The sequence below is a fragment of the Ctenocephalides felis genome, unplaced genomic scaffold (assembly GCF_003426905.1).
Source record: "Ctenocephalides felis isolate EL2017-DRISC unplaced genomic scaffold, ASM342690v1 CF-g0.4_SCAFFOLD_03573, whole genome shotgun sequence".
Lineage (NCBI taxonomy): Eukaryota > Metazoa > Arthropoda > Insecta > Siphonaptera > Pulicidae > Ctenocephalides > Ctenocephalides felis.
Window position 1 is genome coordinate 22665596 of NW_020539727.1, and position 135390 is coordinate 22800985.

Genomic DNA, 135390 nt, shown 5'->3' on the forward strand with positions numbered 1-135390 from the left:
CCTTATTCGTTTTAATGCTTTGCGAGTAATTATATACAGACTACAGTATTTCTTTAAAATAATTTTACTTATATATCTCTTAAACAAGTTCTTGTTAATTAATATTCATATTAGCATTACAAATTCAAAAGTTAGAGCTTGTGTCACAAAAATAAAATATGTGAAAATCAGCTAATATTAAATGAGAATCAATAATCAAATATATTACAAACGCGTGAGTCTGTTAGCAAAAAACGAAGTTGTAAATGAACTTGGAAGCATCTATTTAATAACTAAAGAGCATTAGTGAGAGTAAGAATTAAAATTAAAATAATGAAGCCGATAATGAGACTTGATGTTTATGCATATGCCAGTATTTCAAAATGATATTAAATATTTATGATATAAAATTTTTACCAGTTAGAATTCACAACATGCCTTTCCGATTTTTTTGGATGCCCTTGAAATTTTGCCTTTTTTCTTTTTATAATTTTGTTCCCATCTATAATTTTGTATCCAGACTTATCTATTACATATCGAGTAATATCTCTCCGCTCAATTTTATTTTTCCATGATTGAAAATCTACATAAGAATACCAAATAAAAGAAAAGTGCATTGACATAGTTTATAATCGAAAATGAACAAACGATTAAAAGAAGAAAATGTCATGCTCGATATGGATGGTGTGATCAACCTCAATATGTTGTTGTAAGCCATTGTATCTGCAAAACACCCTTTGACAATTGTCAAGGGGGCACAAGATTCTAGATTTCCTTGAACTGTTTGTTTTTCATACAAACAGGTTTTACTATTCGTAATATCCGTAGATTATGTAAACATAATGAAACCTTAAAATAGTGAATAAGCAAAGCTATATACCGTAAACAATGAATGAAATTAAAAGAATAACCTAACCTAAGTGCAAATCAGCAAAAAGTGAATAAAAGTAAGCTTATAACTAAAGTGATATACCCTAAAATGAGGAAGTTAAGTCATACCCTAAGATTCGAAAACATGTAATGAAATAAAACACGAATAAAGAATAAAAAATGCGAGATGAACGAGCTACACAATAAGCACATTCGTAACAGCGAATCCAACATAAAAAAGTTGAAACCACAGTGCAAAAGATTTGACAATTCTGTAATGCGTTATAGCAAACTTCAGACAGCTTTCTCAGCACAATATTATCCGGTGTTTAGAAACTCTTTCTACAGTTTGTCTCTATGGTGGCAACTATCTTGCAACACTGTGTTGAACTAACAAAGTGTCAAACAAAATATTTTAGAAATTGTTTTTGGGGCATTTTATTTCGTATTTATTTGCTCATTACAAATAGCTGTGGACTAAAGGCAATAATGAATACAATATATATAAATAAAAGTGTACACGTGTTGAAGTACTTGTGATTGCTGGGATTTATTCAGGTAAAATATTTGAGGTTATGTCACATTGAAGTTCCACGATTTGTTCAATATAAAGAATAAAGGATATAAAATAAAAGCTATATATATATATATATATATATATATATATATATATATGTATATGTATTTGACTTTTATTTTATATATATATATATATATATACAGGGTGCTTCAAATAAATGTATACACACTTTGAACTTCCATAGACAATTCATTTACCCTTCTATAAAGTTAAATTTCGACAAAATAGAAAGCTGAAAGTCCAATGTAAATGAAACATAAATAACAAATATTAATACTGTTCAAATTGGTGACCTGCAGCATCAATACAATTCTGAGTACGAGTCACCACTGATTCTGTACATAACACGGTTGCAATTTTGTGAATAGATTCAGAAGATGGTGAAACGTGAACAGGGATTTATCGGTAGCATTATTTAGCCCCGCACTATCACAGGGTTACTTGTACAATTATTACGAGCTTACCTGGATCAAAATTTGTCGGGCTAGTGGATAGGACGCAGGGGGCCAATCGAGTTTCCATTGGACGTTTTGATACGATATACAGAATCAGTGGTGACTCGTACTCAGAATTGTATTGATGCTGCAGGTCACCAATTTGAGATGTATTAACATTTGTTATTTGTTTCATTTACATAGGACTTTCAGCTTTCTATTTTTCTGAAATTGAACTTTGTAGAACGGTAAATGAATTTTTTATGGAAGTACAGAGTGTGGATACATTTTTTTGAAGCATCCTGTATATATATATATATATATATATATATATATATATATATATGATAAAATTGTTTCTTGGGCATCCATCCAGTAATTAAAAAACAGTTTTATTGAAAAATGTTTTTATTTAGAGAACTTACGTTTCGGGTCTTGATTTGACCCATCTTCAGTGCTACAATTAAATAATTCAGGGTTACAAATTAAAACAATATAAAAGATACATAATTACAGACAAAAATAAGTAAAACCAATGTATATGAAAAGTATATATGAAAAACAACCATAAAATAAACAAATGTAAAGAAACTCACCATGCACAAAAATTTTGAAAATTATTATATAATTATAAATAAATTATTTGTATAGTGAGTTTCTTTACATTTGTTTATTTTATGGTTGTTTTTCATATATACTTTTCATATACATTGGTTTTACTTATTTTTGTCTGTAATTATGTATTTTTTATATTGTTTTCGATTGTAACCCTGAAATATTTAATTATAGCACTGAAGATGGTTCAAATCAAGACCCGAAACGTATGTTCTCTGAATAAAAACATTTTCCCTTCAATAAAACTGTTTTTAATTACTGGATGGATGTCTAAGAAACAATGTTACCATATATTTCACCATCTGAAAAAAAACCTCTCACTTTATATATATATATATATATATATATATATATATATATATATAATGTTAAATATGAACAATACAACACTCAGATTTTCAACACACACTTTATTTAATAATTACAGACGTTTCGAGACCATGGTATGCCTAATCTTCAGTGTAATTTTAAAAACAGTTGCTTATATACTACACATTCTTTAATATTTTATTTAAATTATGTACATTTAATTTTTGAAAATACAAAAAACACCAACTATCACTTGCAAAGCTTGACAAAGTACTAAAACATGTGAAACATACAGAAATATTTTAAACAAATCTTAAGTATTGAGATGAAAAGACAGAATGGGTATTATCTTCATCTCGATACTTAAGATTTGTTTAAAATACTTCTATATCTATTCACATATTTTAGTACTGTGTCAAGCTCTGCAAAAGATGGTTAATGTTTTTTGCATTTTCAAAAATTAAATGTAATTTAAATAAAATATTAAAGAATGTGTAGTATATATGTAACTGTCTTTGAAATTACACTGAAGATTAGGCATACCATGGTCTCAAAACCTCTGTAATTACCAAATAAAGTGTGTGTTAAAAATCTGAGTGTTGTATTGTTCATATTTAACATTATATATATATATATATATATATATATATATATATATATATTATGATTCTGAATTTGATGTTGACATATGTATTAACAAAGTCTAGTAATCGGGCATAACATCAATAAAAAACATGAATTTCTTTCAAAAATTTATTTTAAATCCATACGTTTTGGCTATAATCCTAACCTTCATTCAGTGGAAACTAAAAATAAAATTAAAAACTAAAACATTTGAATTGCAGTGAAAAGAAAAATAAAATAGTAATTAGTACTTACGATTAGTAGATCTTAGTGTTAAATTGGAAAATTTTAATAATCCATGGTATCAGGATATGGTAATGCACTACACTATGTATTACAAACATTAAACTTGTAATTACAAAATATTTTCACAAAATACTAATTTAAAAGATCACAATTGGATAGTGTGTTGTTCGTAGACTGGTTGAAGATATAATGGAGAGAGGACTTTTTTAAAAAATATTTTTTACCAAGATTCTACACATGTATGGAACGAATTGCGAATACTTTGCGCGTCGTTTTTATTGTTTTGTGAGAAATTTGGAAATACTATCTAAATAAAAGATTTGTGTCGCACAGCGTGTTAAGTTCATTCCGTTTATTTTTCTTACTATAAATAGTTAAAAAAAAGATCCTTCTATAATTCTTAGTTTGAATAAATTTTGTTCGAATTGTAGTACAGTCGGGTTAGAAAAGTTCATATTGTGTTTTAAAGTATTAATATGCTCCGCAATCATAGTTTTAAATTGCCACGGATTTTTTGAATTGTTTTTATGTTGTTGTAAACGTTTCATTAAGTTCTGGTTTGTTTCTCCTATGTAAATTAAATTACAATCTAGACAATTAATTTGATAGACGAGATTTCTAAGTCGTTCGATATTAAAAGGGGTTTTTATTTTGGTAAAAATAGTACTAGTCGTTGTACAAAAATTGTTTACAAGTCGGAGTCCACACATGTGTAGAACTTTGGTAAAAAATATTTTTTAAAAAGTCCTTTCTCCATTATATCTTCAACTAGTGTACGAACAACACACTATCCAATTGTGATTTTTTAAATTAGTATTTTGTGAAAATATTGCGTAATTACAAGTTTAATGTTTATAATACATAGTGTAGTGCATTACCATATCCTGATACCATGGATTATTAAAATCTTCCAATTTAACACTAAGATTAACAAATTGTAAGTACTATTTACTCCTTTTATTTTTTTCTTTTCACTTCAATTCAATTGTTTTAGTTTTTAATTTTATTTTTAGTTTCCACTGAATGAAGGCTAGGATTACAGCCGAAACGTATGGATTTAAAATAAATTTTTGAAAGAAATTCATGTTTTTTATTGATGTTATGCCCGATTACTAGACATTTTTAATATATATATATATATATATATATATATATATATATATATATATATATGATAGTTTTGTCGACGTTGATGCATATTTGTAACATTTTTGCAGCCCAACCGTCGAATTAAAAAAAGATTAAATAACAAAATTATTTATTCCATTAAACGTTTCGACACTTGATGTGTGTCATCATTGAGTAATCTAAAAAAAACATAACATAAATACACAGTTGATGATGAATATAAATATATAAAAGGAGGGAATTATACATACCAAACCAGGAAAAACAACAGGGAGTTTTTGATTTAAAAGAACAAAAAAGGCACTACACGTGCGTGTCCACACTGCGTTGTACTTTTAACCTTGAACAGTGCCCACAATGCATTGCTACCAATAACATTAAATATAGGAGGGCAATATGTGCTCCTTCTATTTCTTGTTTGTTAATATAATAGTATTTTATTATTTTACACAAATTTAGTGTTCAATCAATTTTACATCATAATTGTTTTCTGTTGTTTTTCCTGGTTTGGTATGTATAATTTCCTCCTTTTATATATTTATATTTATCATCAACTGTGTATTTACGTTATGTTTTTTTAGATTACTGAATGATGACAGACATTAAGTGTCGAAACGTTTAATGGAATAAATGATTTTGTTATTTATTGTTTTCTTATGTCGACGGTTGGGCTGCAAAAATATTACAAATATGTAATAATTTTGTTATTTAATCATTTTTTAATTCGACAGTTGGGCTGCAAAAATATTACAAATATATATATATATATATATATATATATATTATTAGCATTAGCAATTCTTTATTCGTTCTATGCCAATTTAAGTCCATTATTTATAGGTGCAAATATCTCAAAATGTCGGTCCCAAAAGTTAAAATCGAACCGCAAGAATTTTTAATTAAAGACATTAAATTTGAAATAAAAGAAGAAGATCCTGAAGATGACGACACATTTCTGGAGACATGCATGAATGTTGATGGAACGATAGAAAATGAAGTCAAACAGGAGCTAATAGAATGTGATATATGTAATGAATCATTTACAGGGCAGCACGATTTAGAACAGCATATGCTGGAACATTGTTATAGTTGTACCTTTTGTTCAGATACTTTTCCAGATTCAAGCACCTTAGAAATTCACCAGAAAATACATGCAGATGAAAAGCTTTTTGAGTGCACAATTTGCAATGAAGCATTTGCTGTAAAATTGGATTTTGATCAACACGTTTGTAATGGAGAAAAAACTTTAACGTTGAGTGAATCTGAAAGTCTGCTATGCAAAATATGTGGTCGGACATACAAATTTATGAGTGAAATGAAAAAACACATGCTAACACACTCTGAGGAACGTCCCCACAAATGCGAATTATGCAACAAGGCATTCAAAGAAGTGAGAATTTTGAAAACACACAAACTCATTCACAGTGGCGTGCGTCCTCATAAATGCGAATTATGCGATGAGACATTCACATTACCGCATAACCTGAACCGACATATGCTTGTTCACACCGGTGAACGACCTCATGCTTGTGCAATATGCGATAAGAAATTCACACAAGCGGGTAGTTTGAAAACGCATATGCTCATTCATAGTGGCAAACGGCCCCATAAGTGTACAGTATGCGAAAAGACATTTAACCATGTGGGTACTTTGAATAAACACAAGCTTCTTCACAGTCGTGAACGACTACATAAATGTGAAGTATGCAGTAAGAAATTCACACTAACAGGCGACTTGAATAGACATATGCTCATTCACGACAAGGTACATGAGTGTGAAACATGCAAAAAGACATTCACACGAAAGCGTCAATTGAATCAACATAAGCTCGTTCATGCTGAGGAACTAATGCATAAATGCATAATGTGCGATAAGGCATTCACACTAAAGAGTCAATTGAAACAACATATGCTCATTCACAGTGGGGTTAAATCCCATAAGTGTACATAGGACATTCACACACTCAAGTGCCCTCAAAAGGCACATCATTTTGCACAACAAAAAGTCGTTAGAGTAGAAGTCTTGTATCGAAAATTCCGGACCATCGGGCGGTAATTATAAATTGTCAATTGAAACAACATATGCTCATTCACAGTGGGGCCGGATCCCATAAGTGTACATAGGACATTCACACACTCAAGTGTCCTCAAAAGGCACATCATTTTGCACAACAAAAAGTAATTACAGTAGAAGTCTTGTATCGAAAATTTCGGACCATCGGGCGGTAATTATAAATTGTCAATTGAAACAACATATGCTCATTCACAGCGGGGCCGGATCCCATAAGTGTACATAGGACATTCACACACTCAAGTGTCCTTAAAAGGCACATCATTTTGCACAACAAAAAGTAATTACAGTAGAAGTCTTGTATCGAAAATTCCGGACCATCGGGCGGTAATTATAAATTGTCAATTGAAACAACATATGCTCATTCACAGTGGCGTTAAATCCCATAAGTGTACATAGGACATTCACACACTCAAGTGTCCTCAAAAGGCACATCATTTTGCACAACAAAAAGTAATTACAGTAGAAGTCTTGTATCGAAAATTCCGGACCATCGGGCGGTAATTATAAATTGTCAATTGAAACAACATATGCTCATTCACAGTGGGGTTAATAATTAAACTGCTTATATTCACGATCATATTTTGATGCACTTTTTAGCCGTTCCTCTGGCAAGTTTTTCTTTCCAGTAATGATACATTCCCTAATTTCCTAATTCCTTTTCCCTAATTTCAATGGCAGGGACTGATTTAGATGATTTAGATGATAGATCCCATAAGTGTACAGTTTGTGATATTATTCACACACTTAAGCGCCCTCAAAAGGCACATCATTTTGCATAACAAAAAGTAATTACAGTAGAAGTCTTGTATCGAAAATTCCGGACTATCGGGCGGTATTATATAAAAGTTATTAAAAAATAACTTATTAAATTTACAAGTTTGTAGTACAAACGGTGCGTCCTGAAGAGCTCCTCGAAAATCATTATTCTAACAAAGAGTATAATACAAGTTTTATACTTCTAGTGTGAAAAGAGTTTTATTCCTTCGACTATTAAGCTTATCACCTTGATTTTCAACAGTTGTACCTTTAATTTTTTTCTTCAAATAATTTCTGAAGACAAAAAAACTAAAATAAATCGAATGCAAATTTAGTATGTTACTTCTTAATATGTATACTTTAGCAAAATAAAGTAAATTTAGTAAGTTCTCTCACAAAATTTTAAAATATTTTTAACTAACCATAAAAAGTGCCTTGTTATACTTTGATCACATAAGTTTTTTGAGAAATAATTTATTTCGCGAGCTCTTCAGGACGTACACAGATGAAATTTTAGTATGTTCCTTCTTAATATGTATACTTTAGTAACAAATAGTAAAATTTAGAAGTTTTCTTACAAAATTTTAAAATATTTTTAACTAACCATAAAAAGTGCCTTGTTATACTTTTATCACATAAGTCTTTTAAGAAATAATTTATTTCGCGAGCTCTTCAGGACGCACACATATGCAATTTTAGTATGTTCCTTCTTAATATGTATATTTTAGTACAAAATAGTAAAGTTTAAAAGTTTTCTTACAAAATTTTAAAATATTTTTAACGAACCATAAAAAGTGCATTGTTATGCATTTTACTTTGATCACATAAGTTTTTTAAGAAATAATTTATTTCGCGAGCTCTTCAGGACGCACACATATGCAATTTTAGTATGTTCCTTCTTAATTTGTATATTTTAGTACAAAATAGTAAAATTTGTGAGTTTTCTCACAAAATTTTAAAATATTTTTAACGAACCATAAAAAGTGCATTGTTATGCATTTCACTTTGAACACATAAGTCTTTTAAGAAATAATTTATTTAGCGAGCTCTTCAGGACGCACACATATGCAATTTTAGTATGTTCCTTCTTAATACGTATATTTTAGTACAAAATAGTAAAATTTGTAAGGTTTCTCACAAAATTTTATAATATTTTTAACTAACCATAAAAAGTGCCTTGTTATACTTTGATCACATTAGTTTTTTAAGAAATAATTTATTTAGCGAGCTCTTCAGGACGTACACAGATGAAATTTTAGTATGTTCCTTCTTAATTTGTATATTTTAGTACAAAATAGTAAAATTTGTGAGTTTTCTCACAAAATTTTAAAATATTTTTAACGAACCATAAAAAGTGCATTGTTATGCATTTCACTTTGAACACATAAGTCTTTTAAGAAATAATTTATTTAGCGAGCTCTTCAGGACGCACACATATGCAATTTTAGTATGTTCCTTCTTAATACGTATATTTTAGTACAAAATAGTAAAATTTGTAAGGTTTCTCACAAAATTTTATAATATTTTTAACTAACCATAAAAAGTGCCTTGTTATACTTTGATCACATTAGTTTTTTAAGAAATAATTTATTTAGCGAGCTCTTCAGGACGTACACAGATGAAATTTTAGTATGTTCCTTCTTAATTTGTATATTTTAGTACAAAATAGTAAAATTTGTGAGTTTTCTCACAAAATTTTAAAATATTTTTAACGAACCATAAAAAGTGCATTGTTATGCATTTCACTTTGAACACATAAGTCTTTTAAGAAATAATTTATTTAGCGAGCTCTTCAGGACGCACACATATGCAATTTTAGTATGTTCCTTCTTAATACGTATATTTTAGTACAAAATAGTAAAATTTGTAAGGTTTCTCACAAAATTTTATAATATTTTTAACTAACCATAAAAAGTGCCTTGTTATACTTTGATCACATTAGTTTTTTAAGAAATAATTTATTTCGCGAGCTCTTCAGGACGCACACAGATGAAATTTTAGTATGTTCCTTCTTAATATGTATACTTTAGTAAAAAATAGTAAAATTTAAAAGTTTTCTCACAAAATTTTAAAATCTTACTAAGTTTTTATAAAAAGTACATTTTACTTTGAATACATGAATCTTCAAACAAATGTGTTCTTTGATCATTAAATTATTATTATCTCATATTAGACATAAAGTTTTGGCAATTTTGTATTTTTTACATTTATAGCAGTTATTAAAAAATAACATTAAATTTACAAGCTTGTAGTACAAACGGTGCGTCCTGAAGAGCTCCTCGAAAATCATTATTCTAATAATAGAAGTTTTATACTTCTAGTGTGAAAAGAGCTTTATTCCTTCGACTATTAAGCTTATCACCTTGATTTTCAACAGTTGTACCTTTAATTTTTTTTTTCAAATAATTTCTGAAGACAAAAAAACTAAAATAAATCGGTCCTTAACGAAGTGCGATGCCCAAAATTGATAATTCGACCCTGTCGTCTAGTCTTAGAGGCGTAAAAAAAGTTACAGAAGCAAATTAAGTGACTTGCATTCTGATAGAAAATTATTTTTGATTATTAGAAATAGACATTAGAAAAAGTTTGGATAAGATTTTAGAATAGTATTTTGGACTTTAATGTCATTTTTTATACAAAAAATTCGATACAAGTTTCCTGGATAATGTATTAGGTTGTCAAATATCTCCCTTCCGCCTTTTTGTATTATAAACCAAGAGCAAAAAAGCGGAAGGGAGATATTTGACAACCTAATATTTTGTGGAAAAAATATTTTACTCTTTGTATATTGTTTTTTGGGTATACCGAGTTGCTGTATGGCTTTATGATATTAGACAATATTTTAGATAATTTAATTTTGTATTTGTATTAACCGAATTATAAATTGTTTTTATAACCGGTTAATAATTAAACTACAGCAAATACAAACAAAACAGCTTATATTCACGATCACATTTTCATGCACTTTTTGGCCGTTCCTCTGGCAAGTTTTCCTTTCCAATAATGGTACATTATTTCAATGGCAGAGACTGATTTAGATGATTTAGATGATTTAAACTTTAGGTGTTTCTGCAACTTCGGAAGACCATTTAGCCCTTGAAAACAATCCTACCAAGTTTCTTTCATCATATTTGTCTAAATCATTCTGATCCAGAGTACTAAGCTCTCAGAATTTTTACTTTCTACAGATTTTTACAGAATTTTTTTAAACTCGCACTTCCTCTGAGCTGTACTTACAAATTTCTTGTGATATTTTATTTAAACAGTCACACAATTTCAGAACAGTTTCAGACTATTATTTCGTTCTAAAACTTGCTCCAAACGTATATTATTACCTATTATTTTATCTAAGCATAAAGCGATTAAGTCAAATTCTGTTTTTAATACATAATAGACGATGGTGTTTTATCAGTATTTTTCATATTGACTTCTAAGTGTCTTACGAAGATATAATAGCAATAAAGCTCAAATTGATTCTGTGTTAGTTCGAAAACGTTTGTGTGTGAAAAAGAAAAGGGCTGTTTTTAGGGTTTTCCCGACAATTTTTAGATTTTTCCTCGCCGTATTAACCATCCTTGGACTTCAACGAACATTTTAAGAAAAGAATTGGCCAACTTTTACCAATTTTATTCATTTTTATGTATAAGATGTATATAAGTAAAATATTTTTAAAGTTTTAACAAAAACATTTTTAATTTTCACAAAAAAGGCCGAATCCTTCTTGCCTACGTATTTCGTAGAACATACTTTGTTCATGAACTTAGACACAGTGATTACCGATTAATAGTGAGTCCTTCCGAATGATTTTACCGAAAACGTTTAATAGCTTTCGAGCGTTTTTATTTGCTATAAAGGCACATTTTTGAAAAAAAAAACAAAATTTTGAAAAAATGTCGGACTATCGTGCATTCCGAACCAAAAGACTTCTACTGTATAAATATAAGAATTTACACAACATTAAATTTATGACACTCAGAGTATTTATTAAGAAGTGAAAATTTGTGAAAAATTATTTATTAATGTTATGTTATACAATATTTTATTATTATTATTATTAATGTTAGTAGTTGTACAATATAAATTATTTTTTATATTTTTAAAATATAAACAAACAATATTATCAATGATTGTTTTATTGCAAATATGTTTTATATCCACACAGGTTTAATCACTATTTTAAAAAACAATTGGGATATACATTTATATTTCATTTGTGCTATTTTTCTTTTACAAGTTATAGTAATCGCAAAAAATCGAAAATGAAAATTTTTATATATCTTTACGTTCCAAAATCTTCTAAACATTTTGGTATACCTTAGAAAAAATGGATGTATGTGTGTTTGTGTGTATGTGTATGTGTATGTATATGTATATGTATGTGTGTGTACGTATATGTATGTGTGTGCGTGTATGTGTGTGTGTTCGGATACAAATTTTCGTCGACGATTTTGGGAACACGAATGAAACGATTTGAATAATTAAAAAAAATATTCCATTCGTATTGATAAGCAGACGTGCTGATTAGTTTTTGGCGAAGGCAGGTCCAGCCGTTTCGAAGGTACGTGGCAAAAAGTGCCAAAAAAGGTAACTCAGTTTATAAGAGAACAGAGCGTCGGATTTGAATAATTCAAAAAACATTTTACTTGTATTAACAATTTTTAGATTGTTAAGTAAGTTAAGGCAGGTCTAGCGGTTTCGGAGATCTAGTGAAAAAAGTAAAAAAAAAAGCCATTTGGCGGTCAAAAATGATCATTAGACATATGCACATCAAATTATCAGATATTTTAACAATAAATATAAATTTTGTTTACATTCCTATGGGTTCCGTACTAGTGTTTAACCGTTAGACGGCGACGCAGCGCATACGCGCTTCGACAATGTGTCTCTATGCAGTTAATGCAGTACGATTGCTTTGAAAAAAAAGTTCAGAATTTCCAAAATATTTCAAAATAAATTTTTCTTCAAAAAGTCTTTTTTTTTCAAAACAAGTAAGTTCTTGTCAAAAATTCATAGTTTCTCAAAAATCTATTTTTTTCAGAGTAATTTTTTTTTCAAAAATGTTAATCTTTTTAAAAAAAATAATTTTTGGTACGGGAAGTTCCAGCAATTTGCCTTAAGGCACGATGCCATGCGTCCCACTAGTTAAATTAAATGTTGAAAAAGTTACTCTAATTGTTCAAAAATCGATAATGAAAATTTTTGCATGTCTTCACGTTTCAGAGGATTCTGAACATTTTGGCATACCTTAGAAAAAATGTATGTATGTGTGTGTGTATTTGTATGTAGTATGTACGTAAGTATGGACACAGATTTTCGTCGACGAATTAAAGAAGCATTCGATTCCTATTGATAGAGAGATGTGCTGATTAGTTTTCGGGAAAGGCAAGTCTAATCGTTTTGGAAGTAAAGAGCAAAAAAATTCTAAAAGCGGTATTTCAGTTTTTAAGGGAACGGAGCGTCCGATTTAAATGATTCAAAAATCATTTTACTTCTATTGACAAATGAGGACTGATAAAATTTTTGCAAAGGCAGATTCAGCGATTTCGGAGATTTAATAAAAAAAAGTAAAAAATGCCAAAATGATCGTTAGACTTATGCACATCAAATTATCAGAAATTTCATAGAGATTTTAATAATAAGTAAGAATTTTGTTTAAAACATTACGAATGCATTTTTATAAAAATACGAAATAAAACAAAATAGTGGAGTGTCAAATGTCAAGTTAAATAAATGTTTATAACTGTAATATTCTCAGGTATGTAAATAAAATATAAATATAAATATAAATATATATATATATATATATATATAATTACCTTTTTTCAGATTTATCCAATCCAGAAATAGAAAAATCAATCCTGGTCAATCCAGAATGTCCACTCGGTGTCTTCTTGGAGTACATTCGAACAAATGTAGGCCTACAAAAATACGGTAAATATTAAAAAAGAGTGCGCGTAAGGATCACACGCGATTGAAGTAAAACTTATTTGCTACTGTATAAAGTAGCAAATTTAAGTTGAGTAAAAATAAATACATCATATTGTGACGATAATCATAATTATCGTCGTATTGATAATTATTGTCGCCTGATGGTCGTCAACCCCCAGGGTACACCATCCCTACCACTACCCCTAACTATCCATTGGTTCTTGGGGTCCATCAGAGAGACGCTCCGGAGATCCTGGCAATTAAGAAGTTAGAGCCAACGAAGACGTATCCCATAGGCGAACGCCTTGGGATACGTTAGTGTTAGTTGTGTGTGTGTGTTGTGCAACAAGACAGGTCCAGCTTAAAGGTCAGATAATGTAGATTATAAGCTGTAGCTATTCTCCCCTCATATCTCCACATAAGCATATATACCATGATATAAGAATAAGTGGTATTAGTTAGGGAATGTGACCTTATGCAAGTACGGTCATGTTCCACAAATACATGGGGAATGTATTATTAATTATTTTAATAGATTTAGTTATAAAAGTAATCTTGGTTTCATTCGTATAGTAGCTACTAACCCCCACAGGTAATTACAGGTACTTTAGCGGGCGATTGGAGTGTTGAAGTAACCCCTTCGTAACGGGGTTGCAAGGCTAAAATATAATATTTGGCAGCCATTGCATACCCCAAGAAGGGGGCTTCAACCCTTCTCGTCACAATATAAAAATTTTGAACTGAATGTTTATTAGTAATATGGTAACACTCGTGATGCACACATTTATTAGTGTCGTCAATTATTATACACATTTATATAATGATAAGTTATAAATTATATATTTATGATTGCATTAAAAATATCTATAATATTTAAAAACAATAATGTAATCAAAGTCGTACTTGACATATGACATGATCGTTTTAAAGTAATTGCTGATTAATAAATTCTATAATATTCATTCACACAGTGGATTATGTTAAACAACGCCTAAACAAATATTGTTTTTGCAAATTAACTCATCCTGTAACAATTGTGTTTGAAGAACTTCATGTAATTAAAATTAACATACATTCATTTAATGTTTGTATTTTTTTACTTTTTCGCTGACGATATAACCTCATTCCTTGAACAGCTGTGATATCCGTCTTGCCTAACAAATTGAAGCCATACTTTTATATTTGTTTTATTTATCAAGCCCTGCACATAGCTTGATCTATGAATCATTTGCTTTTTTATGTGAACGTTAATGCAATGATCATCATCAATATTACGAGGTAATGAATTAACCATATTATTAATGCCAACAGGCACATTTATAATTTGGCCAAATAGTCCATTTCCATGTCGCAATCGTCTAATTTGCATGAAACACGACCTAGATGAAATTAATCTCTCCTATACAGTATCTAGTTTAGGTAGATAATTTGGTATAGGTGGAAATACAAACTCGTTAAATTTACACAAAGTGGGAATTTTACCCCAATTTTACCCGAATTTAATATCTTTCGACAAGTTTGACATTCAACCTGATTATTTGAATCAATATTAAAAAAACATTATTAAGAATTTGTTTTTGAGCATCATTTGATATTTCTAAGCCACTTTGAAGCCAAAGTCGATCACACACAAAATATACATAGCCAAAGCTATCATTTCTTACGCAGCGCAGATTTTTCCTTAGTTTCATTATTTATTTGCGATCATTTGCGAGCACTACAATTATTTATGGGGGACGGGATAAAATATTCTTCCGATCCTGACATTTTTATTAACTCATGAATTATACTGCTAACCCATGTCGCGCCTAAAGAAGTTTTACTTCAATAAGTTTTATTTATTTTAGATGAATTCGATTTGTGTCCCGAGACCGGAGTTTTAAAAAATCTCAACGAAACTTCAATGTTCACGAACGCCTCGACTTTGATGGAGGATCGAGAGACTTTCTTTGTTGTTCACATACAAAGTAAGCACCTTAAAATATTATCTATTACTATATTTCTAATATTTATATATATTACCTTTACCCAGGAGATGCAGACTGTGTATCCTACCACCTCTTGCTTCCTCGAAACCACGAAATATACAACGAACTTTCATTGAAAATCAAAGAAAATGCCTGCGTCTGTGATTCTGGTCTAAATTTATCAGGTGTCACCAACCTTTCTGGTAGTAAAGGGAGCAGATCGAGTACCAGCAAAAGGGGTAGCAAATCTTTGTCATCAACGGGAACCAAAAAATCCTCCTCGGGAAGTGTCAAATCTGGTTCATCCAATAATAGGAGGTTGTCGAGTGCTGGAAGCAAGGAGAAGAGATCTGGTAGTAATGTTAAAATGTAAAGATCTTGTATGAATGTAATATATATATATATATATATATATATATATATATATTAAAATATATAGAAATTTTATAATACATTCATACTTATTTAATTACATTTATATCTAAACATTTTCTATATTGAAAAAATGTTTACTCTTCCAAGTATTTTTACAAAATTCAAATTACCATTTATTTTCTTACCTGATTTTTCGTTATCCATTTTTCAAAGTCGTAACTACGTAGCACAGCCGAAACGTCGTTACGAAGTAGTTACCTTAATAAAACGTACATATTACATATATTAAAATATATATAAATTTTATTATACATTTATACACGTATTTATTTGCATTTATATCTAAACATTTTTTATATTGAAAAAATGTTTACTCATTCAAGTACTTTTACAAACAAATTCTCATTTATTTTTTACCTGATTTTTCGTTTTCCATTTTCCAAAGTTTATACTACGTAGCACAGACGAAGTTTAATGGTTATGATTAATCGTTACGAAGTTTAATGGTTACGTTAATAAAACGTACATGCTACGTATAGTTGTAATCTTCTTTTCAACGTAGATATTTCGGTTTTCTTCGTTACGTGGCAGTTATGTAACAAGGTTTCATACATTTACCATACAAAATGGACGGTTTTGTGCAGCTGTTTAAAAGAAATGTAAAAAAGATAGGTTACGTGTAGCTTTTTTCGCTATTTTCGCGTTATGTTATATTATATCAGTTTATTCTTTAATTCTATTTTTTCTTGTGTTCACTGTTTTATTATTTATTGTGTTCTCGCTGTTTATTATCTGGAATTCTGTATGAAAATAGGTAATCCTATTTGATAAATTTATGGAATGAAAATTCTAGATAGTCTACAAATGTTCCAGACAAATTATAAATATTCCCAGACATTCTACAAATATTCCAAACAGTCTACAAATATTCCAGACAAATAAAATATTTTATCACTGAAAATATATTTTGTAGATAGTCTTGACATGTTCTTTATAGTTCTGAAAATAGCCTGAAAATATTTCAATTAATCCTAAAATATTCTTAAAGTTTGTCTGAATTCTGAAAAGTCTGATGGTCTGCAAATGCAATTGTTGAAAGAGATACTAAACTCATTTGTAACATTATATCTTATTTTATTCTACTCGAAAATTGAAAATTAAGACATAAATTAAATATAAATAATAAATTAATTATAACAAATTTTTGTCATACTTTATATTTGTAATTACAATTCTAATGTGAATCGCGTAATTCACACTTTTGAGGTTCCTCATTGTGAATGAGCATATGAACGAATGAGGTGTATATGGCATCTATCCTTAATAATTTCTTGTTTACAATTTTTAATAATTTTTGTGCTTTACAGACATAAGGAAGATACGTTCTTTCATTTACATTTTCACTCACAATATATATTTGTTTACAGTATTTTTTTTTTATTAAAGTGTTTTGTTCTAGTAAATTCATTGGGGTTTTATCATTTATCTGCTAACTATTAATAAATTAATTTTAACAAATTTTTGTCATACTTTATATTTGTAATTACAATTCTAATGCGAATCGCGTAATTCACACTTTTGAGGTTCCTCATTGTGAATGAGCATATGTTCATCCAGGTTACTTCTTTGTGTAAATGTTTTTTACATACTTCACATGTATGGAACTGTTCACTACTGTGAACAAGCATATGCCTTTTCAAGTAGCGCTTTGTTGAGAATGACTTTTCGCATATTTTACACTTTGGGCGCGGTTCATTACTGTGAATTTGCATGTGGGTTTTCAAAACTCCCACTTGTGTAAATCTCTTATCACATACTGTACACCTATAAGGTCTTTCACCGGTGTGTATGAGCATATGCATTTTTAATCCACCCCGATGTACGAATGACTTTTCGCATACTTTACACCTATGAAGCCTTTCACCGCTGTGTACGAGCATATGCGTTTTTAAGCTACTCCTTTGTGAGAATGCCTTATCACATACTTTACACCTATAAAGCTTTTCACCGGTGTGTATGACCATATGCCTTTTTAAGCCATCCCCTTTTATGAATGACTTACTACATACTTTACATTTGTGAGGCCGAGTCCCTATGTGAATGAGCATATGCGTTTTTAAGCCATTCTTTCGTGCGAATGACTTGCTGCATACATCACAAATATGTGGCTTTTCATCGCTGTGTATGACCATATGTGATTTTAAATCAGCCGATTGTATGAATGACTTACCGCATACTTTACATTTGTGAGGACGAGTCCCGATGTGAATGAGCATATGCGTTTTTAAGCCACTCTTTCGTGCGAATGACTTGCTGCATAATTCACAAATGTGTGGTTTTTCATCGCTGTGTGTGAGCATATGTGATTTTAAATCACTCGGTTGTACGAATGACTTTTCGCATACTTTACACCTATACAGCTTTTCACCTGTGTGTACGAGCATATGCCTTTTTAAGCCACCCCGTTGTACGAATGACTTATCGCATACTTTACATCTATAAAGCTTTTCACCGCTGTGTATGACCATATGCCTTTTTAAGCCACCACTTTCTGTAAATGACTTATTGCATACTTTACATTTGTGAGGCCGAGTCCCGATGTGAATGAGCATATGCATTTTTAAGCTACTCTTTCGTGCGAATGACTTACTGCATACTTCACAAATATGTGGTTTTTCATCGCTGTGTGTGACCATATGTGATTTTAAATCACTCGGTTGTTTGAATGACTTACCGCATACTTTACATTTATGAGGCCGGTGCCCAGAGTGAATATAAAGCTTATGAGTTTTCAAGTTACGCCAATGTATAAATGTCTTATCGCATAATTCACACCTGTGGGGTCTTTCGCCGCTGTGAACAGGCATATGTCTTTTCAAATTACGCGAATGTGCGAATTGTTTATCGCATACTTTACACTTATAAGGCAGATCACCGTTGTGCATGCTCATATGAGATTTCAAGCTACCAAAATATGTGAAAGTCTTATTACATACTTTACAACTGTAGGACCGCACGCCACTGTGAACAAGCATATGCATGTTCAAGTTGCTTTTTGTTGAGAATGACTTATTGCACATTTTACACGCATGCGGCCGTACGCCACTGTGTACAAGCATATGTTTTTTCAAGGTCCAAATTGTTGATAATGACCTATCGCATACTTTACATTTATGCGAACCCTTTGCACTCTGAGTATCCAAGTTTTGCTTTTGATTATCAGATTCACTCAACGTTAAAGTTTTTTCCCAATCACAAACGTGTTGATCAAAATCCAATTGTCTAGTGAATACTTTATTGCAAATTGTGCACACAAAAGGCTTGACATCTGCATGAATTTTCAGATGTATTTCTAAGGCGCCTGAATCTGGAAAAGTATCTGAACAAAATGTACAACTATGACAATGTTCCAGCATGTGCTGTTCTGTAAATGATTCATTACATGTGCTTTCATTACATTTATAATGAGGTGCTTCAATAAACTCTTGTCTGACTTCATCAGATTCACTCAACGTTAAAGTTTTTTCCCAATCACAAACGTGTTGATCAAAATCCAATTGCCTAGGAAATGCTTTATTGCAAATTGTGCACTCAAAAGGCTTTTCATCCGTATGCATTTTCTGGTGAATTTCTAAGGTGTTTGAATCTGGAAAAGTATCTGAACAAAAGGTACAACTATGACAATGTACCAGCATATGCTGTTCTAAATCATGTGGCCCTGTAAATGATTTTTTACATGTGCCTTCATTACATTTATAATGAGGTGCTTCAAACAACTCCTGTCTGATTTCATCGGATTCACCCAACGGTAAAGTTTTCTCTCCATTACAAACGTGTTGATCAAAATCGAATTGCCCAGTGAATGCTTTATTGCAAATTGTGCACACAAAAGGCTTGACATCTGTATGAATTTTCAGATGTATTTCTAAGGCGCCTGAATCTGGAAAAGTATCTGAACAAAATGTACAACTATGACAATGTTCCAGCATGTGCTGTTCTGTAAATAATTCATTACATGTGCCTTCATTACATTTATAATGAGGTGCTTCAATAAACTCCTGTCTAATTTCATCAGATTCACTCAAGATTAAAGTTTTTCCCCAATCACAAGCGTGTTGATCAAAATCAAATTTTACAGCAAATGCTTTATTGCAAATCGTGCACACAAAAGACTTGACACCTGCATGTATTTTTAGATGTATTTCTAAGGTGCTTGGATCTGAAAAAGTATCTGAACAAAATGTACAATTATGACAATGTACCAGCATATGCTGTTCTAAATCATGTGGCCCTGTAAATGATTTTTTACATGTGCCTTCATTACATTTAAAATGAGGTGCTTCAAACAACTCCTGTCTGATTTCATCACATTCACTCAACGTTAAAGTTTTTTCTCCAACACAAACGTGTTGATCAAAATCCAATTTTACAGCAAATGCTTTATTGCAAATTGTGCATTCAAAAGGCTTTTCATCCGTATGCATTTTCTGGTGAATTTCTAAGGCGCTTGAATCTGCAAAAGTATCTGAACAAAATGTACAACTATGACTATGCACCGGCATATGCTGTTCTAAATCATGCGCCCTTGTAAATGATTCATTACATGTGCCTTCATTACATTTATAATGAGGTGCTTCAAACAACTCCTGTCTAATTTCATCAGATTCATTTAACGTTAAAGTTTTTTCCCAATCACAAACGTGTTGATCAAAATCGATTTGCCCTGTAAATGCTTTATTGCAAATTATGCACTCAAAAGGTTTTTCATCCGTATGCGTTTTCTGGTGAATTTCTAAGGCGCTTGAATCTGTAAAAGTATCTGAACAAAAAGTACAACTATGACTCTGTACCGGCATATGCTGTTCTAAATCATTACATGTGCCACTATATTCATTGACTTCATTTTCTATCATTAGATCGGATTTCATAAATCTCTCCTGATAAGTTTCTTTATGTTCAGGCTCTTCTTCTTTTATTTCAAAATCCTGGTCTTCAATTGAAAATTCTTGCGGTTCGATGTTAACTTTTGGGTTTGGCATCTTGAGATATTCGCTCCTGTAAATATTGTAATTGTAATTGTATTGTGTTTTTGTATGTCATGTCATAATAAATTTATTTTTGTAAACAAATATTTTATAATATATTTATTAATTATCACATTTCCACATTGAGCGTGAATCAATAATTCAAAAAAAATGTCAAGTTTACTTTGACGTCAAACCTATTTCTAGGTGATCGGAAACACGTTGTATTTAATTTAGTGCAACTGAATGTAGAGGATCTGTAGATACGGTGTTAATATTTACAAAAATAAATATCATGACATGTCCTTTTTCTTTTGCTCGGATTCGATGTCAAGCCTACTTTGATCCCACAATACTTTAAAATTGCCATTGAAATGCAGTAAAAAATTGAATGATTTAAATGAACAACTCGCTGTATAGTAAACGGAGAGGAAAAAAAGGGTATAACCTCTGATTTTTTTTACTGTGCTCCGATTTGCATGAAATTTTCGCATTAGGTTCATCTCACCATCAAGTTCAAAAGCGACCCCTTAATGAATAAGTGTACATTGAGCCATTTTATCGCTAGAAAACTAGAAAAAAATCGGAAAAAAAAGTTTTTATAAAATCGTAAGTTTTCTGAAAATAGTTTGTACTAAAGTAGTGAATCTGCTATAATATATCAAGATGTCTATAATGAAGTGAATTCTAGATGAAATGTGATTAACTTTAATTTTGGTGGAAATGGCGCTCATTAAACCATATGATTTTTTTAAAAGTAACATCGTATATGCTTCTTATTTGCATGATAGCTCACTTATTTTACACGCAAAAAACTTGTTAAGGCACTCATTTTAAAGCTTATGTTGAGCACTATAAAACCCAATTTCACTGAAATGAATAAAATGTAAAACCTCGCCGCTAGATGGCTTTAAATACAACAATTAAATCTTGAACGAAATAAAAAACGAGTTTGCTCTTTCAAATCTAGCTTAATATTATTTTTTCCGATTTTTTAATAGTTTTATTGACATTATTTTGTTCATTATATGATTTCCATTAAAATGTATATTTTAGGAGATATTTCCAAAAACTTGAAGACAAACGCCGAAAATATATGAATTTTCAGTGGCCAGTAACTTGAAAGGTATTAGTTTTTTTGAAAAACTTCAAGACATTTTTTTTTCTTATAGTTAGTTCTTCTATAGATTTCTGACGTTTTTTGTTTGTTGAAGTGAATTGTTTTCACTTCAAAATTCATACAAATTGGAGCACAGTAAAAAAATTCCGGCCCAAAATGCTCCATTGACTGGAGTAATACTCTAAGATTGCATAGTAACTCATAACTCTTTTGTGCATTTATTTTTTATATCTCACATACCTTCTGAATTGATTATTCAATATACAATATATATATAACAATGCTTGTTACAATAAGTATTTAATTTTTGAGTACTATATGTTTATTATCAACTAACCTTGCATTTAAAACAGTATTGTAAATGTTGTCTATGATTTCCTGCTTCAGTTTTTCATCTTGAAAAGATTCTAGTAGTTCTTTTAAAGTTGATAATAATTCATTGACGGTCTCATCTTCTGAATAATTTTGCGAAACTTGAGTGTCGTTCTTCATGGATAAAGAAAATTGAATTTTAGCTACTGATTATTAGCAATATTACTTTTATTATTTTTAACTTCCCGTAGCGTAGTTTTAGTAATGGACCGAAAATCGAAAATGAAATTTTTTATATTTCTCGACGTTTTAAAGGTTTTTGAACATTTTGGCATACCTAAAAAAAAATGGATGTGTGTGTGTGTTTTGTATGTCCGCATTTTTTCGTCCACGTTTTCGGGCGCATGGATTAACCGATTTGAATTAAAAACATTCTGATAGGGAGATGTGCCGATTAGTTTTTGGCAAAGGCAAGTCCAGCCGTTTCGGAGATACTGAGTAAAGAGTGCAGAAAATACAAAATAGTTTTTGAGAGAATGGAGTATCGGATTTGAATGATCTAAAAAACATTAAATTTTTTATGATTGGGAGAAGAGGTGATTAGATTTTGGCAAAGACAGGTCCCGACATTTCGAAGATACAGAGCTAAATGTGCTAAAAATGTCAGTTTTTGAGAGAACTATGCGTCCAATTCACATGATTGAAAGAACTTTCAGCTTGTTTTGACAAAATAATTGATTTTGGAAAAAAAAAATTGTATCATTTTTTTTTTAGTTTGTTTTGTATATCGAAAATAATTCAGATTGTATTTTTAATTCTGACTATAGTTCTAATATACTTTAAACAAATAATTTCTTTACGTCTCAAAACCTTCTGAACATTTTGGCATACCTTAGAAAAAATTGATGTATGTGTGTGTGCATGTATGTGTGCGTGTTCGGATACAAATTTTCGTCGACGATTTTGGGAACACGAATGAAGCGATTTGAATAATTCAAAAAACATTCGATTTGTATTGATAAGGAGACGTGCTGATTAGTTTTTGGCAAAGGCAGGTATAGCCGTTCCGAAGATATGGGGCAAAAAGTGCCAAAAATGGTAACCCGGTTTTACTTATATTAACAAGATGAAGATAACACGATGATCAAATTTTTAAAAGTAAAAAAAAAAATCCATTTCGCGGTCAAAAATGATCATTAGACATATGCACATCAAATTGTCAGATATTTTATAGAGATATTAATAAGTATAAATTTTGTTTACATTCCTATGGGTTCCGTACCAATGTTCATCCGTCAGACGGCGGCGCGGCGCTTACGCGCTTCGATAATTCGTCTCTATTCAGTTAAAGCAATAGGATTGCTTGGAAAAAAAGTTCAGAACTTCCAAAATATTTCAAAATACACTTTTCTTCAAAAAGTCTTTTTTTCAAAAAAAGTAAATTTTTGTCAAAAATTTATAGTTTCTCAAAAATCTAATTTTTTCAGAGTAAATTTTTTCAAAAATGTTAATCTTTAAAAAAATAATTTTTGGTACGGGAAGTTCCAGCAATTTGCCTTAAGGCACGATGCCATGCACCACTAGTTAAATGTTTTTAAATAAATTTAATACCAGTAGCAAAAATTTTTATAGGCACCGCATCCATAATCTGTTCACTTTTTGATTCTGATTATGGTTTACGTCCACACATTAAATTAAAATAAAATAAAATACATTTGTAGAAAACGAAATGGATGAAATAAAATGTGTTAAACACATTAAAATAATTTATAAGATATATTAATATATCTTATTTTTTATCTGAATACCTGTATATCGCAATCTTTATTGATTAAGTTGATTATATGTATAATAGGTATTGGGAAGTTTGTGCAACTTGCCTTAAGGCAAAATGCTACTTACAACTAGTTATTGCTATTAATAACTATTTGATTACTTTAATTATATATATATATATATATATATATATATATATATATATATATTCAATAGATAAGTCCTGGATTTTTTCAATATATTGATTGTTTCTTTTCCGAACAGTAAATCCAATAATAAAAAACAATTTGTTTTTTGAAGATGTTTAATACGACGTTTCGGAACTAGGTACGTTCCATCATCAGGTTTATTCTGTCAAATACAATGTTTTTTAAAATACTGATTAACATTAATTAACAATGGTCAATACAGATTAATTAGAAAAAAATTTTGTTATAAAGGAATGGATTATGTACCGGATAGATAGTAATAAGACTTAACTAAAAAAGGTTTTATATAAAATTGAGAAGCGAAAATTATTTACCTGTAATAATTTATATATCCATATCACTAATATTTTTTTGTTAAAAACACTCGATTTTTTTGGAAGATATTTGTAGATGTTACGACTACACAAGACTTAAACACACTGATATGGATTTCTGTCTGCCAGATGTAAAGGACAAAGCACGGAACTCTTGGCAAAAATGATTTTTTATGGCTCTTGTTTGGTAATTTACGAAAAAAGGAAAAATATTGCTTTAGTAAATGTTGAGAAATATTATGTATATATATATATATATATATATATATATACATACATACATGAACATGTATATGCACACCTACATACTCATACATACATATGCACACATCTATATATTAATGTATCCACAATTATACACATGAACACATATGCAAGTGTATGTGTATAGTGTATACCCAAAAACATACATATAAGCATATATATGGATGTACATATATTATAACATATATACATGTATATATATACACATATTCAAAAACTATTAGGATTAATTATTTTTAATCAGGTTTAAAAAATTTAAATATGAGTCATGAATGATATTGTGATCTGATCTTTTATTAACACTTTTTGACGAATTCAAAAAGATTAAACTGCTTTCAGAAAAAAGTCTTTTAAAAGTACAATCCTCTCTATATAAAATATTGGGTTCAAAGGTGAAATTATGTGAGTTTTCGATGGAATGCTGAACAAGAGTACTTTGGAAATTTCGGCTTTTATGATGAGTGACGCTTAATTCATGTTGTCTCATTCTCTTATATATATATATATATATATAATTATATTTAAATAACTATTCTATTACTCACCTGATTTGTTTCATTTCTATAAAAGCACCCATCATCTCTAAGATCTTCAACTGCACTTTTGCAAACGTCTTCAGGCGATTTTTCGTAATAGGAATTCATTTTTATAATTATAATATTAAATTTATTTTTATATTATAATATTAAACAATTAGTACGATTTTACTAAATATAAGAATATAAATAGTTATAAAAACACTCAAAACGTCCGCACTTAATGAATACAAAATTCACAATGAACACAATTTTATATTCATACCACAGCAGCCAAAAAGAAACGTATCACGTGACGTAATACTATTTTCTCATTGGTTCGCATTAGGGTAGAGATGTCACATGGCAGAATACTGCTTTCTGATTGGCTGGAACTAGAGAGAACTGTGCAAATAATCAAGTGTTGTTTAGGCGGAATTTTTAAATTTGAATAGGAAAAATTTTTTTTTTGCTTTTATAACACTAAGAGTACAGACTTACTTTGAATTAAATTTTGCTTTTCTTACTTTCCATTTGTCTCTTAATTTTCATAGAAAAAGTTTATATTTTTGCCACAACTTACACATAAATTATAACTGATCTGAAAATTTTGCAAATTGTATATAAATGTTGTAGATAATCTGAAAATTTTGTAAACTGTTTGAAAATGTCAAATCTGAGTTACCGTTTTTGGCACTTTTTGCTCCATATCTTCGGAACGGCTAGACCTGCCTTCGCCAAAAACTAATCAGCACGTCTCCTTATCAATACGAATACGAATCGAGTGTTTTTTAAATTATTCAAATCGCTTTATCCGTGTTCCCGAAATCGTCGACGAAAATTTGTATCCGCACACACACACACATACACATACACACATCCATTTTTTCTGAGGTATGCCAGTAAAATGTTCAGAAACCTTCAAAACATCGAGAAATGAAAAAAATTTCATTTTCGATTTTCGGCCCATTACTATAACTTACCCTACGGGAAGTTAATAAAATTTTGTTTTTCTTACTTTCCATTTGTCTCTGAATTTTCACAAGAAAAAGTTTATTTTTTTGCCATTTTTTTTTCACACACAAATTGTAATTGGTTTGAAAATATTGCAAATTGTATATAAATTTTGTAGATTCTCTGAAAATTTTGTAAATTGTTTGAAAATTTTGTCAAGACACTTTTAGACAATCATCAAGACAATGTTAGATAACATTTTTAGACAATCTTTAAAACATATTATGAAAATTGTAAATAATTTGCAACATTTTTAGATTACTTACAATATTTTCAGACAGTTTATGACATTCTTATACAGCTCTTACAACATTTTGAGAAAGTTCTCAACATTTTCAGATAGTTTACAACATTTTTATACAGCTTACAACATTCTCATACAGTTCACAACATTCTCACACAAATCTACAACTATCTCACACAGTCGACAACATTCTCATACAGCTTACAACATTTTAAAATAGTTTACAACATTCTCATACAGTTTACAACATTTTCAGACAGTTTATGACGCTATCGAGAAAGTTCTTAACATTTTCATACAGTTTACAACATTTGCGAAAAAGTTAAATAATCTACAATATTGTCTAATATCATAATGCCCTAAAGCAACTCGATATACTTCAAAATTACCTCTGAACATATAGTATCAATCCACTTGCACTTCATATATTGTGCAACCCTTTCATGCATTTATTTATTATATCTGTTGTAAATTTTAAACCGTACGTTTAAATTTAATGAAATATTTTGCAAATTTGTTTAAAATTAAATAATCTACAATATTTTCTAACATCATATAGTTCTACAGCAACTCGGTATACTTTAAAATTGCAATTGAATCTATTGACAACATGCTCATACAGTTTACAACGTTTTCGAGAAAGTTTTTTTAGTTTAACATTTTCATATAGTTTACACCATTTTCAGAAAAATTACAAGAAGCATGTAATTTGTTAATACATATACATTTTATTTTTAGTTAACAAAAAGCATACATACATACATAACATTATTAAATATTAATAATACAAATTAATAAGCAGTCTCTTTAACATTTTCTTAGCCAATTAATATAAACAGATCACATAATTTTTATTTCTTCTGCTCCTTTTGCAATTCTTTTCCCAGCTCCTTTTCTATTTTAATTTCTTCTTGTTCCCAATCTGGAATAAGCTTTTCTGTTATATCATAAAATTTACCATGACGACCATGACCTAGAGGTAAAAAAATATAATTGATAAAAATATTCATACTATTTTGTAATCTATACTACCTATATATATATATATATATATATATATATATATATATATATTTTACTACCTGCAAGGAATTTCTGGGCCCCCTCTTCAGCCTGTCGTAGAATATCAGAGTTTGCATTTTCAACTTCAGCATCCAAAGCTTTTCTTAAAGATGTTGCATTGTAGGTTGCATTGTAAACACTCTCTCTATCGGCCAACATGCAATCTTGAGGGAATTTTGTGAGACAACCTGCTAGCTGTAGGGCTTGTCCGAAAGCTAAACAAATAATGAATAGTAAAAGACTCATGTAATTATTTTGGATATATATATATATATATATATATATATATATATATATATATCTTCTTCCTTACCGGTTCCTGTAGCAACAATCCTATTAGCAATGCCCCATTCAAAGGCTTCTTTTGCATTTAATGATCTACCTGTTAAGACAAGATCTAGGGCTCTTGAGATTCCAACCATTGCTGCCAGACGTACAGTACCACCATCGATTAATGGTACACCTGTAATAAACAGAGCAAATTGTATTTTTTCTTTATTTATTGAGAAAATTATTTTTGTTTATATACCGTATCGCCTGCAGTAGACCCCCATAACAGCAGTGTCTTCAACAACTCTTAAATCACACATTAGAGCTAATTCAAAGCCACCGGCAACTGCATAACCGCTTACAGCACAAATCATTGGTTTGGAAATTGGACGCCTTGTGGGCCCCTGAGATAAAACAATTATATATATATATATATATATATATATATATATTTATGAGTATATTATTATTACCATGCTTCCTTCAGGGTTAAGAAGTAACTCAGGCCTAATTTTCTCATGGCACAATTCTTTTAAATCGTATCCAGAACAAAAGTTTCCCCCAGTGCCGTATAGTACAGCAACTTTAGCTTCAGCATCATTTTCAAATTCAAAAACAGCTCGACATATTTCTTGAGCTGTTGCTGAGTCTACACAATTTCTAGATTCGGCTCTGTTGATGCCTATTGTTGTTATTGAGCTTTTTTTCTCTACGATTAGTTCTAGAAAAGGGGTGGTTGAAATAGTGTACAATTGTAAATATTTTGTAAGCAAAAGTTATATAAAATATTAAGTATTAGGTATATGTCATGAATAAGTATGACAGAAGCTTGAGGTACTGTTTATCACGGCTTGAATATAAATAAATAAATAAATTCTACATTATATATCAATTATTACCTTTATATTCTGGTTTAGCCTTTTTATCACAAAATGTCCTTTGAGATTTCGGAAACACTTTCAACACATTTCCAAAATCCCTTAATATCCTATATTTATACATAATTATTAACAACTACTAATTATAATAGTTTCAATATTATTTCTTTTGCAATCTCTTGCAAAGGTTATGTTTACTTAAAATGTCAAATTGGTAAAACGACTAACTTCAGATTGCAAAAAGTGGCGGAAAATTTGAAAATTGAAATTTAAAAGTAAAATATGGCAAATTTAAAGATAATATAACAATAATTAAAGCATATTTAAATAATATTGATGATGAAAAACGTGTTTGATAATAAAATAAGTGTATAAATCGAGATGTTTTGATTTAACACTTGACAGATTAAACTTTTTTTTTTTTTTTTTTTTTTTTTTTTTTTTTTTTTTTTTTTTTTTTTTTTTTTTTTTCGTTGTTTTGTTTTATTTATTTATTTACATATATACATTATTTTCATATCTCAGTCAGACAGAGGTGCCTGGTATGAGAGATTATGAAAAACAGTTTTCATATAATATTTACATTTCATTTGACTATAATATTTATTTCATTAATATAATATCTATATATAACTCTTCAGTCTTCTTTTTCTTCAATTTCCATATAGTACTTCTTTATTTTTCTTTTAAAATTATCATTATCATTGGTCATCTTAATATAGTCTGGCAATTCGTTATATATTTTGGTAGCACTCCATATGACATTTTCTCTCAAATTCTTTTTTCTATTGCGTTCAATGTGAAAATTGTTGTGTTGTCTCGTGTAGTGTTCATGTATATCTTGATTTGTGTCTATTGTTGCACTTGTTTTAATTCGGTTAAATTTCATTTTGTGTATTAGTTTGCATTTCTCTATTTTAATTATGTTATTTAGTGAATGATTATTTGTTTCTCTCTGCAAGTATTTGGTGGGTAAACTTGATATGAAAATTGTGATTTAAATATAAAAACTAATAAATTGATTTAAAATATATTTTTATTAATCAATATTAATGTGTAAAAGTATATTTAAACGTATTACTTACCCAATAACTTACCCAAATAAATTTTGATTATATATTTGACATTCAACATATAAATCTAATATTTTGACCAACTTGTATTTTTAACAACGTGTGTACTAAAGAAATTAAATTTAAGCTCAAAACCACTCATTTAATCAAAAATTTGAAGCCAAATTATTTATTTAATTAAAAACTGTCACTTGTCAATATAACTTTTTGTTTTTAGCGCCATTTTGTCACAACTGTCAAAGCTGTCACAAAAATATTAAAATAATAATTTAATATTTGTCTTATACAATTTTACTTTAATTTTTATACAAATAATTATTATTCTAAATATTTTAAATGTTCGTTTAATTAATTTAAAACAAAATTATTTAAATTCAACATTTTTAAATATAAACTGTCACTTTCATGCAACTTCATGACGTTATAAACTGTCAAAACACAACAAATAATTAAATAAGTAGTTATTAAGTAATTAATATTATTTCTGTATATTTTTTAATTATAATTTTTTTTGTTCAATTAAATTCAACACAAATTTATTTAATTTACACATTTTTAATTAAAAACTTTCACACTTTTTATTCAAGATTTCTAAAGTTTGCGCCATATATGCGCCATCTTGTTGGTACTATCAAAGCTGTCAAATTAACCCTATATTTTATTATATTTTGTACAACTAATAAAATGCAGTGTTTTTAATCATTTATTATTATTTATTCATATCTTTACATAAATCACATGTAATTTTTATTGCTATGTAATTCATCTATTTAATTTCCATCAATAGCAAGTGCTTTCTTTTTGTTATCTCATATCAGTGCATTTATGTTTTATCAAATCTTATACTAAATCTTCTTATGATTACATGTACAAGATTATTTAATATTAGTTCTAGATGTGTGTTGAATCGTGTTGTATTTTCTAGTATTAAAAATAATTTAGAAAAAAGTTTGTGCCAAACAACCGGCTTTAGGAACATGGCAAACGTCTAAAAGGTTAGTTAGGTTATGTAGTAGTAAGAGATACAAAAATCTCTTGTAACTTTTGAATTATTTGTGCTAGGTAAATATAATGTTTGAAAAATTTGTAGGAAATTGAATTATTTATAATGTGTTCTTCTCTAAAATGTTCTCTCTAAAATGATCTACAGCAACTCGGTATACTTAAAAATTGCAATTGAATACAAACTCTGCATGGATTTATACAGTTTTAGTGCAACTATATAAGTGACCGTGCATTTCTTTACTATATCTCTTGTAACTTTTGAACAGTTTGTCTAATTTTAATGCAATATTTGGCAAATATGTTTAAAATTAAATAATCTACAATATTGTCTAATATTATAATACCCCAAAGCAATTCAGTATACTTTAAAAATACCTCTGAACATCTACATACACTTTATATGTTGTGCAACCCTTTCCTGCATTTATTTTATTTATTATATCTCTTGTAACTTTTAAACCGTACGTTTAATTTTAATGAAATATTTTGCAAATTTGTTCAAAATTAAATAATCTACAATATTTTCTAACACCATATAGTCCTACAACAACTCTGTATACTTTAAAATTGCAATTAAATAATATGAATGTGTATTCCAAATTTCAATCAAAAGATGTTAATTTATTATAAATAATTTAGTAAATGTAACTCTATTATAAATATAAATATTTTTTTTCAGAGTCATGTGAAACCGGTTATTTATTGTGAAAAAACAGGATTATTAAGGGATGATCCTTCTCAGAAAAAAATGAAGGTAAATAAAAACACTTTTTATTTGTTAGTATTGTTTTTGAAGAGCTCTTCAGGACAAACAGTTTGTAATATAACTTTGAAATTCAAACTAAATATTTTTCAACATGTCTATTCTTAGGACAAACACTAAAATTGACAAGTTTTCTAAAGAAAATTTTAGTTATTAAATATCTTAGACCAAAAAGTACTTTTAAAATGCATTTGAGATGTATGTGTTGTTTTTGACGAGCTCTTCAGGACGAACGGTTTGCAATATAACTTTGTAATTCGAACTAAATATTGTTCAATATATCTATCATTAGGACACATACTAAATTTGATGAGTTTTCTAAGAAAATTTTGAGTTATTAAATATCTTATACCAAAAAGTACTTTTAAAATGCATTTGAGATGTAAGTGTTGTTTTTGACGAGCTCTTCAGGACAAACGGTTGGCAATATAACTTTGTAGTTCGAACTGAATATTTTTCATTATGCCTTTTATAAGGACAAATACTTAAAGTGATGAGTTTTCTAAGAAAATTTTGAGTTATTAAATATCTTAGACCAAAAACTACTTTTAAAAGGCATTTGAAATGTATGTATTGTTTTTGACGAGCTCTTCAGGACAAACGGTTTCCCATATAACTTTTTAATTTGAACTAAATATTCTTCATTATATCTATTATTAGCACAAATACTAAATTTGATGAGTTTTCTAAGGAAATTTTGAGTTATTAAATATCTTACACCAAAAAGTACTTTTGAAATGCATTTGAGATGTAAGTGTTGTTTTTGACGAGCTCTTCAGGACAAATGGTTAGCAATATAACTTTGTAATTTTCAATATATCTATTATTAAGATAAATACTAAATTTGATAAGTTTCCTAAGAAAATTTGAAGTTATTAAATATCTTAGACCAAAAATGCATTTGAGATTTGAGATGTTTGGACGAGCTCTTCAGGACAAACGGTTTGCAATATAACTTTCTAATTTGAACTAAATATTTTTCAATATGTCTATTATTAGGACAAATACTAAATTTTATGAGTTTTCTAAGAAAATTTTGAGTTATTAAATATCTTACTGACCAAAAAGTACTTTTAGTATGTGTTGTTTTTGAAGAGCTCTTCAGGACGAACAGTTTGCAATATAACTTTGTAATTCGGACTAAATATTATTCAATATATCTATTATTAGGACAAATACTAAATTTGATGAGTTTACTAAGAAAATTTTGAGTTACTAAATTTTTTAGACCAAAAAGTACTTTCAAAATGCTTTTGAGATGTGAGTGTTGTTTTTGACGAGCTCTTCAGGACGAATGGTTTCCAATATAACTTTGTAATTCGAACTAAATATTCTTCATTACATCTATTATAAGGACCAATACTAAATTTGATAAGTTTTCTAAGAAAATTTTGAGTTTTTAAATATCTTAGACCAAAAAGTACTTTCAAAATGCATTTGAGATGTATGTGTTGTTTTTGACGAGCTCTTCAGGACAAATGGTTTGCAATATAACTTTGTAATTGGAACTAAATATTGTTCAATATATTAAGTATTAGGACAAATACTAAAATTGATAAGTATTCTAAGAAAATTTTGACTTATTAAATATCTTAGACCAAAAAGTATTTTTAAAATGCATTTGAGATGTATGTGTCGTTTTTGACGAGCTCTTCAGGACAAACGGTTTGCAATATAACTTTGTAATTCGAACTAGATATTCTTCAATATATCTATTAAAAGGACAAACACTAAAATTGACAAGTTTTCTAAAGAAAATTTTTGTTATTAATTATCTTAGACCCAAAAGTACTTTCAAAATGCATTTGAGATGTAAGAATTGTTTTTGACGAGCTCTTCAGGACAAACGGTTTGCAATATAAGTTTGTAATTCGAACTAAATATTTTTCATTATGTCTATTATAAGTACAAATACTAAAATTGATAAGTTTTCTAAGAAAATTTTGAGTAATTATATATCTTACATAATATGTTCAATTAAAATGCATTTGAGATGTAAGTGTTGTTTTTGTCGAGCTCTTCAGGACAAACGGTTTGCAATATAACTTTGTAATTCGAACCAAATATTCTTCAATATATCTATCATTAGGACAAATACTAAAATTGATGAGTTTTCTAAGAAAATTTTGAGTTATTAAATATCTTTGACCAAAAAGTACTTTTAAAATGCATTTGAGATGTAAGTGTTGTTTTTGAGGAGCTCTTCAGGACAAACGGTTAGCAAAATAACTTTGTGATTTGAACTTAATATTTTTCAATATATCTATTATTGGGACAAATACTAAAATTGATTAGTTTTCTAAGAAAATTTTGAGTTGTTAAATATCTTAGACCAAAAAGTACGTTTAAAGTGCATTTGAGATGTACGTGTTGTCTTTGACGAGCTCTTCAGGACAAACGGTTTGCAATATAACTTTGCAATTCGAAATACTTATTCTTTAATAAGTCTATTATTAGGACAAATACTAAATTTGATGAGTTTTCTAAAGAAATTTTGTGTTATTGAATATCTTAGACCAAAAAGTACTTTTAAAATGCATTTGAGATGTGTTGTTTTTGAGGAGCTCTTCAGGATAAACGGTTTGCCCCACAATTTTGAACTTTTTATATAACATTCTTCAACGTGTCTACTATAAATAAAAATACTAAAATTCACAAGTTTTTTAAGAAAATTTTAAATTTTCTAAATATCCCACACACAAAATGGTTGAGGAATCTTACTATTCCTCAACATTTTTAAAATTCCCCCCAGAATTCTTCGATCTAACACTACAATAATATTTTAAATATCGATTACGCATTTATTTATTATTATATAAATATTTTTATATTTATATTTGTATATAAACATATTTTATCGGTAGTCGAACAATGCATTTAAATTCCATACTCAGAATTGTTATCGTTCCAAATAAATTTATACAAAATAACTACTAAATCGATTTCTAGATTTTAATCCAGTTACAATTTCATTTTATTTAAATCAACATTGAGTGTAAAAAATAAATCAGATGACTTAGAAAATTATTATTTGGTTTAAAATTTGTTAAATTTGTTGTTAAAATTTAATTTGAAGTGATGTATGTTAGAAATGTTTTGCTTTTTTGTGCTGTTATAATTGTTTTGGCCATTGGAATGAAATTACATCGATTTAAAGTCAGTATTAGAAATATTTATATATATTTATATATTTAAAAAAAATCCTCGTTATGCTTAATACGATTTCCCTAATAAAACAACATTTTTACGCTAGTAGCAATTTGAGTAGATTTATTATTTGGTTTTTAATACAGCTCATTTAGGGTATACCGAGTTGTTTTAGGGTCTTATAATATTAGACAAGTTTTTAGATAATTTAATTCTAAACAAATTTCTTAAATACACTTTTTAGTTTGCGTAAATATTTTAAAAGTTATAAATAATTTTGCAAGGAAGTCCTAGTCAGGAAGTACATTTTGGTAAGCAATGTTTTGCAGAGCTCTTTAGGACAAACCATTTGCAACACAATTCTGTAATTCGAATATAATATTCTTCAATATGTCTATTATAATGACAAATAATAAAATTTACAAGTTTTCTAAGAAAATTTTGAGTTATTACATATCTAAAATGAAACCTACATTTAACATTTCTTGTAGGCGTAAGTGATGTTTTGCAGAGCTCTTCAGGACAAACCGATTGTAATACAACTTTGAAATTCTACCTAAATATTTTCTAGTACGTCTACTGTAATGACAAAAAATAAAATTGACAACTTTTCTAAGAAAATTTTGTGTTATTAAATATCTAAAGCAAAACGTACATTTAACATTTCTTGTAGACGTAAGTGTTGTTTTGGAGAGCTCTTCAGAACAAACAGTTTGCAGCACAATTTTGAAATTCCACCTAAATATTCTCTAATATGTCTACTATAATTACAAATACCAAAATTTACTAGTTTTTTAAGAAAATTTTGAGTTATTACATATCTAAGGCTGAAAAGTACATTTAACACTTGTAGACGTAAGTCCAAATCAATTTTGGAGAGCTCTTCAGGACAAACCGATTGTAATACAATTTTGAAATACCACCTAAATATTCCTTAATATGTCTACTATAATTACAAATACCAAAATTTACTAGTTTTTTAAGAAAAATTTGAGTTATTACATATCTAAGGCTGAAAAGTACATTTAACACTTGTAGACGTAAGTCCAAATCAATTTTGGAGAGCTCTTCAGGACAAACCGATTGTAATACAATTTTGAAATTCCACCTAAATATTCTCTAGTATGTCTACTATGATAGCAAATAATAAAATTTACAAGTTTTCTAAGAAAATTTTGAGTTATTACATACCCAAGATGAAACGTACATTTAACATTTCTTGTAGACGTAAGTGTTGTTTTGGAGAGCTCTTCAGGACAAACCGATTGTAATACAATTTTGGAATTCCACCTAAATATTCTTTAATATGTCTACTATAATGACAAATAATAAAATTTACAAGTTTTTAAAGAAAATTTTAAGTTATTACATATCTAAGACGAAACGTACATTTAACATTTCTTGTAGACGTAAGTGTTGTTTTGGAGAGCTCTTCAGGACAAACCGTTTGTAATACCATTTTGAAATTTCACCTAAATATTCTCTAATGTGCCTACTATTATGTCAAATAATAAAATTTGCAAGTTTTCTAAGAAAATTTTGTAGACATAAGTCCAAATCAATTTTGGAGAGCTCTTCAGGACAAACCGATTGCAATATAATTATGAAATTCCACCTAAATATTCTCTAATATGTCTACTATAATGACAAATAATAAAATTTACAAGTTTTTTAAAAAAAAATTGAGTTATTACATATCTAAGGCCGAAAAGTACATTTAACACTTCTTGTAGACGTAAGTCAAAATCAATTTTGGAGAGCTCTTCAGGACAAACCCTTTGCAACACAATTTTGAAATTTCACCTAAATATTCTCTAATGTGCCTACTATTATGTCAAATAATAAAATTTGCAAATTTTCTAAGAAAATTTTGAGTTATTAAATATCTAAGACTAAATCAATCAAAATTTTCTCTTTTAAATGTGCGTTTATTTAAAAGAGAAAATTTTGATTCATTTAGCAACTTGCCAATAGGCAAAATTTGGACACTTATGGCATGTGACATATCATTTGATAGGTCTTTGGAAGTAGATTACGAATTTGATATTCATTTCGATTTTATTTCAAATAGTAAACTATAAATTTCAAAATTCAAAAAGTTTTAGAGATTTTTTGGGGTAGTACCAAAAATTTGCTGATATCACTTTAAATTATTTGTCACTATATTTTCTAAGTAAATTATTAGTCTACACTCCTATCTTATCACTAACTATAAATTATCTTTATCTAAAACGCTTATCTTTCTTATCATTTATATAATTCCAAGGGATTCCTTTATTTCATCATTGCAAAACTAATTCCATTTAATCTTTTTGAATATTTTGGATTTTTAAATTACAAAGACTATTTGAAGTGATCTTTTGATAAGAAGAAAATTTTAATCTGCACTTGATACAAAGATTGTTAAACTTTACAAATAATAATAATAATAATAATAATAATAATAATAATAATAATAATTGTAATAATATTAATTTTGTATTTTGAAACTTGTGAGATGTTTTTTTCCTCGAAAAAATATTAATATTAAAGTTTCCAATGTTTTTATTTAGGTTTCAATTGTGATGTACTTTTTTTTTCTTTGAAAGACCAGATTTTAGATAAAAAATATTTTAGTATTTTTTCAATAATACATAAAACTTATTATTATTTTGCGTTCAGGCCAAAATTGGATATAAAATTTCACTCCAGGTTTTAATTATGATTTATTTACTTTATATCGAGAATTTGTTATAATCATTTTTTGAATTGCTACTGCATTTTGATAATACAGTTGTTAGATACAAATTTATTTATCGTTTTAGGAATTTTTAGAATGCACTTTACATAATCTTTAAAGTCACTTTTGCTTATCAGACCACTTAAAATACTTGAATTTACATTTTTTTTTTACAAACTAATCGTCATTGTCTTCGATTTTCATAAAGTCAGTCTGAAACCAGTTTTTAGTGGTAACAGATCACTTTTAATAATAAAAATAAAATATATTACCAATTATTTACAATGTTATTTATATAAGTGCAAAGACTTTTGTTCCAAGTTTGTATTTTTTTATTAAAATGTGTGTTTCAAAAGCAGTAGGAATTTTAGGGTTTCTGGCCCTTGTCTTGGCCATCTCGACAATTACTTTAGCAGTTTTGTATTTTACTGAATTTGATAATAAATCTGGATCTATACCTAAGGTGAGGTTAAATTTTGATTCGAGTAAATTTATAGGTAGAGTTATACGTCAAATATGGAATCTTTTTGACCCATATAAAAAAAATTAATTCTGGCTATAAATTATCGAATACCGAGTTATAATGTTAGACAAATGTGTAGATAATTTAATTCTAAACAAATTTGACTAATATACTATTTATATTAGAAAAATATTTTGTGAATTAATGTGATTAATTTTGTGAATAAATGTCCGACTCGTCGATTATACATATTTTGTATTAGAGAATGGTTGTCATTTTCTGAGTTAAATTTTGAGTATACCGAGTTGCTGTAGGGTCTTATAATGTTAGAAAAATTTATAAACCATTTATTTTTCTATAAATTTGTCGAATACACTATTTATATTAGGCAAATATTTTAAAAGTTACAAATAAATTCACTACCATAAGTATTTACTTACTTAAAGAAAAATTTAATTATTATGACCTGAAATATTTATTATTATTGATTATGATTAAATTAAAATTTTTACCAGGCGTTATAAATAAATTTAATATTTTTTATTATATAATTTTGTATTTTTTTAATATTAAACTTGAAGTAACTCCTAATATAATACAGACTATTTTATCTCAATAAACAAAGTATTAACTTCTTAATTTTAATCTCAGATAAGATTTGAGAAAAAAACAGGTTTTATTACTTTAGCAATAAATTAAAACTGTGACAAGCAAAAATAAGTGATCGAATTAAATTGATTGATTATTAAATTTTAGTTCTACATCAGTACTGATGTAACGGACACATCTTTTAATTTTATTAAAAATTTATCAATAAAAATAATATTTAAGGAATGTGTTATAGTGTTTAATAAACTACATGGATGTTATTATTTTCTAATATTTTTTGCAATTTTTTTGTGGTATAAAAAGTGTCCAAAAAATGGTTTCGAAAGTGACTTTGCTGTTGGGTTTTTTGGTCGTGGGTTTGGCTATATCGACAATTACTTTGTCGGTTTTGTATTCTGATGAAATTAATAATGATGATGATGAAAGTACTGTTAAACCGACTGATAAACCTACAGATAAACCGACAGATAAACCGACAGATAAACCGACAGATAAACCGACAGATAAACCGACAGATAAACCGACAGATAAACCTACAGATAAACCTACAGATAAACCTACAGATAAACCGACAAATAAACCGACTACGACGAATGAACCGATACAAACCACAGAAGATCCTGGTACTGGGGTAGTAAGTAATTTTAAACTTACCACTTTTCAACTGCGATTTTAAAGTATACCGAGTTGCTGTAGGGTCTTATGATGTTAGAAAATATTTTAGATTATTCAATTTTAAACAATTTTCCAGAATGTTATATTTATATTAAACGAGTATTTTGAAAGTTACAAGATTTATAATAAATAAATGCACGAATGGATTGTGTGGAAGAAGAGTGCTAAACGTCTAACATTGTTTCGTTAAATTATTTATAACTTTTGAACTACTTGTAGTACATTAACAATATATTAGGCAAATTTGAAGTAAATTAAATAATATACAATATTTTTTAACATCGTAATAAATAAAGCACTATTTTTAAAACGATTTTACGTATATTCAAACGATTTCACCTGTTTTTAGCAGGATTTTAAACGCTTTAGCACGAGTTTACACGCTTTAATACATTTTTTTTACATTTTAACACGCTTTAGCACGTTTTTTTACATTATAGCACGTTTTTTAATATTTTAACACGCTTTTGCTCACTTTAACACACTTTAATACGTTTTTTCTTACACGATAAACCGATTTTACACTCTTCTATACTATTTTATTACGATTTTTATGCTTTGATACAATTCAATACACTTTGACACAGTTAACAGGAATTTTACTCATTTTAGCACGCTTTAGCATACTTTAACACGCTTTAGCACTTTTTTCTACATTTCAACACGTTTTTTTACATTTTAACACGCTTTTGCACATTTTAACATACTTCAACACGTTTTTTCTCACACGTTAACACGGTTTTGCACTCTTTTATACTATTTTATTACGATTTTTTATGCTTTGATACAATTTAATACTTTGATACAGTTTACAGGAATTTTACTCATTTTAGCACGCTTTAGCACGTTTTTCTACATTTTAACACGTTTTTTTACATTTTAACACGCTTTAGCACACTTTAACACGCTTTAGCACGTTTTTTACATTTTAACACGCTTTTGCACACTTTAACACGTTTTTTTCTCACACGTTAACACGGTTTTGCACTCTTTTATACTATTTTATTACGATTTTTTATGCTTTGATACAATTTAATACTTTGATACAGTTTACAGGAATTGTACTCATTTTAGCACGCTTTAGCACACTTTAACACGCTCTAGCACGTTTTTTTACATTTTAACACGTTTTTTTACATTTTAACACGCTTTTGCACACTTTGACACGCTTTAGCACGTTTTTTATATTCTAACACGCTTTTGCACACTTTAACACACTTTAACACGTTTTTTCTTACACATTAACACGATTTTGCACTCTTTTATACCATTTTATTACGATTTTTCATGCTTTGATACAATTTAATACACTTTGATACAGTTTATACACTTTGATACAATTTTATACACTTTTTTGTACACTTTTCGTTAAATTATTTATAACTTTTAAACTATTTGTAGTACACTAATAGTATATTTGGCAAATTTGAAGCAAATTAAATTATCTACAATATTGTCTAACATTATATTAACCTAGAGCAACTCGGTATATTTTTAAATAATTATCGAAAATTAAATTGTATTATATGTTTGCTAATAAGCAACACTTCTATATATTTTCCTTATAAATTTGAAACCATTCGATTATTATGAACGAGGTTGATTAAAATTTAAAACAAAATTTGAACTTTAAGCTGAATAATAAAAATAATAAGAAATAAATAATATATATATATATACATATACGTGTATATATATATATATATATATATATATATATATATATATATATATATAATAATCTAAATAATAAATAATTCAATATATAATATAGGGCTGGATATTAGTACAAAAAATATTAAACCAAGACTTTTGCTTATTATTTTTTATTTTAAAAATAAATTGTATAAAATGTGTTATTTTTTATTGTACCCAAAATTTATATAATTTTGTTTTTTTTATTTTTTCAGATCGATTACAGGCTTCCAGAAGGAGTAAAACCTGTTCATTACGACCTGCTCCTGACTCCTGATTTAAAAACTGGTAAATTTTCTGGACATGTAGGAATTGATGTCCAGGTCAAGGCTAAGAGGAACGATTTGGTCCTTCATGGAAAAGACTTAAGGGTAATAATAAAATTTTATCTAATTCATAGTAACACACCTAAATCCATCAACTTTCTGGTGCTAAAATTTCCAATAACTTATGAAAACTGATACAAGTAGATTTTTTCGTTGAATTATTTATAACTTTTAAACTATTTGCAGTACATCAACAGTATATTTGGAAAATTTGAAGTAAATTAAATAATCTACAATATTTTATAACATCGTAGTAAATAAAGCACTTTTTTTTAAAACGATTTTACGTATATTCAAACGATTTAACCGTTTTTAGCAGGATTTTACACGCTTTAGCACACTTTAGCACGTTTTAGCATGTTTTGTTATATTTTAACACGCTTTTGCACACTTTAACACACTTTAACACGTTTTTTCTCACACGTTAACACGCTTTTGCACACTTTAACACGTTTTTTCTCACACGTTAAACCGATTTTGCACTCTTTTATACTATTTTATTACGATTTTTTATGCTTTGATGCAGTAATAAATAAAGCATTTTTTTAAAACCCGTTTTTAGCAGGATTTTACACGCTTTAGCACGATTTTACACGCTTTAACAGGAATTTTACTCATTTTAGCACGCTTTAGCACACTAAGCAGGTTTTTTTACATCTTAACACGATTTAGCACGTTTTTTTACATTTTATCAAGCTTTAGCACGTTTTTTTACATTTTATCACGCTTCAGCACGTTTTTTTTTACATTTTAACACGCTTTTTCACACTTTAACACGCTTCTACTTACACTTTAACATGTTAACACGATTTTGCACTTTTTTATACTATTTTATTACGATTCTTTATGCTTTGATACAATTTAATACACTTTGATACAGTTTTATACACTTTTTTGTACACTTTCCGTTAAATTATTCATAACTTTTAAACTATTCGAAGTACATCAACAGTATATTTGGCAAATTTGAAGTAAATTAAATAATCTACAATATTGTCTAACATTATAAAGCCCTACAGCAACTCGGTATATTTATAAATAATTATTAAACATTGCAAAATTGATTCCATTTATTCTTTATCCTTTATATTTTTTTCCAGATTTCCTCATTTCGAGTTTTAGATTCCAAAGGCGACGAGTTGCCATTGGCGTCCAAAAACATCGAAATGGATTCGGTAAGGGACTTTTACATAATTCGGGCCAAAAATGGATTTTCTTCAGGAAATTATAAGGTGGAAATTGACTACGAAGGCTCTTTGACTGATAGAATCACCGGATTTTACCAGAGCACTTATACTGACGAGCACGGAGACAAAAGGTTGGTAAAAATTGCTTAATCAAAGACCTAACACTCATTTTGTGTATAAAATTTAGGTGAAATGTATTTACACAACGTAACGGTATTTAAATATTACAAATGTTTAGTCTTCGCATTATCACCTTATCAAATTTATGGCGCCGGGTCATTTTGTACCTAAAAAGTCATAAATTTGTCTTAGACGAAATCTTGGTATTAGTAAAAAAATTGAAGCAAATGTCTATATCTATATAATATATATATATATATATATATATATATATATATATATATAATTTTGTCTCATCTTCTCATCTCTTGGATGGTTCACCTGAGGTCAAGGTACAAGCAAAACTCTTGCATATTGTCTTAAGGGGGGGTCATAGCATCTGTATGTATTGTGTTTGTGATTGTAGGTCTTCACTTGCATTATTAACACGCCAATGGAACAGACAACTAACTATTTTTCTTGCTCTTACACACAGAGAGTTGTCTATACTACCTTTGATAGTGGGAGAGCTGAAGGAAAGAAAGTAGTAATAGATTAAATTAAAATGAGTTATATAAATTGTCTAGGTTTCTTGAATTATTATTTAGTTATGTTGAGTGTGGAAACAATTTTATACATTTTTACAAATATTCGAATATTTCCGCACATTTCCACTCTATATATATACTAGATGACCCGACAGACGTTGTCCTGTACCCACATCTACATTTTTTAACATCTTATACTAATATTTACCGTTCAGTTAAAAATAATAATGATTGTTTTTCGAATTTCCATTTACACTAATATATGAGTGATGTTAAATGTAGAACTGCTTCAAATAAAATGATGATTCTCAATTCCCACAGTAAACACTCTTAGGGGGCGTCCATTAATCACATGATCGACTTTTTAAGGATTTTTGGATTCCCCTCCCCCTTGGTGATACGTGGTGATATTCAAAATTAACCCCCTCCCTCCCCCTACAAACCTCATGTGTATTTTTCGATACAGGAAAAAATGGTAAAATTTTTGATTTTTTTTTTTTGTAAATGTTTGGATTTTTTTTTTAAAAAATCAGATAAAACATAAATATACGTGATATCTTACTAAACCCCTCCATCCCTACGTGATATTTTGTGATTTTTTTTATCAAATTTTTTCGTATACATTTATTACACACTTCTGTACTCTTTTCTGTACACACTTACACACTTTTAAACGCTAGTACACATTTCTTACACCTCTGTACAATTTTTATATACATTCACACATTTTCGTAGATTTTCAAAAAAACACTTTTACTTACATTTAAACACTTCAATTTTGTAAGACTATTACAGTTTTTAATAACAAAATAATTGTTACAATAAAAAGTATATTTTACACTTTTGCACACTTTACCACATTTATTTTCACATATTTTACACACTTACAAAACATTATTCACACTTTTACACATTTTACTACACTTTTTACATACTTTCACACAGTTTCACACACGTTTGTACATTTTTAACACCTTAGTGCACTTTTGTATATTTTTTTACACACTTATGCACACTTTTTTACACACTTTAGTAGGCTGAAATTTTACACTTTAGCACACTTACCAAATTTTTTCACACTTTTACACACTTTATGTATTTTACACACTTTTGTACACTTTTTATACACACATTTGTATACTTTTTACACATTTTGTATACTTTTTTTACACATTCTGTACACTTTTTTACACACTTTTGTATATTTTGTTACACACTTTGTACACTTTTACACACCTTTTTTACACACTTTATGCATTTTTACACACTTTTGTAAACTTTTTTTTACCCTTTTGTACATTTTTTATATACGTGCACACATTTGAAACGAAACTTTTACTCACATTTAAACATTTAAATTTTGTAAGACTACTACAGTTTTGATTAACAAAATTAATTGTTACAAAAAAAATTAACACAGTTCACATATTTTTAAAATCTTAAGCATTTTCTATATTAAATTTTTATGGAATGTTTATTTGATTCATTTTGATAAATTTATTATTATTTATTAATTTATTTGATTTTACTCACAAATTTGGATTTTGTTAAATAAAAATTATCTGTTAAACTTAGTTCAATTAGTAATATTTACGTCCTTAATATTTTCTTTAGTATTTTTACCCCAGCCGTCGGTCTAACTCGTTCCCAGCAAAGTTGTTTTCTTATTGGAAGTTCGCGTCAGTCTCACGTTGGATTTTTATTCGAACGGACGCGTTCTTTTAGTTAATTTATTAATTTTAAAATAGTTTTAAACACAATTTTTATATTTTAAAATTACAGTTTAATTTTGTAAGCTTTATTTTAAAATGTGACGAAAAAAAAATTGGGAAAAACGTATTTGTTGAGGAAAATATTTGATACTGAAGTGAAAAAAAAGGAAAAAAGTGATTTGTGGATGGTTTTATTGTTTTTAATATAATAAGTGTGTAAAATATTTGTTTTTATGAAATTTTTGTGTTTAAATCAAGTCGTGCACTGAGGGTTCTGTACCAACAATCCTTATTTTCGTATAATTTTTGTGGCAAAATTGTTTTATAGGATTTAGTAAGGATAATTAGTATTCTAGGTACTAAATTATTTTTTCAGTCAAATCGTTATACAACTAATTATAGATTATCATTTGTATATTATTATTGCTAGTGAAAACCTGTACTTAGGCAAAACTTTCCAATATTTCGGAACGACGGAAATAAAAATTTCTAATTTTTTTTTGCTTTGTCAGAACCTTTACGTAATTTCCGATCGATAATTTATTTATCGATAGAATAATTATTTGGGTCGATTTTATGCATCGTTAGTTTATTTTGCAGACAATTTGCAAATCAAACAAATAATTATTGACACAATTATAAAAAAAAAATTTATTTCAGTGTGTATATATATTTGAGACTGAATAGAATTTTAAAATCTTTTACAATTTGTATAATTAAGACTTTGTTTTATTTAAAATTACGAAGTGTTAACATCCTCTTATAATAATAATATTTATACTTCGCGAGTCGATTTATTCCCCAACAATTTGGTGTGATGTTTTTTTTCGGCTTTAGTACATGTAACTATTTTCTGGACACAGATAGCAAAATTTTATTTAAAGATGATTTAAACTATATAAAATTTGCTAAAAAATGGTGCTAAATACAAATTTATTAGACATTATTGGAAATATATATGAAGGCCTGAATATTGGATAACTTTTTACATATATACTTTGGTACTTATATTATAGTCCTGTAGAATTTTCGCAAGATGATAAATTAGAATTTGGTAGATGAGAATTTTTAGCAAATTTAATTTAGTTTATGCCATCTTTGAACAAAAACATTCTAACCTGATTTTTAAAAAGTTGTACTCATAACACTGTAGAAAGTAACAATTTTTTAGTAAGAATCTTAGAAACCATGAAAGATGTAGAATTTTTACAAAAAATTTAATTCAAAATTGTTGTATACTATTTTGCAGCAAATTAGTCTAGTGGGAATCATCTTTAGACAAAAATTTTTTATCTTGATCTTTAAATAAATTTATTATCACAAATTTGTAAAAAATGCCTGAATATTCAATAAACTTGTATAGAAAATGTTGCAGGTTTGAACATCTGCATTATTTTCGCAAAACATCTAACAAAAACATTTTGTATACCATTTTGTAGTAAATTTAATCCAGTTTTTACCACCTTTAGACAAAAACAACCTTCTATCACAATCCATACAAAAGTTACCTTCACAAAACCAAAAAAGTGTCCCATTTTACAATTACGTAATCTCTCTATAGAAATTACACGCATATATTTTTTCTAATAATTTGCGTTCCACTTGATTTGTGCATGAAATTTATTTTTTTGCATATTCAAATGCATGAAATCTATTTTTAAATACATAACTGAAGTGTTTGTCATTTTTTTTAGAATAATTTAGCGACAATCTGTGTCAATAAATATTTGTTTGTTTTGCAAATTTGTGTCTGCAGAAAATTGCAAAAATGACCCAAATTTATAAATGATTTTTCTATAGGGCATTTTTTTTTAAACGATTTTACATATATTCAAACGATCTCAATCGTTTTAGCAGGATTTTACACTCTTCAACACGAATTTTACTCATTTTAGCACGCTTTTTACTCACATTTTAACACGCTTTTGTATTATAGTATGTATACTATATATATTATAGTACGTACGTTATATATTATACAATTTCATACACTTTGATACAATTTAATACACTTTGATACAATTTTACACACCTTGATACAGTTTTGTACACTTTGATACAATTTTACACACTATGATGCAGTTTTATATACTATGATACAGTTTTATATACTTTTACTCACATTTATACACTTTTATAAACTTTATAACACATTAACATACTTCAATAGTCTTTAGCACATACTACATATATTCAAACGATTTTACTCGTTCTAGCAGGATTTTACACGCTTTAACACGATTCTACCCATTTTAGCACGCTTTAACACGTTTTTACGTACATTTTAACACGTTTTTGCACATTTAACACGCTTCTACTCACGCATTTTTACACACTATACTACACTTTTTACACACTTTTACACAGATTTACACACTTTTGTATACTTTTTTGTACACTTTTTTACACACTTTAATACGCTTAATTGTATAATGTTACATTTTAGCACACTTTACCACATTTTTTCCACATATTTTACACACTTTATGCATTTTTACACACTTTACTACACTTTTACGCACTTTACTACACTTTTACGCACTTTTATGCATTTTTACACACTTTCGTACATTTGTTACACACTTTTGTATTTTTTTCACACACTTTTAAACATTTTAAACATTTTAGTATGCTTATAATTTTGACTTGACCATACATTTTTCACACTTTTACGCATTTTTGCACACTTCTGTAAATTTTTGTACACACTTTTGTATACATATTTTTTTTTTACATATTTTTGTACACACTTTTGTACACTTTTTTTATACACTTCTATACACTTCTTTACACACTTTTGTACATTTTTCCACACTTCTGTACACTTTTACACACTTTTGTACACTTTTTTACCTTTTTGTACAATTTTAAACACTTTTGAACACTTTAGTAAGCTTATAATTTTACCTTTTACCACATTTTTTTCACACATTTTACACACTTTATCACACTTTTCTCACATATTTTACACTTTTATGCATTTTTACACACTTTTGTACATTTTTTACGCGCTTTTGTATACTTTTTTTACACACTTTTAAATTGAAATATATTTTGTATGTATGGAATCTATTTTTAAATACATAACTAAAGTGTTTGACATTTTTTTAGAATAATATTAGCGCATTATAATATTAGATAATATTATAAACAATTTAATTTTGCACTGAGTTAAATATTTCATTAAAATCACACAAACCATTTAAATTTACAAGAATTGTAAAGAATTATAAACAAACACACAACCTTGCTGGTACAGAACCCTCAACCACAGTTCACCAATTTTTCCCCAGAAAACTATTTGAACAAAATAAAAAAAAATGTGAAGTGCTTCTTCTACAAACCATCTCTATTTTCATCACCATGGAAGACCACCGAGTATCATCATCGACATCCTCAGATCGTACCAGGACGAGAAGAAAACCAAAAAGTGTCCTGGTGCTGACTCTCGTAGGATCCTGCATATTTCTCCTGATCCTTTGTGGATGCCTCATAGCATCCCTGGTCCTTGTAGGAGATGTCTTAGCAGAAAAATTGGAGAGGATAGCCATCATGAGAGCCATTAATAGGCAGACTTTGAATAATTTTACTAAGGATAATGTTAACCAGACGAAGATATCCAGGAAGTACAACCAGACTTTTATTAATCTGGTTCCAAAAGTTGATGATGGGGTAATAGATGATTTTGTTGTCCAGGATGAGCTGACTTTTAGATTGCCTACTGGTGTGGTGCCAGTGCATTATGATTTATTGTTGAGGCCCTATTTGATGGATAGGCCTGATGGTGGTGATGAGGATTTTGAGGGCTTTTTGGTTTTGACGGTGGGTTTTTTGATGCATTTGGTTTTGGCAATTTAGGATTAGGGTTTGTCGGTTTTTAAAAACCGGTTTTAAAAACTGTTTTTTTGACGAAAATTGTGAACTTCGAAAACCAGTTTTTTAGTGAAAAAAGTCGGTTTGGACTGTATAAATGAAATATGATAAATATAGCCAAATATAAAAGATAAATGCAAGCGCTTTGATTCTTGAAATCATATCGGTTCAATAGCATTTGATATCTCATCAGTCTGCAATGGTTCCCAGAAATGTTTTGTATTTATTAATTTAGATTTTTATACCAGCGTATATTTTAATTTAAATCAGTGTGACTTCATCTTGAAGAAGTAACTTCCTCTACTCAAACTTGAAAAAAAAAGAGTTTTAAACTCTAGAATCCACAAATTAAAGAACAAAAAACTTAGAATGATTATATCAGGCTTTAAAAACAATTAAGCATAATTTGGTCGCAAGTATAAGAGTATTTTCTATTTCAGAAAATTTTGTGAGTAAACAAAGGACACGTCTAAGTAGCAATTCGATAGATGTTCTCGGTTTTTTGAAATCATATTTTATTAAACAGAAAAACAATTAGAATGTTTAAAATTAATTAATTAAAATTGATCGGAACAGACAATACCCGAGTTTAGCTTAATTGTTTTTAAAACTAAAATTGATCTTACCAAGTATGTATCAACATGTATCTAATTTTTTTTTTAAATTTTTTTTTATTTAATGATTTTTTTTTATTTAAAAATGTATTATATTTATTTATTCGAAAACACATTCTTATATGTAAAAATGATGCATGAATAACGAATAATTATTTTCAAAGTTATTTAATCAAGATAAACTATCATTATTTAGTTCTACTAATTGAAATTAAAATAATTTTGTTTACTATCTATAAAATTGAACAATAAATAAATTCAGTCAAATACTATTCTAAATTACACTAAATGTGCGGATAAATTACAGAATATTCGAGCAAAATTTATTTTCTATATAAAATTCGAAAACCGGTTAAAACCGGATTTTTAATAAAATTAAAGATCGAAAACCGGTTTTCTGAAATGTCGGTTTTTATATAAACCCTACTTAGGGTCTACCAATTGGTATAAAATTTTGCAAAAACAACAGTTGGTTTTTAGACATCATTATTTTATTATAGATAGTGACCAAAATTATTTTAATTTTAATTAGTAGAACTAAAAAATATTAGTTTATCTTGATTAAATAACTTTGAAAATAATTATTCGTTATTCGTGCATCATTTTCACATATAAGAATGAAAATATTGTTAATATCAATTTTAGTTTTAAAAACAATTAAGCTAAAATTTTATATCTGTTCCGAGCATTTGATTTATTATTTTAAACATTCTAATTATTTTTTGTTTAATAAAATATGATTTAAAAAAATTGAGAACCTTTATCGAATTGCTACTTACACGTGTCTTTTGTTTACTCACAAAATAGAAAATACTCTCATACTTCCGACCAAATTATGCTTAATTGTTTTTAAAGCCTGATTTAATATATGATATATGATATATTAATTTGTTCTTTAATTTGTGGCTTCTAGGGTTTAAAACTCTTTTTTTAAGTTTAAGTAGATGAAGTTACTTCTTCAAGAAAAAGTCACACTAATTTAAATTAATATAAAAATTAACATTAATATATACAAAACCTTTCTGGGAACTATTGCAGACTGATAAGATATCAAATGCTATTGAATCGATATGATTTCAAGAATAAAACGCTTTCATCTATCTTTTATATTTGGTTATATTTGTCGTTTTCCATTTATACAGTGAAAACCGACTTTTTCCACTGAAAAACCGGTTATAGAATTCCATAACTTTCGCCAAAAAAACGATTTTTAAAACCGGTTTTTGAAAACCGACAAACCCTGCAGACGTCTACAAAAACCAGCTCCTAAGTTGCCAACACCAATTTTGTCTTATTTTTGCCCAAAAATCCCAAAATTTTTTTTTTTTATCTAGATAAATGTGACAGATCCAACAAAACGTTTAATCTTACACTCCAAAAATCTCAACATAACATCCCACAAAATCGATAAAAGACAATCGAATTTTTCCAAAAGACAATCGAACGTCGATCTTACCCCCACAAGTGCCCAAAGTGATTCCTTCAACACTAGTGATGTGAAAGTGCCTGAAATTGTGAAAGTGTTCGAAAATCGGTCGTTGGATTATTGGATTGTAGAATTTCGTGATGTTTTGGATTTAGGAGTTTACGATTTGACTTTGAATTATACTGGAAAATTTGGGGGCGATGGAAAGAAGATTGTTGGATTTTATAAGAGCAACTATTGGGATGAGGAAAGGAACCAGACAAGGTAAAAGATGATTGGTGGGGAAAATTTTTATTTAGAAATATAGAATTATTTCTGCATATATATATATATATATATATATATATATAATTTTCCTTTCCATGTCAGAAATGAATAAATCACAATGCATCTTCTTGTTTGAAATGCACTTTCAGTTTCTTGAAGAATGCAATAATTGCTTAGAAGGCGCCTTATATATATATATATATATATATATATATATATATATATATACATACATTACATAACACAAATCGAGATTAAATTATAAATATATTTGCTACATGCATATTCATCAGCAAATTGCAAACCTGTTTCTGTAATCTCATATAAAATGCACTCTAGACTATGACTATTAGTTTATGATATAAATAAACAATAAATTATCTATTCCAATATGCAAATTAAAAAAAGCAGCACACACTATATCAACTTTCTAATATAAACCGACAAGTGTTTTAGAACATACGGTGAAGGAAAATTTGAATACAAATATTGCAATTATTAAGGGCACAACTAGTGTGAAATTTTCAAAAAATCGAATTTTCAATTTTTCCATATTTCGATGGGTTATATCTTTAAAAATAACATACCAAAATTTCAAATCGATATCTTAAATAGTTTTTGAGTTAACAGCCATTTAAAGAGTATATACATAGTATATAGTATAACGATCATTTTATCTTTAAACGCGTTTTTCTCGAAACAGCATTTTCCGAATTTGCTGCAGCGATTACTCAAAAACAAATGATCCGATCACTATCGAATTTTTTTTACATGTTCTAAATATAGTTCTCCGTAAAATTAAGTATCGATTTTTTTATCAGATCAAAAATCGAATTTTTGCAGTCCAAAAACGACCAAAGTTTTGGGTAAAATTCGACTTTTTTTAAAAAATCGCCGCCATTTTGTCATTTTTTTATTTATTTTTCTTTATCGTAGTTCATTTTACAGACAATATTATCTAGTTTAACGAGATTTTTCTTTTTTAAATTTCATCCACGTAGAAGGCCGAAATCACTACAGCAGTGCCTTTTTTTGTCGCGCTGTTTGGAGATCGACGATAACTTAAAAAATATTTATTTTTTTTTCTTCAAAAATTTTACTCTGTATTCTTAAAACATGTATAAATATATTCCTAAAATTTTGAAATAATTGATAAAGTGTTTTATTTAATATAAATTTCCAAAAATCACCTTTTTTAGGCGGTTACACTAGTTGTACTCCTTAACTTAATGATATTTTTACTTCTAAAATGTATCACATTTTTATTACTTATATTGTTTGTTTTGAAAAATTACCCTGGACAAACCGTTTGTACTACAGTCTTATAATTTACACATAAAATACCTCAAAGCCTCTACTTTAAGGAAAAATATTAAAATTATTAAAATTTTAATAATATTTTGAAGTATTAATAATAGTGTGAGAAAAGCACCAACTTTGTAGTCGAGGGATAATAGTAACATTAATAATGGGAATACTATAACGTTGATGAAAAATTTTGGCAAAAAATGGGAGACTATAGTTGATATATATATATATATATATATATATTTATATATATATATATATATATATATATATATATAATTTATATATTTCTATGAGAAAACACACTAACATACAATTGCCTTTAATAACCTCAGTTCGTGAGGTGACTCATTAATCTCATGTTTGATCATTTGTGTTCCCACATATATTTTCATTTATACATATATATATATATATATATATATATATATATATCGTGTCTTATGAAACAACTAATTGGATTCTCGAACAAGAAAGAAAAAATGTAAATTATTTAATTGAATTACGTCTTGAGTTGTTGTTGTGATATATGTATGTTAGATACAAGGATTACTTTATACTATATATATATATATATATATATATATATATATATAATACTTGCTTTCAACATACTACATAATTTATACTTAAAATACAACACTGTAAACAAAATAAATTGCTAAGATTGTGCTATTTCATACATAGGTTAAACCAAACAAAAACTAGTGGTGTATGGCATCGTGCCTTAAGGCAAATTCTGACTTAAGTTCTAATATACTTTAAACAAATATTTTCAATTTTGCAATTTAGTTTATATACTTCTTATAAATATTAGACAATTTTACAGTATTTATAAAAATCTATATGAAAACATTCAGTAATCCTCGAACATTTCGTTACGCTACGGGAAGTTCCAGCAATTTGCCTTAAGGCACGATGCCATACACCACTAGTTAATTTTGATTTTAATGGAATAAATTTCTCAATAAGTTTTGTCATATAACTGAATTTACGTTATTTCTATTCTCTCCACCGAGCAAAGTTTACATATACATTTGACTCATATTGGTTTGATAAACAAATAATTGTTTATAATTATATTGAAATGAATAAATACAAAATTACATATCATTTTCATTACGTAATACATGTATATTACATATATATTATTTGTATTATATAACTCATATATGAAATTTGTTTAGAAATTATTAATAGTAGGAAATTGCACCGAGTATTTCTAAACCGAAGAAATAAAAGTGAAATTTTTGTACTTGCAAACCGCAACGGTGGAGAGATTTCTAAATATAATATATATATATATACATATATATATATATATATATATATATATATATATATATATATATATATTAGTTATATTAATAAAAAAAAAAAATTATTAAAGTTTAGAATAAAAGTACACATTACAAAATTTATTATAAATGTATTATACCTTTTGGTTTTTCATCTAAATAATGAGACACTTTTTTCAACCGTAGAATTTTAACTAAATTGATATTTGTGAACAATTTACAAGTTTTGTGAATAATAGTCTTTTAATTTAAAGAAATGTAAATTCTGGTGCAAATTTAGATTTCATTTTTTATCAAACGATGATAAAATTGAAGAAATCGTACCTTTTTTTACTCAAGTCACGTACTAATCGCATTTTTTTTCTTTGTGTTAAAATACGTTTCGTAACGGTATAATTCTCTGTATATATATATATATATATATATATATATATATATATATATACATATATATATTTCTAAGATGTTTTTGCGAATGACAAGCAATAACTATAAAAACACAACACGTAATGAATTTAACAACAATGGGTCACGAATTGCTTCTGAGAAGAATTAAAAATTGTGTGTCAATGGACCTAGCATTTTATTTATAAAATTTAATACAATAAAATAAAACTCTTTTCGACTGATATAAAAATATATTTAAATTTTATTTTAAGACTTCTAAAGTCTCAAACCTGTTTGAAGGTTATATTTAATTGGGTCATCGAGGGCAAAATAACTCAGAGATTCATAAACATCTATTCAAATTCATAAAAATCTATTCAGATTTATGAAAATCTATTCAGATTCATAAAAGTCGTTTCAGATTCATAAAAGTCGTTTCAGATTCATAAAAATCCATTCAGATTCATAAAAATTTATTAAGATTCATAAAATCGATTCGAATTCATAAAAAATCCGTTCACATACATAAAAACAATTCAAGTTCATAAAAATGCGTTGATTCATGAAAAATCCATTCAGATTCATAAAAAATCTATTCAGATGCATAAAAATACATTCAGATTCATAAAAAGCCATTCAAATTTAAAAAAAATAATTAAAATTCATAAAATAATGATTCAAATTCACAAAAATCCATTCAAATTAATAAAAATCCATTCAGGCTCATAAAAATCCATTCAGATTTGTAAAAAATTGATTCGAATTTATAAATATCCATTCAGATTCAAAAAAATGCATTCACATTCTTAATAATCCATTCAGATTCATAAAAAAATGATTCCAATTCATAACAATCCATTCAGATTCATAAAAATCCATTCAGATTCATAAAAATCTATTTAAATTCATAAAAAATCTTTTAAATTCATAAAAAACGATTCAGATTTATAAAAATCCATTCAAATTCATCAAAGTCCATTCAGATTCATAAAAATGCATTCAAATTCATAAAAATACATTCAAATTCATAAAAATACATTCTAATTCATAAAAATCCATTCAGATTCATAAAAATCTATTCAGGTTCATAGAAATCCATTCTGATTTATAAAAATTCATTCAGATTCATAAAAAATTAATAAGAATTTATGGAAATCTATTAAGATACATAAAGATGCATTCAGATTCATAAAAATTCATTAAGATTCATAAAAATCGATTCGAATTCATAAAAAATTCATTCAGATACATAAAAATCAATTCAAGTACATAAAAATGCATTCAGATTAATAAAAAATCGATTCGAATTGATCGAAGTCAATATGATTTGACTAAAGTCGATTCGAATTGTTTAAAATGAATTAAAATATTTTAAAATAGTATAAAATTGTTGTAAATCGTCCAGAAATGTTCAGAATGGCCTACAATCTTTAAAATGAACAATATTTTTTTTTTTTAAATTGAGTAAAGAATCTCTGACCACTGGGCTTTCACCTATCTAGTATGTCAAGACCCTGGCTAGATATTTCTTATAATATTTTAATTAAAAATCAAATTTTCACACACACACACATACATACATCCATTCTTTCTTAAGTATGCCAAAATGTTCAGAAACGTGTGAAACGTGAAGATATGCAAAAAATTTCATTTACGATTTTTTTACGATTACTATAACATAAAGTTAAAAAAAAACAAATTTTCTTACTTAGACTAAAAATCACTTTTTGTTACTCGATTTCTTGAGAGATCCCCTGAAAAATATCTTATATATTATTGTTATTTTTATCTCAATGTCTTATTTCTATTTTTTTTGTTTCAGAGTAATTGCTACAAGTAAGTTCGAGCCAACTTTTGCAAGGCTGGCCTTTCCCTCTTTCGATGAACCTGCTATGAAGGCCGAATTTACGGTCAGGATTGTCAGGCCTTCCGAAGACGACTACATTGCCTTGTCTAATATGAACGAAGTGGTAAGAATAATATAATCATAATATAATTATAATAATATAATTATAATCTTCTATATATATAAAAATAAGTCGGGTTTTCCTTCCTGACGAAATAACTCCAGAACGCACGAACCTATTTCGACAATTTTGCATTCGTTGGAAAGGTCTCGGGCTCCGCAAGGTTTATAGCTAAGAATATTAGTGGTGCGTGGTATCGTGCCTTAATGCAAGCTGCTGGAACTTCACGCACCGTAATTAAAAATTCGAGTAACAACATTAGTGAGAATTTTCAGAATTATGCTTGGTTAAGTCAACGAGCAATTCTTGCCGCAAAGAATAATGATGTACACGCCCTGAATTTCACCATTCAATCAAAAATTGCTGGCGATTTGGTGACATACCAATGATTCCGACTGGTCTTTCGCAATAACAAGTCTCAAGGCCAATCGCTTAGTGTTTGCGGGATAAATTTCAAATAGATTATTTAAAAAATCATTGTTTTTCACATGGGCAGTTATACGTTCCCTGTTCACGAGCTGGAAAACCAACCGCTTCGTTTGTGTTAACGTCAGACCGAAAAACAAAAAATGTGGTTTACCAAAGAGCACTTCAATGAAACGGATAATTCGCGGATTCACTTTCATTTACTTAGAGAAGTTCAACTAAAAAACACTTTGATTTTTGTAATCGAAATAAATTCATTACTGTTGTGTAATAAAATCAAATTTTTCCTTTTCAAATATAAAACAAACAAAAAATTTCTTCATCTTTCTCACGAAACCATCTGGTGGCGAAACGGAGTTCGTCGGGTTTGCTAGTATAATTATAATAATATGATTATAATTTAGAGCAAGAGTTCAAAGAAATTTATTTTTCTATGTATCTTTTAGAAAGCAGAGGCAGATGTCCCTTCCAAGGGCCTGACCACAGTCCACTTTGCAAAGAGTGTCCCTATGTCAACTTATCTGGCCTGTTTTATAGTCTGTGACTTCAAATACAAAGAGGCCAAAATCCAGAATGCAGATGGCCAAAGCTTTAATTTCAGATCATATGCCACTCCGGCCCAACAGGAAAAAGTTAATTTTGGTAAGGGATAAAAATCATATTTAGCCTCAAGTTAACCTTTTTATTTTCTTTTCAAATATCTCATTATTTTATCTTATTCTGTTTATAAATAATATTGTTACATTCTGCATTATATGTAATTTTATGTTAAGCATTTTGTGTTAACAACTATATATTGTAATTTTGTATACATTTTAATTGTTATTCATTATGTAAAATAATTGTATTTTTGAGTCCTCTTGGAAGAAATCTGTGGGCTATATATTTTAAAAATAAATAAATAAATAAATATTTAAACTTTCCCTTAAAATTTGATCTGGATCTATTCAAACTAGATTTAATGGACTTTTTTATTTAAAATGTATACTTTTTTTAATTTTGTTTTTTTTATTTTTAGCTACTGATACTGGTGTAAAAGTTACAGAATATTACATAAGGTACTTTGATGTCAACTACCCACTTCCAAAATTAGGTAAAAATAATTTTATTTTCTAAATACACTTCTTATCATAATTCTAGTATATTTTTGTTAATTCTGGACTAGTTTTAGTAATTCTGGACGACTTTTAGTAGTTTTGGGCGACTTTTAGTAGTTCTGGGCAAATTTTAGAAGTTCTGGACGACTTAAGGTAGTTCTGAACGACTTGTAGTTCTTGTGGATGACTATTAGTAGTTCTGGACTACTTTTAGCAATCTTTTTAATCGTGGACGATTTACAACAATTTTATACCAATTTAAAATATTTTAATTCATTTTAAACAATTCGAATCTGTTTTGGTCCATTCGAATCGGTTTTTATTCATTCGAATCGGTTTTGGTTAATTTGAATCGACTTTGGTTAATTTGAATCGACTTTGGTTAATTTGAATCGACTTTGATCAATTTGAATCGGTTTTTATCAATTCGAATCGGTTTTTATGAATCTGAATGGATTTTTATGAATCTGAATGGATTTTTATAAATCTGAATCGACTTTTATGAATTTGAACAGATTTTCATGAATCTGAATGGATTTTTATGAATTTGAATGTATTTTTTTTTAATTCGAACCGATTTTCCATGAATCTGAATGGATTTTCATGAATCTGAATGGATTTTCATGAATCTGAATGGATTTTCATGAATCTGAATGGATTTTCATGAATCTGAATCGGATTTTTATGAATTTGAATAGATTTATATGAATTTAAGTAGCTATAGTCAATTCATATTGACTTTGATAAATTCGAATCGATTTTTTTATGAATCTGAATGTATTTTTATGAATTCGAATCGATTTTTATGAATTCGAATCGACTTTTTATTAATTTGAATGGATTTTTATGAACCTGAATTGACTTTTTGTGAATCTGGATGGATTTTCATGAATCTGAATGCATTTTTATGAATTTGAATGGATTTTTATGAATCTGAATGGATTTTCATGAATCTGAATGGATTTTTATGAATCTGAATCGATTTTTAATGAACCTGAATTGATTTTCATGAATTCTAATCCACTTCAGTCAATTCGAAATAATTTTTATTATTTCAAATCATTTTAATCAATTCGAATTATTTTTAAATGCAAATCGACTTTGATCGATTCAAATCGACTATTGTCAAATCATAATCGACTTTGATAAATTCGAATCGATTTTTTCTGAATCTGAATCGAGTTTTTATGAATCTGAATGGATTTTTATGGATCTGAATGGATTTTTGTCAATATGAATGGCTTTTTACGACTCTAAATGGATTTTGATGACTCTACATCGATTTTTATGAGCCTGAATGAATTTTTATGAGCCTGAATGGATTTTTATATATTTGAATTGATTTTGATCTATTTTTATCTAGTTGAACCGATTTTTGTCAATTCGAGTTTTACGTTTTATTTTTACTAATAGAAGTTTAATTTTTTTTATTTCTAGATATGATAGCGATCCCAGATTTTGTATCTGGTGCCATGGAGCATTGGGGTTTGGTAACATTTAGGGAAACAGCCTTATTTTACGATAAGAACATCAGCTCTACGGCTAATAAACAAAGAGTCGCCACCGTAGTTGCTCATGAAATCTCTCATATGTGGTTTGGAAATCTCGGTAAGTTAAAAATTATAAATTTATATTATTTTAGAATCTTTCAGGTATATAATACCAAAGATTAAACTCGATAAAAATATATTTATTGATCGAAATAAATATATTTTTATCGAATGATACTGAAGAGTATAAGAGAGTTGTTGTAAGGGCAGATTTTGTTTAGGCGCTTAAACAAGAATGAATAATGCTCATTATAATTTGTTTAATATCATTTGTGTATCTACAATTTTACTATCTATTACTAATTTATTTTCCCAAATTCCCTGCCCATAATTTTTTGCTCCAATCGCCAACGTTGTGCCGGTGTTAGAGGATCAGCAATCGCCTTTTGCATTTGGGATAAAGATTTGAAAACTGGACTAATTATACCACGAGAGAATTGCCTAAATGTAAAAAAATTAAAATATTAATAATAATAATTTTAAGGATTTTTTATATTATTTTTTCACCTGTGTATCCTGACGCCGTCCAAGGCTTTACTCTGCATTCTTTCTAAAAATTTCAACTCGTTCAAAAATGCTTTGCAATATCTTTTGTGATTTTTTGCGTATCTTTGGCGACAAACCACACGACTAAAATAGTAATAAAATGATAAGAAAAATTTTAGCTTTAGTTTTATATATATACTAGATGACCCGACAGACGTTGCCCTGTACTTATGTTTACAATTCAAAAGTAAAAATATTCATAACTTTTAAAATATTCACTTAATTAATATAATATATTAAGTAAATTTCTTTAAAATAAAGTATCTACAACATTGTCAAATATTATAAGACCCTACATCAACTCCTTATACCCTAAAATCATAATAAAATGACATTTATGAAAAAAAAAATTACGTAACGTTCTACATGGTATTTACACCATCATTTTGTGCACTAGTTGTTTAAAAAATTCATAACTTTTAATCAAAATGTTTAATACGAATATTATATTTAGCAAATTTGTTTAAAATTAAATTATCTACCACATTGTCTAATATTATAAGAACCTACATCAAATCTGTATACTCCAAAATCACGTTTGAAAATTTTCCACAATTTATAAAGATGTGCTTTTATTCCTTAAAAAAATCATAACTTCTAAAATATTCATTCAATTAATATAATATATTGAGTGGATTTGTACAAAATTAAAAAATCTATAATATTTTTAAATATCACAATAACCTACATCAACTCTGTATACTCCAAAATCACGTTTGAAAGTTTGCCAAAACTTTTGAACAATTTATAAAGAGTATACAAAAGTACATGTTAAATTAACTTGCAAATTTATATAAGAACTGGCAAATATTTATTTTATACTAGATGACCCACAGTTGTCCTGCACTTATGTTTACAATTCAAAAGTTAATTTTTTTTTTAAATAACCTATATTGATATTTACCAATTAGTTAAAAATTATTATGTTTTTTTTTACTCTACAGTCTATACCGAAATGTATATACATCCACCCCCCATATGGATCTTAAATGTACAACAGCTTTGAATAAAATGATGAGTATTTGTCTTTTTGAAAAGCATTATGAAACATTTTTTTCTTATAATTAGTTCTTTTATCGATATCCGATGCTATTTTGAAAAAAAAAACGAAATTACACCACTGAGAGGGCAAAGGATCCTAAATTATTTTCACTTTTGAACTTGAGAGTAAGATAAACCTAATTTCAAAATTTCATACAAATTGGAGCACAGTAAAAACGCTTTATTGACTTGAGTAAATATTCCGTATCCGATGGCAAAAATATGAAAATACTAACGTTTGTATGTGCAAAAGAAAGAGGACTGCTTTTAGGGTTTTCCCGGCAATTATTCGATTTTTTCTCGCCGTAAGAACCATCCTTGGACTTCAACGAACATTTTAAAAAAAGAATTGGCCAAATCGGTCCAGGCGTTGTTGAGTTATGCGCTCACCAACACATTTTGCGATTCATTTCTATATATAAGAAGATTAACACAATAATAATATAGTTGAATGAAACAAGATTCGGCAAAACTTCCAAGGTCCTTCAATTTTATTATCTATTTTACAAATTTTGAACCGTTTCTTGGTCTATTCTTACCGGACTAGCTTTAACCTGTCTGACAAGTGTCAGAATCTTTAAATAGTCTATGACAGGTGTCAAGGATGCTTTTACAGACACAACCACTGACAACAGTTAAGTGACATGACATTCTAAACATGACACAAGGATAATTGACTGAAAGATTTAAAACGTTTGAGACCTCGTAAGTCGATTTCCTTAATAAACTCCAAAAAGATTTATCAAAATTCGAGTAACCGTTTAGGAGGAGTTTGCGTTCAGTGAATTTTTTTTATATATATTTTTTATATACTTACTAAGGTAGTTGCATACGGGTGTAACTCGGATAAATGCATACGTCGGTTTTGTCTAATTCCGGAAAATCCGGATGAGCCCGGATTTCTTTTGGATCTTTTTCTTCTTGAGGGATTTCCATTTTTATTTGATTATTGTAATTTTGTAAACTCCAGTAAGTGAATATCTATATGAAAAATATAGAAAATAGATAATAAAACTAGTGGTGTATGGCATCGTGCCTTAAGGCAAATTGCTGGACTTCACGTACCGAAAATTAATATTAAAAAAATCTTTAAAATTTTTTGAAAACTCTGAAAAAGAGATTTTTGAGAATTTTGAAATTTTTGTAAAAATTTGTCTTTTTTTTTTGAAAAAAAAAAATGAATTTTTTTATTTAGAATTTTTCTTAAAATTTTGAACTTTTTTCGAAGCAATTTTGCTGCGTGGCTGGTTTAGAGAAGACATACGGAAGCGCGTAAGCGCCGCATTGCATTCTGGCAAATACCCATTGGTGCGATAGAAATGTTAACAAAATTTATACTTTTTGCTAAAATTCCTATAAAATATCTGATAATTTGATGTGCATATGTCTAATGATCATTTTTGACCGCCGAATGGCAAATTTTAATGACACTTTTCTAAGGGAAGTTAATATTTTTTTACATTTATTTCAACTCTAAATTTTACGATTGATAATTGTTTTTTTAATACTAAAAAACTTTTTTATCCAATATAATTCTAGATTTTTATTTGGAATATGCATATTAATAAATCTATGCTGAATGTAAACATAATTAAATACCACTTTTACTTGAATAGGTACTATAATTAAAAAGACTAGAATTTAATTTAGAAATCATTTATACACGTATATGTACATACATACTTATTTATGTATATATTTTCTGTAACATAAATTAAAACTATGTGTAAGCGGCATTTTTCCTTAAAGTAAGTTGCATTTCCTGATACGTAAAAAATACCTCTCACCGTTTTGCAATACCTCTTACCGTTCGCGAGATATACCCCAAAAACTGGTTCAAATTTTCAAGTTCAAACGCCTATATCTCGGAAAATATTCAACACAGGGTCATGATGTATATGAATGAAATATGCGTATTTAAAATATGTATCTGCAGGTGCAACAATTTTCATGATGGCTCTAACCATTCCCGAGATATTCGCTAAAAACCATTCGCTCCTTTTCACATATTAAAAAATGCTTTTTTCGAAAACTATTTGAAGTGCGATCGAAATTTTTTAATAGTATTTTCCTTTTTGCACTGATTGTAGTATTTCTACACTCATTGTGATATTTTTACGCTCGTCGTAGTATTTTGCACTCATTGTAGTATTTTTACGCTCGTCGTAGTATTTTTGCACTCATTGTAGTATTTCTTCACTCATTGTAGTATTTCTACACTCGTCGTAGTATTTTTATGCTCGTCGTAGTATTTTTACGCTTGTCGTAGTATTTTTGCACTCATTGTAGTATTTTTACGCTCGTCGTAGCATTTTTGCACTCTTTGTGGTATTTCTACGCTCATTGTAGTATTTCTACGCTCATTGTAGTATTTTTACACTCATTGTAGTATTTCTACGCTCATTGTAGTACTTTTACGCTCGTCGTAGTATTTTTACGCTCGTCGTAGTATTTTTACGCTCGTCGTAGTATTTCTTCACTAATCGTAGTATTTTTACGCTCGTCGTAGTATTTTTGCACTCATTGTAGTATTTTTACGTTTATTGTAGTATTTCTACACTCATTGTAGTATTTTTACGCTCGTCGTAGTATTTTTGCACTCATTGTAGTATTTCTACACTCATTGTAGTATTTTTGCACTCATTGTAGTATTTTTACGCTCGTCGTAGTATTGTGCACTCATTGTAGTATTTCTACACTCATTGTAGTATTTTTACGCTCGTCGTAGTATTTTTACGCTCGTCGTAGTATTTTTACGCTCATTGTAGTATTTTTACGCTCGTCGTAGTATTTTTACGCTCGTCGTAGTATTTTTACGCTCGTCGTAGTATTTTTACGCTCGTCGTAGTATTTTTGCACTCATTGTAGTATTTCTACGCTCGTCGTAGTATTTTTACGCTCGTCGTAGTATTTTTACGCTCGTCGTAGTATTTTTGCACTCATTGTAGTATTTTTACGCTCGTCGTAGTATTTTTACGCTCGTCGTAGTATTTTTACGCTCGTCGTAGTATTTTATACTCATTGTAGTATTTTTACGCTCGTCGTAGTATTTTTACGCTCGTCGTAGTATTTTTACGCTCGTCGTAGTATTTTTGCACTCATTGTAGTATTTCTACGCTCGTCGTAGTATTTTTACGCTCGTCGTAGTATTTTTACGCTCGTCGTAGTATTTTTACGCTCGTCGTAGTATTTTATACTCATTGTAGTATTTTTACGCTCATTGTAGTATTTCTACGCTCATTGTAGTATTTTTACGCTCGTCGTAGTATTTTATACTCATTGTAGTATTTTTACGCTCGTCGTAGTATTTCTACGCTCATTGTAGTATTTCTACGCTCATTGTAGTATTTTTACACTCATTGTAGTATTTCTACGCTCATTGTAGTACTTTTACGCTCGTCGTAGTATTTCTTCACTAATCGTAGTATTTTTACGCTCGTCGTAGTATTTCTTCACTAATCGTAGTATTTTTACGCTCGTCGTAGTATTTTTGCACTCATTGTAGTATTTTTACGTTTATTGTAGTATTTCTACACTCATTGTAGTATTTTTACGCTCGTCGTAGTATTTTTGCACTCATTGTAGTATTTCTACACTCATTGTAGTATTTTTGCACTCATTGTAGTATTTTTACGCTCGTCGTAGTATTGTGCACTCATTGTAGTATTTCTACACTCATTGTAGTATTTTTCCGCTCGTCGTAGTATTTTTACACTTATTGAGGTATTTTTACGCTTATTGTAGTATTAGAAAAAAGAGTTATAATGCCCGTATTCTTTATCACGAACGAAACACAATTCAGAGACGTTTTGCAGAATCTTGTTACATAACCTTAATTAAAAATAGTGTAAACAAAAGAAATGATACCTCCTTACTCTGCGAAAATTACCGAGTTATACTTAATAACGTTTCTGAATTTATCTCTATTGAGTAAAAATAAAAAAAAACAACGAAAAAATAAATTTGGCAACTATATTACACGGGTTTAGTTTTACTCAATGGAGATAAATTTAGAAACGTTATTAAGTATAACTTGGTAATTTTCGCAGAGTAAGGAGATATCATTTCTTTTGTTTTCATTATTTTTAATTAAGGTTATGTAACAAGATTCTGCAAAACGTCTCTGAATTGTGTTTCGTTCTGAGGTATGCCAAAATGTTCAGAAACCTTCAAAACATAAAGAAATGTAAAAATTTTCAATTTTTGTACGATTACAATAACTTACCCTACGGGAAGTTAATAAAATAATACAGATACAGTTTAAGCGACAAAATACAGCAGCGCGTAAACGCCGCGTCGCAGTTTTGCGGATAAACATTTGTGCGGAATTCATACCTGATTTAATTACTTGACGTTAGCAACCCATTTTCAAATTCTGGCACCAAATTTTGCAAATTTCATACAAACTCACATCCTCAAACCCAATTTTCCAAAAACCACATCATAAATATTACAAAATCACTACAATTCCAAAGAACCCTGAATAAAAAATCAAACGTCAATAAAATCTCCATTTTCCCATTTTAGTTAGCAAGCCTTGAACATTTGCAAATAACAAAAAAACAAAAAAACATAAAACAAAATCCATATTTGTTTATCAAAAATTATAAAAAAAATTATTTGTTTAAAAAAAAAGTCAAAATGTTAAAAATAAGCAAAGCTTTACAACTTTTGCCCAAATCGCAAGACCAGACGGCAGTGTCGAACTTTGGCGGTTCTTTTAAGAGATTTTTGACATTGAATGGATACCGAAAAGGATCATTTTTGACCAGGAGCGAATTGGGGGATAAATTGGGCCTTAGAGCCAGATTTTATACAGATGGTGACATCAAAAAAGGAGGCGGAAAATTAGCTGAGAGACAAAAGGCTTTGGAGGATCAGTATTTTCATAGGCAATTATTATTTTGACATTTTTGGTAGTTGAAATTTAAAAAAAATTGGACAGTTTTAATCAAATTCCTTGAATGCATTTTTAAATTCTTTCATTGTCAGTTTTGGCCAAATTTTACCAATTCAAATTTAACAATCGTCACTTCATTTCGAATTCAATTTAAAAAAAAATGCAAGAATTTGCCTAATTTACATATAATTGCCGGATAGTCACAGTCTAAACGCATTTGCAAATAATTCTGTGCGGCATTTTCACTCATACTGTGCTCAGCTTGGCGGCATTTTCACATTTTTCAATAGTTTTCACAAAATTACCACGTTAAAAAAAATTGGACAGTTTTAATCAAATTCCTTGAATGTATAAAAAATTTCTTTAAATTCTTTCATTGTCAGTTTTGGCCAAATTTTACCAATTTTTTGCAAAATTCAAACTATTTTGACAACATGTCACCGATTTTTGTGAAATTTAATGTGTTTCTATCAATATCAAAAAAAACTAGTGGTGCATGGCATCGTGCCTTAAGGCAAATTGCTGGAACTTCCCGTACCATAATGAAATATTCGAGAAATTTTAAACGTTTTCAAATATATTATTACAAATACTGTAACTTTCATTATTTTTGCATTATCTTGTTACATGTGACCAAATCAAATGTAAATCAAATCATAAATCAATTTATCTCCAGAACATTAACAATCGTCATTTCATTTCGAATTCAATTTAAAAAAAAAATAGTTTCCTAATTTACACTATATTGAAAAAGTGCTCCCGTATAGTCACAGTCTAAACGCATTTGCAAATAATTCTGTGCGACATTTTCGCTTATACTGTGCTTAGCTTAGCGGCATTTTCACATTTTTCAATAGTTTTCTCACAAAATTGGAAAAGTGTTCCAATACATAAACAGTCTAAACGCACTTGAATGAACATTTGTACCACAGTGGCGCTTAGACTGTGCTTAGCCTGGGTAATTTTTTGAATTATTAATCAAAAATTACAAAAATATTTTATGGAGAATAAAAAAAGATGTAATAATTTTTTATCCTCAAATCGTCCAATTTAAAGTATAATTTTCGAAGTCGAATTTTGATCACAAATTTCGATCTAATTTCTTTAGAAAGAATTTGGAGTCTCTGAAAAAGTTGAAAGCTGCTTTAGATAAACAGAAATTGGAAAGAGAAAAAGCTTTGGCCGATCAGATGAAAAAGAACGAACAGGGAGGAACATGATGCAGATTTTAAGGAAAAACATTTTTGTTTTTATATAATTTGAAAAAAGAAACAAATATATTTTTTGTAAAAAAATCGATAGTTTATGCATTTCTATAGGAAACTATAGTGTGGTGGTTGGGGAAAAAATTGTATAACTCGTGAAATATTTGTCTGAAGTGAATTTGATGTATGACACGTGTATTTAGAATTAAATACTTTATAATTTTGTCTAATATTATAATGACCTACAGCAACTCGGTATACTTTGAAATTGGTTTTCAAAATAAGGTATGCACGTCCAACCTTAATAGAGCGCAGAATAGAGAGTATAATAGAACTACTGGTTGCATTCATTTACTATATCTTTTGTAACTTTTAAACCATTAGCTTAATATTAATATAATATTAGACAAATTTATAGAGAATTGAATAATCTACAATATTGTCTAACATTATAAGCCCATACAGCAACTCGGTATACTTTAAAATCGTCATTGAAAGTACAAAATTATTTTTAGGAACATTTTTCAAGGAAAATATAAGGGATTTTTTGTATCCTGAAAATTTTTAAAAATTGTTTTTTTTATTATTATTAAATAGTGAATATTTTCAGTCACCATGGACTGGTGGAATGAGCTCTGGCTAAATGAAGGTTTTGCCCGTTATATGCAGAACAAGGGCATAGATCAGATTTATGACGATTGGGGTTTGGTATGTAAAAAAAAAACAAAATTGTTTAAAAAAATACATACAAAACCCCCAATCTTTGTACAAAACTTTATTCATCGATATTTGGGAACTACTGATATAATACTAAAATTATTTAATAAATAAATTGTAACTACTATTTGCCAAAAATTTGTATGAAAAAAAGTTAGTCGGAAACTCGTGGTAACGTCAAACTAAAAAACGAATTTATATAATAAATTTATTCTATAGCATATATATTTTATTAACCAAATTTATAGTTAAAACCTTAAAATACGCTATAATGGCATATAATACTCATTTAATTTATTTTAAAACAATTAAATAATTTTTTAATACGAATATAAATTTCTACTTTGAAAATCACAACGTCGAACTAAAAATTAATTTAAATACTAAATTTATTCTATAGCATATATATTTTAATAGTCAAATCTATAGTTAAAACCCTAAAATATTTTACCAAAACATAAACTACTCATTTATTCTATTTTAAAGTAATTTTATAAATTTTTTAATATGAATATATATTTCTATTTTGAAAATCACTTGCTCGTGGTAACGTCAAATTAAAAAACGAATTTAGATAATAAATTTGTTCTATGGCATATATATTTTAATAGTCAAATCTAAAGTTAAAACCCCAAAATATTTTACCAAGACATAAAATATTTATTTATTTTATTTTAAAGTAATTTAAAAAAAATTTAATATGAATACATATATTTCTATTTTGAAAATCACTTGCTCGTGGTAACGTCAAACTAAAAAGCGAATTTATATAATAAAATTATTCTATAGCATATATATTTTAATAGTCAAATCTATAGTTAAAACCCTAAAATATTTTACCAAGACATAAAATACTCATTTATTCTAGTTTAAAATAATGTAATCAATTTTTTAATATTAATATATATTTTTACTTCGAAAATCACTTGCTCGTGGTAACGTCAAACTAAGAAATTAATTTAGATAATTTAGATAATTTAGATAATTTATTATTAAAATCCACAGTTAAAACCGTAAAATATTTTACCAAGACATAAAATACTCACTTATTCTATTTTAAAGTAATTTAATAAATTTTTTAATATGAATATAAATTTCTACTTTGAAAATCACAACGTCGAATTAAAAATTAATTTAAATAATAAATTTATTCTATACTATATATATTTTATTATTTAAATCTATAGTTAAAACCCTAAAATATTTTACCAAAACATAAAATACTCATTTATTTTATTTTAAAGTAATTTTATAATTTTTTTAATATAAATATATATTTCTATCAGAGCCAGAGAGCGTTTTGCCCAAATTCATGAGTGACTGAAAATATGCAAAAAAAATCGATAAAATCCAATTTTTTTAAAAAAAATTGGTATAAAAATCTTTTTTTTTTAAATTTTGATATTGCACGTTTTTACAATATAAAAATATTAACTATACTTATATAAAATTATTTTTAATAAATATATACAAAAAAAAAACAATTGGCGTCAAAATCTGCCCTTAAGCAAAAATAAATTTTCAACATTTGTGAGCATTTTGATGTAAATTTTGGTATTTATATTTATTTATATATATTTATTAGTCTGTCAATTTATTTATTTATTTAATTAACCCTTTATTTATATATTTAATTAACCCTTTATTTATTTATTTATTTTATTATTATTTTTTTAAATTACAATATTTAATTACAATGATGAACAATAACATAAATTTATATAAAAAAGAGTACAAAATGAAGGATAGTATTTTCATTAAAATGCAGTGTGATGATTTAATAAGAATTAAAAGTAAATAATAATAATAATAAAATTAATAAATAAAATAAATAAAATTTCAGTCACTATGGATTGGTGGAACGAACTTTGGCTAAATGAAGGTTTTGCTAGTTATATGCAAAATAAAGGAATAGATCAAGTGTACAAAGATTGGGGATTGGTAATATGAATTTTTACTTATTTTTAATAATTTATTTATAAATTTTTCAAAAAAAAAAAAATGATAAAAATCTAAGTGTAATTCAAGTCAGTTTTCGCATGATTTATATCTTTTTCAATTTTTTTTAAAATATTTCTATTAAGTTAATATTTTTTTTATCCAGTTGGAACAATTTTTACCAAGTACTGTTCATAGTGTGATGAAATTAGATGGAACTTTAGGATCTCATCCAATTGTCCAAACGGTGGAGACGCCTTCGCAAATTACAGAAATTTTTGATGCCATAACATACGACAAGGTAAAAAAAATTCATATGTAAATATAATATTTTAGCTTTAGAATGATGCAAAAATTAAAGTTTTAGCTTGAACGGTTTGGTAGTTATGAATTTTCAAAAATGAGTTTACACCAAAATGAGTCCACACTAAAAATTTGTTAGTGACAAGAGCGTTTGCAAAAGCCCGTTTTCAATAAGACTTTGTTAGCAATTTTTTGTTTCAACTATTTTTATATGTAAATATAATGTTTTAGCTTTAGAATGAAACAAAAATTAAAGTTTTAGCATAAACTGATCGGAAGTTATAAATTTTTAAACTTTTTACTACGTATTTATAAATTCGTATAAGTTCGATCGCTCGCGGTCACCTCAAACTAAAAAAATATTTAAATAATTAATTTATTCTATAGTATATATAATTTATTATTCAAATCTCTAGTTAAAACCTTAAAATATTTTACCAGAACATAAAATACTCATTTATTCTATTTGAAAGTAATTTAATAAATTTTTTAATATGAATATATTTTTCTACTTTGAAAATCACTTGCTCGTGGTAACGTCAAACTAAGAAATTAATTTAGATATTAAATTTATTTTATAGCATATATATTTTATTATTTAAATCTCTAGTTAAAACCTTAAAATGTTTTTCCAAGAGATAAAATACTCATTTATTCTATTTTGAATTAAATTTAATAATTTTTCAAACTTCGACTTTGAAAATATATTTCTCGTGGTAACTTCAAACTAAAAAAATATTTTAGGTAATAAATTTATTCTATAGCATATATCATTTATTATTCAAATATATAGTTAAAACAGTAAAATATTTTACTAAAATATAAAATACTCATTTATGCTATTTTAAAGTAATTTCATACATTTTTTAATATGAATATATTTTTCTACTTTGAAAATCACTTGCTCGTGGTAACTTTAAACTAAAAAACGAATTTAGATAATAAATTTATTCTTTAACATATATATTTTATTATTCGATTATCTGTCAATTAATATTTATATTTTTATTACAGGGTGCAAGTGTCATCAGGATGTTAGAAAATTTCGTCGGAATGGATCGTTTTGCCAAAGGAATCACAGCCTATCTAAAAGCTCATCAATATGGAAATGCAAGGACAACTGATCTTCTGCACCAATTGCAAATAATTGTCAAGGATGAAATGGATTTAACGTCAGTAAAATAATAAATAATAATTATATAATCATGTATTATTATTATATTATTTTTTTTAGTAAAATCATGGACACCTGGACAAGGCAAATGGGTTTACCAGTAGTCACTGTCACAAAAGGTGATAAACCTGGCGAATTTGTCTTGACACAAAAGCGTTTTTTGGCTGATCCTGATAAGGAAAGTCAGGCTGAACCTTCACCATACAAGTAAATGGATATATTTACATATCAACAAAAATATTGCTATTGTTTATATTTGTTTTATTTTAGTTACCGATGGGAAATTCCAATAACGTACATCACGAATGTTAAAGACGATTATAAACTTGAATGGTTCCCGAGGGAAGATGCTGCAAGTATGTGTAATTTAGTATTTAGATTATTTTTGTGTGAAATTTTGGGGTTTTAGCTTTAGAATGAAATGAAAATGTAGTTTTTAGCGTGAATGGATTGGTGGTTATGAATTTTCGAAAATGAGCTTACGCCTAAGTGAGTCGAAACTAGAAGTTTGTATGTAGCACGTTTTCTATAAAACTTTGTTAGTAAGTTTTTGTTTAAACTATTTTTATATGTAAATATAATGTTTTAGCTTTGGATTGTAACCAAAATTAAAGTTTTAGCTCATACTGATTGGTAGTTACGAATTTTTAAAAATGAGCTTACATCAAAATGAGTCTACACTAAAAATTTGTTAGTGACAAGAGCGTTTGCATAAGCACGTTTTCCATAAAGCTTTGTTAGCAACTTTTTGTTTAAATTATTTTTAAATGTAAATATAATATTTTAGCTTTGAATTGAAATAAAAATTAAAGTTTTAGCTCATACTGATTCGTAATTATAAATTTTCAAAATTGAGTCTACATCGAATTTCACTAAAATTTTGTGTGTGACATAAGAGTGATTACAAAAGCATGTTTTCCATAAAATTTTGTTAGCAACTTTTTGTTTAAACTATTTTTTTATAATAATATGATGTTTCAGCTTTGGATTAAAACAAAAATTAAAGTTTTAGCTTGAACAGATTGGTAGTTACGAATTTTCAAAAATGAGGTTACACCCAAATGAGTTCACACTAAAAATTTGTGAGTGACAAGAGCGATTTCCATTAAATTTTGTTAGCAACTTTTTGTCTAAACTATTTTTATATGAAAATATAATGTTTTAGATTTAATATGAAACAAAAATTGAAGTTTTAGTTTGGACAGATTGGTAGTTACGAATTTGTAAAAATGAGCTTACACCAAAATAAGTCGACACTAAAAATTTGTGAGTGACAAAAGAGCGTTTGTAAAAGCATGTTTTCCATAAGACTTTGTTAGTAGGTTTTTGTTTAAACTATTTTTATATAATAATATGATGTTTTAGCTTTGGATTGAAACAAAAATTAAAGTTTAAGCTTGAACGGTTTGGTAGTTACGAATTTTTAAAAATGAGCTTGCACCAAAATGAGTCTACACTAAAAATTTGTTAGTGACAAGAGCGTTTGCAAAAGCTCGATTTTCATAAAACTTTGTTAGCCATTTTTTGTTTCAACTATTTTTATATAATAATATGATGTTTTAGCTTTGGATTGTAACAAAAAATAAATTTCTAGATTATACTGATTGGTAGTTACGAATTTTTAAAAATGAGCTTACTAAAATGAGTCTACACTAAAAATTTGTGTGTGACGAGAGTGTTTGCAAAAGCACGTTTTCCATAAAACTTTGTTAGCAATTTTTGGTTTCAACTATTTTTATATGTAAATATAATGTTTTAGCTTTGGATTGGAACCAAAATTAAAGTTCTAGCATGAACAGATTAGTAGTTACGAATGTTTAAGAATGAGCTTACACCAAAATGAGTCGACTCTAAAAATTTGTGAGTGACAAGAGTGATTGCAAAAGCACGTTTTTCATTAGACTTTGTTAGCAATTTTTTGTTTAAACTATTATTATACGTAAATATAATATTTTAGCTTTGGATTAAAGCCAAAATTAAAGTTTTAGCTTGAACAGATTGGTAGTTATGAATTTTTAAATATGAGCTTACACCCAAATGAGTCTACACTAAAAATGATTCTAGACAATAAATTTATTCTATAGCATATATAATTTAATATTCAAATCTCTAGTTAAAACCCAAAAATATTTTACTAAAACATAAAATATTCATTTATTTTATTTTAAAGTAATTTAATGAATTTTTAATATGAATATATATTTCTACTTCAAAAATCACTTGCTCGTGGTGACGTCAAACTAAAAAAATAATTTATCTGATAATTTTATTCTCTACTATATATATTTTATTATTCAAATCTATAGTTAAAACCTTAAAATATTTTACTAAAACATAAAATATTCATTTATTTTATTTTAAAGTAATTTAATGAATTTTTTTAATACGAATATAGATTTCTACTTTGAAAATAAATAAATAAATAAAAATCACAACGTCGGACTAAAAATTATTTTACCTGATAATTTTATTCTACGCTAAACATATTTCATCATTTAAATCCATAGTTAAAACCCTAAAATATTTTATTTTAACACAAAATACTATTTTCTCCATTTATTTTATTTTTTAGAGACAATTCAAGTAGCCGAGGATGTCGAATGGATAAAACTCAACAAAGATCAAATCGGATACTACAGAGTCAATTATTCTGAAGAAATGTGGAAAAAATTGAGCAATGCCATGAAGAAAAGGATAATTGTAAGTTTTTGAACTACAAAACACAAGTTTTGTGTAGATAAAAAAATATTTGTGGGCCAAGGATCGAACCCTGAGGAACACCGAATGTTATATTCTGTTTGTCTTGATAATTTTTGATCCACGGTGGTTTAGATAGATTTTGAGCTTTTGAATGAAGAGAAGAATAATTGTAGGTTTTTGAACTATATAAAAAATACTTGTGGGCCAAGGATCGAACCTTGAGGAACACCGAATGTTATATTCTCTTAGTCTTCATAATTTTTGAACCACGGTGGTTTAGATAGATTTTGAGCTTTTGAATGAAGAGAAGAATAATTGTAAGTTTTTGAACCAGATAAAAAATATTTGTGGTTCAAGGATTGAACCCTGAGGAACACCGAATGTCATATTCTGTTTATGTTCATAATTTTTGAACCACGTTTGTCTGGAAAGATTTAGAGCTTTTATATGGTGACAAATGAATATAAAATTTAGGATTCTAATGTTTTTTTTATTTTTTTAGAGTTTTTCAGCCTCAGACAGAGCCCATTTATTAAATGATGCCTTTTCTTTGGCCGAAGCAACTTTGTTGCCCTATTCGACTGCTTTGGAGATGACAACTTATTTAGCAAATGAAATGCATTATGTTCCATGGGCAGTTGCTTCTACTGAATTTTATTCTTTGAAAAAATTGCTCTTTGGAACTGAAGTTTATGAGAAATTTACGGTAAGATAGGGGAATACCCTTGTAATAGGAAAAAAATAATGTAGATTTTTCTTTTGTTAGAAATATGCACTGGAAATTATTCAGCCTGCTTATGGTAAAATAAAATGGGATGTCGATGATGATGAGAAACATTTGGATAAGTAAGTCTTACATATTTATATTTAAATATTTAAAAAAAAAACAACATAATATTAACTGTATTTAATTTTTTTCTCTAGACATCTCAGAGTAAAATTATTAAATTTGGCTTGTGCAATGGGACACCAAAAATGTTTGGAAGAAGCTGGGAAATTATTTTTGGACTGGATAGCTGATGCTGAAAATATTCCTCATCCTGACTTGCGCACTTTAGTATACAATTATGGTAATAATAATCAAAAAATAATAATTCTTGCCTGAAGGCTCAAAAATGTGCTGGTGGTTTATGAATTTGCTTTAATGGGTTGTGGGCTTTGTGATACAATTATGGTGACAGATAGATTGATAGTATATTTACAAAAAATGTTGCTAATTTTATTAGCTACAACTTTTGTTAAGAAAACTTTTTGCTAAATCAAGTATTTTTTGAGATATTTGCTAAAACGTAAAAATGCGTACCACAGACTAATCTTAAGAGAGTGCTACAAGCCTCTAATGTTTTACAGAATCCGTTCGAAAATTTGTCTTATTTAATAATAATATTATTATTTATATTAATTTTTTTTTTTCAAGGAATGAAACAAGCTGGAACAAAACAAATTTGGGATATTGTTTGGGACAGATTCAAAAATGAAGGAGATGCTTCTGAAAAGGAAAAATTAATGGATGGATTGTCCTTTATACAAGATGCTGATGTTCTTAAAAAGTTAGTACTTATTTAAATTTACTTCAATACAAAAATAGTAAATTTTTAAATAAATTGAATGGATACACTTTATTAAATGCTAAAAAAAATAATTTTTACCTGAGAGGTCTTTTTTCGTTTGCACAATATGAATTTATAAATAATATATATTTATTATTTATGCACTTTTTAAAATTATAAAGCGTTTTGTTAATTCCTAAAGCACTTTATAAAATTGTTACTGAGTCACAAAAACTGTGTCAATTATTGATCAAACAATTTTGTATATTTACTCGTGACATTCTAACTAAAAAACGATTTTAAATCATAAATTTGTACTAAAGTATATATATTTTATTATTTATATATTTAGTTAGTATGTTAAAAATATCTTTTACACTATTAATTATGCTTTTCGTTAAATTTGAATAATTTTTAACGATTTTTTAACTTTTTATTAGATTTGTCTGTTTCTTAAACGTACTCGCGACATTCAAATTACAAAACGATTTTACATCATAAATTTGTACTAAAGTATATATATATTTTAATATTTATATATAGTTAAAACTTTAAAAATATCCCTCACACTATTAATTATGCTTTTGGTCAAATTTAAATAATTTTTAACGATTTTTAAACTTGGTAGATTTATCTGCTTCTTAAACTTACTTGTGACATTCTAACTAAAAAACGATTTTAAATCATAAATTTGTACTAAAGTATATATATTTTAATATTTATATATTTAGTTAAAACCTTAAAAATATCTTTCATAATATTAATTATGCTTTTCGTTAAATTTAAACAATTTTTAACGATTTTTAAACTTAGTACATTTATCTGCTTCTTAAATTTACTCGCGACATTTTAACTAAAAAACGATTTTAAATCATAATTTTGTACTAAAGTTTATATATTTTAATATTTATATATTTAGTTAAAACCTTAAAAATATCCTTCACACTATTAGTTATGCTTTAAGTTAAATTTAAATAATTTTTAACGATTTTTAAACTTGGTAGATTTATCTGCTTCTTAAACTTACTCGTGACATTCTAACTAAAAAACGATTTTAAATTATGAATTTGTACTAAAGTACATATATTTTAATATTTATATATTTAGTTAAAACTTTAATAATATCTTTCACACTATTAATTATGCTTTTTGTTAAATTTAAATAATTTTTAACGATTTTTAAACTTTGTAGATTTATTTGCTTCTTAAACTTACTCGCGACATTTTAACTAAAAAACGATTTTAAATCATAAATTTGTACTAAAGTATATATATTTTAATATTTATATATTTAGCTAAAACCTTAAAAATACGCTTCACACTATTAATTATGCTTTTGGTTAAATTTAAATAATTTTTAACGATTTTTTAACTTTTTATTAGATTTATCTGCTGTTTAAAATTACTCGTGTCATTTTAACTAAAAAACGATTTTAAATTATAAATTTGTACTAAATTATATACATTTTAATATTTATATATTTAGGTAAAACCTTAAAAATACGCTTCACACTATTAGTTATGCTTTTTGTTAAATTAAAATAATTTTTAACGATTTTTTTTTTAACTTTTTGTTATATTTATCTGCTTCTTAAAAGGTACCTTACTCATGACATTTTGACTATAAAACGATTTTAAATCATAAATTTGTACTAAAGTTTATATATTTTAATATTTATATATTTAGTTAAAACGTTAAAAATATCTTTTACACCATCAATTATGCTTTTGGTTAAATTTAAATAATTTTTAACGATTTTTAAACTTGGTAGATTTATCTGCTTTTTAAACTTAGTCGCGACATTTTAAGTAAAAAACGATTTTAAATCCTAAATTTGTACTAAAGTATATATATTTTATTATTTATAAATTTAGTTAAAACTTTAAAAATATCCCTCATACTATTAATTATGCTTTTAGTTAAATTTAAATAACTTTTAACGATTTTTAAACTTGGTAGATTTATCTGCTTCTTGAACGTACTCGCGACATTCAAATTATAAAACGATTTTAAATTATAAATTTGTACTAAAGTACATATATTTTAATATTTATATATTTAGTTAAAACTTCAGAAATATCCCTCACACTATTAATTATGCTTTTCGTTAAATTTAAATAATTTTTAACGATTTTTAAACTTTTTATTATATTTATCTGGTTCTTAAATTTACTCGCGACATTATTACTAAAAAACGATTTTAAATTAAAAAAATTGTACTAAAGTATATATTTTTTGTAATCTAAATATTTAGTTAAAACCTTAAAATAATATGTATTTCCCAAAACATCGCCTTTACTAAGTTGCAAATATTTTTTATGAATTTTTCAAACTCTACTATAAATCGTCTTCAGAAATATCACAAGGCGATGATAATGTTTGTATTAGAAGCGATTTTAACTAATAAATATATACTAAAATAAACATTTATAACTTTAATAAATAGCTTAAACTTCAAAAAAAATTATTAGTATTAAAATTACCATTTCATTCAATTTTAAATTATTTTTAACGAATTTTGAAATCTTTGTTGTATATATTAGCTCAGAAGATTCTTATTGACTAAAAAGAGATTTTAAATAATAATTTTATACTAAAGTATATACATTTATTTACTTAAATATTTAGTTCAAACTTCAAAAAACTTATTACACTAAAAATCATGTTTCTATACCATTTTTATCTAAATTTATACCTAATTTTTATCAATTTTTATCAATTTTTATAATTTTTTTCCTCCCCAGATATACAGATTTGGCCTGGTTAGAAGAAAACGTCCGAGGTCAGGATTATTTCAAATGCATGTCCTCAATTTCTGCAAATCCTTTAAGTACAGATGCAACCTGGAAATACGTCCAGGACAATTGGCAAAAAATGATCGACAGATTCGGATTGGGGGAAAGAAATTTGGGCAGACTTATTCCATCTGTTACCGATAGATTTACTACTGAAGATAGGCTAAAAGAGGTAAAAAGACGATTTGAAAGATGATACAAAATTGTAATTAATTCAAAATTTTTGTATAGGAGTGTATAAAAGTGTTTTAATGGAAATGTTGTAAATTTTATCTAGTTTTACCCTATCTAACTTAAAAGGGGTGGTTTCATGTGAAATTTTTGAGTTATTTGACAAAAAGCAAAAAAAATGACCCGAATTTTCTATATTTATTGCTTAAGAATGAAATATCGAATTCAAAGTCGTTTTATTCAAAACTTTTATATAGGAGTGTATATAACTGTTAGCATGAATATGTTGGAAATTTTATCTAGTTTCGCTCTAACTATTTTTATTAAAAAATATTGAATATTTAAAAAGTTATCAAACAAATAGTAACAAAAAACATGCGATGCCAGTACCAATATTACTAAAAATTACTTAATGACTGACATTTTATTTTTTGATGGAATAATTTTGTTTATAGAAAATTTTATTACTAAGAAAAGTTATGAACAATTTAATATTGTCCAACTTTACCAAAGACTGTATTAAAAAATATTGAATACTTTAAAAACTATTAAGCAAATATTTTTCATAGTTTTATACTAAATTTTATTCTAACTCTACTTCCCAATTTCTTTAGAAAGAAATTATTTTTAGATAACTATAATAATTTGATATTATTTATTAATTAAAAAAATGTGTAATCCTTTAATTTTTTACAATTGTAAGTTATAAAGTGTGTAAGATTTTTTTTAAATGTTCTAGGAATTTAGGATGAAATATTTTTCATGCAAACTTTAATAGGAAAAATTGAAAAGTTTTTGTTAGATGGCATGGAAAACAACCAAAGAATCGAATCTAAAGTCGTTTTATTCAAAATTTTTATATCGGGTGGTATATAACTGTTTTAATGCAAATGTTGTAAATTTTATCTAGTTTCACGCTGTATAACTTAAAAAGGGAGGTTTGATGTGAAATTTTTGAGTTATTTGACAAAAACCAAAAAATTATCCCGAATTTTCTAATTATTAGAATGAAATATCGAATTCAAATTCAAATTTTATTCAAATGGGCTTAAAATTTTATTTTTCAGATGAATGAATTCTTCGCCAAATTTCCGGAGGCTGGAGCAGGAGCTGCTGCTCGAAAACAAGCCCTGGAAACTGTTTCCAATAATATAAAATGGTTAAAAGTTAACAAAGACAGTGTTGCAAAATGGTTGAATGAGAGGAAATAATTTAAATAAATAAATAAATATATATATATATATATATATATAAATATATATATATATATTAGGGTGGTCCTTAACAAGGACATTTTCGAATTTCTTTGCTCCCAGGGGCGAAATTGCTTCCAAATCAAAAAAAAATGATTCTCTGAAAGTTTTAGCTCTTTTTATAAACATTTAGATAGAGCGCACAATAAAAATTACTTGCATCTGTTTGTTACTAATATGTGCTCAAGAAATGTCAATCTATAAATTCGTGCGCCATCTGTGATCATTCAAATCGTATGATACATAAGAATATTTATAAACCACATAACATGCACATAACCTCTTATTAAATACATGTGAGCTGTTCTATAAATCTATTCATCATGGCATCAAGAATAATTTTGCAGCAAAATATCGTCACCAATTAAATAAATATTTTGCTGCAAAATTATTCTTGATGCCATGATGAATAGATTTATAGAACAGCTCACATGTATTTAATAAGAGGTTATGTGCATGTTATGTGGTTTATAAATATTCTTATGTATCATACGATTTGAATGATCACAGATGGCGCACGAATTTATAGATTGACATTTCTTGAGCACATATTAGTAACAAACAGATGCAAGTAATTTTTATTGTGCGCTCTATCTAAATGTTTATAAAAAGAGCTAAAACTTTCAGAGAATCATTTTTTTTTGATTTGGAAGCAATTTCGCTCCTGGGAGCAAAGAAATTCGAAAATGTCCTTGTTAAGGACCACCCTAATATATATATATATATATATATATATAATATATATATATATATATTTATAAGTGCTCTTTGGTGTTAAAAGTCGAACAAAATCATAAAACTATACAGGTTATTATTTTTTTATTAAATAAATAAAGTATGTGCATATTTATGTTATTAATTTAATTTCAAGGTATTCCTCTGTCTGTTTTTATTTTAAAGAATGGAGCAATAATGTGTGTAAAATTTTGTAATTTGTATAAATAAAAATTGATATATTTTGTATATCTTTTATATTACAATTTATATTATATGGTTCAATTTAACACTGATTTGATTTTATAAATCAAATAAATAAAATAAGAAATAAGAGCAAATTAATTAAAGAAATAAGAGCAAATTAATAATTAAATAAATATATAAACAAGATTTAAAACAAAAAACAAATCAAAATGGAAAATATTTTTTAGGCAAGACAGATATTACAGCTGTTCAAAGAATGAGATTATATCGTCAGCAAAAAAGTAAAAAAAAATACAAGCAGTCAATGAATGTATGTTAATTTTCATTACATGAAGTACTTCAAACACAATTACATGATGAGTGAAGTTGCAAAAACAATATTTGTTTAGGCGTTGTTTAACATAATAATTATCTGCATTTTTGTAAATAATAAAAAATATTGAAGCAATACACCTGTACGAAGATATATCTTTTTCAGAATTACATCTCAGATATTTTTGGAAGTTTAGATAAAGTCTACATATTTTTCGATCATGCTAAGTATTACAAAGTTGCATAATGAAGAATAAATTGATATTCAGATTTATTAATCTAAACAAGAGTTGAAGCACAAGAATAGTTTGTGTAGGTGTGTACCATATATATACAGATATATATATATATATATATATATATATATATATATATATATAATGGATATCTATGCTATAAATAAACTATTTATATTCATTTGATATTCAGATTTATTAATCTAAACAAGAGTTGAAGAACAAGAATAGTTTGTGTAGGTTTGTATCATTTATATACAGATATACTTTATAATAGATATCTATGCTATAAATAAGCTATTTATTTGTTACAAGTTTACTGTGTGAATTTATTAATCAGCAATCACTCCATTTCTCTAATAAAAGCTCGAATCCTAAATGCTAATTACAATGACAAACCGATCATGTCATATTTGAAGTATGACTTTGATTGCATTATTGTTTTTAAATATTATACACATTTTTAATGCTATTATAAATATATAATTTATAATTTATCATTATATAAATGTGTATAATGGTCGACACTAATAAATGTGTGCATTACAAGTGTTACCATATTACTGATGAACATTATTCAAAATTGTTATATGATGTATTTATATTTACTTAAATGCCATCTCGTACAACAACAAAAAAGTTTTACTTCAATACTTAATATATTTGCAATGCGTTACAAACGTGAATTTAAATTATAACAATTTGCATATATCATTTTGTCAAAATTCAAATTTGAAATTGGCGCTACTATTTACCGATCGACAACTCTGAAGTTGCACATCTTACGCATCAATGGCGTCCTGTCAAAACTTGTTGAAGGCGTCTTAGTTCTTTCAAAATGGTCAAATAAAAAAGAAGTGAGTAATATAGAAATAATGTAGTTAGTTGTGCAAGAAATATTTTGTGATGCAAGAAGAGTGGAGCCCCCTTAGGAGTCTCGAGCGGCGGATTGGATGGTAATTGAAAGGTATGGTAATAGACATTTAGTATATAGACATTTGAATATTTTGTTAAGAAGGTGTTTTATGGGTTCGTGCTGATTTTTGCTTGTGATTTAGTAGTCAGTTTTGATGCATCGATTGCCAATTCAGATTTTTTTTATACTTAAAAGTTATATATGCACTTCTAAGTTATATTTTGACAACATAACCTATAAGTTACAAGTAAAGATGTTGAAAATCAAAATAAAACTAGTGGGGCGCACGGCATCGTGCCTTAAGGCAAATTGCTGGAACTTCCCGTACCAGAAATTATTTTTTACATTTTACATACATCCATTTTTTGTAAAGTATGCCAAAATGTCCAGAAACCTCTCGATTACTATAACTTACCCTAAGGGAAGTTAAAAAATCTAGTAAAAGAAATAGGAATAAATCAATGAGTAAATAGTAATTATAAATAACTTGCAGAATTATGTTCTGGATCATAGATCACTCAGACATTTTCTCTTTAGTTTTTCGACTAGTTAGGATTGACATATGTATCCAATTTCTTTCGAACAATCAACCTTCTGCTTCTAATGACTTCTATTGGAAATTTTTAGGTCCTCGTGGAGTATATATAAACCCATCAAATGCTGCAAATCATTCTCAGTATTTTGTTTTGGGCTTTTTGAATTATACAAATATTGTTTCAATATTGGAATTATCATCGAGAAGCTTATTTTGTAATCAAAGTTTGGATGATCTTCCTATGAGGCAGTTCAGGTACTTCAATTTTAAATCTATTTATTCCTTTTTCATTATTATGTAATGGTTTACTATCTATATGCATTATTAGATTTTTTTATCAGGCCTTGTGTGGCTTCTTAATGAAACGATAAGATCTTGGGATTTAGTAACTTCTGGTTCAATGTTCCATTTTTTAGATATAATTCTATTTCTCTGTTCAAGGTAGCATTACCCTTTTATTTCTATTTATTATGCCCCTCCTTGCAGACTTTTTTGACAGCACGTGAGGCCCCAAATAAAAACCTCGATATGTAATTCGAAGAAATGTTGCCTTGTCAATCTTACTAATGTTGAAATGCAGTTAAAATAGAGATTTTATTTTATTTTAGTTTGATTTGTATACCATTCACATTTCTATACATTTATATTTTCTAGCAATTTACAATATTTTCTGACACTTTTAAACAGTTTCTGTTTTGTTAACATTTTCTGACTGTTTTTAAACATTTTTAGATTTAAAGCATGTCCTGACAATTTTCTGTTTTTTGAAACAATTTCTATGTTTTTTTAAACAATTTCTATGTTTTTTTAAACAATATCTATGTTTTTAAACAATATCTATTTTTTTAAAACAATTTATGTTTTTTAAAACAATTTCTATGTTTTTTTAAACAATTTCTATGTTTTTTTAAACAATTTCTATTTTTTTTTAAACAATTTATGTTTTTTTAAGCAATTCAAATTTGAAATTTAAATGGATAATTAAAAAAATCTGAATTTATTGTTCAAAAGTGTTGTAAATTGTCTGAAAGTATTGTAAATTGTCTGAAAATGTTGTAAATTATTTAAAAATGTAGTAAATTGTCTAAAATCTTGCACATTCTCTAAAAATGGTAATCGTATTGTTGTACTAGATTTTGGTATACTAATGAATAAAAAAAATGTACACAGACTTCCATTTATTAAAAAAATAACTAGTGGTGTATGGCATCGTGCCTTAAGGCAAATTGCTGGAACTTTCCGTACCGCAATGAAATATTCGAGAAATTTTAAACGTTTTCAAAAATATTATTACAAATATTGTAACTTTCATTATTTTTGCTATCTTGTTATATCTGAGCAAATCAAATGTTAAAATCATAAATCAATTTATCTCCAGAACATTAACAATCGTCATTTCATTTCGAATTCAATTTCAAAAAAATAGTTTAGTTGCCAAATTTACACAAAATTGAAAAAGTGCTCCCGTATAGTCACAGTCGAAACGCATTTGCAAATAATTTTGTGCGACATTTTCACTTATACTGTGCTTGGCTTGGCGGCATTTTCACATTTTTCAATAGTTTTCTCACTAAATTAGAAAAGTGCTCCCGAACATGAACAGTCTAAACGCACTTGGGTAATCATTTGTACCAGAGTGGCGCTTAGACTGTGCTTAGCCTGGGTGATTTTTTTAATTTCTAATCTAAAATTACAAAAATATTTTATGAAAAATAAAAAAAAGATGTAATAATTTTTTAAATTACTTGCTTTTCATAAAAATATAAAAAAATATATTTATCAAATCTATCGGGTTTATTCATAAAATACAAATTAACAATACGACAATAATTTTTATATATATAAGTACAGTCAATATTTTTTTTAATTAGTATAATAGTTATATATATATATATATATATATATATATATATTTACAATAATGCTAAATGTAAATATGAAATGTATATATAAAAAATATAGTTCCAATAAAACCAAAAATTTAATAGTTTTATTATAATAACTATTTAATATAATTTTGTTTTTTCAGCAAAATTTTATTGGTTTTGGTTATCCAGAAATATCTATAAATATAATTTATAATATATAATAGATTTTTTTATAAATAATTACAATTACGACTAGTGTTCACATTTTAATTTTAAAGATTTTGTGTGCATTCTCCTTAATGGAATGTTCATTCTAAATGAAACCTTGATGAAACCTTTAGAAATTAAATTATAAAAAACATATTTGGTTTAAAATAATCACCAGAGTTATAGACATCCCTATTGTTTATATATATATATATATATATATATATATATATATATATATATATATATATATATATTACAACTTTGCTGCTGCCGTTTTTATAGTACAAGTTCTTAGAATTAAACGGCGGAAGCAAAGTTGTGCGCCTAATAAATAAGTCGAACCAAAATAAGTCAGTCTTTTCTGAAACAATTGAAATTCGCCTTTTTTCAGGTTATCTTGTAATATGTTAATTGAAGTTTTTGCACTAATAGTTTGGACACTTGGTTTAACACTTAAAATGTTCCAGTAGATTTATCAATCTGCCTTCCAAATAGGTTTTGAATACCATGACGTATATATTACCTTTATAATAAAAAATTGATGAATTTAAGTGATGGAAACAGTAGTAGTCTAGTTGCTGCTTACACGTACAAAATCTTTGGTCCACTTTATTAGTTTTTAAGTTGCCCAATACATTATTCTTGTGCCCATCCATTTATTTTTGGTATACATACTGAGCTTTACAAAAAAACAGGTGAATATAAATAATGTAAACAGCAGTAATTAATATCCAGTTACTTCTGAACAATGTACAAGCACATCGTGTTATTTTTTATAAATATAGACTTTTGTGCAACGCCCTAATCACTAGTATTCCATTGGCTACTTAAAGAGTACGCCCAGTCCTCGGGTCATCTCGAGTTAACGAATTTACTCTAGCCCCCTGACACCGGACTTCCATTGGCATACTCATTCTGTATGTTCAGATTTCGGGTTATCGCTGACACCAAACAGTTCACTGGAATCGCAATTTAACCTCTCATTGTCCTTACTCACCAAATCGTCTTTTGATACTTTAGATTTTGGAACTGGATCTGGATTGTATGTTGTTTTGAGAACTGAATTTAGATACTTCATTAGAGTAAAACAATTATTCATGTCATGACATTTTGTATAGTTTTGATAATGATGTATTTTAATACATTTTTATATGTTCATAGAAACATCATTCTATTAATTTTTATATTTCTCTTCTGGTGATCTAAGACATCTACAATGTAGGTGGTAATTGGGCATGGATTAAGTATTGAAAAAAATATAGACTCTAGTGCAACGTCTTCCGTTGGCTACTTAGAAGGTACGCCGAGTCCCCGGGAACATCTCGGGTTAACGAATTTACTCTAGCCGCCTGACACCGGACTTCCGTTGGCATACCCATTCTGTATGTTTAGATCTCGGGTTATCGCTGGCACCAAAAAGTTCACTGGAATCGCAATTTAACTTATCCTTGTCCTGTATAACTCACCAAATTTTAATATATTTTTATAAAAATAAAAATATCCTATTAATATCTCATCGTTTATTCAGGAAATTTGTCTACTAGCATTTCTTGGTAAATTTATATTGGCGTCAACTGCTGGTGAAACTAATATTAGAGTTCATCAAACGTACTTCCAAATGAAATTCATATACCAATTATACCGACTGGTAAAAATCAACTTTCTATTTACCTTATAGAGACATTAATCTGGGCCATATATCTGGCCAATTCACTGCCAGAATACTCCTCCTCGTCCAAATCCTGCAAACTAGAATTACTGATAGATTCGGAATGGGAAATCTGTCTTGGTGTTTGGTCTTCTTTTTTACCACTTTTACCACTTCTAACACCGTTTCTCAATCTTTCGGCGAACGATTGCAGTTTTCTGGATTGATGATTGCTGTCACCAGAGGCGGACTTTCGAAAAAGATTATTATTGTTGTTTCCTTCGGCGGTTTTGCTGCTGATTGTAGATAAGACTGTCGATTGGCTGCTGGGCTCCGACAGTTGGTGGATTCTGTAAAACTTTGAGAGGTTTTGGAATTAATGGTAAAGGAAATAGTTGAATATGAATATTATACTAGCTGACCCGGCAAATGTTGTTTTGCTAAGTAAGGTATATTCTAAACAATTTCTAGAGAATCGAAAATGTTAATATTTCAAGTGTATAAGGATGTGTTGTTTGAATGCTATATGCAATGAGGTATTATAAAAACAATAAACACCATTAGTTTGTCTGGAAGTTTTATACGCTTTCTATAGAAAACATGATATAATTCAATCCAAGTCTTTTTTTGGTCTTTCGACTTATTGATAACGTTTCAAGTTTTTCAGATTATTTTTGGATTCTGGATTTTGTGTATAATTGTAAATAATAAGCAAGGCGTACTACTGAGCTTATACATTTCAAATTTCTGGGAGGGGAGATAGAAAATGAATTAAGTATTTCTTCTTTGACCTGCTTTTTGAAAAGTTTCAAGTAACATTCGATGAATTAAAGTAAATTTAATGAAAAGTATATATGTAGAGCAGGGCAAGGCACAAAGGTCCAATTTGAATTTGAGCAAATATTAATTATATTATAATAATGAAACCAATTATATCACAACAAATAACACATTTCAAACGAACGAACTTTTTGTATCTAGACCTATAGGCGGAGTAACTTGTAACAGGTTTAATGTGTTATTTTAATTTTAAAGATATTTTACAAAATAATTACATTTTTAACTAATGCTAAAAAACTACCAACGGAAGAAACTACTTTTATTATGGATTTTCAAAGATTACTGTTTATCTCCCGATGGCAAAGTCATAAGAATCAAGGTTATAGCGGGTTATACATCTTTTTCCCTCTACTTTCAAATATTGTTGTTAAACAATGCTTAACTTTACTGGCTTTTGACACATCGCTGATGGATCTTTTTAACGCTGCACCTTCATATATTACTATCTATTCTTCGATAAATTCTGGGAAATTATAACTGGGAAAATGTTATTCGGCAAAGTGTCCCTTTGATCGATACCAAATTTAGGTTCTGAATTTAAATAATATAAATAAAAATTAATATAACCTAGAAAATGTTTTATAAATACGAATGAGTATATAATTATACAAACAAGATCTTTCAGAGCACCGTGTTTGAGAAAAATATGATTTGCAAAAAAAGAGTGCTACAACGCCAAAAAGTGCATTTTTATATTAAATTTTCAAAAAAGTTGATATTGTTGAGTTTGTAGTAACACTTGCAGCCCTATTATATGATTTTACTGAATTACAAATTTATAGCTGTTTTTGTGAGAAACATGTGCGATTTTATATTTTTATAATTTAGTACACATATTAAGAAATAACATACTAAAATTTTGTAAATCTAGTATAACGTTTTATATTATTAAATATTTTTCAAAATACTCATCAAACCGTAGACTTGCAACTATTGGAAACTTGCTATGCAAGATTGCATTTGTTTACAAAATTGCACATTTATAGCTTTTTTTGTTAGAAACATATGTGATTTTATATTTTTATAATTGAGTACATATATTTGGTAATAGCATACTAAAATTTTATAGCTCTAGTATAATATTGTATATTTTTAAAACATTTATCAAAAGTACTTCTCATATCATATCCAACCGTCGATACGCAACTAATAAAAATAGATTACAGATTATATTTTTCGCAATTTTATTTTTCATTTGCTCGTCAGTAGTTTTTTTTGCAATTTTTTTCTTTTTTTTAGTCTGCTTGTCAGTAGAGTCCCTTTTTAATTTTATTTAGTTTGATCGTCAGTAGAGTCCTTGCTTTATAATTTTAAATTTAGTTTGCTCGTCAGTAGAGTCCCTTTTTAATTTTAAATTTAGTTTGCTGTTCAGTAGAATCCTTTTTTTGTAATTTTTTTATTTTTACTTTGCTCGTCAGTAGAGACCCATTTAATTTAATTTTTAATTTGCTCGTCAGTCCCTTTTTGTAATATAAACAAATTTGTAATATAAACAAAAAATCCTTTTTTTGTAATATTATTTTTACTTGCTTGTTAGTAGAGTCCCTTTTTAACTTCCCGTAGGGTAAGTTATTGTAATGGGCCGAAAATCGGAATTGAAAATTTTTACATTTCTCGACGTTTTGAAGGTTTCTGAACGTTTTGGCATACCTCAGAAAAAATGGATGTGTGTGTGTGTGTGTATGTGTGTGTGTGTATGTATGTATGGATACAAATTTTCGCCCACGTTTTCGGGCGTACGGATCAACCGATTGGAATGGTTCAAAAAACATTCGATTCCTATTGATAGGGAAAAGAGCTGATTAGTTTTTGGCAAAGGCAGGTCCAACCGTTTCGGAGATACGGAGCAAAGAGTGCAGAAAATAGAAATCAAATTTTTGAGAGAACGGAGTATCCGATTTGAATGATCTAAAAAACATTCAATTAGTAATGATTGGGAGAAGTTTTTATTAGTTTTTGGCAAAGGCAGGCCCAGCCATTTCGAAAATACGGAGCTAAATATGTAAAAAATGGCAATTTTTGAGAGAACTAAGCGTCCGATTTAAATGATTCAAAGAACTTTCTGCTTGTCTTAACAAAATAATTGATTTTGGAAAAAAAATTGTTCCTTTTTTTTTTTTTTTTTTTTAGCTTTTTGTATATCGAAAATATTTCAGATTTTATTTTTAATTCTGACTATAGTTCTAATATACTTTATAAATAATTTCAACTCTGTAATTTAGTTTATATAATTCTTATAAATATTAGACAATGTTACAATATTTATAATAATCTATTTGAAAACATTCGGTATTCCTCGAACATTTCGTTACGGTACGGGAAGTTCGAGCAATTTGCCTTAAGGCACGATGCCATAATTGCCTCAGGACAGAATTCCACTTACAGCTAGTTGTAAATTTATTTTTAGTAGAGTTTCTTTTTAACGTTACTTTTAGTATGCTCATCAGTAGAGTCCCTTTTTGGTAATTTTATTTTTAGTTTGCTAGTCAGTAGAGTCCTTTTTTGGTAATTTTATTTTTAGTTTGCTAGTCAGTAGAGTCCCTTTTTGGTAATTTTATTCTTAGTTTTGCTAGTTAGTAGAGTCCCTTTTGATAAAAAAATTAAGAAATATCACTTGGTGAAGGCAGGAGTAAGGTAAACTATCACGTGCATTTATTTTTCACCTTAATTTTTTAAAAAAATTCAAACATTTTCAAACAAAAAGAAAATATTCTAAAAATTTTAAACGTCGTGTTTGGTGAGGGAAGGGGGTAATACAAGTTTGCATTGCAATTTTTTAGTTTCTTCTGTTGGAAACATATTTGATTTTATATTTTTATAATACAGTACACATATTAAGAAATAACATACTATAATTTCATAACTGTGTTACAGCGCTTTGTATTTTTTAAATATATTTTAAGTCGCCAATTTGTTTACGTCAAAACGTTTACTAACGTTTTTGTATATAAATAAAACTACAAACAAAACTACGTACTACAATTCAATCATAATTAAATAATATTCACGTAAAACATCCTATTAAACGTAATTGGACATCATGTGTCAAAAACATTTGACATTTGACGTATTAGCCACCGCCTATTGTTTTATTCAAATTACGCTTCTACAAAAATGTGAAAATTAAAAGTGTAAAGTTTCTACGCGATTTTGAAATATCTCACCTTTCCGACAACTTACTGATTAGCACGAATTTTTCAAGACCAAGACCGGCCAAATCGGTTTAGCCGTTTTCGAGTTTTAGCGGATCATTTGATGGAGAGCTCCATTTTTATATATAAGAAGATGGAAAAAGCCTTTGGCGGCTCATCACCTTATCTATTACCCTATCAATTATCTTTTGATATTTTATTAATTTAAATGTTTTACGGTTTTGAATGAGTATAACTTTCAACTTTGTGCAAGAATTTTGAGCTTGACTGGTGGTCAAATAGACTTTAATATGATGAACATTGTATTTAATGTTCGAATGCTTTTTTCAGCTCTCAAGCTAAATTCGTGCAGCTACTATGATTATTATAAAATTACTATCCTTTTGATATTAACTATGAATAAGCTTGACAAGGGCCTGAAATAATATCTATTATAATTGATTACGGCTTGCTTATGAATAAATAAATAAATAAATAAATAAGAAGTGAATGGCAATTATGGGTACTTGTATGGGCATACAAAACATCATTGACATGGAAACATCGTAGTGGGGTTAATCGATACTTGAAACTTTTTATTCAAACTAGTGGTGTATGGCGAATCCGAATTATAGTTTAGGGGGATCATTCATACATAGTTGCAGAAGAATTTCATATATAAGATATATTATATATAAAAAGTGCAGTGAAGGTGCTAGAGGATAATTACCTTACCCCTTACCCTATCAATTATCTATTACCTGAGGGTGCCTAGTAAGGGCTATAACATGTCGTCCCCCATATCCGCTGTTTTTCATGGTAATGTCGACGTCATCGTCGACGGCTCCTCCGGAGTCGTCCTGTTTGAAGCTCTGCCTCCAGCGGTGATTTGTTCTGACGGAGGCCTGCATCTCCGCCACGGAGGAGCCCTGGCGCATTGAGGCGCCGAAGCGGCTTAGGGCGCTGTAGCGCGCCTTGTGCCCTACGGAGTCGGAGGGCTTTAGGCCGCAGTGCTGGGCTAGGGTTGACTGGGGGATAAGAAATAAACTGAGAGTAATATCTACATATATATAAAAATAAGTCGGGTTTTCCTTCCTGACGAAATAACTCCAGGACGCACGAACCGATTTCGACAATTTTGCATTCGTTGGAAAGGTCTCGGGCTCCGCAAGGTTTATAGCTAAGAAAATTAGTTGTGCATGGCATCGTGCCTTAATGCAAGCTGCTGGAACTTCACGCACCGTAATTAAAAATTCGAGTAATGACATTAGTGAGAATTATCAGAATTATGCTCGGTTAAGTCAACGAGCAATTCTTGCCGCAAAGAATAATGATGTACACGCACTGAATTTCACCATTCAATCAAAAATTGCTGGCGATTTGGTGACATACCAATGACTCCGACTGGTCTTCCGTATGACTTCAAACGATTGCAATTTCCGGTTCGCAATAACAAGTCGCAATGCCAATCGCTTAGTGTTTGCGGGATAAATTTCAAATAGATTATTTAGAAAATCATTGTTTTTCATATGGGCAGTTATACGTTGCCTGTTTACGAGTTGGAAAACCATCCGCTTTGTTTGCGTTAACGTCAGAACAAAAAACAAAAAATGTGGTTTACCAAAGAGAACTTCAATGAAACGGATAATTTGCGGATTCACTTTCATTTACTTAGAGAAGTTCAACTAAAAAATACTTCGATTTTTGTAATCGAAATAAATTCATTACTGTTGTGCAATAAAATCAAATTTTTCCTCTTCAACTATAAAACAAACAAAAAATTTCTTCATCTTTCTCATGAAACCATCTAGTGGTGAAACGGAGTTCGTCGGGTTTGCTAGTATATATATATATATATATATATATATATATATATATACTAGTTGGCCTTAGTTTTGTTTTTTGGTATTATATTTTGATTTTTGTAACAGGTCATATATTTTATAAGTTTACGTGAATGTTTAATATTAGTAAAAGAATTTGAGTACTTTTGTGCTTATTGAAAAATAAAACTAGTGGTGTATGGCATCATGCCTTAGGGCAAGTTGCTGGAACTTCCCGTACCGTAACGAAATATTCGAGAAATTTTAAATATATTATTACAAATACTTTAACTTTCATAATTTTGCTATCTTGTTATATCTGAGCAAATCAAATGTAAATCATATCAATTCATCTACAGAACATTAACAATCGTCATTTCATTTCGAATTCAATTTAAAAAAATATTACATTCTGCACAAAATTGAAAAAGTGCTCCCATATAGTCACAGTCTAAACGCATTTGCGAAAAATTCTGTGCGACATTTTCACTTACTTATACTGTGCTTAGCTTGGCGGCATTTTCATATTTTTCAATAGTTTTTCTAACAAAATTGGATAAGTGTCCAGTACATAAACAGTCTAAACGCACTTGGGTAAACATTTGTACCAGAGTGGCGCTTAGTTCTCTCAAAAACTGCCATTTATTGCACATTTAGCTCTGTATCTTCGAAATGCCGGGACCTGCCTTTGCCAAAAACTAATCAGCACATAAAAGTGTTCCCTAGGAAATGTTCTAAATTTTATCTAGTTTCACCCTATCTAACTGAAAAGGTTTAATATGAAATTTTTGAGTTATTTGACAAAAACCAGGAAAATGTCCCGAATTTTCTATATTTATTGCTCAAGAATGAAATATCGAATTCAAATTTTGCCCTATATATTTTTCCTGGATTTTCTCTTTTTTCGGCTGGATTTAATTATAAGTATTGTCCCTTCGTATCAGTATGTATTGTGTGTCATTGATGAAACCAATAAATCTCTTAGTCACATACGAATAAAAGGCCGAATGGTACTTAATCACGAAATCTCTGCCCTTTTCCAATAGAACAAATGTACATTTCGATTCGTCGAACGCATTCGGAATAACTAATTTTGTTTCGACACTTTTTGATAAATCTTTGGGATAATATAAATATACATATGTGTATGTATTAAGGTGGTCCTTGATATGGACATTTTCGAATTTCCTTGCTCCCAAGTTCCAAATTGATAAAAAAGAATTCACTGAAAGTTTTAGCTCTTAATATTAACGTTTAGATAGAGCGCAGTTGAATCAAACTTTCCATGGAAATAGCATGGAAAAAATTTTGAAAATTAAAAAAAAATTTTTAGGTATAACTTAGAGACAAATGAATTAAAAGTGAAAATTCGTATCATTTTTTATTGAAAATTCGACGCTCTGTAAAATTTTGGAACATTTTTCCATGCTATTTCCATACAAAACTTTGATTGAATTGCCCTCTATCTAAAAGACAATATTAAGAGCTAAAACACTCAGAGAATTGTTTTTTATCATTTTTATCGACTTTGTTTAAATATTTCATACAGTTTAGTATCGATTATTTAGAAATTTCCATTTATTCGCATGTGTGTTAGATAGTAGTTCACTTGAAACAATAGTTTTAGAGAGAATTGCTTTGCATTCGTATGAATGTGTCAACTTTACTAAACAATTGTCGAAACAGACAAAAGCCATGGTGTCGAATAAGATTCTGAACTTCTTGAATAAAACTTGAAAATCAAATCAAATTTGAAGAATATTCTATTTTTCTATAATGCTCGATTTAAGCACATCAAACCCTAAATTTTCACCCTCTCAAAAAATAACTAAGTACTGTTATCCATAAAACTGCAGAAATAAACAATTTAAATCTATCACAAATAAAAGCCACAGCAAAGCGTGGCCGGGCATGCTAGTATATATAATATATATATTTATTTATTTATTTATTTATTAACTTACCGTAGGGTAAGTTATAGTAATCGCAAAAAAATCGAAAATGAAAATTTTTATATATCTTTGCGTTTCAAAAGTTTCTGAACATTTTGGCATACATAGTGTGTGTTTTGTGTGTATGAATACAATATTTCGTCCACGTTTTCGGGCGCACGGATCAACCGATTTGAATGGTTCAAAAAACATTCGATTCCTATTGATAAGGAGATGTGCTGATTAGTTTTTGGCAAAGGCAGGTCCAGCTGTTACGGAGATACGGAGCAAAGAGTGCAGAAAGTACAAATCGAGTTTTTGAGAGAACGGAGAATCCGATTTGAATGATCTAAAAAAACTCTCTGCTTGTATTGACAAAACAATTGCTTTTGAGGATAAAAAATTTATTACATCTTTTTTCATTTTCCATAAAATATTTCTGTAGTTTTGGATTAAAAATTCAAAAAATTACCCAGGCTAAGCACAGTCTAAGCGCCACTCTGGTACAAATGTTTGCGTTTAGACTGTTTATGTACTGGAGCACTTTTCCGATTTTGTGAAAACTATTGAAAAACGTGAAAATGCCGCCAAGCTAAGCACAGTATAAGTGAAAATGACGCACGGAATTATTTGCAAATGCGTTTAGACTGTGACTATACGGGAGCACTTTTTCAATTTTGTGTAAATTAGGCAACTATTTTTTTTTTGAAATTAAAGTCGAAATGAAATGACGATTGTTAATGTTCTGGAGATAAATTGATTGATTTATGGTTTACATTTATCAAGATAGCAAAAATAATGAAAGTTACAGTATTTGTAATAATATATTTGAGAACGTTTAAAATTTCTCGAATATTTCATTACGGTACGGGAAGTTCCAGCAATTTGCCCTAAGGCACGATGCCATACACCACTAGTTTATTTATTTTAATATTTATTACCTTGAATGCTTCCCGAAATTTATTGCTCATGATGTTGTACAGGAGCGGATTGACGCATGTCGAGGCGTAATAAAGGACCCCAGAAACGTGGTTAAGGGCATGGTATACCGCTATATACGTTTCGTGATACACTTCGTTGGTTCGTCCATAGACCGCCATCATCCTTTGGGCGTGGAAGGGGGCCCAGCAAAAGAAAAAGGCCACTGTGACCGCCACTGGAAAAAGGAAAAAAAATGGTAAAGGACTAATTTTATATATATATATATATATATATATATATATAATATAATTTTTCTGTCTATTTCATTTCGGAGTTTTCTGCACTTATTTTACCCCATGCTGAGCGCTTCATTAGTCGCCCTAATTTTATTGCAAGCCCCGGCTCCCCTATAATGTTCGACGTTAAAGTTAATTATAGCATTTTGCTTCCATGAAGTATTAAATGTGTTATGAACACATTTACACACTTTTTTTCGGGAAAAATTCGGAAAGTGGGAAAGTCAATTAACGAGATTGCTTTTGGTAAGAGAATAAAATATTTACAATATATATATATATATATATATATATATATATATATATATATATATATAATAGATGACCCGACAGGCGTTGTCCTGTACCCACATCTACGTTTTTTAATATCCTATACTAATATTTACCGTTCACTTAAAAATAATAATTATTGTTTTTCAAATTACTATTGACACCAATATATGAGTGATGTTAAATGTAGAACTGCTTCAAATAAAATTATGATTCTCGATTCCCACACTTTAATTATCTCTTTAACAAATATTAAAACATGATCAATAAAATTGTATATTAAAAATTATACACTGCAACTTATAGAACAAATTTATTTCCAATAGCTCAATTTATTTTAATGCCAAAGGTTATCCAATAATTTTAGTCACACCTGTAGATGTGAATGTATAAATGAATGATTTTTTGTTCATTCACGACTAAAACATTGATTTTACAAATTTATCACACGAAAAATCATCGTCTGCCTTTGTGATTTATAGCATAAGATACACGTGTTGAAAAGAAAGTGTTTAAAAATTCAGAAAGAATTAATATATAGCATGCGGTCAAGGTACAATATCACTTTGGATTTTTCTACCCAAAATAATTGCTTCAAAAATGTTGCCTATAATTTATATAATTACGTACCATATTTTAACTGGCTTTTAGTAATTTTAATATCTAAGTTACATTTTTCTCACTAATAATTCAATATACATTCTTACTTAAGTTCATATTTGAAGTGAATCAATTTATCAAATCATGTTCACATGTGCTCTATTCAACTTACGATCAACAAAATTATTGCAGTAAATGGAAAGGAAAAAACGTGTGCCCTGTGAATTTTTTTACTGTGCTCCAATTTGCTTGATATTTTGGAAATAGGTTAATCTTAATCTTAAGTTCAGAAGTGAAAACAATTTGCACTCCTTCATTACCCACGGAATTAATTGGATTATAATTCTTTTAATTCTAATTTTATCAGAACTTGTAATATACTATTTTAAAGGTAATTAAATAAGCTACAACTTTATCTATAATAAATTTTACCGTAACTTTTCTTATTTTGAAATGGCAAAAATTTTTGATTGTGATTTTAGAAATATTATTTAGGATTACGAATACCGAGTTTGCAAAAACAAAAGTAATAAAAATTAAACAAAATAATAAAAAATTTCATCGAAGTTCTATGTTGTACTTAAAAAAAAACTCAGAATTTTCAAACCTCTTGAGATAATTTTTTAACTATTATATCTTGACGATGACTTTTGGGATACCCTGTAATATTATTATAAGTTTTTTATATACAATGTGGAGAAACTGTTTATGTACATTTTTTATTGTATGAAATATTCTGTGAATTATAGCTTTATAGCTCATTTAAATTGCTAAAACTATATTCATAGTTTAAATATTCGAAATCACCGGACGTTCTTAATAAAATTATATACTTTTATTGGCGCCGAAAAATTTTATGAGTCTTAAAATTATTCTATATATCTGTATATATATACATATATGTATATATATATATATATATATATATATATATATATATTAACAAAGTCTAATAATCGGGCATAACATCAATAAAAAACATGAATTTCTTTCAAAAATTTATTTTAAATCCATACGTTTCGGCTATAATCCTAGCCTTCATTCAGTGGAAAAATTAGTTGATCTTAGTGTTAATTTGGAAAACTTTAATAATCCATGGTATTAGGATATGGTAATGCACTACACTATGTATTATAAACATTAACTTGAAATTACACAATATTTTCACAAAATACTGATTTGAAAAAATCACAAATGGATAGTGTGTTATTCGTAGACTGGTTGAAGATGTAATTCGTAGACTGGTTGAAATTACATCTTCAACCAGTCTACGAATAACACACTATCCATTTGTGATTTTTTCAAATCAGTATTTTGTGAAAATATTGTGTAATTTCAAGTTATTGTTTATAATACATAGTGTAGTGCATTACCATATCCTAATACCATGGATTATTAAAGTTTTCCAAATTAACACTAAGATCAACTAATTTTTCCACTGAATGAAGGCTAGGATTATAGCCGAAACGTATGGATTTAAAATAAATTTTTGAAAGAAATTCATGTTTTTTATTGATGTTATGCCCGATTATTAGACTTTGTTAATACATATGTCAACATCAAATTCAGAATCATACAAAATATATATATATATATATATATATATATATATATATATATATATATATTATTATTATAAGGTCTCGGAATGAGTCCCTGGGGTACTCCACGTGCCATTTATTTACTTTATTTACACTACATATTTTTTCGCATATATTTCTACAATTGTATTCATGTTATGCATTAGTTTTGTTTGTTTCATTAGTTATTCATTGTTTATTCCTTTCACGTCGCAAATAATTATTCTCATCTTTTGTCAAAATAGACAAAGAGCTCGTGTGCAAATTACTCAACGGCTTTGTTTATAAAAATAAATAATAATTGTTCAATTAAATTATGAAAACTGATAGTATTGCAATACGATGGTAGAATATTAAATATAATATAATTGAAACTGTAGAAGTGTATTTGTTTTTATTTTTTAAGTAAAAATTCGATGGATACATGATGGAATGAAATATCATCGAATTCAAAGTCGTTTTATTCAAAACTTTTACATCGGAGTGTATAAAAGTTTTTCCAATGATATGTTGTAAATTTTATCTAGTTTCACCCTATCTAACTGAAAAGGGTGCTTCTATATGAATATTTTGAGTTATTTGACAAAAACCAAAAAATGTCCCGAATTTTCTATATTTATTGCTTAAGGAAAGGATACAATTTATGATTATTTTTGACATTATTATTTTTTCATTCACAATTTAACATTTATTTTATTTATTAATTATTTTAATTATTATTTAATATATTTTTAATTATTATATTATTATATATTTATTTTAATTATTAAAATTAGATTTGCAATTTGTTTGATGTTTTATGTATTTAGTTATGTTTTTTGAAACTTTTGTTTATTTTTGCATATTTTTTTTTTAATTTCTCTTATTCAATTTTTTATTAAATTATTTGTTCTTGATTTATTATTTTTACTCACAATTTACTTTGAATATTTTTGCAATAAGCTTGTTTTTGTATTTTTTTATAAGTTTTGCAACTTTTTGATAATCTTTGTACAAGCTTTTAATAAATATTGATAATATTATTATTAATAATAATAATAACAATAATATGAGACACTTAAATTTGTTAGAATATCATAAAATAACCTAAAATTTGTTAAATAAAATAATTGTATTGTAAAAGTATTGTAAAGCTTATTAAAATACTTATCAAATTTTTAAAAAATACTTGCAACAAACTGGTTATATTTAAAAATAATTAAAATTAACTAAATATAAATAAGTTCATAGTAAATAAATTAATAAATAAATAAGTAATAAAATAGCTAATAATTAATTAAATTATATTAAACCTATAAAATATTGACTTAAGCCTTATTATAATATTATCATACCGACGGCTTGTAAAATTAATAAATAAATAAATAAATAAATAATAACAAAATAAATAATGACAAAAAATAACTAATAAACGAACAAATCATGAATTATTAATAATAATATGTTATATTATTAATTATTATTATTATTAGTTTTATTAGTTATTTTTTTGTCATTATTTGTATTAGTTTATTATTTTGGCAATAATTGTTGTATTTTGTAATTTGTATAACATAGAATTAATACTTTATTATACTGAATTCGATATTTCATTCTTTAGAATAAATAGAAAATTCGGGACGTTTTTTGGTTTTTGCCAAATAATTCAAAAATTTCATATAGAACTGCTCCTTTTTAGTTAGACAGGGTAAAACTATATAAAATTTACATTTCCTAGGGAACACTTTTATACACTTCGATATAAAATTTTTGGATAAAACGACTTTGAATTCGATATTTCATTCTTAAGCAATAAATATAGAAAATTCGGGATATTTTTTTGGTTTTTGTCAAATAACTGAAAAAATTCATATGTTCCCTTCTTAATCAAATAGGGTAAAACCAGATAAAATTTACAACATTTTCTAGGGAACATTTTTATACACTCCGATATAAAGTTTTGAATAAAACAACTTTGAATTCGATATTTCGTTCTTAAGCAAAAAATATAGAAAATTCTGGACCTTTTTTTAGTTTTTGTCAAACAACTCAAAAATTTCGTATGGAACCACCTCTTTTCAGTTAGACAGGGTGAAACTAGATTAAATTCATAACATTTCCTAAGGAACACTTTTATACAATCCGATATAAAACTTTTGAATAAAACGTTAGAAAAAACAATCTTATATTTAAAAAAAAACTTCTACTTCCACTATTTTTCCTTGGCATTATTTTTTATAGGAATTTTATCTCCAAAATAGTAGTAAAGAACAAAAGCTGTCTAACTTATTGTGATACTTGAGAAAATAATTGCCCAGGTCATTTGGGCCCAGCCTAAGTTTATTTTTATTTTAGTGTTAGAGCACTAATGGATTTGTCTTGTCGGAGACCAAATGATAAAAATGATATAAATTCGTAGACGAAAAACATTTGAGGGCGAAAAATGGATAAAAATAATAAAAAAATAATTGTTTGCAATATGTATATATTATAATGGTGTTTTAGTTTTATTAATGAGAAATAATTATTATTCGTTCGTCTAGAAATAATTTGTGAGCCATAAAACAACAGAAACTGTATATGAGTAATAAAATAACACATTTTGACATGTTATCATAAAAATGGCTCATAAACAGCTCATGATAATATTATAATCAACGTATAAAATTATATATATATATATATATATATATATATATATATATATATATATATATATATACTAGATGACCCGACAGACGTTGTCCTGTACCCAGATCTACATTTTTTTAATATTCTATACTAATATTTACACCGTTCGGTTAAAAATAATAATTATTGTTTTTCGAATTACTATTTGCAAAAAATATGAGTGATGTTAAATGTAGAACTGCTTCATATAAAATTATCATTCTCAATTCCCACACTTTAATTATCCCTTTAACAAATATTATAATATGTTCAATAAAATTGCATATTAAAAATTATACACTGCAATTAATAGAACAAATTTATTTCCAATAGCTCGATTTATTTTAATGCCAAAGGTTATCCAATAATTTTAGTCATACCTGTAGATGTGGATGTATAAATGAATGATTTTTTGTTTATTCACGACACGACTAAACATTGATTTTCCAAATTTATCACATAAAAAATCGTTTGCCCTGGAATTGAAACAGTCTTTTATTTGCATGATAGCTCACTCATTTTACGTGTAAAAATAATTATTTTACAGCTTATTTTGAGTACTATAAAACCCCATTTTCATATCTAGCCTAATATTGTTCCTACAACACTATAAAACAGTGATTTATTAAGATATTAATTTATATAATTTGGGTCATTTCATTATTTTTGTTAAAACGTATATTTCTGAAGATATTAGCAAACAACGTTTTTAATTTTTCTTTAACATTTAGTTAAAAAATAATAATTCGTCAAATTGAATTTTAATATAGGTTATGCAGACTGCATCACTTGTCAGACGCATGTTGACTCTATTTTATTATATTATTTTAATTTTTGGCAAATCTCAGCTGCTTTTTCGGCAGTAATAACGTAGACATTACATTTTCCTAATTTATAATCATGAATTTATTATATTTTAATATTGCCTTAGCCTATAAGGGAATGGAAACGTTTGGCAAATGACAGTCTTCAGTTGTTTTTAATGATAACCGTTTTTTTGTATTTTTTTCCATTTATTTCTACAATCTAACTATATTTCTATGAATCTAAGAATTCTACAAAATTTCCAGAACAAACTTCAGAAAGATTCATGAAAATCCGAATTATAGTTTAGGAGGATTAATCATTCATACATATTTACAGAAGAATTTTATATATAAGATAAAAGTCTTAACTACGTCGTGCGCATTTTTAATTTCTCTGTCTATTTTAAAGTATACCGAGTTACTGTAGGGCTATATAATATTAGATAATATTATAAATGATTAAATTTTAAAAATATTTGCCGAATACTGCATTGATATTAAACAAACCGTTTGAAAGTTATAAGATTTATAGTAAATGAATACAAATGACGTGTCCCTTAATATAGTATTTTAATTTTTTTTAAATTAGCTTTTAATAAAACATTTTTTTTTCAATAAATAAATAAATCTATATATATATACATATATATATATATATATATATTATTTATTAATTCATATATCTATTTTCGTGTCAGGAATCAAAACAACGAAGAAAAGTTTTGTGATATGTTTTTTCATGTCTCCACCGTTGATATTTTTCGCGCACGATTTAACAATAAATCATATTTGTCGACTGTGTCATAAATTCGTGTTATAAAAATTCCTTTCAGCATTTTTACGAACTGTTTATAGTACATTAATATCTTTTGGTGGACGGAAAAATAGGAAAACCCAGGGAAAATAGAAAAATATAGGAACAATAGGAAAAATTGGAAAGTTTTTGTTAGTTGACATGGAAAACAACCACTGAATCGAATTCAAAGTCGTTTTAGGCAAAAATTTTATATGGGAGGGTATAAAAGTGTTTTTTAGGAAATGTTGTAAATTTTATCTAGTTTCACCCTATGTAACTGAAAAGGGGTGGTCTTGCTTGAAATTTTTGAGTTATTTGACAAAAACCAAAAAAAAAACTGTCCCGAATTTTCTATATTTATTGCTTGAGAATGAAATATCGAATTCAAAATCGTTTTATTCAAAACTTTCATATCGGAGTATATAAAAGTGTTAGCATGGAAATGTTGCAAATTTCATCTAATTTTGCTCTAACTATATTTATTAAAAAATATTGAATATTTCAAAAGTTATCAAAATGCATGCGAGTACCAATATTGCTAAAAATTACTTAGTGACTGACGTTTATATTTTTTGATAGAATAATTTTGTTTATAGAAAATTTTATTACTAGGAAAAGTTATAAACAATTTAATATTGTCCAACTTTACCAAAGACTGTATTAAAAAATATTGAATACTTTAAAAACTATTAAGCAAATATTTTTCATAGTTTTGTACTAAATTTGATTCTAACCCTACTTCCCAATTTCTTTAGAAAGAAATTATTTTTAGATAACTAAAATAATTTGATATTATTCATTAACTAAAATAATGTGTAGTCCTTTTAATTTTTTACAATCGTAAGTTATAAAGTGTGTAAGATTTTTTTTAAATGTTCTAGGAATTTAAGATAAAATATTCTTCATGCAAACTTTAATAGGAAAAATTTGAAAGTTTTTGCTAGATGGCATGGAAAACAACCAAAGAATCGAATCTAAAGTCGTTTTATTCAAAACTTTTATATGGGAGTGTATAAAAGAGTTTCCTAGAAAATGTTTTTAAATTTTATCTAGTTTCACCCTATGTAACTGAAAAGGGATGGTTTTGCTAAAAAAATGTCCCGAGTTTTCTAATTATTGTGCTAAGTAATAAAATATCAAATTCAAAGTCGTTTTATTCCAAACTTTCATATCAGAGTGTATAAAAGTGTTCCCTAGGAAATGTTGTAAATTTTATCTAGTTCCACCCTAGCTAACTGAAAAGGGGTGGTTTTGCTTGAAATTTTTGAGTTACTTGACAAAAATAAAAAAAAAATGACCAAAATTTTCTATATTTACATCTATCTAATATCATAGAAATCTATATCAGCACCTCGCCGATAGAAAAAACTTCCCCCTCATCCTAATATATATTAAATTCGAATTCCCTTAAGTCCCTTCCAAACAATTTCATCATCTTCTACAAGAAGCTCTTAATACAATAATCTTTCCTCGTGCCCACACAACAATACACACACACATGTATTTCCTAAGTGAGTAATTTAAGATGAAGAAAACTCCGACCAGAAATTTGGAAATTCTGGAAAATGATGTGTCGTTAGTGAAACTCACACAGAATATTTAATAAGTGTTATGTGATATCGAGATTGTGATCTTGGTGGAAATTTAATTAAGGAATTAAGGGAAATTTTGGTACTAAGTGACTTTTGACAGTCGAGTAATAATTTAGATAGGCATATCTTGGTTAAAATACATTTTGAAATGCTTAAAAAAATAGCAGACAAAATTGTAATCAGTAATTTTCATACAAAATCTTGTAAGCACCTAATACTGAATAGTTAGTACCCCATATGTGCTATAATTTTAAAAGAATTTGTTTAATATGAATTTTGTATTCGACAAATTTGTACAAAATTAAATATTCTATTATATTGTCTAACATCATTATGCTCTACAGCAACTCGGTATACTCTAAAACACAATTTGAAACTAGTCAAGCATACAACTTTGTTTTCGCCGTTTTTGCAATACGAGTTGTATGAAAAAAGCGGCGGAAGCAAAGTTGTACAATAAATAAAAATATATTGTATAGTCCAGGATACTCATATATATATATATATATATATATATATATATATATATATACTTTCGAAATAAAATTAGAAAAAAGTAAGTTCTTTAACAAATTTCTGAGTAATTTACAATTAATCATGAGGATACCTCAATGTACTATTAATTTATGTTATATTGCCTTTGTGAAGTTTGAAGAGCTCTTCAGGACGTACCGTATAGAATAGATTATTAGAATTTTGATATTATCTTTTTCATTGTGTGTACTTTGAAAATAAAATTAGAAATATGTAAGTTCTTTAACAATGGTAACAAATTTCTGAGTAATTTACAATTAACCATGAGGATACCTCAATGTACTATTAATTTATGTTATAATGCACTTGTGAATTTTGAAAAGCTCGTCAGGACTTACTATGCAGAATAGACATGTGAAATTTTGATATTATATTCTCCAATAAATAAACTTTAGAAATAAAATTAGAGAAAAATTAAGTCCTTAACAAATTTTCGAGTAATTAACCATTAACTACGACTATACCTCAATGTGTATTAATTTATGTTACCAAGCAATCGTAACTTTTATATACAACTTTGCTCTCGCCGTTTTTACAATACAAGTCCTTTGAAAAAACGGCATAAGCAAAGTTGTACAATGATAAATAATATATTAAATAATCCAGGATACTCATATATATACATAAATACAACTTATTTTTTACAATACATATAAATTAAAATAAACTAGTTTCTTCTAGTTACTTCTTGTAACTAACAATGTCACACTAAAATCCAACTTTTGTCCGTCACTTTCAATAATAATTAAAATATTGTATATAAATATATTGTATATAACAAATGTAACAAAACATCAAATGTAATATATTTAATTGACAAAAAACCTGAAAAATCCGACTAATTTATAACGCTAAACAAAAGTTATGTTTCTTTACCAAATTCAAATCCAAATTCAAATTTTGCGCCAAATTTCTTAATACTATTAAATTTTATTTTTCAGAAGTGTTAACACTGTCTTCGGGTGCGCGCGCAGCCCTTCACCTTTGGAGACTTCGACGACGATTTTTGTAATTTTAATGGACATAGTTTTTGTGTAATAAAATATTAAATTTGGCGTCGAACGTGTTGACTAGATACTAGATAATAGTCAGTTAATAGTTAGTTATTATTCGGGAATCGGACAGAAGCTTTACTATGACTTTTAGTGCTGTAATTAAGTCGTAATCGGGTGTTGAAAGTGTTGGACAAAAATTGGATTTTAGTGTGACATTGTTAGAAAGAAAAAGTAACAATGGCGAAGTCTTGGTAATGCAGAATTTTGTTGAAGCACGTGGACAAAGTAAGTTTATTTTAATTTATATATAGTGAAAAATAATTTGTATACATATAATCAAATATATATATATATCCACCTAATATATATATATATATATATATATATATATATATATGAGTATCCTAGATTATTTAATAAATTATTAATTATGGTACAACTTTGCTCCCGCCGTTTTTTCCATACAAATCGTATAGCAAAAACGGCGGAACAAAAGTTGTACACCTAATTGTTATGGTTAAATCACTAACGTCTTACATGTGCCTTTGACAAGATTGCATAAAATTAATTATTCTACAATATTGTCTAACATCATTAAGCCCTACAGCAACTCGGTATACTTATAAAAAATATATCACGTGTACAACTTTGCTTATGCCGTTTTTGCAAAGGACTTGTATAGTAAAAACGGCGCGAGCAAAGTTGTATATAAAAGTTACGATTGCTTGGTAACATAAATTAATGTACGTTGAGGTATCGTCATAGTTAATGGTTAATTACTCGAAAATTTTGTTAAGGAATATATTTTTTTCTAATTTTATTTTTAAAGCTTATGTATTAGAGAATATAATATCGAAATTTCGCAAGTCTATTCTGCATAGTAAGTCCTGACGAGCTTTTCAAAATTTACAAGTGCTTTATAACATAAATTATTGGTACATTGAAGTATTGGCGAAGTTAAGTACTAATTACTCAAAAATTTGTTAAGAAATATATTTTTTTGTATTTTATTCCAAAAGTATTTACACTGAAGAATATAATTTCAAAATTATAATTGTTTATCCCGCATAGTAAGCCCTGACGAGCTCCCGAAATATTGCGATTAATATATTACTTAAATCAATTACACATCGTGCTGTCGGCAAAGTTAAGTACAAATTACTCGAAAATTTGTTAAGAAACATATATTTTTCTAAATTTATTTCTAAATTACATGCAATGAATAATATAATACTGAAATTTCAATGGCTTAGTCTGCACGGTACGTCCTGAAGAGCTCTTCAAAATTCACAAGCGCAATTTAACATCATGTAATAGTACCTTGAGGTATCTACAAGTTTAATGGTAAATTACTCGAAAATTTATTAGGAAACATATTTTTTTATAATTTTATTTGCAAACTACATGTATTGCAAAATCTAATACTGAACTTTCAATTACTTACATTACAACGTCCTGAAGAGCTCCTCAAAATCCACAAGTGTAATTAACATAAATTAATAGTATATTGAGGTATCCTCATGGTTAATTGTAAATTACTCAGAAATTTATTAAAGGACTTACTTTTTTCTAATTTTATTTTCACAGTACATGCATTGAAGAATATAAAACCAAAACTTCAATTACTTATTCTGCACAGTACGTCCTGAAGAGCTCTTTAAAATTCACAAGTGCAATATAACATCAGTTAATGCTTTCTTGAGGTATAGACAAGGTTATTGGCCATTTACTCGAAAATTTGTTAAAGAACATATTTTTTTCTAATTTTATTTTCAAAGTATATATATTAAAGAATAACATACTAAAGTTTTAATTTATAATTCAACACTGTTGGTTCTGAAGAGCTTCTCAAAATTGCAAGTGACAATAAATAATTTTTCGACATATTTAATTGTAAATTAGAGACGAAACAGGATTCGAAATGTTAAATATAGATATATATATATATATATATATATATATATATATACGTGGTCTGTTCAAAAAGTACCCGGAATTACTAATAATTAAATTTCGCGGGTCTGGAGTGTCTGATTGTCAAAATTTTTTTTTTATTGTGTTGGTATACATGCCCCTAAAGTATGATGAAATTTTCAGCTATATTCACTGTTTACTTTGTCTGTGGTAGTCGCTAAGGTTCGACGTGTTTTTCTGAGCTCGGCGATTTTTACAATGGAAGAATTGAAAAGTCAAAGAATTTGTATTAAATTTTGCGTAAAAAATGAAATAAAGTGTTGCAAAGTGCAAAAATTCACCAGATATGGCTCCGTGTGACTTTTTCCTATTCCCAAAGTTGAAGAGACCCATGAAAGGACGGCGGTTTTCCTCGATTGAAGAAATAAAGGCCGAATCGCTGAGAGTGCTCAAGGACATATCAAAAAGTGAATATCAAGGGTGCTTCGAAAATTGGAAAAAACGCTGGCATAAGTGTATTATATCTGGGGGGGGACTACTTTGAAGGGGACCACATTAATGTAGACGAATAAATAAATATTTTATATTTATATACGAAAATTCCGGGTACTTTTTGAACAGACCACGTATATATATATATATATATATATATATATATATATATATATATATACATTACAAATTCCTAGGAAGTTCTGACTCAATAATTTTCTTAGCACTTGATTAAAAAGAATATTTCAAACAAAACCAATAGTCGATAAAAGTCAAAATGTTTACAGAATCTTCAAAATATATTTGCATGTACATTAATTTAATTTTTCATGAGATACAGCATCATAAAAATATTTTAAGAGCTATATTCGAAGAATTATGATTAAACTGAGAGCTGGTGGTATAACTTATTCAAAAAAAAAAAAAATACATTTTTTCAATACTAGAAAAAAAGTTACTGAAAAGTTTTGCATGGTTTTTATTAGATACAATAAAATTAAATTAAATTATGTAAAAAAAATAATAATAATTAGAGAAAAACGAATATTATAAGATTGACTTCAATAGTTAAATATTAATATTTTGCATGGGAGTTGCTTCTGAAAAAATCTTTAAAATTGAGATGATCATGAATGAATTAATTTGTTAAATGCACTTGTGAATTTTGAGGAGCTCTTCAGGACGTACCGTGTACACTAAGTAATTGAAAGTTTAGTATTATATACTCCAATGTATGTCATTTAGAAATAAAATTAGAAAACAATATGTTTTCTAACAAATTTTCGAGTAAATAACCATTAAATTTGTCAATATTTCAAGGTACTATTAATTGATGTTATATTGCACTTGTCACTTTTGGGGAGCTCTTCAGGGCTAACCGTATAGACTAAATAATTAGAATTTTGATATTATCTTTTTCATTGTGTGTACTTTCAAAATAAAATTAGAAAAAAATATGGTCTTGAACTAATTATTTTATTAATTTACAATTAACCATGACGATACCTAAATGTACAACTAATTCATACTAAATTGCATTTGTGAATTTTAAGGAGCTCTTCAGGGCTAACCGTGTACACTAAGTAATTGAAATTTCGGTGAGTTATTTATCAAAATATGCACTTTTAAAATAAAATCAGAAAAAAATATGTTTCTTAACAAATTTTTGAGTAATTTGTACTTACCTTCGTCAATACTTCAATGTACCATTAATTTATGTTATAATGCAATTGCAAATTTTAAGAAGCTCGTCAGGACTTGATATGCAAAATAGACCTGTGAAATTTTGACTATATATTCTCCAATACATAAGCTTTAGAAATAAAATTACAAAGAAATATATTCCTTAACAAATTTTTGAGTAATTAACCATTAACTATGACGATACCTCAATGTACATTAATTTATGTTATCAAGCAACCGTAACTTTTATATACAACTTTGCTCTCGCCGTTTTTACAATACAAATCCTTTGCAAAAACGGCATAGGCAAAGTTGTACACCTGATATATTGTTTATAAGTATACCGAGTTGCTGTAAGGATTAATGATGTTAGACAATATTGTTCATTAATTAATTTTATGCAATCTTGTCAAAGGCACATGTAATACATTAGTGATTTAACCATAACAATTAGGTGTACAACTTTTGTTCCGCCGTTTTTGCAATATAATTTGTATGCAAAAACGGCGGGAGCAAAGTTGTACAATAATTAATAATATAATGAATAATCCAGGATGCTAATTAAATATATATATATATATATATACATATACATATACAAATTATTTTTCCAAATTAAACTGAATTTCTAAAGATAGTTAAGATTAGTTCAAAACATTGTTATATTTTACTGATTGAACATTTGAGTATTTTTGTAAAAGCTCCTCTACTATGATATATATATATATATATATATATATATCTACTAATAAAATCCGATTTTAATGATTTTTATCGTGTTATTCTTAAAAACTCAGCTCGTTCTTCTCTCAAAATCTAAATATTTACATCAACTTTTTCTGTTGAATTTATAACTTTGCGGTTTTTTCAAACAGATTCTTTTTCTTTTGCTTAGAAGATAAATTTAGAATTAGGCACTTACCATAAGATCATCTTGAAAAAAAAACTATACATTTCTGACTTCATCAATATAAATTATAATTTAAATTCATAAGATTCATACTGGATTTGTAATCGAGTCTTATTGGATTTTTGTGGGAATTAGTAATATTAAGATTTTTGTTTTTGTTTTTATATATTATATATATATATATATATATATTAATAGATTACATCTCATAGTTTTTTAAAATCTGTGCCAAGTCAATTTTCATAAAGAACTGGAAAAAACAGGTCAATGTGATTTCTGTCGGAAAATCATGAGATAAATCGAGCTGAAACTTTACAGATAATCTACATGTTGCTATATTTTATCTTTAAATTGCACAAGATAAATACTAGAAGTTTGCTAAAGTTCTCTAGTTTATCGTCTGTCAGAAAAGATAGATAATTTTCACGTTATACTATAGTTGCTTTTTGAAATAAATATTTTCAAATCGATGAGAAAAAAACGTTTTATATTTTTTTTACTATATAAATTTATAAGAAATTTATATGAAGTTTTAAATAATTCTGGTGTTTGAAAATTATTGTGTTAGAACAAAACTTTTTAATCTGTGCAAATTACATATTTTTAAATCTAAAGTTTGCGATTGTCTTAATTAGTTAAAAATGACTTAAAAAATCTAAATTTTAGATTTTGGACCAAAACTTGTGAAATTTTTAATAAATGAATTAGATCGAATAAAATTTTAGAAAATTAAATTTGAAAAATAAAATTATAGATTAAATTTGTAAATTAATTTTTTTAAAATATACGGCATTTTAAGTGTTAGATTTTTTAAATGTTTAGTTTTTATTACAGTTTTTGCATTTTTTAAATTGCTACTTTAAAACAATTGTTTTTTAAACGAACATTTACCAGCACATCTTTATGCATTATTTATTTACTAAATCTCTTGTAACTTCTAAACAATTTGTCTAAAATAAACGAAATATTTGACAAATTTGTACAAAATTAAATTATCTACAATATTGTCTAACATTATAAATACCTACAGCAACTCGGTATACTTCAAAATTGCTTCCAAATCATTTGCAACAAACTTTGACTCGTACTCAAATTATTATATTGATTATGTAAATTATTCACACATTTTGGCAAATTTAGGCAACTTGCCTCAAGGCAAAATACCACTTACACCTAGTATATTATCTCTAATTAATAACAAACTTTATTTTCCAAAAAAATACTATTTTGTCTTATTTATAAAAAGTAATACGCAATTCTGTATCCCAAAAAACCACCAAAATATTTACTTTCCTTTATCACGTGTTTTATATCGAACTTTGGCATAAATATCGACTTTCGGGGATAATAAAAAAGTTTTTCATGTTTTTTACGATAGGATTTCCTTTATTAGTGCTGTCAGATAATTTATAGCACTATAATCTCAATATATATATATATATATATTTATATTATACACGTGTTTGCGGTTTTATAGATTATTTCCCATAATCTATAATAATGATGTAACCGAAGCCAAAAATTATCTTTTGACTAACTAAATTATCTTTTTGATATAAAACAGATGGTGGGATTTTTAATGAAGTACGAAATGCGTCGTTAATAAATTAAACTAGTGGTGTATGGCATCGTGCCTTGAGGAAAATTGCTGGAACTTCCCGTACCGTAACGAAAGTTTCGAGGAATATTAAATGTTTTCAAATATATTATTACAAAATACTTACAGTAACTTTCATTTTTGTATTTTCTGCACTCTTTGCTCCGTATCTTCGTAACGGCTGGACCTGCCTTTGCCAAAAACTAACCAGCACATCTCCCTATCAATAGGAATCGAATGTTTTTTGAAACATTCAAATCGGTTGATCCGTGCGCCCGAAAACGTGGACGAAAAAATGCGAACATACAAAACACCCACACACACACACATTCATTTTTTCTGTGATTGCCAAAATGTTCAGAAACCTTCAAAACATGAAGAAATATAAAAATTTTCATTTTCACTCTACGGGAAGTTAAAAAAAAACTAGGATATTTTATATAACAGAATAAATACATATTTCTATGAATTCAATATCTTTTGCAATTTTGCAATTCTAATATTTATATATCTCCTTCAAAATATATTTTGATGCATTTCAATGCAATATGGTTTATGCAAATTGCATTTACAGTTGTTATTGCCTCTGGGACTCCTCCAAGGATATAAAATAAATCCTGGAATGAAATTTTATTGCATTTTCCTATTAAATTTAATACTGTATCTTCGAATAAAATATATTTTATCCATCAGATTAGATTTTCTCCAATGTCAATTTAATAATTTTGTGCCGACTTGCATTTTTGTCAAAAACAAGGAAGATTTTATTTCTCAATTTGTCTGAGTGAAAATTTAATTTAATATTTCGACAAACCCCGGAAAAACTTCTAGAAGTTGGGAATGTGTTGATGACATCTTTTTTGTGGATTTAATTTACATTGATAATATACATATATATATATATATACGTGTGTATATATATATATATATATACGTGTATATATATACGTGTATATATATATATATATATATATATATATATATATATATATATAATATAATATAATATAATCTGCTTTGCTCAGAATCTATAATTCCAAGCTAATTTTTATAATCTTCACTCTGTTATAATTAATCATTTATTTATCCATTATTTTAATTAAATATTACTCTAAAAATACATTATACATATATATATATATATATATATATATATATCTTTATTTATATATATAATTTTGAAATTGAAATCTTTGTAAGGCGTTCATATTGTTTCAGCTCCAACGCCTAAGTTTGAAATTATATTAATTTTGTTATATTTTTATTGAATATATTAACATTATTATCTACTTGTAGAAAGCTAATAAAATTATTTACAAACTTATATGAAGCACTTAACAACTTTCAAAACAAAATTAAATTGGAAAAATGCGTACATTTTTAAATTTGTTTGTCATTAGTGGATTCAATGATCGCATTTTTTTTGGGTTTTAGCTTTATTCTATTAAAAGTTACCTCAATTGCTATATATTATTATATACCGTTAAAATGTCCATAAAATTGTTAATAAATCTGCATATAAAAATTTGTTGCTGTTGGAACAAAATTATATGAAAATAATTCGCTGAACTTTTAAATTAACATCTTTGTAAAGCGTCTATGTTGTTTAAGCCCCAACGCTTTGGTTTAATTTGTATTTGGTTTGGTTGATATATTTGTAATAATTTTATTAAATATATTTAAATTGTTACATTTCAATAGAAAGCTAAAAAATTATCGTTTATTAACGCAAAATGGGTTTAAAAAAATAGAGATTCAGCAATTTTTCTGTGGTCAACATTCTTTTCTTTATGTAAAATAAAAGGAATATTTAGTATTGAAAGTATGATTTAAACTAATGACATGTTCGGAGAGCATTGTCTTAAACTGATTTGTATTTTTTGAATTGCAAATGTGTTGGTTCATTCTCTTGTAAATAATATCTTTTATTCTTTAATTATTTTAAATATAAATTTAATTTTATTTTTTAAACTTTGTAAATATTCTTTTAGATTCTGATTAACAAAATTTGCTGAATGATGACACAAAACGGGTCGAAACGTTTATTATAAATAAATATTTTTATTTATTTGTTTTTTTTTGTATTTTGACGATTGGCTAAAAATCAATATATATATATATATATATATATATATATATATACGTATATATATATATATATATATATATATATATATATATAATTTTCTGTAAAAGGATTCCTCTACCCTTATTGCATTGGAGTTTGCACAATTGCCCTTCGACAGAATCCCATAATAATAATACAGTGGTTTCCAACTTTATAGTAACGGTCCACTTATATTATAATTTACTTCAAAGGTTTCAAATAGTACGCCCCAAAAAATATTTCTTATTTCGAATTCCAATTAAATTAATTTAATCTTTATTAACTCCATAGGTATTGTTTGGTGTTTTATGAATTGATAAATTGTTAACTAAATGCTTTTTTAAATTAACAATTTAAAATTGAGGGATGATCATAGAAAGCATCAAATAATACAATCGGTAAAAAAAAACTTAAAGATATTTTAATTAACAATAAAGATACATACTATCGATTTGCATTGTTATCAATTTTCTCAAATCCAGAAGATTTATTTGTGCATAATGTACATTTTTGAGGAACTAGTGAAAATTGGAAATCAAGAGTATTACTATTCGATGGCAAATTAAAAATGCTTTTAGAACTACTTTTTGAATCAGCAAAATATCTACAATATTTTTTATAAAATTGCATTTTTACACTTTGCAAATTTTATAAGTTTGTAAAAAATCAATATCTTGCGAAATCGAAATGTTTGAAAATGCAATATCTCGAGAACGCTTTGAGATATTTTAGAAATTCAAAAAGTCGCTTATAAAACATTTTTAATTTGCCATCGAACTGTGTTAAGCACGATTTGCTGTTTTAACTCGTTCACTGAGAATGCAACCTAAATTTGCATACTCATATAGAAAGCATCAAATAACATAATCGGAAATGAAAACTAATCTTAAAAATATAATAATCAACTATAAAGATACATACTATTGACTTGCATTATTAACTATTTCTTCAAATCCTGAATATTTATATATGCATAATGTATATTCTTGAGGAACCAGTAAAAATTGGAAATCAGGAATATTACTATTCCATGGCAAATTAAAAATGTTATTAGAACAACTTTTTGAATCACCAAAATATCTGCAATAGTTTTTATAAAATTGCATTTTTACACTTTGCAAATTTTATAAGTTGTAAAAAATCAATATGGATCCTGCGAAATCGAAATGTTTAAAAATACGTCTGGTGCTAAAAAAATGAATTAAGGAATGACTTTTTTTTATTCATCCCTATTTTGGAGACATTTGTCTGGCAACAGGTTTGTGCACCCTTAGGGTTGGAAACCACTGCTATAATATATTAGGGACTACATCGCGCCTAGTAACAATTTATTCAAAAGCCAATGCTATCGATAACAATATCGACAGACAGACAAAATGCATTGTGAGATATGTATGGGACATTGCAAATGATGCATATAATATACATTTGTATATATATATATATATATATATATATATATATAATATATATATAAATGCAAAAGATGCATTTGCACATGAGACACGTCTTGCATCTATTTATTATGCAACACGAGTCTTATGGTTATACAACAACAACAAGAATATATTCTTGAGGATGGTGAAGAAAATTTATATATATATATATATATATATATATATATATATATATAAATTATCAACTCACATATTTCATATGAGAGCACTCTTGTTCAGTTAGATAAAGCGAAACTAGATAAAATTTACTACAGTTCCATGTCAACAGTTATATACACTCAGATTTTTAGTGAACGAGTTAAAACAGCAAATCGTGATTAACACAGTTCGATGGCAAATTAAAAATGTTATATAAGGGACTTTTTGAATTTCTTAAATATCTCAAAGCGTTCTCGAGATATTGCATTTTTAAACATTTCGATTTCGCAGGATCCAAATTGATTTTTTACAACTTATAAAATTTGCAAAGTGTAAAAATTCAATTTTATAAAAACTATTGCAGATATTTTGGTAATTCAAAAAGTTGTTCTAGAAACATTTTTAATTTGCCATCGAATAGTAATACTCTTGATTTGCAATTTTCACAAGTTCGCTAAGAATATATTATTGTTTTCAAAACAACTTTGAAATTGAAATTTTGATAAATGCAATGTCGGGACATTTTGACATATTTCTTCAAATATATCAAATTTTTTATATCAGAGACTTTATTAGTACTGCAAAAATTAGATAAAATTTACTACATTTCCTAGGGAACACTTTTATACACTCCAATATAAAAGTTTTGAATAAAACGACTTTGAATTCGATATTTCATTCTTTAGCAATAAATAGTTTGGGTCATTTTTTTCTATTTTTGTCAAATAACTCAAAAATTACATATGGAACTACCCCTTTTCAGTTGAATAGGGTGAAATTAGATAAAATGTTCTATTTACATATAAATCTTACAGAAATTAATTACAACACATTACATCTAAAACAATGCATTTTAATTAAAGCATTACAAAGAAAAATTCATTGCGTAACAATCCATTTAAGAAAAGTAGTTCTTTAGATCTTTGTAATAAATTACGAAACTCTTTGAAGATTTTCAAACATTTTTTTCCATAAATTGTGTCAAATCCTTAAGAGAAACTTTAGTAGAAGAAAAAGCCCTTAAATTTTTAAAAGTTACTTAAAAAATAGCAAAAACTAGATAAAATTTACTTAAAATCCATACAAATAGTTTTATAAATTCCGGTATAAAATTTTGAATAAATCAATTTTGAAATTTAAACTTGCTCTTATATTCAGACAAATATTCTTGTCTAATTTTTGAGATATTTTGTTGCATTTATTCAAATTATTTGAAAAATTTGTTTGGTACACTCTTTTTGATTTAGCTTAGCAGAAACTAGACAAAATTTACTTAAAATCTATATAAATAGTTTTATAAAATCCGGTATAAAATTTTGGATAAATTCATTTGAAATTCAAACTTGCTCTAGTATATTGTGCACATTTTAAGTCTAATACTAGCGAGATTTTGTTACATTTTTTTAAATAACTCGAATTTTTTTGTTCATAAGACTCTTTTATGGTTAACTTAAAAAAAAAACTAGATAAAATTTACGATAAATCCCTATAAACAATTTCATACACACCGATATAAAAATTCTCAATAAAACGAGTTTGAAATCGGTTTTATGTTGTGTACAAATTTTCAGTAGAATATTCGGGTTATTTTTTTTTGCAATTCTTCAAATAACTCAAAAACTTTGTACTCGGCACTATTTTCTATTTTTTTCAACAAAAACTACGTATAATTTACTAGAAACTCATATAAATAATCTTATATGTTCCTATACAAAAATAATAAACAATATACCTAGAAACTTATAAAAATTTAAAAGTTAAACTCGTTCTTTAACAATCCATCACATAGAAGTAGTTTCTTAGAAAATTCCAATAAATTACGTAACTCTTTCTGAGAATTTTTGTAACTTTTTGCTCTTTTATTTTAATTCTGTTATAACAAACGAAATTGTGTAACAAATCTGTGAAAGAAACTTTTGTAAAAGGAAAAGCCACAACTTTCTGTCATTCTTTGAAAGTTTTTATAAAAAAAGTCTGATTATTAGAGTTTGGTAAAAAATAAATAAACGCAGAACAAATATTTTTTAAATAAATTTAAAAGAAATAGACAATTGTAAAATATAGTTCATAAATTTATTTATCCATCATTTCAAATATTTCAATCACTTTTACAATTATTTATCTTAAATTTATTGTTCAAAGTTATTTAAATAAACTTTGTCCAAGAAAATCCCAGATTTTAAATTTAAAGACAAAAACGTGCAAGATGTCTCAAAAAAAATTCTCTAAATATTATTTTAATGCAAACTATTATATATCAATGAAGAAGTAGAAAAAATGTTGGCAACTTTCCATTAGGCAAAATGCCACATATTTTATTTCCAATAAATCATCTAAATAGATAATAATTCACGAGAGGAAATAAATCGTTTTTTCTTTCATCATTATATATATATATATATATATATATATATATATATATATATATAATAAATGAGATAAATCTTTCTCGGACCAGTTGTTTACAAAATAATATTTCCCAAGACAAGGAAAAAATATTTACGAGAGAATACTGATAATTGTATGATAACACGATACAAATGTTAGTATTTTACACTTTGAGAGGAAAAACATAAAAAATAATGGATAAAAATAGCTAATAAATTGTCAATTATATCGAAGAAATTGACTTTTATTTCTCAAAGAGGATACAATATACTGAATATAAATAAAATCAACGTCGAATGCTTGATTTTTACGATATTTTTATTCAACATGGCAAAAAGCTTAAAATAAGAGATAAAAAATGTAATTAAATAGATAATTATAGCATAGGTATCATAATTTTTTTATGTCAAAAATTAGACAAGAATATTTGTCTGAGCAAGTTCAAATTTCAAAATGGATTTAAACAAAATTTTATATCGGAATTTATAAAACTATTTATATGGATTTTAAGTAAATTTTATCTAGTCTCTGCTAAGCTAACTAAAAAACAGAATTTTTTTTATTATAGAATTATATTTTCCACTTACCCAACATCCTGATGACTTTTGTCTGCGATCCGTTGACTCTAAATTTGTTCAGGCTATTTTTTCCTGAATTTGTACTTGCATTTCCACCGTTGTCAGACCTGACCAACCTGGATCTCCTTAATTTGACTCCAATACACGCATACAGGACGGTTATAACCGTCATTGGGCCGACGAAGAAAACAAAACCGGAGACTTCGAAGGCGTACTCCACCTGGGTAATAGAAAAATGGGGAAATGATGGTGAGAAAATGGTAAAAAATCGTGAAAATATGGTGAATATATAGTGAAGAATGGAAGATAGTTTGGTGTTTTATTTCTGGCAGATTTTGCGTACAGATCGGTCAAGCCGTTTCTTCACAAGTACCAAAAGTGTCTTTGACACAACAATTGCAAGAAATGTGAGTATGAGTAAAAGCTTGACTTCCGACGACGTTTTCTCAAAAATGAATGCACCGATATCAATATTTTCAAAGCCAAACGATTTGTCAGGGTAAGGACTTGTGGTCCCTAATTTCGTACACAGATCGGCCAAGCCGTTTCTTCACAATTCCCAAAATGTCTTTGACACAATAATTGGAAGAAATGTGTGTATGAGTCAACGCTTGGTTTCAGACGACGTTTTCTCAAAAATAGATGCACTGATATCAAAATTTTAAATGCCAATCGATTAACTAAGATAAGGACTTGTGGTGCCTAATTTTGTACGCAGATCGGTCAAGTCGTTTCTTCACACTTACCACCATTCTTCGTGCACCGAGATTGAAATCAATGTGGATGTGAGCCAATGTATAGCTTTTGACGACGGTTTTCTCAAAAAACCATACACCGATTTTGAAATTTTAAAAGCCAGCCGATAAAACACAATAAGGACTTGTGGTGCATAATTTTGTACGCAGGTCGGTCAAGCCGTTTCTTCACAATTATCACAATCTTTTGTGCACCGAGATTGAAGTCAATGTGGATGTGAACCAAAGTTGGACTTTCGATGACGTTTTCTCAGAAACTCATACATCTATTTTGAAAATTTAAAAGCCATTCAATAAAAAACGATAAGGTCTTATGGTGCCTAATTTTGTACGCAGATCGGTCAAGTCGTTTCTTCACAATGACCACAATTCTTTGTGCACCGAGATTGAAATCAATGTGGATGTAAACCAAGGTTTGACTTTCGAGGATGGTTTTCTCAAAAACGTTTACACCGATTTTTAAAAATTTAAAAGCCATTCAGTAAACACGATGAGGACTTGTGGTGCCTAATTTTGTACGCAGGTCGGTCAAGCCGTTTCTTTACAATGACTACAATCTTTCGTGCACCGAGATTGAAGTCAATGTGGATTTGAATCATAGTTTGACTTTTGACGACGGTTTTCTCAAAACCTCATACACCGATTTTAAAAATTTAAAAGCCAATCGATTCAACACGATGAAGACTTGTGGTGTCTAATTTTGTACGTAGATCGGCCCAGCCGTTTCTTTATAATCACCAACAAACCGCACAATATTCCGTCAACGTTTATGCGAAAAATCCTGAATCGCTTTAGAAAATTCAAAATCTGGCCCAAAAATATTCGTTTCATGAATATTTTTTGGTACAGATCAGTCAAGCAGTTTCTTAGAAATTGATATTTGGTACCATTTTTTAGAATTTAAAGGTAATTTTGATGTCTTACCACTTCTCTTTTGAACGTGCACTGGGTCATCCCGTTGTATTCTAGAACAACTCCGAATTGCATGGCCTGGGGAATGGCCAAACCGAGGGCCAGGAGCCAGATAACAGCTATATATCTAGAAAAATAGTAAAACCAACTATCAATGATAAAACTAACACTTATTAAATGATTTTAAAGGAACTGGTTTAATCAGAAATTAGAAAAGCCATGGGGTGACTTCTACTTTGCATCAAATTTAATATCCATTTGGGTAAGAAATTAGGTGTTTGAGGTTGCAAAAATGTTGTCAATAAATTCAGATAACTTTTATTATAATGAAAGCAACAGTCAATGATAAAACCAACACTTGATAAATGATTCAAAAGAAACTGGTTTAATCAGAAATTAGAAAAGCCATGGGGTGACCTGTATTTTGCATCAACTTTAGTCTTGATTTGGGTAAGAAATTAGGTGTTTTATGATGCAAAAATGTTGTCAATAAATTTAGATAACTTTTATTATAATGAAAGCAACTGTCAATGATAAAACCAACACTTGATAAATGATTTTAGAGGAACTGGTTTAATCAGAAATTAGAAAAGTCATGAGGTGACTTCTACTTTCCAGCGACTCCAGTCTTCATTTGGGTACGAAATTAGTTGTTTTAGGTTGCAAAAATATTGTCAATGAATTTAAATAACTTTTATTGACTACACCTTGTCAAAATTTGTACCAATTTGCCTAAAAATTTATCACATCTAGATTTATCTATCCCTTACCTGATGGCTCTAGAAAGTTTGCTGGATGCAGCATGCGACAAGAAAGGGTGACAAATCGCCACATATCGCTCAATAGTAAAAGCAGTGATGGTCAAAACAGTAGCATTAGCAGAAGTCTCGGCAAACAGTCCTTGAATTATACAAACATGCTCCCCAAACCCAAATCTGTAAGGATACCACAACTTGTGCACCTCCAGAGGCACGCCACTGATCAGCAAAAGTAGATCAGAAACCGCCAAACTGAACAAATAGTAATTTGTGACAGTATGCATCGATTTGTTCTTGGAAATCACAACACATGTACTGATGTTACCAACTATTCCAGTGAGGAAAATTATTAGATAGATCACTGTGATGGTGATGACTACAGAAATACTGCCTCGTCCATAGGCGTTTCCTTCTTTTGTGGCCTGGTAAAGGTCAGATAAAGTCTGGTTGTCCAGGAATAGAGATGAATTTTGGGTCTGGTTCCACAGAAGAAGTCTTTGGGTGAGATCTCGAACCAGTTTGTGGCTCAGAAAGTAGCTTAAGGTTGCATTTGGATCCAGGGTTAGGTTGGTAAATGCAGACATGGTGAGGGATTTGGTGGAGGTTGATTATTTTTGAAGGAGCATCTTAATTTGTAGCTAATTTGTAGATGCTATCCAAAGGTTTTTTGTGGTTTTTACACAAATTTCCTGGTGGTTTACACAAAGTTCTTGGTAGGTTTTTGGACAGGACTTCTACATTTCTGCAATTGACATGGTAACAAGTTATAGATATGGTGCTGAATGTTGACTTCTTGGGAATTTCTTGATGCTTTTGTCTTTGAGTAATTTTATTTTATCCAAGGTTTTCTGTGGTTTTTACACAAATTTTCTGGTGGTTTACACAAAGTTCTTGATAAGTTTTTGGACAGGACTTCTAGATTTCTGCAATTGACATGGTAACAAGTCATAGATATGGTGCTGAATGTTGACTTTTTCGAAATTCTTGATGCTTTTGTCTATTTTTGTAGCTTTTTTATCCTAATATGTTGATGGTAGTCTTGAAAAAGATTTGAGCAGTATTTTTGCAAACTTTTCTCACAAATTCAGCAGACTTGTTGGCTCAAAATTAAAAAGTATGTGGTTTATAATTTTTATATAACATTTTATATATGAGTTCATAGTAAATTTTATGTAGTTTTTGCTAAACTAACTAAAAAAGAGTGCCCAGTACAATGTTTTTGTTATTTGAAGAATTGTAGAAAAATGTCCCAAATATTCTTTTTGTCTCAATATGTTGATGGCAATCCTGCAAAAGATTTAAGCATATTTTTGCAAACTTTTCTCACAAATTCAGCAGACTTGTTGGCTTAAAATGAAAAGGTATCTAGTTTATAATTTTTATACAAGATTTTATATATGAGTTCATAGTAAATTTTCTGTATTTTTTGCTAAACTAACTAAAAAAGAGTGCCACGTATAAAGTTTTTGAGTTATTTGAAGAATTGTAGAAAAATGTCCCGAATATTCTTTTTGTCTCAATATATTGATGGCAATCCTGAAAAAGATTTAAGCCATATTTTTGCAAACTGTTTTCATAATTTCAGCAGACTTGTTGGCTTAAAATTAAAAAGTATCTGGTTTATAATTTTTATATAGGATTTTATATATGAGTTCATAGTAAATGTTATGTCGTTTTACTCAGAATTTTTATATCGGTGTGTCTGAAATTGTTTATAGGGATTTGTCGTAAATTTTATCCAGTTTTTGCTAAGCTAACCATAAAAGTCTTATGAACAAAAATTTCGAGTTTTTTTAAAAAAAATGTAACAAAATGTAATGTAACCAAATCGCGTCTTAAAATGTGCAAAAGGCAAATAGTTTATAATTGTTATATGAGAACATATAAGATTGTATATATGAGTTCATAGTAAATTTTATGTAATTTTTGCTAAACTAATTAAAAAAGAGTGCCACATACAAAGTGTTTGAGTTATTTAAAAAAATTATAGAAAAATGTCCCGATTTTAAACTCATTTTATTCAAAATTTTTGTATAGGTGTGTATGAAATTGTTTATAGGGATTTGTCATAGATTTTATCTAGTTTTTGCTAAGCTGAATCAAAAAGAGAGCACCAAACTTTTCAAATTATTCATATAAATGCATCAAAATGTCTCAAAAATTAGAGAAGAATATTTGTCCATAATATAAGAGCAACTTTAAATTTATATCTATAGTTTTGTAATTGAGTATCTTTATGTCCTAATATTGAGAATTTGACTTGTTGGCTTAAAAATTCCTAAATTTGCATAACATTTTTAGTCGAATTATTCATAATAAATGCAAAACAATAGACTCAAGTAGTATAATGACTTCTAAATTCTTGGTTTTCCAGAACCAATACTTTAGCCAAGAACTATTACAATTTAGCAAACTTTAACAAGTTGATGGTAGATGGAAATTGCTTCAACTTTGACCAGACAAAGTTTACCAATTTTGAACAAATGTGTCTCATGAGAGTACTTGAAGATTTAGAATGAGATTTTGATCATATTTGGTTTAGTAAAGTCTTCTTGAAAAATCTTTTCTGAACAAATTTCAAAAGTACAGTTTAGATAATTTAGCAATTTTTCTTCCTAAAGTCTTTGAGTTTAACATTCTGGATTTTATTTATAATTATGAATAAAAATATTTTTTCGGATACTTTTCTCTTATTTATTTTTTTACCAAACTCTAATAATCAAAGACTTCTTTTTATAAAAACTTTCAGAGAATGATAGAAAGTTGTGGCTTTTTCTTTTACAAAAGTTTCTTTCAAAGATTTGTTACATGCCATTACACAATTTCGTTTGTTACAACAGAATTAAAATAAAAGAGCAAAAAGTTACAAAAATTCTCAGAAAGAGTTACGTAATTTATTTGAATTTTCTAAGAAACTACTTTTATGTGATGGATTGTTAAAGAACGAGTTTTACTTTTAAATTTTTATAAGTTGTTAGGTATATTGTTTATTATTTTTGTATAGGAACATATAAGATTGTATATATGAGTTCATAGTAAATTTGATGTTTCTGCTAAACTAACTAAAAGAAGTGCCAGATACAAAGTTTTTGAGTTACTTAAAGAATTGTAGAAAAATGTCCCAAATATTCTATTGCAAACTTGTATACAATATAAAACCGATTTCAAACTCGTTTTATTCAGAATATTTATATCGGTGTGTATGAAATTGTTTATAGGGATTTGTTATAAATTTTATCTAGTTTTTGCTAAGCTAACCATAAAAGAGTCTTATGAATAAAAATTTCGAGTTTTTTTTAAAAAATGTAACAAAATCTCGCTAGTATTAGACTTAAAATGAGCACAATATACCAAAGCTAGTTTGATTTCTTCAAAATTTTGATTCTTCGTCAATTTTTTTTTAGTTTTTAGACACTATTTTTGCAAATTTTGGAAACAAATCAGGTTTTTGTGATCAAAAACGTCTAATTCCCTAGTTTTTAGACACTATCTTTGCAGATTTTGTAAATAATTTATGTTTTTGAGGTTTTCCTAGCTTTTGAGCACTTTTTAGCAAATTTTGGAGACAAATCAGGATTTTTCCATCAACAACCTCCAATTTCCTAGTTTTTGGACACTATTTTCGCAGATTTTATATCAATCACACATACACACACATTTTTAAAAATCATCGTCATTATATTTATCACTATTAATCACTTAATACAATTCATTACCTAATAATGTTTAACAAATAAAATATTAATTTTATTTATCACTTTTCACTTATTAAAATTTAAATACTGTAAAAAATGTTGTTTACTAGAAATCACTAAAGTTAGATTCTGGGAAAATTGTAGAAACCACTTTATATTATTATTTTTTAGTAAACACATTATTTTTGGAAATTTTAAAACAAATTTTGCACTTTTCAAAAATTTTGTCGAACTTTCTGGTAGAGATTTCTTTGGTTGAAACCTGAAATAAAAATAAAAATGGATTAATATAATGAATTATATTGTTAAAAGTTAAATTAAGTTTAGTTATATATAATATTATAATATAAAAAAAATATTTAGTATGAAATAATTATTTACAGTTTTTTCTTAATAAATTTTGCAAACTCGATTTTTATTGGAATCATCTTCTGTACAAATAATAAAATAGTAATAAAAATATTATTAATTAATAATAAAAAATGTGATGAATATGTGATGATTGAATATAATATACTAGAATATAGATGATGAATGAATATAATATACAAGAACAAAAAATTACATAGTTATCTTTGAGGTTTTTGCTGTTAGATAGGGTGAAACTAAATAAAATTTTCTACATTTTTTTGGGAACACTTTTATACACTCCTATATAAAAGTTTTGAATAAAACGACTTTGAATTTGATATTTCATTCTTAAGCAATAAATATAGAAAATTCGGGACATTTTTTTGGTTTTTGTCAAATAACTCAAAAATTTCATATGGAACTACCCCTTTTCAGTTAGATAGAGTGAAACAAGATAAAATTTACAACATTTCCTAAGAAACACTTTTTTACACTCCGATATAAAAATTTTGCATAAAACGACTTTGAATTCGATATTTCATTCTTAAGCAATAAATAAAAAATTCAGGACATTCAAATTACAAAAATCTTGGATTTGGATTTGGATGGATTCATTTTTATGTTTATCTTATAAATTACAAGTTTTTCTAGGTTTTCATAAAATATGATGATGTCAGCTGGATTTTTTCAATCAGTTTTGCTTACAGAAAACCTATCATTGGTTTTGTTTGCGAAGCAAACATTCGGAATTAAAATATATGACGTGCAAGGCGAAAAATATATTTTGTTACATTTGTCTAATTATATCAAGATATTTTTTAACAATAATTTATTACTAGTAGACTGTTATCTTGTTTACTCAATTTTTTTCAAAAATTCTATCAACAATTACTTTTTTTTCAATAATTTCCTTATTTTTTCCAATATTTTCGTCAAAAATATATGACGTGCAAGGCGAAAAATATATTTTGTTACATTTTTCTATTTATATCAAGATATTTCTTAACAATAATTAGTACACTGTTATTTTGTTTACTCAATTTTTTTTCAAAAATTCTATCAATTACTTTTTTTTAATAATTAACTGATTTTTCCTATTAATTTCCTTAATTCCCTAAATCATTTTTTTGTATTTGAAAATATAATCAATATATAGTTTTTTGTATAGAAATATTTTTCGCAAATTTTGTATGTTACAAGTATATTTATTTTGATCAAAATAATCGGAGCGTATATTGAAAGTAGAGACGGTTTCCGGCAAATATTCCGGTTTTGGTATTCCGGAAATTTACATACGATATGTTCGTTTATATATATTTCTATGAACAAAGAACAAGATATTTTAGAAAAATGTGTAAAGTGGGTGTTCTTTGATATATAAATATACTAGAAAATAAATAAATATACTAAGTAATTTTTTTCAGTAAAAAAAATAAATATTTTACACTCCTATATAAAAGTTTTGAATCAAACGACTTCGAATTCGATTTTTTATTCTTAAGCAATAAATGTAGAAAATTCGGTACATTTTTTTGGTTTTTGTCAAATAACTCAAAAATTTTATATGAAACCACCCATTTTCAAATAGATAGGGTGAAACTATAATAGATAAAATTTACAACATTTCATAAGAAACACTTTTTTACACTCCGATATAAAAGTTATGAATAAAATGACTTTAAATTCGATATTTTATTCTTAAGATCGGGACATTTTTAAAAGTTTTGTTTAGTTAAAAATCATAAAAAAATATTTTACATTATCAAATCAAATTTTCTAGCAAACCCAGTTTTTACTTCGAGAAATTAAAAAGTACTAAAAATAACTTACTACTAAACTTTTTCTTTAAAATATATATTATATTTTGAATAAATATTATTGTAATTTTGGATTGCAAATTCAAAAAATTACCCAGGCTAAGTACAGTCTAAGCACCACCCTGGTACAAATGTTTACCTAAGTGCGTTTAGACTGTTTATGTACTGGATCGCCTTTCCAATTTTGTGAGAAAACTATTGAAAAATGTGAAAATGCCGCCAAGCTAAGCACAGTATGAGTGAAAATGTCGCACAGAATTATTTGCAAATGCGTTTAGACTGTGACTATACGGCAGCACTTTTTCAATTTTGCGCAAATTAGGCAAATTTTTTTTTTAATTGAATTCGAAATGAAATGACGATTGTTAATGTTCTTGAGATAAATTGATTTATTTATGATTATGATTTATGAAATTTGATTTGCTCGGATATAACAAGATAGCAAAAATAATTAAAGTTATAGTATTTGTAATAATATATTTGAAAACGTTTAAAATTTCTCGATCATTTCGTTACGGTACGGCAAGTTCCAGCAATTTGCCTTAAGGCACGATGCCATTCACCACTAGTTTAATAAAAATAATAGCGAAGAACTTACTATCTTCTCTGTGATAAATATTTATAACATTATTTTCCCAGGATTTTGTGATGTTTTAATGAATAAATTTTCCGGTGGAAACGACGCCTTGTTACACTTGATTTATGCGGATGAGGAAGACTTTTTTATATTATTAGTCACGAAAAAAAAACGATGTAGAAATACCTAAATAGTTTTGTACAGACTTCTCGTCTTTTGTAAGGTAACATTAATTTTTGTTAATCAATTTATTAATTTATGAATGATTATTTTTTTATAATAGACCACTGGTCTTTCACAATCCCTGCAATATATAACTAGTTGTCTGTGAAGTTTAGCTTTAAGGCAAAATTCGCATGATTAATAATTTGCACACGTGTAAATAATATATGTAATTATTAAAAAAAATCAATTTATTAAGTTATGAGTGATTTATAAGTATACCGAGTTGCTATAGGGCAACTTATAATTATAAAAACAATTGCATATTGTTAAATTTTGCACAATTTACTTTTTTACTAAACACTTGCCATATATATAGTGTTGTTAGCAGATTATTCGAATTTTTTCAAGTGAAACTTCTTTAGGCGCTTCCCTTCACTAATTTATTTTAGTTTGCTCGTCAGTAGAGTCCCTTAACTAATTTATTTCAGTTTGCTCGTCAGTAGAGTCCTTTTACTAATTTATTTTAGTTTGCTCGTCAGTAGAGTCCGTTTACTAATTTATTCTAGTTTGCTCGTCAGTAGAGTCCCTTAACTAATTTATTTCAGTTTGCTCGTCAGTAGAGTCCCTTCTTTAATTTATTTTTATTTGTTTGTCAGTAGAGTTCCTTGTTTAATTTATTTTAGTTTGCTCGTTTAATTCACGAATATTATAGAAGTTATTAATCAGCAATTACTTCATTTCTCTAATGAAGATTCATTTCTAAATGATAATTACAATGACAAACCGATCATGTCATATTTGAAAACTAGGTATAATCTACTAAAATTTAGTATAGATTATTATATACACTTGCACATTGAAATTTTGAATAAAAATAGTCGAAATACAAACTAGAGTATTTTGATGATTAGTAATAAGTGGATTTGGGACATTTTATTACATTTTGTTAAACTTCATGGAAACTTTATTCTAGACACTTTGATTTGTTTACATTGGAAAAAACTAGATAAAATTTACAAAGATATGGATACCATAAATTGTTATATACACTTAGATATTGATATTATGGGTAAAACTAGTCGAAACGCTAACTTGAGTTATATATAACATAAATATGTTTCTATTAAAAAATATAATTAAATATAGTTTTTGTTTCTTAAATTACAATCTAACAAATACTTGATAGAAAATTTCACCTAAATAGCTAAATCTCATTTTATAGTGTCCATGCAACTCTGCTTGACTTTAATTACATTAGTTTTTAAATATTATACATATATATTTTTAATGCTATTAAGAATATATAATTCAAAATTTATCATTAAATAAATGTGTATAATGGTCGACACTAATAAATGTTTGCATCACGAGTTTTACCTTATTACTAATAAACATTATTCAAAATTGTTGTATGATGCATTTATTTGTACTTAAATGCCATCTTATACAGTAGCAAATAAGTTTTACTTCAATCGCGTGTGAACCTTACGCGCACTCTTTTTTTTATATAATTGAACCACTGGGCTTCCACAATCCCTACAAAATTTTAGTATGGCAAGTTGGATTTTAACAAATTGGAAAACATATTTTTTTTTTTTTTGTGAAGTCCATAATATATTAAGAAAAGTGTTTTTATTATTTGTAATTAATTTTTTTTTATTTATTTTCAGCAGAGATCCTGAAATTATAAGGGCCAAGGATCTTTAAAAACATTTCGAAAAACTTCTATAAAGTACAAGGACAAAATAGTAGTGATCATTTTTTTCGCGATTTTTTAAACCGAGTGTGTTTAACGTTTTTTTAGTATTTGTAGTGTAGTGTTTTATAAAGGATTTTATGTTTTTCTGACTTTTTTAGTGTTTGAAGTGTAGTGTTTTTATAGTGTTTTAGTGTAGTGATAGTGTCTTGTTTCTGATAAATCCTGGTTCCTGGTTTCTGGTTTCTGGTTCCTGGTCAGCTCTCTTCTGGAAATCACGAGGTAATGCACTTGCATATTTCTTTTTGGCACAAATCCATATTTCAAAAAAAATTACAATTTTTTTTCTCTATTTTTCAGATAACAAATTGGTAATCGGGATGTTCCAGAAGAATCGGTGATTATAAACAAAGGTCAGTACATTTTTTTGGTCCTGGGCATGATTTCTAAGGGTGCGGTTACACTAAACGTCTTATTAGAGATTCACAAAAAATATATATTTAACAAATCTTAATGACAGCAACTTGCCTATAGCCCTACAGCAACTCGGTATACTAATAAAAAATATATCAGGTGTACAACTTTGCCTATGCCGTTTTTGCAAAGGACTTCTATTGTAAAAACGGCGAGAGCAAAGTTGTATATAAAAGTTACGATTGCTTGGTAACATAAATTAATGTACATTGAGGTGTCGTCATAGTTGATGGTTTTTTGTTAAGGACTTAATTTTTTTCTAATTTTATTTCTAAAGCTTATATATTGGAGAATATAATATCAAAATTTCACATGTCTATTCTGCATAGCAAGTCCTGACGAGCTTCTCAAAATTTACAAGTGCATTATAACATAAATTAATGATACATTGAATTATTGACGAAGTTAAGTTCAAATTACTCAAAAATTTGTTAAAAAACATATTTTTTTATAATTTTATTCCAAAAGTACATAAACTGGAGAATATAATTCCAAAATTATAATTGTTTATCGCGCATAGTAAGCCCTGACGAGCTTCCGAAATATTACGATTAATATATTACTTAAATTAAATACACATCGTGCTGTTGGCAAAGTTAAGTACTAATTACTCGAAAATTTGTTGAGAAACATATATTTTTATCATTTTATTTTGAAAGTACACACAATGAAAAAGATAATATCAAAATTCTAGTTATCTAGTTTATACGGTTAGTCCTGAAGAGCTCATCAAAATTCACAAGTGCATTATAACATCAGTTAATGGTACCTTGAGGTATCGACAAGTTTAATGTTTATTTACTCGAAAATTTGTTAAAGAACATTCTATTTTCTAATTTTATTTCGAAAGTGTATATTTTGAAAATTAACTTAACGAAATTTCAATTATTTAGTGTATATGGTACGTCCTGAAGAGCTCCTCAAAATTCACAAGTGCATTTAGCAAATTAATAGTACATTGAGGTATCCTCATGGTTAATTGTAAATTACTCGAAAATTTGTTAAGGAATATATTTTTGTCTTGTTTTATTTCTAAAGCTTATGTGTTGGAGAATATAATATCAAAATTTTACGTGTCTATTCTGCACAGCAAGTCCTGACGAGCTTCTCAAAATTCACAAGTGCATTTAACAAATTAATAGTACATTGAGGTATCATCATGGTTAATTGTAAATTACTCAGAAATTTGTTAAAGGACCTACATTTTTTCTAACTTTATTTTCAAAGTACATGCATTGAAGAATATAAAACCAAAATTTCAATTGTTTATTCTGCACGGTACGTCCTGAAGAGCTCTTCAAAAGTAACAAGTGCAATATGACATCAGTTAAAATCCTTTAGAATGATCACATCGATGACTAATGACGAACCACTATTTGTGGCGTAACGCATTTCCGTTGCAACTGTACTTATAAGATTACATACAAATTTTTGCGAATAAATCAATCCCTTATCATTTTGTATACAGTTTTTTTGGCTACATAATTAATTTTTTTTATCACAATATGACTCAATGGAATTTATCTCTAATATTTATAGTATGTGATTACATTAATCAATTTTATCATCACTTTTCCGTAATAAATCATTGTTGATAAAACTTTTGTATGGACAAGTATTGAGAAAGTGATTTTTATATATATATATATATATATATATATATACTATTATAATTTATATTCGCCCACACAGAATTGAATTATTCAACCACAAATTTCCTTCGATAGTGTTCGAACTATTTGCAAAATTCTCAATTAAGATTTGTAATATGCTATTTATATCTCTATGAGTAAATTTAAGATCTATTTATAACCTTAAATTAGTTTAACATACGTTACGAAACTTGATTTTAACCCATCTTTAGTGCTATATATAAATCAAAACTAATATATTTGCAAAAAATTTAAATAACATAGTTGCAATAAGAACTTGAATATATAGACAAAATATTTAATTTATAATTTATTCTAAAATTAATATAATTATATATATATATATATATATATAAATTTAAATAAAATTACAGTAACCCTTAATTAACCCGTACTATCGATATCCCTTACATTGCATTTTGTAACTATAAATATTTTTCTTAATCACAAAATTAAATTCTATTTAAAGATTTTGCAATATCTGTGCAATAACTCTATTTTCGATATATATATATATATATATATATATATATATATTAATAAATAAATAAATAAAAAAAATTAAAATTAATTTTATATTATAAAATTACAGTAACCCATAATTAACCCGTACTATCGGTATCTCTTACATTGCATTTTGTAACTATAAATATTTTTTATTAATCACAAAATTAAATTCTATTTAAAGATTTTGCAATATTGGTGCAATAACTCTATTTTCGATACATTTTTCTAATTTCGAGACTTTAGCAAGTAGAGATATTGGAGAAATTTTCAACTGAATTGCATGTCAATATAAATTGCAAACTATTTATTCGATACTGAACTTGCAATATAAATTACTCAAAGGTTTATTAAAGTCGAAGGGAAATGGATATATGTATATATATATATATATATATCCATTTCCCATATATATTAATAAATAAAAAAAAATTAATTTTATATTATAAAATTACAGTAACCCATAATTAACCCGTACCATCGGTATCCCTCACATTGCATTTTGTAACTATAAATATTTTTATGAATCATAAAATTGAATTCTATTTAAAGATTTTGCAATATTTGTGCAATTTTCGATATATTTCTCTAATTTCGAGACTTTAGCAAGTAGAGATATTGGAGAAATTTTCAACTGAATTGCATGTCAATATGAATTGCAAACTATTTATTCGATACTGAACTTGCAATATAAAATACTCAGAGGTTTATTAAAGTCGAAGGGAAATGGATTTATATATAAATTTGGAAATGGATTTATATATATATACATATATATATATACATATGTTTGTAATTATTATTCAAATAGTGTGGCGCCAGCCCAATTTAAATAACACATGTATGGAGGCCCTTCGACTAAAATTTATTGCTTTTTCGAAACTATTTATATATTCCGATTGAATTCTTTGGATATTTCAAATGTTTTAATTTAGATTCCGAACAGAAAGGTGTTAAAATAAAAATCAATGCCACAGATAACAGATAGATAAAAAATTTCATCAGTAAAAATTTCATTTTTACATTAAATTGTTAGCAATAATTTTTTGTTCTATGCTTTTCATAAATATTAATTCAGGCTACTAGGGAATTATTTTTATTAATTTATTAAGTCGATTTAATATGTAAATATTATTCCTAGTACATCCTTTATATTTTGTGTGGTTTTCTTAATCTCAAAAGACAATTTCTTTGCCCATTTATATATTTAATTATAATTCCGGTCACGACTTTAATGAACCCGAAATGTTCTCTCAGTAATTACTTGGGAAATTTATAACTCGATTTAGAAAATAAATTGAGCTAATAATATATACGAAAGGTTCTTAAATTAACTAGATCGATGAAATTCATTTTACATTATTTATTTTGGTAGAACTAATCTAACAAATTAGTAGGAGGAAAAAACGTTAACGAAATGTTAAAAAATTAGCAAAAATATTGGCTAATCAAAATATAATTTAAAACGTCTTGCAATTTATACAGCTAGGTATAAATTTATAAATGTTCATGATGGTTTAATTCTATTTATTACTATTTACTCAGTTATTGCACATTTATGTTAAATAAATATACATTAGTGTCACGTCTGTTTCGAAATTATTTTTCTATTGCGAAAATTTTCATCTCTCCACCGTAAAACACATTTTCTGAACGATTTGAAACATGTGCTCGAAATATTGAGGCGATTTCACACCGAAAAAACGATATCGTTGATATAAATTAAGAGTAGGAATAGTGAAATAGTTAAATAGTAATATTAAATAGTAATTCGAAATCATTTTAATAAAATTTTAATTACCAGCTTAGATTATAAATTGAGTATTTCACGTTTAATAAAGAAATTTTAATATAGAATAATCAGGACAATTTTCTGCAATTTTTTAAATAACTAATTTCTTTTTGTTCTGAGCACTCTTTTTTTAGTTAGTTTTTAGCAGAAACTGGATAAAATTTACTATGAATTTACAAAGAGTATTTTATATTGGCCTATATGAATATTTTGAATAAAACGAATTTCAAATTAGTTTTAAGTCTGAAATCAATTTTGTGTCAAGTACAAGTTAGTAACAGAATATTCGGGACATTTTTTACGGTTTTTCAAATAACTGCAAAATTTCGTCTGAAGCATTATTTTTTAGTTAGCTTAGCAGAAACGAGAAAAAATTTACTACAAATCCATATAAACAGTTATATGCAGTTCTATACAAAAGTTTTGAATAAAACGACTTTGAATTTAATTTTTTGATAGATGCAATAGAAAATTAAGGACATTTTTATACATTACTTTAAATAACTATGAAACTTTGTTCAAGGCACTCTTTTTCTGTTAACTTAGCAGAATCTAAAAATAATAAAATAAAATAAATAAAATTTACTTATGTTTCATGTAAACTTACTTATCTATTTCAATATAAATGTTTTGAATAAAATGTGTTTGGAATTGATTTTTTGATTGCATAAGGTTGCAATAAAATATTTGGGACATTTTTCTGCATTTCTTTAAATAACTAAACAAACTTTGTACAGGGCACTCTTTTTTTGTAAGCTTGGCAGAAACTAGATTTATTTTAATATAAATCTGTATAAATAGTTTCATATACTTCGGTATAAAATTTTGAATAAATCCATTTTGAAATTTAAACTTGCTTTTATATAATGGACAAATATTCTGGTCTAATTTTTGAAGCATTTTGTTGCATTTATTCAAATAATTTGAAAAGTTTGTCTGAGGCACTCTTTTTTTGTTAGCTTAGCAGAAACTAGATAAAATTTAATATAAATCTAATCTAAAATATGTATACACATAGTTTCATACACTCCGATATGCAAATTTTGAATAAAACAAGCTTGAAATATATATTTAGTTCATTTCAAATAATTAATGAATAATAACGCATTTAAAACATGAAAAATTTACTATCAGTTATTTATTTAATTTAGTTTTGCAAATATTGTCTTAAAAGTCTAAAATCAGTAGATTTAGATATATGTCGATATATATTGTTAATATAAAATAATATTTACTGTATTTGATTCATAGTTAATTTAATAAATAAAAGAAATCACATACCAATCAAACTTGAACTTGATTTGAAATTTTGGTCAAAAAGATTTTTATTAGTGATTTATTTTTATGAAATATATGTTTGCCGTTAGAGTGTGAATTAGTCTTTAGGATGCCATTTGGGTTTTCGTTATTGGCACATCGTATATATTTATATCCTAATTTTTCTAAGGTTTCAAATATATTCGATTCATCGGAAGAGAATCTCTAGAGATTCTCTAGAGTTAGCAATTCCTGTATCTTTTCTTTTTTTGTTAAGATAATTTGCTACTTGATAATATAAAAAAATGTAAAAAAAAAACACTTGAAACGTATTTTTATAATTTTATAAATTCTTGTAATAATTTATAATTTATTAAATATATATACAGTAATTAATTTTTGTGTAAAGTTAAGTATTTCCAATTAGTTGTGTGAAAATGAGGTCAATTTATCAAAGTCTCGAATTTCAGCTCAAGAACTAAATTGTAGTTAGTTAAAGTTACGATGAGGTTTTCCTTAATCTCTTTGGAGATTTGGATGGAGATTAATTTAATAGACACGAAACCCGAAGGATGGAGGATGTAGATAGTCAAAAGGAAAACTTTGAGATAGTCGAATTTTTTTACCAAAATAAACCGTTAAATAATTTATTTAAATAGCCAAATTGCATTCTAAAATTTAAAACTAAAACTCTATTTTTTCAAGATTTTAAAGCATACCGAGTTGCTCTAGGGTTTTATAATATCAGACAATATCATAAAGAATTCAATTTCAAACAAATCTCCTGAATACTCCATTTATATCAGACAAACTACACAAAAGTTACTAATATTACATTGAATAATTGCACATATAAAGTTTCAAGTAACATGAGTCAATTTATTACTATATATAGTACATCAGGCTCACATTACACAAGTGTGTGCATATTTCAATTAAATGTCAATGTCGAAAATGTATTCCCACGCTAATTTATCTTAATTTGTCTTAATTTATGAGATTTCTACATTTCTATCGACTTTCGATCGTGTTACATCACTATGCGTAGGTACTCTGTTAATGAAATCGTTAATTAGATAATTAAATATTCATATAAAATTTATATACAAAAAATATAAATTAATTGAGAAGCATAAAAAACTAATTCTGTGTTTGTTTTGAGGAGTATAAAAAACTCATTTTGTTTAAAATTATAAAATTTGGTATGAAAATACAAAATTTGTTTAAAAAATTGCATTTGATTTTAACATGAAAAATTATAAAGTTATATAAATTTAATGAATAAAATTGAGAATAAAACAAATAAAATTTCTCGCAAACTTGTGAAGTGAAAAATTGCACTGAAATGTTTCTGACAAGTAAAATCCTTTTAATAGAAAATGTGAAACAATCTCTAT

General features: G+C 27.3%; 6 protein-coding genes across 7 annotated transcripts; 3 read left to right on the forward strand and 3 right to left on the reverse strand.

Moving 5' to 3' along the window:
• The first annotated feature begins 1202 nt into the window (after positions 1-1202).
• Positions 1203-7830, forward strand: LOC113389409 (zinc finger protein 525-like). The gene is made up of 2 exons (XM_026626445.1): positions 1203-1407; positions 5626-7830. The coding sequence occupies exon 2, from the start codon at positions 5642-5644 to the stop codon at positions 6734-6736; it is 1095 nt and encodes a 364-aa protein (XP_026482230.1). The 5' UTR covers positions 1203-1407; positions 5626-5641; the 3' UTR covers positions 6737-7830.
• Positions 7831-13345: 5515 nt separating this feature from the next.
• On the forward strand, positions 13346-15883 carry LOC113389788 (uncharacterized protein CXorf65 homolog). Its single transcript, XM_026626796.1, has 4 exons — positions 13346-13370; positions 13442-13546; positions 15391-15510; positions 15576-15883. The coding sequence occupies exons 1-4, from the start codon at positions 13346-13348 to the stop codon at positions 15881-15883; spliced, it is 558 nt and encodes a 185-aa protein (XP_026482581.1).
• A 1480-nt stretch (positions 15884-17363) lies between these two features.
• On the reverse strand, positions 17364-25548 carry LOC113389789 (zinc finger protein 91-like). Its single transcript, XM_026626797.1, has 4 exons — positions 25450-25548; positions 22367-22515; positions 17535-20940; positions 17364-17378 (listed from the first exon to the last, which is right to left on the reverse strand). Exons 1-4 carry the CDS (start codon positions 25546-25548, stop codon positions 17364-17366), a joined length of 3669 nt encoding a protein of 1222 aa, XP_026482582.1.
• Positions 25549-27484: 1936 nt separating this feature from the next.
• Positions 27485-29011, reverse strand: LOC113389790 (mevalonyl-coenzyme A hydratase sidH-like). The gene is made up of 6 exons (XM_026626798.1): positions 28909-29011; positions 28483-28730; positions 28269-28413; positions 28053-28202; positions 27760-27954; positions 27485-27650 (listed from the first exon to the last, which is right to left on the reverse strand). The coding sequence occupies exons 1-6, from the start codon at positions 29009-29011 to the stop codon at positions 27529-27531; spliced, it is 963 nt and encodes a 320-aa protein (XP_026482583.1). The 3' UTR covers positions 27485-27528.
• A 16166-nt stretch (positions 29012-45177) lies between these two features.
• Positions 45178-79439, forward strand: LOC113389408 (glutamyl aminopeptidase-like). 2 transcript variants are annotated; one of them, XM_026626443.1, is made up of 19 exons: positions 45178-45264; positions 48202-48730; positions 50730-51085; positions 55904-56051; positions 56921-57116; positions 57493-57567; positions 59009-59179; positions 69374-69471; positions 69635-69769; positions 70786-70943; positions 71006-71152; positions 71216-71301; positions 73518-73645; positions 74148-74351; positions 74412-74491; positions 74570-74715; positions 75063-75195; positions 77941-78163; positions 79230-79439. In XM_026626443.1, the coding sequence occupies exons 2-19, from the start codon at positions 48272-48274 to the stop codon at positions 79371-79373; spliced, it is 3087 nt and encodes a 1028-aa protein (XP_026482228.1). In that variant the 5' UTR covers positions 45178-45264; positions 48202-48271; the 3' UTR covers positions 79374-79439. The 2 variants fall into 2 exon arrangements, with proteins under 2 accessions (XP_026482228.1, XP_026482229.1); XM_026626444.1 differs by lacking the exons at positions 45178-45264; positions 69374-69471 and adding an exon at positions 67424-67521 and having other exon boundaries at positions 48163-48730.
• A 5884-nt stretch (positions 79440-85323) lies between these two features.
• LOC113389792 (bombesin receptor subtype-3-like) lies at positions 85324-120597 on the reverse strand. Its single transcript, XM_026626799.1, has 8 exons — positions 120026-120597; positions 119268-119382; positions 117598-117808; positions 94728-94942; positions 90794-91060; positions 86096-86419; positions 85789-85866; positions 85324-85485 (listed from the first exon to the last, which is right to left on the reverse strand). The coding sequence occupies exons 1-8, from the start codon at positions 120595-120597 to the stop codon at positions 85324-85326; spliced, it is 1944 nt and encodes a 647-aa protein (XP_026482584.1).
• Between the last annotated feature and the right edge of the window lie 14793 nt (positions 120598-135390).

Excerpts from the sequence above, each read along its gene's own strand:
- LOC113389409 (XM_026626445.1), top strand. The coding sequence starts at position 5,642 with ATGTCGGTCCCAAAAGTTAAAATCGAACCGCAAGAATTTTTAATTAAA.
- LOC113389788 (XM_026626796.1), top strand. The coding sequence starts at position 13,346 with ATGTTTATAACTGTAATATTCTCAG. Across the intron at positions 13,371-13,441 it reads TATAACTGTAATATTCTCAG|ATTTATCCAATCCAGAAATA; the intron begins GTATGTAAATAA and ends ACCTTTTTTCAG. Across the intron at positions 15,511-15,575 it reads CTTTGTTGTTCACATACAAA|GAGATGCAGACTGTGTATCC; the intron begins GTAAGCACCTTA and ends ACCTTTACCCAG.
- LOC113389789 (XM_026626797.1), bottom strand. The coding sequence starts at position 25,548 with ATGAATTCCTATTACGAAAAATCGCCTGAAGACGTTTGCAAAAGTGCA. Across the intron at positions 22,516-25,449 it reads ATAGAAATGAAACAAATCAG|AACGACACTCAAGTTTCGCA; the intron begins GTGAGTAATAGA and ends TTATCCATGAAG. Across the intron at positions 20,941-22,366 it reads AATACTGTTTTAAATGCAAG|GAGCGAATATCTCAAGATGC; the intron begins GTTAGTTGATAA and ends CAATATTTACAG.
- LOC113389790 (XM_026626798.1), bottom strand. The coding sequence starts at position 29,011 with ATGTATAAATATAGGATATTAAGGGATTTTGGAAATGTGTTGAAAGTG. Across the intron at positions 28,731-28,908 it reads GGCTAAACCAGAATATAAAG|AACTAATCGTAGAGAAAAAA; the intron begins GTAATAATTGAT and ends CCCCTTTTCTAG. Across the intron at positions 27,651-27,759 it reads GGCCCAGAAATTCCTTGCAG|GTCATGGTCGTCATGGTAAA; the intron begins GTAGTAAAATAT and ends TTTTACCTCTAG.
- LOC113389408 (XM_026626443.1), top strand. The coding sequence starts at position 48,272 with ATGGAAGACCACCGAGTATCATCATCGACATCCTCAGATCGTACCAGG. Across the intron at positions 59,180-69,373 it reads TATGTGGTTTGGAAATCTCG|TCACTATGGATTGGTGGAAC; the intron begins GTAAGTTAAAAA and ends ATAAAATTTCAG. Across the intron at positions 75,196-77,940 it reads GATGCTGATGTTCTTAAAAA|ATATACAGATTTGGCCTGGT; the intron begins GTTAGTACTTAT and ends TTTCCTCCCCAG.
- LOC113389792 (XM_026626799.1), bottom strand. The coding sequence starts at position 120,597 with ATGTCTGCATTTACCAACCTAACCCTGGATCCAAATGCAACCTTAAGC. Across the intron at positions 91,061-94,727 it reads AATTTCGGGAAGCATTCAAG|TCAACCCTAGCCCAGCACTG; the intron begins GTAATAAATATT and ends CTTATCCCCCAG. Across the intron at positions 86,420-90,793 it reads CCCTTACTAGGCACCCTCAG|TTTTACAGAATCCACCAACT; the intron begins GTAATAGATAAT and ends AACCTCTCAAAG.